The sequence below is a fragment of the Pelophylax lessonae genome, assembly GCF_965119305.1.
Source record: "Pelophylax lessonae genome assembly, chromosome: 8".
Taxonomy (NCBI): domain Eukaryota; kingdom Metazoa; phylum Chordata; class Amphibia; order Anura; family Ranidae; genus Pelophylax; species Pelophylax lessonae.
In genome coordinates, this window is record NC_138775.1 from 21982305 (window position 1) to 22115989 (window position 133685).

At 44.8% G+C, this 133685-nt stretch overlaps 2 protein-coding genes across 8 annotated transcripts; both read left to right on the forward strand.

Moving 5' to 3' along the window:
• Positions 1 to 2125: 2125 nt before the first annotated feature.
• Positions 2126 to 112277, forward strand: CCDC71 (coiled-coil domain containing 71). Of its 7 annotated transcripts, none has more exons than XM_082265376.1 (3): positions 20592 to 20608; positions 104041 to 104131; positions 111138 to 112277. In XM_082265376.1, exons 2-3 carry the CDS (start codon positions 104076 to 104078, stop codon positions 112255 to 112257), a joined length of 1176 nt encoding a protein of 391 aa, XP_082121502.1. In that variant the 5' UTR covers positions 20592 to 20608; positions 104041 to 104075; the 3' UTR covers positions 112258 to 112277. The 7 variants fall into 7 exon arrangements, with proteins under 7 accessions (XP_082121503.1, XP_082121499.1, XP_082121504.1 ...); XM_082265375.1 differs by lacking the exon at positions 20592 to 20608 and adding an exon at positions 61964 to 61979; XM_082265374.1 differs by lacking the exon at positions 20592 to 20608 and adding an exon at positions 95184 to 95276.
• LOC309561625 (uncharacterized protein) lies at positions 64577 to 65914 on the forward strand (the record flags this gene model as incomplete). The annotated part of the gene is made up of 3 exons (XM_082265628.1): positions 64577 to 64823; positions 65427 to 65561; positions 65640 to 65914. The coding sequence occupies 3 exons, from the start codon at positions 64577 to 64579 to the stop codon at positions 65912 to 65914; spliced, it is 657 nt and encodes a 218-aa protein (XP_082121754.1).
• Positions 112278 to 133685: the final 21408 nt, after the last annotated feature.

Genomic DNA, 133685 nt, shown 5'->3' on the forward strand with positions numbered 1-133685 from the left:
TGTTACCAGAAACGCCAGCAGCCCCTTTAAGCTGAATACCCAAGTGTGAGATTGGAGTCAAAGACCAGTCCGGCATCTTTGGTTTGTATTGTTAATTTGATATTGGGGATGGGAGAAGGGAATGAGTGGGATTCTCCTCTGGCTCAACTAGGTACTAATGTGACACATTGAAGAAAAATGCCTTTCAGCGCTGTCTTGACGCCGGCTGGATGCCGACCAACGCTCGCTGGCGCATGAAAAACACAGACTTGCTGAACTGTACTTGAACTTGACTTCTGACGCTCTGGTTAGCTCAAAAGTCCTGAACACTGCTCCCTCCAGTCCTTGTTGACTGAGGTAGCCTCTGTATACTGCTTCTGCTGCTGCAACTCTCCACGCTGTACACTGCACGCTGTACACTATAACACTTCAGGGCCCAACCGCTGGCGCTCCCTCTGTACTTCAGGGTCCTCTCACTAGGCACCCCCTCTACACTTCAGGGTCCACACACTGGCACCCTCTCTGCTTCTCTTCAGGGTCAACACTGGCACCCCCTTTACTCTTGCTCCTGCACAGGCTAGCTAGCTCCTGGATCCCTACGATCTCTCTCTCTAGGCAGGGGGCAGTTTGCAATACTCACGAACTGGGAATGCTTTCCTGAAACTGGACCCCTCTCTCTCTGCTGGTCCTCTGCACCGGATCCTCTCTGCAGCTCAGCTCAGCCTTCTGTCCCCTCTCACTAGGCAAGCCGCCTGGGACACCCAATTCGTCTGACAAGAGGAGAGACAGCTGTACTCTCCCTCCTGGGACTCTGCTTCCCACCAAAGATGCTGCGTCATGTGCTCCCCTCAAACTTATACCCACTCCCAGAATGCTGTGCGGCAGAATCTGCCTTTCTGGGGTAGATACAGGCCTGAGTGTGCCATTGGCTGAGTTTCCTCCACTGCCCAATGAGAACCCTCTCATGGAGCACAGTGGGGAGACTCCCCAGTCTCAACAACCACACCTGGGAGACATGACAGCCCTGCTGAAAATCATGGTCCTGCTGTTAGGCAGCCATGGCCCACCATGCTTTACCTAGCACCTACCTTGTAGGGTGCTACAATTTTATTTTATTTTTTTATAATATCACTGACTATGACTCTGTCCATTCAGAAAAGGAAGGAGCTGATAAATTACATATTTATCGACCCCCTTCCTGGTTCTCTATTGTGGCGCATCCCCTACAGCAGCCGGTAAGAGAGGGGTGGACCAGGGGAGCACACCTGGGCCCAGAGACAGCAGAACACAAGTGAACAGGATAGGAGGAGTGGCAGGGGCAGCATACAGAGGAACCAATCTCCTCCATTTTCCTCCTGCAGCTAAAGGAGGAAATAGGAGGACAGTGATTTCTCTACATGCTGCCCCCCCCCCCCCCGCCGCCCCTCCTATCCAGGTGTACAGGGGAGCCGCACAGGCCCCCTGGAGCATGGGGCCCGGTTGCAATTGCAACCCCTCCAACCCCTGCAACCCCTTTAGTTACGCCCCTGCCCTCCACTAAACAGATGGATTAGTACGGCAGCAGATCGGCGATTAATAGGGACATCCAGACAAATCAATCCACTCAGCGCCTTATCATATCACACCACATAGCGACTGTCCTTTTTGTTCAGGAAGGTTATTCTTTTAATCACATTAAATTGTCCTTACAAGTTCAACAGGAAACCAAAAGACGACATAACATGCGCTCTCATATTAGCCAAAACAATTTTACATTTTTTTTTACGACTTCCTTTTTCCATTGGCATAAAGACAACTTTGAACCAAAAGCAGCGCCATCCTATTATGCAACGGCCTTTGTATTACAATTGCTTGGAAAGGGTTACAATTGTGGCTTGCATTCATACTTCTTCCTACCACTAGAAAATGTTATGTGAATCTACAGCTCCCCCAGCTGCACCAAAACCAGTCTGATTTTTAGCAGCCTTCCCCACCACTAACAAGGTCAGGGAGTGTGGTATTTTCCCACCTCCATGTGGAATGGAAATAGTGTGATAAGGGGAAGGCTCCAACTGCTAATGATCGGCATTAGAAACTATATCCAAGCGCGAGGAGAAAAAAAAAAGCTGCAGTATACAGTGGGGGAGGGGAGGCAGTATTGCTGACTACTCACCAGAAACCCCGTGGCTGTTCCTTTTGAAAGAATCCCTGACAGCACATTAACATTCAGCAATTGTGGCCTTCGCCCTGCCGGGGAAAAAAAAATGGAAAAGAGGTATGATTGAGTTTTCACATATCCCTTGGGTATTAATGGGGGTGTAAGATTGTGAGCAGCTGTCATGCATAGGAGACTGCAGGGTGCATACTTTGCTGGTGGGGGGAGGGGGGAAGAATTGCCATTTATAGGCTGTGCCTTTGCACTGGTTCCATTAGCGTCTGTCTAGCAAGGAACCGTAGACAGACAATTTGAGTCGGCCTGGGCAAGGAAAATTGCCAAAGATGGCCTCACTGTCAGCCTTGGAAAGTCATAAGAGGCCTGCTGTGTGCCGGCCTCCCTCCGACTTTCAAGGCTGTTAAAGTCCATTATTAGTTGAATGAAGGCCGCATTGGTATGTGTATGTGGTTACCTGTTGTCTGATATTAGCATTTTATAACATGTAATGGCAACATATAGGAATAACACAAACGGGATCCAAGGGAATACAAGAGAGATGTCCAATAAAGAAAGTTCAGTTTATTGGTATAAAGGGGGGGGGGACATCAAAGTACATACCACACTAGGTCTAGAGTCAGGCAGGGGCACCATCAGGATAGAAGACTGAATGGCCAATTGCCAAATGCCACTATGTGCTGAGCGATGGAGATCCTTGCTGGAACCAGTCGGCACGGGGATGAACCGTTGCTGCGCTGCTCTGATGCCACTTGCCTTGCAGGAACCAGGGTGGAACGCAAACTTCCTCCATTGTTGTGACTACGCGTTTCGTGCGCATGCGCTTTATCAAGTCACCTGTTTTGCCATCTCATCAGAGCAGCGCAGTGACGGTTCATCCTTGCGCCGGCTGGTTCTGCCAAGGATCTCCATCGCTCAGCACATAGCGGCATTTGGCAATTGGCCATTCAGTCTTCTATCCTGACGGTGCCCCTGCCTGACTCTAGATCTAGGGTGGTATGTACATAGATGCCCCCCCACCCCCTTTTATATCAATTAACTGAACTTTCTTGATCTGACATCTCTCTTGTATTCCCTTGGATCTTGTTTGTGTTGTCCTATGCACTGACATTACATGTTATAGCCTGCTCCAGCATCCATCCCATGCATCACTGGCTGGCAGCCTAAGGACTTTCTTGGTGGCTCACTGGCTGGTTCTTATCCTTCATACAACAGGCACCCCATGAGTGCCTGGTCATTTGTTTTTGTTTTTGATATTAGCATTTGACTCTTGATATTAGCATTTGAGAGCTTTCAGTCGAAGAAGGCTGAAGATGAGCATTAAAGTGGAACTTCACACTCCCAATCAAAAATTATTTTTTTTAATCCTCATGCTGCTAGCATTAGTAAATAGATAGGAAAGTATATCATATTTACTTGTTTTAAACCTGGTTTCTTGCCTAGGCAAATGATGTCATACATTCCAGGAGTCTTCAGAAGGGGAGGAGTGGAGGAGGAGCTTTCTTCGCTAAGCACACTCTCTGGCGTGCATGGCTGAGCTAAGGGCAGATGGATTCAAGGAAGTAAATGCTACATGAATCATTTGCCCTTACTCAAGATGGCCCCTGCCAGGGGGTTGATTTTCAAAGTGATTTCTCAACAAAATAAAGCATGAGGCATAAATGAATGGGGGAGTTTGCTTTGAATATTAAAAATTAAGTAAATAGTGTTTTTGGTTTGTGGTTCTCAGATGCAGCGACGAACCGCTTTGAGGTGCAACAATGTTAAATTGCATGCAATAAAAGTCACAGTTCTTCTGAGAAACATCAAATAGGAACCCTATAGGAAATAATATTTATTGACTTTATTTATATGCCACCAAAATATTACTCAACCGAGTACATAGAAGCATTTTCATAAAGCTCTGCCTCCACAAGAGCTTACAATCTAAAGCTTGACCATACCTGCACACACAAAGCACTTTAGGTTCAACGTGAGGATGCAAAATATAACCTTCCATAGCCCTTTGGAATCTTAGGAGCAAACTCCATGCAGATGACACATAAGCAAATAAACTCATCACCCTGATGCAGCAAGGCAAGAGTGTCAACCACTTAGCCACCATACTGTCCATGGCATAATCACTTCCATCAAGGATAATGATTCCAAAATTATTACTGGGCAACTAATACCTAGGCCATGCATGAGTTAATTTTTCAAGGTATGGAACTATTGTTTGTGCTTTTCTTTGTAGACAAGGCTCTTTCAGCCATCTTTTGGAAGTCTTAAGGCCCGTACACACGTACCGATCGTCGGCATACAAACGTCGGTGGACGAAGGATCTGCCGATTGTACGCGTGTTAGTATGGTGCCTCCGACAGATGTCTGCGCACAATCCGCGGACAAAAGTCTTTCGTGCAAACATGAAAATATTTGTATGCCGACACCAGAACGGACGATTGTTCGCCTGTCAGTACACAATTCGGCCGACAGACCGCAGATTTGCAAGACTGGGCATGCTCAGAAAATAGAAAACACAGGGAAAGTTAACCATTACATGACATCACTTCTGCAGTCGGCGGACAAAATTCTTGTGCTGTCCTTGTGCTGTCTTTGCACTTTTCAGCAGACACCGACATCCCGGGGAGAAAAGAGGAACATTTGTAAGCCGACCATCGGTACGTGTGTACGGGGCTTAAGGAACCCTTTTGTACCTTAGTCTTGTAAGAAAATGAGAAGAAATGCCCAATGTCCTTCAAATTCGATCAAAGCCATGAATGGTTTTTACCAAATTCAGCCTGGCTTGCTTGTCCAAAGCAGAGAAGGGGAGGTCTGAGAGGGGCCTATCTTCTCCATTCTGGGCAGTTTGAAGCTAATTTGCTAAACAGTTTACCAATTTTGCTAGTTTAAATGGTAACTCCACTTTTGTAGAGAAAAAACATTCCTCTCTGGGTGATCTCTGTACATTGCAGGGATTTTAACAAACTTTATTGCAGATTCCTTCCTTTTGTTATTCTTAAGAAATCATTGTTTGTTCCTCTGTGCTGAGTGGGTCAAATGGAAGTGGTTTCATAATTATCTATCAGCTGCAGGGCTCTAATGAGGAAAGCTGCTGGGCCTGCGTCCCTTTAGATGTGTTCCTATTGGGAGTATCTTACGAAAAATGACATTTTTGTTGCAGGGGATGCCAGAAATCTGACTTGTATCTTAGTGCAGACTTCTGGGAAAATTGGTGAGCCAATCACACAAGAGGGAAATTATGATTCTGGGGTGTGGTCAGTATACATTCTGTGTACAGAACAGCTCCAGGCAGCCATATTGCATTGCATTTCCAGAAAATTACAACAGCTGCAGATTGAAAAGGAAAGGTCATTTTTAATAACTTTCAATTACAATATGATTTGTGTCGCATTAGTATACGCTAAATTGTTTTTTCTTTGTTTGCTGATTTTTTCCCCACGAAAGCGGAGCTACCGTTTAAAGTGGAGTTCCACCCTAAAATGTGACTTCGGTCCATCTTCATGCCCGGGGTCACCTGAAAAACAAATGGATAATAGCAATTTTTTTTTTTTTTTTACTTACCTTGTTTAGAAGATAATATACTTACCTTACTTCCTCTTCCTCCCCTCGGTGGCCACGGCCCGTCGTCACTTCCTGGCTTGCAAAGATTCCTGGGAGCTGAACGTCATCGCTCCCAGGAATCAATGCGCCTGCACCGGCCCCCGACGTCAGTTACGGTGCAGGCGCCGTCATACCTTGCTAAACAGCTTCTGCCCAGAAGTTGTGCAGGGATGACGCTGAAGCACCGGAAGTGACGGCGGGGCCGGTGCAGTGCATCGTGGGACCGAAGAAGACGGAAGAGGACGCAGAAGAGGATCGCGCTGGCTTCAAGCTGCCCACACCTGAGATGGCAGCGCTGGAGAAGACATTTTCAAGGTAAGTATTTCTTCTTGCAGGTAAGTGCAACCCGGGACAGTTCAGAGGCTATCCATTGTGGAATGCACAAGCCCTGACTGTCCCGGGGGTATTTTTATGTATTTTCTTTTTTTTTAGGTGGAACTCCGCTTTAAGCAAGAAACCATATTATAAAATAATGTCTGCCTCCTGTTTATGAGGACAGCATACTGAGCCAGACTTTGGCCAGAAATGGGCCTCATACCAGCTGTCTCAGTAGCCCAACTAAGTTCTACCCTTTTTTTGCCATGCATGAGTTAACACTCCAGGGTCAACCTAAGGAGGCAACAGCTAAACTTACAGGGCCTTTTTTTAATTTTAGGAGGAAACTATGTAAAACTCAATGCAGATGATTCCAATGCAAATAATACCAGGGCCAGTTAATTTTTCAGCAAAGTAAGGACCTAAAGTTTGTTCTTTATTTTGTAGCTGAGACTCTTTCAGCCATATTTGGGAACTAATACAAACCCTCCTAGACATGCTACCAAATACTTTCTACTTTACTCTTCTAAGATTAAGCTAAACAAGAAAAAATTACCCACACCTCTCAACTTTAATAACACTTTCAATGGCTAGATTTGTTTCAGTCTTGCCTATAACAGAGAAGAAGAGGTCTGGTATGGGCCTATCTTCTACATTTTTGGCACTTTGATGTAGCAGGTAATTAGCATCTCAGTTTAGCAAATGGGAAACCATATTATAAAAAATTGTCTGCCTCCTGTCCATAAGGGCAGCAAACTAAGCCAGACTTTGGCCAAAAATGGGCCTCATACCTAAGGGAAGAACAGTTGCCTAAGTGGCCTAACCAAGTTCTCCACTTTCTTTTGGTGCAGTGCTGAGAGAGAGAATCTAGTTACTATGGGGATCAAGAGCTATTTTACCTAAAGGGACAATGTCTAAGAGAAAAAGCTTTATACTTGCCTGTCCAGCAGCCAGTGTGTTGAAGCTTGGCTCTTTTCAAGGCACTGGCATTTCCATGTGTGCTGATTAGCTTGTGCCGCGGTGGCTGCTGTGGTTCCATTCTATGTGACCATGTCAGGGGGAACTTCACCAATACACTCTGAAAGAAGATGCTTTATACCTACCTTTCTAGAAGCCAGTGACTATTTTGAAAATCTCAGGACATAGAGACTATTTGACATTTCCAGATGTGTCGAAAAGCATGTCCACAGGTGGCTGCTCTGGTTCTACCTGCCAACTCCAATGTCATTAATGTGCCCTGTACTGACATAGGGGTCAAGGAGAGGAAACACAGCGTCCAGTGAAGGATACCCTATTTGTTACCTCTGGAAATTTGGGATAGTTCAGATGTCCAGAACTCTTCAAGAGGGTGACATTTCAACACAAAGGCTGCCAGACAGGTAAGTGTAAATACCAGGTTTGAAATAGCAGATAGGAGACCGATATTGCTGAAATTTTTTTTTATTAAACTGTTGGATAGCAAACTTTGGATTTGGTAATCGTGTAGTGTATCTAAAGACAAAGCCTTTAATTTTTAGTTTTGGATAGAGTGGCGGGGGGTTAAAAACTAGGGATCGACCGATTATCCGCAAAGCTGATATATCGAGGGCCGATATGCACTTTCCCCGATATATCGGAATCGCCCCCTGAGGTTACCGATATTGCCGATATTTCGGAAAATGCTTGTATCGGAGGGATGCCTGCCGCTGGAGACATCACCCCGGTACCGGCATCCATAGCCGACGGTCGGCTGTCTTGTAATGACAACCGATGCGGCTGAAAAGCCGCTCGGCTGTCATTACAAGGAGCGGTAGGGGACGTCACCCCCCTCCCGCTGCCGTTCTGCGACTCGCCCGGGACTCCCGTCCCACCGGGGGACCCGGGCAACCAGCCTGCACGGCCGCCGAAGACCCGATCAAAGCCGAATTCGGCTCTGATCGGGTCTCCATGTAAAAACCTGGAAGTGATGTCATGATATTACTTCCAGATACTCGGCCCCAGATTTAAAAAAAATGACAGCATTCAAAACAGCCAAACTTGGCGTTTTGAATGCTTTTAAGTGCAGAGGAGGAGTTTGGGGTCTTTCAGACCCCCAAACCCCTCCACAAGAGTACCTGGCAAGTGATAAAAATAAAAAAAATTTAAATGTAAAATTTAAATTTAAATGACCGATATGCAATGGCCAAAATATCGGTATCGGCAACGAAAAGAGCTGATATTGGTCGATCGCTAGTTAAAACCCCTGTCAGGTTCTCATTACTGTTTGTTTCCCTGTTGGAGGAATTTACCCTCTTTATCTGTCCTGGTGATGGTTATCAATAATAATTACAATAATGATGACAATAAAAGACAAAAAGTCATGGGAAAAACAAATTGTTACAGGAGGTGACGGGAAATCTTCCAACTCCAATGAAAATTGAGAAGGTATTTTCCGTAATTTTGGAAAGATTTCCTCTTGGTTTCGGTCTCCCGAACAGGAATTGGAAGAAATCTTACTAACAGGAAGCAGCAGGGCTGCTGATAGAAATCGCAGGGCCCCGTACAGACTACCTGGCAGGGCCCCCTCAAGAAGATATTAAAGATATATTTAGCTGAAATTGCAACAAAATCACTATTATCAGACACAAATATAACATAACTCGCATAATTCCTGCTAAATCTAAAAAAAAAAACTATGTTAAATAAAAAAGAAGATGAGATGAGAAAAATATACAGGCTGGGCAGTTGGAGCTCAGTGATCAGAGAGACAGAGAGAGAGAAACAAAGTTACAATTTACAAATAAACTCCTGAGCAGAGATAAGTGCTGGGAGGGGGGGCCACACAAGGGAGGGGGATTAGTGAGGGAAGACTGTCTCTTTCTCAGCAGATAAAAGCTGATAGCAGGGAGAGGGACAGATCAGATTCAGGTGCTGGAGGAAGATTTCCGTAATTGTTGTCCATCACTAATCCCCCTCCCTGTGTGGGCCCCCCTGCGTGCTCGGGCCCCCTACAAGAGGGCTGGTGGTCCCCCCCTATCAGCGGCCCTGGGAAGCAGCAATAGGGGAAAAAAAATAACAAGGATTGTCAAAAACAGATGATTTCCATCAAATAGTCTGAACGAGTTTGTAAATGCTAAGACAACAATTCCAATTAGAAACTAAGCAATGGCTTTGCATTTCCTTTTAATTTTTCGGGATCTAAAAGATTCAACTGAAAGATGTATCATTTATGTACCATACCGCACACATAGAGATGGCCAAATTGATGTACAAATCAGGTGGACTGCAATATTGTCTCATTAACATTTGTCCTGCAGAATATCATTCAATTCATAAATTCATCATTTCTGTTACTGAACTGCAGGATTCTTCACAAATCACACCAGAACTGTATGTAATTATTTCAGCAAGGTAAAGATTACCAAATCAGAGATTCTCCATGTCTGAACATTTATTCCCCCAGTTCTAAACCTGTGGCCTTTTGACACTTTTTGTGGCCCCTGCAAACACTAATTTGTGTTTTCCTATTGCCCTGTTAGGCTTCATGCATACCGGTCTATTGTAAATGCTGTTTCCCCTTACAGGAGAATCAGTGTTGAAAACTCACCTAAGCTGCATTTTTTCAAACCGGTTTAGCAGACTTTAGCAGCATTTGGTGTTTGGGAGTTCATTTATTTAATTGGCCTTTGCAATGAATTTAATACTGAAATGCTAAATGCACCTAGCGTTTAAGGGCATTTAAGTGTGTTTGGAGTTTTTTATGACCAAAAGCTCCTCTCCTGAACACAATTCTTCTGCATTCAGGAGAGGAGCTTTGACTGCCTCTAAACTCTCCTGCTCCTAAGATCTGGTAAAAGCTTATGTGTGCATGGGCACATAGGCTTTTATTGAGTTGAGTTCAGGGGCTTTTCCAAAATAAATGCCAAAAGCTCCTAAACGTGAGTTTAGGAGCACAGTGTGCATGAGGCCTAGTAGTGATCTCTAGTAGCCTCTTAAAAAAACCATGGTATAGACCAAGAGAGGCAAATGGGGACACACAGGTAATGAAAAAAGCAAAATGTATTTTCAAAATATAGAAAGACCAACATATAACACTCATTCCCCCATTAAAATTGACAACATTGTCTAAAAAAAATAGCGGGATAAGGCAGCTGTACATTCGTTACCCATCACAACCTCCACCAATACAGGCCGGCCACAATTATGGAAAGTCCAGAAAGGGATATAGTAATCCTATAGTCTCCACACCAGAGACTATAGGATTACTATATCCCTTGCTGGACTTTCCATAATTGTGGCCGGTTTGTATGGGTGGAGGTTGTGATGGGTAATGAATGTGCAGCTACCTTATCCCGCTAATTGGTGGGGAATGGGTGCCTTATCCCGCTAATTTCATTAGACAACGTTGTCAATTTTAATGGGAGCATGGTTATATGTTGGTCTTTCTATATTTTAAAAACAAAATTTGCCTTTTTCATTACCTGTGTGTCCCCATTTGACTCTCTTGGTCTATACCAGTGATGGTGAACCTTGACACCCCAGATGTTTTGGAACTACATTTCCCATGATGCTTATGCACTCTGCAGTGTAGTGAAGCATCATGGGAAATGTAGTTCCAAAACATCTGGGGTGCCAAGGTTCGCCATCACTGGTCTATACCTTTGTTTTTTCAGTTGTTTGAGTCATGGGACTTCACCACCATGTAATTATTCAGGGATGGTGATAAGGTATATTTAGGCAGCAGGAATTAATTAGCAGATACTAGTATTCCTGTTTTATCAATGGTTGATCCAGGGTGGACTTTTTTGGCTTTTGCATTCTAGTAGCCTCTTGCAATATATCTCCAGTCCTTGGCTGTCTCCTGAAGCATCTCTGACCCTCTCTTGCATTATGTCAACATTCTCTGACCATCTCTTGAATTATGTCTACAGTCTCTGCTCATCCCTTGTATTATGTCCACAGTCTCTGCTCTGCTCTGCTCATCTCTTGTAGTATGTCCACAATCTCTGCCCATCTCTTGAATTATGTCCACAGTCTCTGCTGATCTCTTGTATTATGTCCACAACCTCTGGCCATCTCTTGTATTAAGTCCACAATCTCTGACCATCTCTGGTATTATGTCCACAGTCTCTGCCCATTGCTTGAATTATGCCCACAGTCTCTGCCCATCTCTTGTAACATGTCCACAATCTCTGCCCATCTCTTGTAACATGTCCACAATCTATGCCCATCTCTTGTAACATGTCCACAACCTCTGCCCATTTCTTGTATTACGTCCACAACCTCTGACGGTCTCTTGTATTATGTCCACAGTCTCTGCTCATCTCTTGAATTATGTCCACAGTCTCAGCTCATCTCTTGTTTTATGTGCACAATCTCTGACCATCTCTTGTAACATGTCCACAATCTCTGCCCATCTCTTGAAATATGTCCACAGTCTCTGCCCATCTCTTGTACCATGTCCACAATCTCTGCCTTTCTCTTGGATTATGTCCATAATCTCTGCCCATCTCTTGAAACATGTCCACAATCAATGCCCATCTCTTGTAACATGTCCACAATCTCTGCCCATCTCTTCAATTATGCCCACAGTCTCTGCCCATCTCTTGTAACATGTCTACAATCTCTGCCCATCTCTTCAATTATGCTCACAGTCTCTGCCCATCTCTTGTAACATGTCCATAATCTCTGACCATCTCTTGGATTTTGTCCACAGTCTCTGCCCATCTCTTGGATCGTGTCCATAGACCTAGACTATATCCTGTTGTGTGTCTGCTGTCTCTGATAATGAATATTTCTTGCATTTATGTGTTACACTTTGGTGATGTTAGGACCCGCACTTGAGCCCCCCATATCAAGTTGACTACCACTGGTTTATCCAAACTTACGTAGTTGCTACAACCCCAAGAAAAAATAACTAAAGATTTAATAACTAGTCCTGAACCAACCTTTTCAAATAAACTAGAGCATTTAAAAAAGGCCACATATTCTTAAATTCTTTTAGATCCACTCAGAATATTGACAGTTTAGCTGAATCAGAGTTAAATGGGAACACGTACATGAACATGTAAAGGGTCCAAAGGCCTCCTCTACCCACCACTAAACAGATGGATTTGTTTGCAACCAACTCGTTATCTAATGACAACCCACCAGAACATTTTTTTTTCAGGAGGGTAGTCCTTTTACCCTTTGCAAATTCAATAGGAAACCAAAGGGAATGACGTGCACTTTCATATTAGCCAAAACATTTTTTTAAAATAAGACTTCCTATGTCCATTGGCATAAAGACTACTGAGAATCAAAGACAGTACCATCTCATTATGCATCAATTGCCTTTATGTTCAAATTGCCTAGAAAGGGTTACAACTGTGGCTTGCATTTATTTTTTCCCTACCACTAGCAAATGTTATTTTCAATCTACAGCTCCCCCAGCTGCACCAAAACCAGCAGCCTTCCCCACCACCAGCAAGATCAAGGAGTGTGGTATTTTTCCACCTCCATGTGGAATGAAAATAGTGTGATAAGGGAAGGCTTTAACTGCCAATGATCGGCATATAAACCGTATCCAAGCTCCAGGCAGTGTTGGTGGAGGAGGAGGAGGGGAAAAAAAAAAGCTGCAGTATACAGTGGGGGAGGGGAGGCAGTAATGCTTACTAGTCACCGGAAACCCCATGGTTTTTTCCTTTGAAACATTCCCAGACTGCACATTAACATTCAGCAATTGTGGCCTTCGCCCTGCCGGAAAAAAAATGAAGAAGAGGTATGACTGAGTTTTCATATATCTCTTGGGTATTAAGCGGGTGTAGGATTGTGAGCAGCTGTCATGCACAGGAAACTGCAGGGTACATCCTCTGCTGGTGGGGGGAGGGGGAGGTGAAGCCATTTATAGGATGTGCCTTTGCACTGGTTCCCTTAGCATCTGTCTAGCAAGGAACTGTAGACAGACAATTTGAGTCGGCCTGGGCAAGGAAAATGGCCAAAGATGGCCTCACTGTCAGTCTTGGAAAATCATTAGAAGCTTGCTGTATGCCGGCCAACCTCCGACTTTCGAGGTTGTTACATGTCCGATATTAGTTGAAGGAAGGCCGAATCGGTATGTGTATGTGGTTACCTGTTGTCTGACATTGGAATTTGACTCTTATATCCTCCCTTCAATTCAGAAAGAACTTTAAGTACAAGAAGGGTGAAGCTGAGGTTTATGGGGAAACCATGTTTAATTGCATGCAATAGTAAAAGTCACAAGTCACCTGAGGGACATCAAACTGGAAAAACCCTGTCCAAAAGGAAATGATTTATTTTTTAATTGTATTTATATAAAACTCGACATATTGCATATCAGAGTACAAAATTGTATTTATATAAAACTCTACATATTGCACATCAGAGTACACATCCATAGGCCCCACGGGAGCTTACAATCTAAAGGCCCAATTATACCTACACACAGTGGGACTCCGGAGCAGGGGGACTCACTGGTGGTGACTGGTCTTGCTCTAGAGTGGGAAATATTCTTGGGGGAGGGGCAATTTAGGGCGCAGATGTCCAAAATGAGCGTACTGGTACGCTAAGGCGCATGGAGAGGTGGCGGTATGCTCAAGAGCCATATTTGGAAGTGGCGGTACTGAGTACCAGTGCATACCCGCCCACTTAAAGCACTGCCTACACACACAAAATGCTTAAAGGACAGCTTGAGGGAGCACTAAAAAATATTTCATGGCCCTTTTGAATCTTAGGAGGAAACTCAGGCAAACTCCATGCAGATGGTACATATGGAAGAACCTCATCACCCTGATGCAGAAAGGCAAGAATGCTAACCTCATAACCACCTTACTGCCCATGGCATAATCACTTCCATCAAAGATAATTATTCCAAAATTTCTACTGGACAACTAATACCAGGGCCATGCATGAGTTAATTTTTCTAGTAAAGTAAGGACCGAAAATGTGTACTTTCCTTTGAAGCTGAGACTCTTTCAACCATATTTGGGGACTCTTACGAACCCTTCTGTACCTTACTCTTCTAAGAAGAGAGCTAAACCAGAAGAAATGCCCCATGCCTGTCAAATTAAATTAATGCTATGAATGACTTGACTGATTTCAGCCTGGTTTGCCCAAAAAGCAGAGAAGGAAAGGTCTGAGAGGGGCCAATCTTCTCCATTCTAGGTCTTTTTTCTGAGGGTTACAGCCAATTAGCCTCTCAGTTTACTAAACTATATTACGCCATAATGTCTGCCTCTTGTTCATTAGGGTAGTATAACGAGCCAGACTGTGACCAGAAATGGGCCTCATACCTAAGAAAAGAACAGTTACCTAAACAAGTTCTCTCCCTTTGTTCAATACAGTGCTGGGAAAGAGAATATTGGCACTTTTCCACTGCAAGTACCGGCTTGGCTCTACTCGGCCCTGCTTGGCCCGGTTTGCTTTTCCACTGCTGGTACCGCATGGTACGGTGTTGGAACGGTCCGGTACAGTACGGTATGGTTTGCTTTTCCACTAAAGTAGTACTAAAGTTAAGTGGGTGGAATAACAACGGGGTGGGTGGGATTCTCTGACCAATCAGTGGCTAGTAGTGATTGCATGCAAAGGATTGTGGGATATGGTACCAGGTATGGTACCTCTTGGAACCACAATCGAGGTGGTACTGTTTTTGAGAGCCGTACCGTTCGATTCCATGCAGTGGAAAAGCGCCGCCGTACCGTACCGAACCGTTCCTACACCATACCATGCGGTACCAGTAGTGGAAAAGCACAAAAGCGAGCCGAACTGCTCGGTTCCATGCAGTGGAAAAGCGCCATATATTTACTATTGTCATCAAGAGCTATTTTACTTAAAGTGACCAAGTCAGAAGGTGTAAAAGATACTACACAAAGTACTACACTAATACCATCTAAAAGAAGAACCTTTATGCTTACAATACATACTATGTCTGGTTGCCAGTGTGATGAGGCTATAGGAGCTCCATGAATTTCTGGGTGTGCTGAATAGTGTGTCCCCTTGTGGCTTCTGTGGTTCCACATTTTGCTACTACTGTGCCCTGTTCTGATGTAGAAGTCGATGGGAAAAAACACATTGTCCAGTGGGGGGACATGCTATTTGTTACACCTGAAAATGTTGGATAGTATAGACCCCCCTGGTGCCCAACCTGTAGCCAAAGGGCCACATGTGACCCTTTTGTATATCAACCTGCGGCCCTCAGAACTCATGTAGTGGGAATATTGATTAGTGTAATAGCATTGATCTCCACTAGCCTCATGTAACATGTTGCCAGTTTTGTATTGTCTATCCCCAGCCAAACATGTAGCATGTCCACACTCTCTGACCCTAATTTCTTCTATTAGGTCTGTGGTTTCTGACAGTCCTCCAAAGCATTACATATATTGAACATTACTTACGGCCCATGGGTGATGTCAGGGCTGCATTTGAGGCCCCCTTTAGCTTATAAGTTGACAACCACAGGTATAGACACCTAGAGCTCTTCAAGGGGGGTGAAGATCCAACATAAAGGCTGACGGGCAGGTAAGTATAAATTCTGGGTTTGAAACAATAGATAGGAGACGGATATTGCTGAAAATCTTCCATTAAACCGTTGGATAGCCAGACTTTAGATTTCAAAGTATATCTAAAGTAAAAGCCTTTTATTTGAAGTTTTGGATAGAGTAATGGTGGTGGTGGGCAATTGGTGTTAAAACCCCTGTCAGGTTTTAACTACTGTCTCTGTCGGGGAAATGTATATTCTCTATTTGTCCTGGCGTTCGTTATAAATGGGACAAAAACGTGAAGAAAAGTTCCAATTGTTACAGTTAGGTAGAAGTATTTGAGACACAATCTCAACAGAGTGATGCCACGTCCCAAAAAAATGTATATACCAAAGAACTGGAAGGGGGAAGAAAGGAAGGACTCTTCATCCCCTTAAAAACCGATTGGACTTTGAAGGCATCTATTAGACTGATCTCAAGAAGAATTCACACTTAAATGTATATATTTAAAAACAAGTTTATTGTACAAAAAAATTCAAATAAATTCATAAAAACCATTGTGCAAACATACATAAATGGTCGTAAAACAGTATGCTCCTAAATCAAGGGAACCCTTATGCATAACAGACATAACATATTAGATATATAGGATTCGGACCATGAAAAAGGTAAGACTTAACAGTTTTTAAAGTATGCAGGGTTCACTTGTGGTGGAAGCGTAACCAGAGAATCGCTACGCGTTTCGCTCCGCAGCTTCTTCAGGCCATTTCGTGGAGTTGTAATCACAACAGCATTACGTGTCCTCTATTCTCCCCATATGTAATCTCAAAGGGTTGCTAGGAGCATATGATTGTGCCAAAAGGGTTAAACCATATGTGTCTCTTCTTGTATGAAGCCCAAGTGTTAGATGCAGAGTGCCGATCCTAGTATGTGAACCGCCAGCCTCTCCGGGAGACGCTCATAGTTGTCACTGGGACAGAAGGTGATGGGAAACATTTTAATGAGAGCAACAATTCCGATGACAATTGAGAAGGTATTTCTACTAAATTTATAAAGATTTACTCTCATTTTCTGTCACAAGGGTTCATACTCGATAAAAAACAAATTATTTTAATCAGCAACTTTGAATGAGTTTGTGAACGCTTTGACAATAATTCCAATCAATAATCCACAAAGAAGCAATGGCTTTATATTTCCTTTCAATTTTATGAGATCTAGAAATTTCAAATAAAAAAAATGAATCATTTAGTTATAACAGACACATAGTGATGACCAAATTGATTTACAAATCAGGCAGATTGCAAATTTGTCAAATGAAAATTTGTCCTGCAGAAAACCATACAATTCATGAAATCCTAAATTCCATTGTTCCTGAATGCTCCCATTCCATTTCGGGGACATTTACACACACGGTTCCTGCAACTTGCTGAATACTTTGGGCATGCAGTTGTGTCTTAACCTACCAAGTCCCTCCACTTCTAAACCGTCTTGGATGTCCTGATTTGTGGGGCTCAGTGCTCCCCTGGGATATTGCCCTAGGTCCTGTGCCTGGGGTTTCCCTGTAGGCTACTACTGTCGGGCATCTCTGCCGTACCTGTTCATCGCCCACCCTATTCCAGCCTTTGAAGATTTGTCCATTATTTCTATACTTTGTGTGTCTGCCATTGAGCTAAGGGTCTCTGATGAAGCACTGTCACAATTCAGCGAAACGCGTTAGACCCATGCTATACACTGGATCATCATCAGACTATTCATACTTGTTGGATGGATCTATTCTTCATGGTGGATTCGTAATGAAACTCTCATATTTTTTTGTGTCGTTTTTTTGTGTTTTTTAATATGTGTATACAATAAATTGGCTTTTTATGGTATTCAGCTGATGCTTTATTATGCTCACCTTTGCACACAGGGGTGTTCAAGCTAAGGCCCTCCAGCTGTTGAGGAACTACAGTTCCCACGAGGCATTGTAAATCTCTGACATTCACAGACATGACTAGGCATGATGGGAATTGTAGTTCCTGAACAGCTGGAGGGCCATAGTTTGGACACCCCTGCTTCACACCCTTAAAAGTCCCCTTTTCTTTATCAAGTAGGGTTGGATCTGTTGGCGGTTCAGTGGAACACCAGACAATCCTCCCTTCTTTTTAACCTTGTTTTATGTTCTATTGGGATGTGGGTGTCAATGTATGCAATCATCCTCAACACAGAGTTGTTTCTTCCCCAAGAAAGAGGACTCAAGGTCTATGTCAAGGGTGCTGAGAGGGCTCCCCTTGCGGCTCAGTGCGGCACACCCCTGGAGATGGTACAAAGGGTGTGGCGCCCCAAGTGGCACGGGTTACCAGCTGCAGGCAGGTAGGTAGACCCAGGAGAAATCCGAGAGCGAACTGGAACAGGCTGGAATCGCAGCAGGGTATGAGTCTCCAAGGCTCTGAAGCAGCCGGGCTACCTTGTGCCAAGGAATAGTCCCTAGTAGCGGAAACCGTGGTACAAGCCGAGATCATGCACAGGAGACAACCAGAATAGCCAAGGTCTTGAAGCAAGCCAGGGTCATACACAGTAGGTAACGGAAGTAAGGTCAGTGGGAGAAGCCAAGGGTCAAACCAGGAGCAGGAGATCAAACGGAATCAGGAACAAGCCAAGTCACAACAGGAAATCCAAACAGGAAACTAGGCTTGTGACGGTATCAGATTTTCATGCTGCGATTAATTGATTAAGGTTTTGCCACGGTATACGGTATTATCACGGTATTCTATTATTAAATTTAAATTATTAAATTTCCACCTCACTTCAATTTCATTGCTGAATTTAGGGGCTTTGGTTCACTTATGCACATTATTATATAGTCAGTCAGTACAGACTCTGTGAACCAGGCCTAAAATAGGTCATCAAGCAGTGTCTGGCCTAACTGGTGATAACTGGTCCTGGCGCTCGGCTCCGATCCGATGGCCTGGTCATTAAGAGGGCAAATCCTTGTGGTCAAGAAGTGGTTAAACCTGAAGGAGGTGTTGTTTATAAATGACTTTACTATTGCTTTAGGCCTGGTTCACATGTATGCGGGTTGGTGGTTCACATGTATGAGGGTTGGTGGTTCACATGTATGCGGGTTGGCGGCCCACATTTGCACAGGCATAGCAGCCCATTGATTTGAACGGGCTGCTATGCCCTCATTTTCCGCAGAAAAAAGGTGCATGCAGCATTTTTTTAAAATTCAGTGGCCTTGAAATCCATCCTGCTTTTGCACCATGCGACTAACCTGCAGTTCCTGCTCTGGCAAGCTTTCTGCATTTTTTGTAGACACTGCTTGATGGCTATATAATAATGTAATGTGGGCTGCTATGCGTGTGGGTGTGTATATATATATATTTATTAGAGCTGCACGATTCTGGCCAAAATGAGAATCACAATTTTTTAGCTTGGAATAAAGATCACGATTCTCTCACGATTCTCTGTGTAACAAAAAAAAAAAAATTGGGATAACTTTACTGTTACGTTTTTTTTTTTTTTTTTATTCATTAAAGTCTAATCATTGCGTTTGAAAGACTGCTGCGCAAATACAGTGTGACATAAAATATTACAACAATCGCCATTTTATTCTGTAGGGTCTCTGCTAAAAAAATATATAAAATGTTTGGGGGTTCTAAGTACTTTTCTAGCAAAAAAAAAACTGATTTTAACTTGCAAGCAACAAGTGTCAGAAAAAGATCCAGTCTTTAAGAGGTTAAACTTCCTTTCTCCCTGGCAGAGGGAAGGAAAAGATACAAATGTAATCATTTTTGTTTATAGTTAGGAGACTTAATGCTGAAAGGGGTTAGCTGTGTGAGTGAATGAGTCATCCAGCTCACTGAAATGTATCAATTCACAAGTCAGGCAGACTTGACAGAGAAACTCGGTATTTTAAAAATGCCACAATAACAATACCGTGGCTATGCAATACCGCAATATATCGAATTACCGAAAACCGGCATATGTCTACAGGAAACACAGGAACACAGGAAGCTGAGAGATAATCCAGCAATGAGTCTGATCCTATGGCCACGTTTTATAGGCCATTTCCCTGATGGGCCAGCAGAGGGCTGTGTCAGTTGAGTCAGGAGCATCCACTTCTATTACTGGCAATGTTGCCAGTTCTTCTATGGCCATTTCCGTGACAGGCCAGCAGAGGGCTGTGTCAGTTGAGTCAGGAGCGTCCATCTCTATTACTGGCAATGTTGCCAGTTCTCCTATGGCCATTTCCCTGACAGTCTATCAACTAGTCCTATACCAACATTTTCAAATGAACAATAGAGGTTAAAAGGGCCACACAATTCCTTTACATCCACTCAGGAATATCGAAAATTTAGCAAAATCAAGCTAAACGGGAACTACGTACATCAACTTGTGAAAGGGTCCAAAGGACCTGTCTACCCTCCACTAAACAAATTCAATTGTTTGGCAGCAGATTGGCGATTTACAGGGAACATTCAGAAAAAGCAATCCACCCCGTACCTAACGACAACCCATCATAAAATTGTTGCCCTTTTTGTTTAGGAATATCATTTTTTAAGCTTTCCCTAAATATTCTATAGAAAAATGAAGGCAATGGCGTGGGCTTTCAAAATAAGATAAGACTTCCTATTTTAATTGGCCTAAAGATAACTTTGAACCAAAAGCAGCGCCATCCTATTATGCAACTGTTGTCTTTGTATTACTATTGCTTAGAAAGGGTTACAACTGTGGCTCGCAATTATACTTCTTCTACCACTAGCAAACGTTTTGTGAATCTACAGCTCCCCCCAGCTGCACCAAAACCAGTCTGATTCTGAACAGCCTTCCCCACCACCTCCCAAGGTCAGGGATTATGGTATTTTCCCATCTCCATTTGGAATGAAAACAATGTGATAAGGGAAGGCTCCAACTGCCAATGATCGGCATAGACACTGTATCTAAGCTACAGGAAGTGTGGCAACAGCTCACTGTGTGTGCGGGAGGAGGAGGAGAAGAAAAAAAAGCTGCAGTATGGAGTGGGGGAGGGGAGGCAGTATTGCTCTCCGGAAACCCTGTGGCTGTTCCTTTGATACATGCCCTAACTGACTGCACATTAGCATTCGTCAAACTGTGGCCTTCGCCCTTCCTGGAAAATAAAGGAGAAGAGGTATGATTGAGTCTTTCACATATCTCTTGGGTATTTAATGGGGTGTAGGATTGTGAGCAGCTGTCATGCACAGGAGACTGCAGGGTACATCCTCTGCTAGTGGGGGAGGGGGAAGTGATGCCATTTATAGGCTGTGCCTTTGCACTGGTTCCATTAACATCTGTTTTGCAAATAACAGTAAATAGGCAATTTGAGTCGGCCTAAGCCAGGAAAATAGCCAAAGATGGCATCACTGTCAGCCTAGGAAAGTCATTAGAGGCCTGCTGGGTAAGGGCCTCCCTCAGATTTTCAAAGTTATTACATATCTGATATTGGTTGTATGAAGGCCGCATTGGTGTGTTTATGTGGTTATCTGTTATTTAACATTGACGTTTGACACCCTTAAAGGCAGAAAAAGCCTAAAGTTGAGGGTTAAATTGCAAAAATGTGTAATTGCATGCTGTAAAGAAAAGTCAAAACTCTTCTGAGGGACATCAAACCTTCTCCATGAGGAACTCATACTTATTTATGTCCTCCATTTAGATACCGTACCACCCGGAATATTACACAACAGGGTACCCAGAAATGTTTGCATAATTCCCTTACAGTCTAAAGCCTCGTACACACGCGTCGAAAATTGGCAGGGAATTTTCGTCCGACGTCCGATCTGCCGATTTACGGCTTGTTAGTATGATGCTTCCGACAACCGACTCCGACTTTTCGGCCGAAAAAAATCTGGTGTGCAGGCTATAAAATTTTTGTCCGCCGTCAAAACACGGCCGGTTTTCATGCAGTCAGTACAGATTTCGACAGGGAAAAATCTAATGAGCAAGTCTGGGCATGCTCAGAGAAGAAAGAACACAAAGAAAGCAAACCAACACATGCCATCACTTCTGAAGTAGAATTTTGTCGGGCGAGAAAATTCGTGTGCAGTCTAGGCACATTCCAACCAACAAAACACCACTCTGGATAAAAGACGGACGATCGGTCGGCCGATAATCGTTGCGTGTGTACTAGGCTTTAAGTCAGCCAAAGATGTTTCAGATCTCGGCCTGTCCAGTAGGACCTGGCCAAGATTCGAACCGTGTATGGGCAGGCTGAATGTACCCAAGTTGGTCGATCTATCAACTTGGGTACAACCAGCCTGTTGGATTTTACATGCAATTATTACTAGCAGCTATTAAAGCCGCTAGCAAAAATCACTGTGTTCTCCAGGCTGGGACGGCTTCCCTCGACCATACCTGCTCACAAAAGACAGCCTGTAGTCAACTTGAGGAGACAACAGCTAAACTTCTGAGTTTTTTTCGTATCTTAGGGGAAAACGCAGGAAAACCCCATGCAGATAATTCCAATATTACAACAAATACCAGGTCCATGCATGAGTTAACTTTGTATCAAGGTATGGACCTAAAGTCAATGCTTTCTTTTGTAGCGGAGACTTTTTCAGCCATATTTGTGGACTCCGACAGACCCTCGGGGACACATTACCAAATACTTTCTACCCTACTCTTTTAAGAAGGGAGCCGTACAAGAAAAAAAATGGCTCATGCCTGTCCAATTCAATTAACACTATAAATGGCTAGACTGGTTTCAGCCTGACTTGCCCACAGGAGAGGACTGAGAGGGACCTATCTTCTCATTTCTGGGCAATGTTATAGGGGTTACAGACAATTAGCCTCTCAGTTTACAAAACAAGAAACCATATTGTAAAATTATGTCTGTCTCAAGTCCATTAGGGCAGCATACTGAGCCAGACTTTGGCCAGAAATGGGCATCATATGAGATGAAGGGGAGAGAAGAACAGTTGCCTTAGTGGCCCAACTATGTCCGACGTTTTTTTTTTACAAGTACAGTGCTGAGAAAGAAAATCTAGTTACTGTTGGGATCAAGAGCTATTTTACCTAAAGTGACAATGTATTTCCGGGGGTGTGAAAAGTTGATAAAGGAAAAGGAATTGGCAGCACTCCAGGTTGAGTCAAAATCCAGATTTATTGACTGGACATCCAAATATGACAATCGTGACAAGGTAGACGCGTTTCACACACTGACTGTGTGCTTAATCATTATGATTAAGCACACAGTCAGTGTGTGAAACACGTCTACCTTGTCACGATTGTCATATTTGGATGTCCAGTCAATAAATCTGGATTTTGACTCAACCTGGAGTGCTGCCAATTCCTTTTCCTTTATCAAGTTTTCACGGAGGCGAGCAGGGGCATGCACCAGTGTGAGTCATCAGGCAATCACACCACCTTGAGCAGTGAGTTCTTGTCTTTTCGGGTGTGAAAAGTTACTGCACTAATACCCTCTAAAAGAAGAAGCTTCATACCTACCTTTCCAGCAGCCAGTGTGTTGAAGCTTGGCTCCCTTGAAGATCTCGAGGCACTGACATTTCCAGTTGTGCTGATTAGCGTGTCCCCCATTGGCTGCTGTGGTTCCACTTAGTGTCAGTACTGTGCCCTGTACTGACATAGGGGGCAATGAGAGGAATCACAATGTCCAGTGAAGGACACACTATTTTTTACACCTGGAAATTTGGGATAGTACAGGCTACTATGCCCAGAGCTCTTCAAGAAGGTGACATTTTAACACAAAGGCTGCCAGATAGGTGGGTAAGTATAAACACTAGGTTTGGAATAGCGGGTAGTAGACTGATAAACTGTTGGATGGTCACCGTAAGATGGTGGTTCACTAGGTCAAGAGCAAAAGCGGCAGTTTACCTAGAAGCCCCCATATTAGGCTCTCTTACTCAATTTGCAAATTTGGCCTATTATGGGCCTAGAGCTTACGTCTCCCTTCCATACCCTACCAGAATAATGCTTAAGAGTCCTGGTTCTAAAAGAAGAAGCTTCGTACTTACCTGTCCAGCGGCCAGTGTGTTGAAGCTTGGCTCCCTTGAAGATCTCGAGGCACTGACATTTCCAGTTGTGCTGATTAGCGTGTCCCGCAATGGCTGCTGTGGTTCCACTCAGTGTCAGTACTGTGCCCTGTATTGACATATGGGCAATGAGAGGAATCACAATGTCCAGTGAAGGACACACTATTTTTTACACCTGGAAATTTGGGATAGTACAGGCAACTATGCCCAGAGCTCTTCAAGAAGGTGACATTTTAACACAAAGGTTGCCAGATAGGTGGGTAAGTATAAACACTAGGTTTGAAATAGCGGGTAGTAGACTGATAAACTGTTGGATGGTCACCGTTAGATGGTGGTTCACTAGGTCAAGAACAAATGCGACAGTTTGCCTAGAAGCCACCATATTAGGTTCTCTTACTCAATTTGCGAATTTGGTCTATCTTGGGCCTAGAACTTACGTCTCCCTTCCATATCCTGCCAGAATAACGCTTAAGTTAACTTAACGAGTCCTGGCTGTGGCTCGGAAGTGCATTCTATAACAACAGTGTTAACCCCTTCCCTGCCAGTGTCATTATTACAGTAACAGTGCATATTTATAGCACTGATTACTGTAGTAATGTCACTGGTCCCCCCAAAAGTGTCAAAAATGTCAGTTAGGGGTCCGATCTGTCCACCGCAATGTCACAGTCCTGCAAAAAATCGCAGATCGCCGCCGTTACTAGTAAAAAAAAAAAAAACAATAAAAATCACATAAATCTTTCCCGTAGTTAGTAAACGTGATAATTTTTGCGCAAACCAATCAAAATACACCTATTGCGAGTTTTTTTTTTACCAAAAATATGTAACAGAAAACAAATTGGCCTAAAATGTTAAAAAATTTTGATTTTTACATTTTTTTTTTTTTTGGGAATGTTATATATCAGAATGTTAAAAATATTGTTTTTTTATTTAAATTGTCGCTCTTTTTTTCAAAAATGAAAAATCGCACAGGTGATCAAATACTACTAAAAGAAAGCTCTATTTGTGGGGAGAAAAGGACATAAATTTTGTTTGGGTACAGCGTTGCACGACCGCGCAATTGTCCGTTAAATTAACGCAGTGCCGAATCGCAAAATATGGCCTGGTCAGGAAGGGTAAAATCTTCCGGTCTTAAAGTGGATAAAAATACGCTAATTGAGAATTTTTTTGTCAAGGACATTTAGCTAAATACATTTTGGCCTAAATATATGACAAAAATTTAATATATTGGATATTTTTTAACAGTCAAAGTAGAAAATGTTTTCGCAAAATTTTTGCTCTTTTTTTATTAATATCGCAAAAAATAAAAAAAACGCAGAGGTGATCAAATACCACCAAAAGAAAGCTCTGTTTGTGGGTACACCATTGCATGACCGTGCAATTGTCAGTTAAATGTGCGCAGTGCCAAGTTAAAAAAAGTGGCCTGGTCATTGAGCAGCAAAATCTTCCGGTCTTAAAGTGGTTAACTCTGGGCCTTTCTTTCCTTTTGCATTTTCTTAAAATTTTCTGGGATCTTAAAGATTCAACTAAAAAAGTAATAATTCAGTTATACCACACACATATTAGTGGCCAATTTGATTTACAAATCAGGCAGACTTCAAATTTATCACATGAACCATTTGTCCTGCAGAATATCATATGATTCATGAAATCATCATTTCCATAGTTCCTGATCCGAGTGATTCTTCATACACCACACATCAGAACTGTATGCAACTATTTCAGCAAGGTGAACAATACCAAGTCAAAGATTCGCCTTATTCGAACTTATGTAGTTGCTACAACTCAAGAGAAAATAACTAATTGTTTATTAACTAGACCTTTACCAACCTGGCCACACACATTCTTCAAGCTCTTTAGATCCACTCGGAATTCTAATCATTTTTCAAAATCAAAGTTGACCACTTGCTGACCTCCAGCAGTACATATACTGCGGCAAGTCAACTCTGTCCCGCGAAACAGCGTAACTGTACGTAGTTACGCGGTACCGCTAGTGGGGGCGCACGCGCCCATTGGCTATGGGGGGAGTCAATCAGCGGGTCCGGCCACCACTGTTGGTGTGAGAGGTGTGGGTGTACAGAGTCACTCCTGCACCGGGCCGGCACAATACTAATACAGTCACTTCCCTGTCAGGCAGAGTGATCTCCACCCGACAGCTTCCTAGGCCCTGCCTGGCGTGATGTCATGTGTTTTTGCTTCTCAGGTCTCTTGTCGGTACTCCTGGCCCCTCCCTCCTGTCGAGTGCCCCCACAGTACAGCCGCAGCTCCTGGTGTCCATTCAGACACAAACCCGTGGTTTGGCCCCGCTCCCTCTGTCCTCATTAGCTAACTGATTTTGATTGATAGCAGCAGCAGCCAGTGGTGCCGCCAGTGTCTCAGCCAATCAGGAGGGAGGGTCTCGGATGGCTGAGGCGCTCGTGCACAAAGTGTAAATGCATTTTTACAAAAAATTCCCCCCAAAAAAATCTAAATTTTTAAGTTACTTTTCTATTTTGTGTTGGACCGCATTTATAGCCACCTTGGGCCGTATGCAGCCCTTGGCAGTGGTGGCTGGTGAATGAAAATTTGGGGGGGGGGGGGTATGCAGCAAAACCAACACTCCCCAACCCGGCGGGATGGCCGGCCAGACGGCCGGCAATCAATTCTACCAACCCCCTCCCTCCCAGTACTGATGTCTGGCTGCCCAGCCGGACAGCCAGCATCCTTACCTGTTCCTTCCCCAAGAGGCTGTGAGTCTCCTCCGGCAGTACGTCCCCTCCCTCTTCCTGGCCAATGGCCAGTAAAATCGCTTCTCTTTTCAGCCAATCAGGAAAGGGGTCTCACGACCCTCTTCCTGATTGGCTGGGAGGAAAATCAGTGTGATAATAGCAAATATTCATTCATCATCATACAACTGGGTGGGCTCAGGGCGCAGTGCTCTGCGCCCCGAGCCCACCCTTTTTTGAAGCCTATTAGAGCCTCTGGCTCTAATCAAGTGCTTAAAAAAAGAAAAATCCCCTATTGGAATCCATGCGTTCGGCGCCCTGCATGTAGATTAGACGCATGGATCCATTCGATTGTAAGCTCTTCTGAGCAGGGCCCTCTTAATCCTCTTGTATTTTATTGTATTGTATATGTACTGTCTCCCTCTAATATTGTAAAGCGCTGCGTAAACTACTGGCGCTATAGAAATCCTTAATAATAATAATAATGGATGGGGGGGCGGCACCCCTGCGCCCCCAATGGAAGGGCCGCCACTGGCCCTTGGGGTGCACATTGGACAACCCTGACCTACATTAATTTTTAAAGGGTCCAAAGGACCCATCTACCTTCCACTAAACAGATTAAGGGTCCTTTCACACGGGCGTTCCACCCAGCGGACTCTATTTTGCTCAGTGAAGATCGATCTGCCGATCCCCGCTGAGCAGGCAGATGACAGCTCCGTCTGCGCTTGCTTTGCAGAGACAGACCTGTCAGATCCCCGCTCTCCTTTAAGGAAGATCGGATGAAAATGGACCGCCTGTCCATCTTCATCTGATCCTATCCGATCCTCCAGACGGATGGAAAATAGGGTTTCCATCCGTCTGGATTTCACGGACAGGATCGGATCGGCTAGCAGCGGGTGTCAGTGGACATGTCACCGCTGACATCCGCTGCCCCATAGGGGTGCATGGAGCATCCGATCAGGTCCGCCTGAAAAAACTGATAGGCGGACCTGATCGGAAAGCCCATGTGAAAGGGGTCTAATTAATTTGGGGGCAGACTGGTGACTTAAAGCAGCGGTCCTCAACTCCGGTCCTCAGGGCCCACTAACAGGCCAGATTTTAACTATTACCTTGGGGCATTGTTTCTCAACTCCAGTCCTCAGGGAACACTAACAGGCCAGGTTTGCAAGAAAAATGAAATACATCACAGGTGATATCATTTGCTTCTCAGTGATTGCAGTACTCTAGTCTGCATCTCCCCAAGGTAATACTTAAAATCTGGCCCGTTAGTGTGCCCTGAGGACCGGAGTTGAGAAACACTGCCTTGGGGAGATGCAGACTAGAGTACTGCAATCACTGAGCAGCAAATGATATCACCTGGGATGTATTTCAGTTATCTTGCAAATCTGGCCTGTTAGTGGGCCCTGTAGGCCAGGGTTGAGGACCACTGACTTAAAGGGACCATTCAAATAAACCAATCCACTCATCTAATGACCCAGCACTATACCTTTCAGGAAAGTAATTCTTTATTCGCATTAAAATGTCAATGCAAATTCAACAGGAAACCAAACGGCATGCGCTCTCATAATAACCAAAACGTTTTTTTTTTATTTTTTAAACATGACTTCCTCTTTCCATTGGCGTAAAGACAAGAATCAAACGCAGCACCATGCTATTATGCAACTGCTACCTTTGTGTTACAATTGCTTAGAAAGGGTTACAATTGTGGCTTGCATTTTTTTCTACCACTTGCAAATGTTTTCAAAATCTGCACCACCCCCAGCTGCACCAAAACCAGTCTGATTCTTAACAACCTTCCCCACCACCAGCAAGGTCAGGGAGGAGTGTGGTCTTTTCCCACCTCCATGTGGAATGAAAAGGGTGTGATAAGGGGGAAGGCTCCAACTGCCAATGATCGGCATAGAAATTGTATCCAAGCTCCAGGAAGTGTGGCTACAGCTCACTGTGTGTGTGGGGGAGGAGAAGAAAAAAAAAGCTGCAGTATACAGTGGGGGAGGGGAGGGGAGGCAGTATTGCTCTCCGGAAACCCCGTGGTTGTTCCTTTCATACATTCCCTTACTGACTGCACATTAGCATTCTTCAAACTGTGGCCTTCACCCTTCAAGAAAAAAAGGAGAAGAGGTATGATTGAGTTTTCACATATTTTTTTGGGTATTGATGGGATGTAGGATTGTGAGCAGCTGTCATGCACAGGAGATTTGCAGTTCATCCTCTGCTGGTGGGGGAGGGGGAGGTGGTGATAATTATAGGCTGTGCCTGTGCACTGGGTTCCATTAGCAAGCCTAGCAAGCAACAGTAGGCAGACAATCTGAGTTGGCCGAGGCAAGGGGGTGGCCTCACTGTAAGCCTAGGAAGGTCTTTAGAGGCCTGCGGTGTTCGGGCCTCCTACCGACTTTTAGAGCCGGTTCACGCTATTACGACTTGCCAGGGGACTTGGCCAGCCTGGCAAGTCGCGCACCGTCGGGTCCATTGAGTAGTACAGGACCGGTTCTAATAGGAGCGACACAAGTCACTCCGACTTAGAAAAAGGGTTCTGTACTACTTCGGGGCGACCTGGAGGCGACTTGCATAGACATTCATTAGATGAAGTCCGTGCAAGTCGCGCCGAAGTCGCGGTGCACGTGACTTCACAGGTCGGAGCGACCTAATGTGAACGGGGACCTAAAGTTATTACATATCTGATATTGGTTGTATGAAGGCCACATTGCTTTGTGTATGTGGTTACTCGTTGTCTGATATTGGCATTTTTATATCCTCCCTTAAAAGTATAACTAAAAGAAAAACTTTTTTTTAGTTTTGGATAAAGTACAGAGGGTTTTGAAAGCTTGTCAGTTTTTATTTCTGTCTGTGCCCCCGCTAAAGAGTCACCCTCTCTATTGGCCTGTTTACCATTATCATAAAAATGAAAGCAAAAGAAAATCCCAAGTTTTGGGTTGTCCCCAGAAAAGCAAAAGAGGGGAAATCTTTAAATGGAAACATAAGTTCTGGTGACCTGGTGGTCCCCATAGAATTTTCTTAATTTTAAGGGATTTCCTCTCACTTCCTGTTTGGCTATGGGAGAGGAAGTGAAGGGAAAACTCCTCAATGGGACACAGTAAAAAACAAATCTGAGAGGGGTTATAACCCTCCAACGTTGGCATAGCAAGGCTAGCACCGGAGCCAACACTTTTGTGAAGACCCGAGGAGCGGAGGCGAGACCAAAGGGTAACGCCACAAACTCATAATGCTCCTCTCGCACAGCAAAGCTGAGAAAACGCTGGTGACTGGCACATATTGGAACATGAAGATAGGCATCCTTGATATCTATAGAGGCGAGGAAATCTTCCTGATGCAGGGATGCCACCACCGTTCGAATTGACTCCATTCTGAACTTTTGTACCCGCACAAAGCAGTTTAGCACCTTGAGGTCCAGGATTGGACGTACTTTGCCTTCCTTCCTGGGGACTGTGAACAGGTTTGAGTAAAAACCCTGTAAATGTTCCGAAGTTCGACCCGGAACAACCACCCCTTGAAGGAAAAGTTCTTGTACCCCCCCCCCCCCAAACAGACCCTGTAACTGGTCTGGGGACAGGTGCAGGTTGGAAGGAAAAAAACCTTGCCGGGGGACAAGAATGAAACTCGATCTTGTAGCCGGACTGAATGACTTCGTGGACCCACTTTTATTGTACCAGGGAAGTCCACAGGTCCGGAAACAAGCGAAGACGTCCCCCCACCCCTGATACGGGTGAGGGTGCACCTTCAAGCAGAAGGAGCCTTGTCCATGGATCTGGAGAAGCCCGCTCTCGGCTTGCCAGACCAGGTTCATTTGGATCCGCCAGAGGAGGTCCTGAAAGGCTTCGAGCCCTTGTCAGTCACCCCTGATGGACGAAAAAATTCTTATGAGCCGAGAAGTAAGGTCCACGTCTATGACGAGGTTCCTTACCCTTAGTAGCCTGCGGAAGAAAGGTACTCTTCCCCCCCTGTGAGACCTTTAATGATATTATGCAGGGTAGCTCTAAACAGGCGATCTCCTTAAAAGGGAAGATTAGTCAAGGCCTTTTTACAAGTCTGATCCGCAGACCAGCATTTAAGCCAAACAGCACGCAGAAGGACCACCACCAAAACAGAGAGGCGAGCCATCAGAGGAGCCGCATCCGAAGAGGCATCACAGATAAACTGCAGCCCCTAAACCAGCTGGTCCGCCAGCTCAGCAAAGGCAGGGGGGAGTTGTTCTCTCTCCAGGTCACGGCGTTAGAGCTTAGCCCACTCGGTCAGAGTTTGCGACGCCAGGGCAATGGTAAATACCGGCCTCATCGCTGAACCAGCTAAGGTGTACATAGTGCAGGCCACAGCTTCCGCTTTCTGGTCAGCCAGGTCCTTAAAGGCCAGGGACTCTTCACCTGGAATCATGGTTGCCTTGTTTAATTGGAAAGCAGAGGGTCCACCACCGGTGGGACAGTCTACTTCTTAAGAAGGGACTCGTCATAGGAGTAACGCCGGGTGTTTTGGTCATCCCCACTCTTTTGTGACAATTCTGTCAAAGTAAGCAGGGAAAGGAAACACCTTTGCCGCTCTGGATGGCTTGTGAGTGCCAAAGGGTACCTGCGCCTCCGTCGCAGCTTCAGCTGTGTCCTCCATCTTCAGGGTCTCACGCCCAGATACAATCAGTTCATCCAACAGCGCCTTTTCATGCTCTGTCGCAGACATGGAGGAATCATCCTCACTATCAGAGGATTCCAGGCACGTGGTCGCAAACCCAGAAGGGTGATCCGCGGCGGCCGAATTCGATTCAGGATCTGATGAGGCAGGGGAAGGCGGGGGGCACTTTTTCCTAGCCCGTCGCCCGCGAGTCGCCTCCACCCAGGACACAGATGGACTCCAGGACTGCCATCAGTGCATGGATGGTTGGTTGGGACCCGGAGGGCCCCGCAGGCTCAGAGAGGGGATCAGGTGGGGAAATGTGTTTCAAGGACTCCTTGAGTCACCAGGAGGACCCCACAAAAATTGTAACACACTGCCAAGGGACGACCCCAACTGCACTGGTAGCTCCACCCGGCACAAGGCACAGAGGGATCCTCAGAGAGATGGAGAGGACCCCACCAGACTCACCACCTGCTGAAACAGGCACCTGGTAACCACCAGGAGAAGCTGCAGTACACATGCAGCGATTAGGAATCTAAGCGATCCAGGAGTCCACACCAGGGGATAAGGAGCAGCTCCCACCACCAAAATCGCCTCCCACAGGGCTCCGCTGTCATGGCTGCCGCTATTTGCAATGCAAACCACAAGAAAATGGCCGCCAGACTACACAAACATGGCCACAGTATATAGGAATACACAGGCTACAACAAAATGGCGGCCCCAGAAAAGGGAGCCAGGTCTCAAGGACAGATCCAGGCAGGATGGGGGGCCCTGGCAGGAGCCCCCACCAGGTTCTAACCCCCCCCCCCCGCACAGTGGATCATCATGTCGCTGGCGGGGCACCCCCCTACCCCCAGCCCAGGCTAGTGACCAGACCATCCCAGTGTATGTGGAGGGGGGGGGGGCAGGCTGAGGGACTCAGCAGAAACAGGGGGGGTGCCTGAGGGAACGAGGGAAACCCAGAGGTCCGATGGTCCCAAGGACGGGCCCACGTCCACCCCAAAACCCTCCCGGGACAGAGGGGGGACAGCTACTCACCATACCAGGTGGGCACCGCTCCAGACAGATCCTCCTTTCCATTGAAATGGGGGGGGGGCTGTCGGCCAGGAGGAACGCTGCGACTCGGGCCAAGACCTGGTCATATGCGACCTAGCAAGACGTTTAACTTGCAGGGCCAGCCCCTGCCCTGTTGTGGTCGACCTAGCGTGGAGCTGAGATCTGCGCGCACTTACTAGCCAGAATGGGGTGACCACTGGATGTAGATTATCCAGCCCGTCGCCCAGTCGGCAGTTGATAGTAGATCTCACAGGAAAAATTCAGGAGGAAAAAATTGTCTATCTAAAAAATGTTCACAGGACCAAAGATCCCAGCAAGGAACTAGGTCCTTATTTCTGACTAGGCAGAAAAGTGACTATAGCAGGGAGAGGGAGTATACACCCTGGGACTGCCCATAGGCATAGCCAGAATTTTTTTCTGCCTAGTGTCCTACTCCTGTAGGGGGCAGTATAACCCAATGGTCAAGAATGACAGGAGCTGTGTCTGTCAATGAACATCAGAGAAATGTGCATTTATTTTTATTTGTAAAGCATTGCACCAGTGATAAGCAGATTGCTGGTGCCATGCAGGTCTCCTGCAGATCTACCAGTGTATCTGCTATCCAGGGCCGCTGATAGGGGGGGGGACCACCAGCCCTCTTGTAGGGGGCCCGAGCACACAGGGGGGCCCACGCAGAGAGGGGGATTAGTGATGGACAACAAATACAGAAATCTTCCTCCAGCACCTGAATCTAATCTGTCCCTCTCCCTGCTATCAGCTTTTATCTGCTGAGAAAGAGACAGTCGTCCCTCACTAATCCCCCTCCCTTGTGTGGCCCCCCTCCCAGCACCTATCTCTGCTCAGGAGTTTATTTGTAAATTGTAACTTTGTTTCTCTCTCTCTGTCTCTCTCTGATCACTGAGCTCCAACTGCGAGTTATGTTATATTTGTGTCTGCTAATAGTGATTTTGTTGTAATTTTAGCTAAATATATCTTTAATATTTTCTTGGGGGGGCCCTGCCAGGTAGTCTGTATGGGGCCCCGCGATTTCTAACAGCAGCCCTGCTGCTATCCCATAAATCCCGTACGGGTAAGCAGATAAAATTCGACAGGAAGCATGAATGAACTACCACGGCGCTGTGCAAAAGGCTGCCAGACCTTGTAGTCTTCAATGCCTTGTAAACTGTCAATCAGTGACACAGCAGGCGGGGGCGAAGCCCCGCTTGGTCATGCTTTTCTAACATTGTGACAGCTAGCAGAGAGGGGGAAGAACCCCGCTAGCTGTCTCAGTGGGGATAGGGGAGGTTCGGGGGGCCGGTCCAATTGTAACATGTTACATGTTACACCTTGAATATGGGTGTAACATGTTACAAAAGATCAATCTAAATTCAGAAATAGCCTTCAGTAGAAGAAGGCTAAAGTTGAGGGTTAAGGTGCAACAATATTTACTTGCATGCAGTAAAGAAAAAGTCACACCTCTTCTGAGGGTGAGGGACATCAAACAGGATCAACCCTGTCCAAGAGGAAATCATATTTATTTTTATCCTATTTGTATACACCACCCAGATTATTACACAACAGAGTACATGTAATCATTTCCATAAATCCCTGCTGCCACAGGAGTTTACAGTCTAAATCCATACCTCCTCACAAAAACCACTCTAGGGTAAACCTAAAGGAGTTGTAAAGGCAGAAGGTTTTTTTTTATCTTAATGCATTCTATGCATTAAGATAAAGAAAAGGCTTTTATGTGTAGCAGCCTCCCTCACCATCCCCTAATGCAGGTTTTCCCAACCTTTTTTTTTTTTTTATGTCAAAGCACCCTTTAACTACTTGCCGACTGCCACAAGTACATATACTGCGGCGGTCAGCCCCTCCTGGGCAAAGCGACGTACCGGTACGTCACTCGCCCACGAGCCAATAGAGGGCGAGCGCGCGCCGCCGGAAGCGCGCTTCCGCCCCCACTCGTTTCCTGACATCCCCGTGCAAGTGACCGGCGGCTCCGATGTCCGCCGGCCACTCGCGATCTCCCGCTGGAGAGGGAGAAAGGCAGGCGGCTGATGTAAACAAAGCCGCCTGTCATTCTCCCTGATGTAACTGCAGAGACTATACGATCCTGCTATGTAGGACCGTATCTCTCTGTGGTTACATCACAAGCCACTCCCCTAGGGACACACTTAACCCCTTGATCACTAATAAAGTTAACCCCTTCCCTGCCAGTGTCATTTTTACAGTAACAGTGCATATTTTTAGAGGACCTGTCATGCCCCATGCTGTCAAAAGGGATTTTGTTCATCCCTTGTGATAACAAAAAAGTTGATAAAAAAAAGTATAAAAAGCAAAGTTTTGTATAAAATAAATAATATAAAAAAAAAAAAAAATAAGGCACCCCCATTCCCCTGTGCTTATGCGCAAATGCGAACCCATACGTTACTCCCGCACGCATATGTAAACAGTGATTGCACCACACAGGTGAGGTATCGCCGTGAACGTTAGAGCAGGAGCAATAATTCTCGGCACCAGACCAAGAATTACCGGTAGATGTAATCTCTCAAGACGCTGGCTGTGTGGGAATACTGTACCGGTATACCATATGTACCGTAGCTTCAGCTACATACAGTGTACCGCGCTGAGCCAATCAGGGAGAGCGATGTATTCTATTATTGAATGCAAAGCCTGCTCGGATTGGCGGAGTAACATCAGCCCGCCTCTCTGACTCTGCCAATCCGAGCAGGCTTTGCATTCAATAATAGAATACATCGCTCACTGTGATTGGCTCAGCGCGGTATACTGTATGTAGCCGAAGCTACGGTACATACGGTATACCGGTACAGGATTCCCGCACAGCCAGCGTCTTGAGATTACATCTACCGGTAATACTTATACTTAGGGTACCTTGGAGATATTATAAGAGATTACATGTATTAGAGTACTTGGGGTACCTTGGAGATCTATGAGAAATCTGATGTTTTTCAATAGTGTTGCCTTGATTCAGAAGGGGGGGTAGTCTTATACGGCGAGTATAGCCCAAAACCTATGTTTTAACTTGAAAATTAGGGGGGTCGTCTTATGCGCCGGAAAATACGGTAATTTCCATCAGAATGTTTGATCATATTTGTGAATATCTTGACAAGAATTCATAAACTCAAAGGAGCAATGGAATGGCTTTGCGTTTCCTATAAATTTTCCAAGTTCTAAAAGATTTAACTAAAAAATAAATCACCCAGTTAAACCAAACACATGGTGATGACCAAATTTTTACCAAAACAGGGGAACTTCAAATCTGTCTCATGACCATTTGTCCTGCAGAAAACCATATGAATTATGAAGTCACAATTTCCATTGTTCCTGGACTATGTGATTCTTCACAAATAACACATTAAAATACCAAAGAGATGGAGATTCTCCTTGTTCCAACCTCTGTCGTTTCTAGAGACGTGCATGGCGGAAAATGTGGTCTTTCATTTTGAATTAATTCGTAAAGTAAACCATTTTGTTTAATCATATACATTATGTTAGAATGATTCGTTTTTGGAATTTGTTTAGTATATTTGGATTAATTTTAGTATATTCATTGTTTTCCGAATCGATTTGTATTTTCTGACGTTATTTTGGAAGATTGGTTATATTTATTTTAATATTAATTATATCAACTTTTTTCAAAAAAACAAGAGAGGTTAAAGGGGGGATCTAAGATTAGAAAAAAAGCTATTCAGTCGAAGGGAATGCATGAGGACTCGAGGGCATACATTGCGATTAGAGGAGAAGGGTTTTAACCTCAGGCAACGTGGGGGGTTCTTTACTGTTAGGGCTACAAGATTGTGGAATTCTCTACCACAAGAGGTGGTTCCTGCAGGAAGTATGGTGGCTTTCAAAAGACTCGTAGACGTACATCTCAAGGATCAGAACATTCAGGGCTATGTGAGATGATTACAGCCACACACACCTACACAGGTTGAACTGGATGGACTATTGTCTTTATTCAACCTCATCTACTATGTAACTATACGTAAAAAGGGCACACATTCAGGGGTGTCCAAACTATGGCCCTCCAGCTAATCGGGAACTACAATTCCCATCATGCCTAGTTATGTCTGTGAATGTCAGAGATTTACAATGCCTCATGAGACCTGTAGTCAGCAGGATGGCCGTAGTTTGGACACCCCACTCGGGAATATTGAAAAATTTGCAAAATCTAAGTTAAACAGGAATGCCTACATACATGACCTGGTGAAGGGTCGAAAAGGACCTGTCTACCCTCCACTAAACAGATACATTTGTTTGGCAGCAGATCCTTTAATCTAATTTAATAATAATTTAATAATAATAATTATTTAATAATAATAATAATAATTTAAAGAGAACCCAATCCACCCATTACCTAATTACAACCCATCACAAAAGTATTGTCCTTTTTGTTCAGGAATATCATTTTCCTAAACTGCATTACATTTTCCCTAAAAATTCTTTAAAGTGGAGTTCCACCCTATTTTTATACTTACCTCCATCTTCTCGCTCCGGGTCACCTGAAAAAGAAATGGATAATCGCATATTTTTTTTTTTTTTACTTACCTCGTAGCGAAGAAAATATACTTACCTTACTTCCTTCTTCCTCCTTCCTCGGCCGCGGCCCGTCGTCACTTCCTGGCTCTGCAATGATTCCTGGGAGCTGGACGTCATAGCTCCCAGGAATCATTGCGCCTGCACCGGCCCCGACGTCAGTTCCGGGTCGCGCGCGTCATCCCCTTCTAAACAGCTTCTGGGCATGCCCAGAAGCTGTGGAGGGGTGACGCGCGCGACCCGGAAGTGACGTCGGGGCCGGCGCAGAGCTTCGTGGGACCAAAGAAGGCGGAAGAAGACGCCGAAGAGGACGCGCTGGCTTCAAGCTGCCCACATCTGAGATGACAGCGCTGGACAAGACGTTTGCAAGGTAAGTATTTCGTCTTGCAGGTAAGTGCAACCCGGGACAGATCAGAGGCTAGCCATTGTGGAATGCACTAGCCCTGACTGTCCCGGGGGTATTAAAAAAAAAAAAAACAAATCAAGGGTGGAACTCCGCTTTAAGACAGTGAAGAGAATGGCGTGCTCTCAAATTAGCCATTAAAAAAAAAAAAAATAAATAAGATTTCCTATTTCCATTGGCATAAAAATATTCTTGGACCAAATTCAGCACCATCGCATTATGCAACTATTGCCTTTGTGTTACAATAACTTAGAAAGGGTTACAACTGTGGCTTGCATTTATACTTTTTCTACCTCTAGCAAACACTTTTTTCAAATCTACAGCTCCCCCCAGCTGCACCAAAACCAGTGCCCACCACCAGCAAGGTCAGGGATTATGGTATTTTCCCACCTCCATGTGGAATGAAAACAGGGTGATAAGGGGGAAGGCTCCAACTGCCAATGATCGGCATAGAAACTGTATCCAAGCTCCAGGAAGTGTGGCTACAGCTCACTGTGTGTGTTGGGGAGGGGACGAAAAAAAGCTGCAGTATACAGTGGGGGAGGGGAGGCAGTATTGCTCTCCAGAAACCCTGTGGCTGTTCCTTTGATACCTCCTCTAACTGACAGCACATTTAACATTCCTCAAACTGTGGCCTTCACCCTTCCTGGAACAAAAAGGAGAAAAGGTATGATTGAGTTTTCACATATCTCTTGGGTATTTAATGGGGTGTAGGATTGAGAGTAGCTGTCATGCACAGAAGACTGCAGGGTACATCCTCTGCTGGTGGGGGAGGGGGAGGCGATGCCATTTATAGGCTGTTCCCTTTGTACTGGGTCCATGAGCATCTCTCTAGCAAGGAATAGTAGATAGATAAAGATGGCCTCATTGTCAGCCTAGGAAAGTCATTAGAGGCCTGCTTTGTCTCCCTTCGACTTCCAGAGTTATTACACACACTATATTACCAAAAGTATTGGGACGCCTGCCTTTACACACTCATGAACTTTAATGGCATCCCAGTCTTAGTCCGTAGGGTTCCATATTGGGTTGCAGGGGCAGACTGGCAACTTTCGGCCCAGGGGGCAAGTACAAACCAGAGGCCCATAATGCAGCGACTCGGCCCCCCTCCCACTTTCCCTCACCCACTCTCCCAATCCTTCTTCTGACCCCAATTCCAAGCTGAAGCCCTGCTCCAGATACTCTCTACTTACCGGCTGAATCCGGGTTTCTGACCTGGCCAGCAGGGGGAGGTTGGGGGGAGCTGGGACAGCTCGGTTGGGCCTGGTTGGGGCAGAAGGGTCTCCAGTGGGGCATGGAACTGGCCTCTGCTCAGACACAGTTTACACCATCCATGCTGGGGAGGGAGGCCTGCACTCTTTCCCCCACTTAATAGGTCAGTGGCGGGGACTTTTTACTTCTCTCCACCAGGAATCCTTTAGGAATGTCTGTGGCAGAAGCAGTACAGCCTTTTTACAGGACATCAGAGCAGCCCAGGGGGCAATTGCCCCCCTGCCCCCTGGTCCAGTTCTCCCCTGTTGGGTTGGCCCACCTTTTGCAGCTATAACCGCTTTAACTCTTCTGGGAAGGCTGTCCACAAGGTTTAGGAGTGTGTCTAGGGGAATGTTCTAGGTGTTCTATCGGGTTGAGGTGCAGACCAGTCCAGTTTCTTCACCCCAAACTCGCTCATCTATGTCTTTATGGACCTTGCTTTGTGCACTGGTCCAAATCATTTGGTGAAGGGGGGACTATGGTGTGGGGTTTTTTTTCAGGGGTTTGGCTTGGCCCCTTAGTTCCAGTGAAGGGAACTCTTAAAGTGTCAGCATACCAAGACATTTTGGACAATTTCATGCTCTCAGCTTTGTTGGAACAGTTTGGGGATGGCCCCTTCCTGTTCCAATGTGACTGCGCACCAGTGCACAAAGCAAGGTCCATAAAGACATGGATGAGCGAATTTGGGGTGAAGGAACTTGACTGGCCTGCACTGAATCCTGACCTCACCCTGATAGAACACCTTTGGGATGAATTAGAGCATAGACTGCGTACCAGGCCTTCTCTCCAACATCAGGGTCTGACCTCACAAATGCACTTCTAAAAGAATGGTCAAACATTCCCATAGACACACTCCTAAACCTTGTGGACAGCCTTCCCAGAAGAGTTAAAGCTGTTATAACTGCAAAGGGTGGGCCAACTCAATATTAAACCCCGACGGACTAAGCCTGGGATACCATTAATGTTCATGTGCGTGTAAAGGCAGGTGTCCCAATACTTTTGGTAATATAGTGTATCTGATATTGGTTGTATGAAGGCCGCATTGGTGTGTGTATGTGGTTATCTGATATTAACATTTGACTCCCCTAAAAGCAGAAAACGGTTCAGTACAAGAAGGCTGACGTTTAATTGCATGCAGTAAAGAAAAGTCACACCTCTTCTGTGGGACATCAAACAGGAACAACCCTGTCCAAGAGGAAATCATATTTATTTTTATCCTCTTTGTATACACCACCCAGAATATTACACCACAGAGTACATATAAATTTTTCCTTAAGTCCCTGCTTTCCCAGGAGCTTACAGTCTAAAGCCTCAACAATACCTGATGACAAAGCACACCCTAGGATCAACCTAAGGGGGCAACAGCTAAACTTTTGGGACTTTCTTGTATCCTAGGAGGAAACTCAGTAAAACTCAATGCAGATAATTCCAAAATTACAACGAATACCAGGTCCATGTGCGAGTAAAGCCCCGTACACACGCAACGATTATCGGCCGACCGATCGTCCGTCTTTTGTCCAGAGTGGTGTTTTGTTGGTTGGAATGTGCCTAGACTGCACACAAATTTTCTCGCCCAACAAAATTCTACTTCAGAAGTGATGTCATGTGTTGGTTTGCTTTCTTTGTGTTCTTTCTTCTCTGAGCATGCCCAGACTTGCTCATTAGATTTTTCCCTGTCGAAATCTGTACTGACTGCACGAAAATCGGCCGTTGTGTTGACGGCCAACAAAAATTTTATAGCCTGCACACCAGATTTTTTTCGGCCGAAAAGTCGGAGTTGGTTGTCGGAAGCATCATACTAACAAGCCGAAAATTGGCAGATCGGACGTTTGCCGAAAAGTCCCTGCCAATTTTCGACACGTGTGTACGGGGCTTTAGTTTTGCAGCCAAGTATGAACTAAAGCTTTCTTTTGTAGCTGATACTTTTTCAGTCATTTTTTCTTGTTTAGCCTTCTTCTTAGAAGAGTAAAAAAGAAAGTATTTGGTTACATGTCCCGGAGGGTTTGTATGAGTTCCCAAATGTTTCTGCAAATTCATCACTGTTCTGGGGACTTCCTGGCTGCATAATTCTGGTAGATACTTCCAGGCAGTCAAAGAGTTTCAGGACCTTGCTCTCCTCCATGCTCTGACCAGGAGAAGCAGACAAAATCTTCAGTCTCCTCCATGGGCTATAATCAGTGGGTAGAAGGCTAGCCCATAGTCCTCTCTAAAAGCCCATGTCCTGGAGGGGTCTGTCACAGTGGACTCACAGCAACCACCTGGGTACATGCTTTTCGACACATCTGGAAATGTCAAATAGTCTCTATGTCCTTTGTTTTTCAAAAGAGCAAATCACTGGCTGCTATAAAGGTAAGTATAAAGCTTCTTTACTCAGAGTGTATTGGTGCAGTCATTTTTTTACACCCCTGACATGGTCACATTTAAAGCGGAGTTCCGGCCACAAAATCGACCTAATCGATTTTGGGGCCATCCGCTTGCTATTTGTTACCTGAAAATCAAATGGGTAGTTACGTTTTTTTTCTTTTTACTTACCTTATTATTGTAGAAAATATACTCACCTTTCCTTCCACTTCCTCCCTCTGCGGCCGCGGCCCTCGCCCTCACTTCCTGTCCCGCAATGCGTCCTGGGAGCTCTTACTCATTACTCCCAGGATGCAATGGGCAGTGACGTAGGCGGCCGGCCGCTCCTCTCATCGCGCTATTTGCAAACAGGAAATAACGCGATGATAGGCATCCCTATACTATGCCGATCGCATAGTACTGGGCATGCGCGAGATTTCGCTCTGCATTAACAGCATTCACCCGCCCTTCTCCATCTTGGACCAGGAAGCAGGGCATCCATTAACACACAGCAGCTTCAGGGGAACACGGACAAAGATGGCGGCACTCAGGACACATTTTATAAAGTAAGATTTTATAATTGCATATCGATTATTATACTGTAAAAAAACTGACAAATTGATGTATGAAGGGGGGGGTGACAGTTAGGGAGGTATTGATAAAAAAAACGATTCTGTGGCCGGAACTCCGCTTTAAGTAAAAAAGCTTTTGAAGCCAATAGTACCTGGATTCTCGCACTGTACCGAAAGAAAGGCGAAAACCTGGTTGGCTTTTGTTGTCAATAATAACTAGAGTTTCTAGTAGAACTGTTCTTCCTTTAGGCATGAGGTCCATTTCTGGCCAAAGTCTGGCTCGGAATGCTGCTCTAATAGACTGGAGACAGATGTCATTTTAATAAAATGGCTTAGAGAGGCTAATTGTCTGTAATCCCTGTAAAACTTTCCAGAACGGTGAAGACGGGGCCCTCTGAGGACCTCTCCTTCTCTGCTGTGGACAAGGCAATGTACTTTATGTTTCCGGAGCTGTGGGACTGTTTCTGGGCATCCTGGAGGGCACACCCTGGCTAATTAAGACATGTGGACATGTTTTCCAGCACACAGACAAGAGAGGCAGGGTGGGAAATTCCTGTGACTACTAGCCATACTGATAAGACTTGTCTTGGTGCCTAACTGCTAATTAGATTACTGTTTAAAGGCTGCATTGTCTTGTTTTTACTGGTTGTATGTCTTATCTTATCTATGCTAATATCTTGAAGAGGAGAATGTCTTCCTGGGGATTTAAAGTATGTGTCTGAGTTTCAATAAACAGTTATTCCATTGGTTTTACTTCAACATCTTGTCTTCTTATGGCTTCTCGGCCTTTTGGCTAAAATCAAGTGTAGTATCTGTTCTTATCCGTGATCCAGTGGGGGCACTGTGTTGTCATCTGGCCTGACCAAGGTTGGGTGGCGGCTATGCAAACCTGCTTGAATGATGGGGACCTGGAAGGTTATTATCTGTAGGAACTGAAACCGGAGCGCCTGAATGTAATTGGGGGCTGGGAGTTAGTTCTTCCAGAGAAAGCTGGAAGGGTCCATTACTTCCTGATTTAATGGACTACCTTGTCTGGCCAGGGGCCGGGAGGGCAGAAGGTCCGCGGTGACTGTGCCCCCTGGGAGTGGTCGTCCCAGGGGTGCTCTTAGTAACACATGGGTGTGGGACCCCACAGTGTGAACAGGCACAAGGTCACAGCACCAAATTTGCTTTCTATTCTGTACTGCGCCTCATGGGCTGGGCCTTTTGGCTAAACTCCGGGGCAATTTTTGCTTACCAGGCCCCAGGGCCAGGCCAGTGCACATTTGGCTAAGCCACTTTATTATTTTCTTATTTATTTCCCTCACTGTTTGTCACTTTCACTTTTGTGTGTATTTTCACGGATGGTAGGGTGTGAGTCCTCGGGCTTACCCTGAAGTCTAGGGGGAGGATGTGTGGTCCTCAGGTTGCTTCCTCCCCTGCCTCTAGAGGGTCTCTCTTCGGGAGATCCCCCTGACCTAGTATTCGGGGTCAGCTTCGGCTGGCCTGAATAATGGGGTCTGCCAGGCCTTCTGGCTAGGCAGACCATGGAAACCTTAATCCCTGTCAGGAGCCTCGCGCCCCACGGGATCAGGGTAGAAGCCCTATCCCTTCGGGGGTGGATTAAAGCTCACCCTTAAGTGCACTTTTTTGTGTGTGTTTCACATGCACATTTTTTGTTTACTTGCGTGTTTTTTCGTTGTAGGTTTTGGACCACTGCGGACTTAAAAAAAATCTTGTCTACGTAAGATGCTTGGGATAAAGGGCTGGTATTAGCTACCGCTCTGCTTGGGTGATTTGGAGGGCAGGAGGCGCGGTTTGGCAAAGGCATCCAGTCGGGATGCCAGGCAGTCTGTAACATCCACCTGCCAACCCTTATGTGACTGCTGTGCCCTGTACTGACATAGGGGTCAATAGAACCACATTTCCAGTGAAGGACATGCTATTTGTTACACTTGGAAATTTTGGATAGTATAGGCACCCAGATCTTCAAGAGGGTGAGGTTTCAACACAAAGGTTGCCGGATGGGTAAGTATAAATACTGGGTTTGAAATAGCAGGTAGAAAGCTGATATTGCCGAGAATCTTCCATTAAACTGTTGGATATCCAAACTAGCTTTCAAAGTGTATCTATAGCCAATAGTGGTGAGGGGTTAAAACCCCTGTCAGGTTTTTTCTGCTGTCTGGGTCTCTAATGGGGAAATTCACCTTCTCTGTTTGTCCTAGTGACCATTATCAATGGGACAAAAAGCAATGAGAAACCCAAATTGTTACAGCTGTCACTGAGAAGGGGAATAAAGGGGAAATCTTCCAATGAGAGCGCCAATTTCAGTTAATTTATTACAGGTACTTAAATACTGTAGCATTGTCAATTTACGCAATGCTTTTCATATATATTGTACATTCACATCAGTCCCTGCCTTCAAGAATCTTACAATCTAAGGTCTCAACTCACATTCATTTAGACACATACTAGGGCCAATTTAGACAGATGCCAATTAACCTACCAGCATGACTTTGGAGTGTGGGAGGAAACCGGAGTACCGGAGAATATGCAAACTCCAGGCAGGTGTCATGGTTCCAATGACAATTGAGAGGGTATACCACATCATTTTGGAAAGGTTTCCTCTCTGTTCATGTTTCCTGAAAAAGAAATGAAGGAAATCTTACCAATAAGATGAGGCAAAAGGTGGAAAAACTAACAAACGATTTCCATCAGAAAGTTTGAACGAGTTTGTAGATGCTTGGACAATAACTCAAATTAGAGATTCAAAAGAGGCAATGGCTTTGAATCTTCGAACTTCTTTTCCTTTTGTGTTTCGATTAAATTTTCTGGGATTCCCAAAGATTCAACTGAAAAAGTAATAATTCAGTTATAGCACAGTAACCGCACACATATTGGTGACTAAATTAACTTTCAAATCGGGGGGACTGCAAACTTGTCTCATGAACATTTGTCCTGCAGAATATCATATGATCAATGAAATCATCATTTCCATAGTCCCTGATCCGAGTGATTCTTTATACACCACACATCAGAACTGTATGCAACTATTTCAGCAAGGTAAAGATGACCAAGTCAGAGAGTCTCCTTATTCGAATGCTTATTTGAACTTATGTAGGACACCAAGAAAAAAATAACTAAAGATTTATTAACTAGACCTGTACCAACCTTCCAAACAAACAAGTGCGGATAAAATGGCCACACACATTCTTCAATTCCTTTAGATCCACTAAAGGTTGCATGCATTGCCCTTCCAAGATTCTGGAGCTGTGTCCGTCAATGAACGAAAGAGAAAAAAACATTTTTAAGAAATGATTTTGTGTTGGGCCACACGTTAGACACCCCTGACCTACACAAACTTGCAAAGGGTCCACCAACACAGCTTGCAGGAAGAAAAGAAGAAATTCACTCGATTCCCCCCACCAGGACAGACCGCGCTGACAGGGATATCCCACTCCTGCCGAGACATTGTCTCACGCCGTTCCCCGCCAGGAGAAGACAGTGATTATTGCTAGCGCCTAGCGATGATCACAAGTGAACCCGGCAGGCTGGTTTTACCCTATGGTGTCCACTGCACCCCTGTGCCCAGAATTTCTTTGGTTTTGTTTTGCATGCATTGCCCTTCCATGTGCTCCTTGCTGCAAAGGCCAGTTATAGGTGAGGGCAGTGGCCATTTGTTTGTACTGTTGTACCCAAGTTGATCGAGCAACTTGGTGCATTCAGGCTACCCACACATGGTTTGAATCTCAATTGATTCCTGCTTAACCGGCAGAGATTTAAATTGTATATGGCCGGCCTTACAGGGACCATTCAAATAAACCAATCCACTCATTATCTAATGGCCAAATTTATCTCATAAACATTTGTCCTGCAGAATATCATATGATTCATGAAATCATCATTTCCATAGTCCCTGATCCGAGTGATTCTTCATACACCACACATCAGAACTGTATGCAACTATTTCAGCAAGGTAAAGATGACCAAGTCAGAGATTCTCCTTATTCGAACGCTTATTTGAACTTATGTATTTGCTATGACACCAAGAAAAATAAAAACTAAAGATGTAATAACTAGACCTGTACCAACCTTCCAAACAAACAAGTGCGGGTAAAATGGCCACACACATTCTTCAATTAATTTAGATCCACTAAAGGTTGCATGCATTGCCCTTCCAAGATTCTGGAGCTGTGTCCATCAATGAACGAAAGAGAAAAAACCTTTTTTAGAAGCTGTATGTTCATGTTTTTGTGTTGGGCCACACGTTAGACCCCCCTGACCTATATAAACTTGAAAAATGTCCACCAACACAGCTTGCAGGAAAGAAATTCACTTGATTCCCCCACCCCCACCCCCCCACACGCACAGACAGTGCTGACAGGGATATCCCACTCCTGCCGAGACATTGTCTCATGCCGTTCCCCGCCAGGAGAAGACAGTGATTATTGCTAGTGGCTATAGCTGCTGCTAGCGATGATCACAAGTGAATCCGGCAGGCTGGTTGTACCCTATTGAAAAGACAAGAACTCACTGCTCAAGGTGGTGTGATTGCCTGATGACTCACACCGGTGCATGCCCCGGCTCGCCTCCGTGAAAACTTGATAAAGGAAAAGGAATTGGCAGCACTCCAGGTTGAGTCAAAATCCAGATTTATTGACTGGACATCCAAATATGACAATCGTGACAAGGTAGACGCGATTGTCATATTTGGATGTCCAGTCAATAAATCTGGTTGTACCCTATGGTGTCCAGTGCATCCCTGTGCCCAGAATCTCTTTGGTTTTGTTTTGCATGCATTGCCCTTCCATGTGCTCCTGCTGCAAAGGCCAGTTATAGGTGAGGGCAGTGTCCATTTGTTTGTACTGTTGTACCCAAGTTGATCAATCAACTTGGTGCATTCAGGCTACCCACACATGGTTTGAATCTCAATTGATTCCTGCTTAACCAGCAGAGATTTAAATTGTCTATGGCAGGACTTACAGGGACCATTCAAATAAACCAATCCACTCATTATCTAATGACCCATCACAAAACCTTTTTTTCAGGTAGGTTATTATTTTACCCGCATTCAAATGTCCTTGAAAAGTCAACAGGGAACCAAAAGGAATGACATGCGCTCTCAAAATAGCCAAAAAAATTTTTAACATGACTTCCTATTTCCATTGGCATAAAGACAACTAAGAATCAAACGCAGCACCATCGCATTATGCAACTTTTGCCTTTGCGTTACAATTGCTTAGAAAGGGTTACAATTTTAACTTGCTTTTATACTGCCACTAGCAAAATGTTTTGCAAATCTGCACCACCCCCAGCTGCACCAAAACCAGTCTGATTCTTAACAACCTTCCCCACCACCAACAAGGTCAGGGAGTATGGTATTTTTCCATCTCTATCTGGAATGAAAAGGGTGTGACAAGGGAAGGCTCCAACTGCCAATGATCGGCATAGAAATTGTATCCAAGCCCCAGGAAATTGAGGAGGAGAAAAAAAAAAAAAAGCTGCAGTATACAGTGGGGGAGGGGAGGCAGTATTGCTCTCCGGAAACCCTGTGGCTGTTCCTTTGATACATCCCCTTACTGACTCCACATTAACATTTATCAAACTGTGGCTTTCACCCTTCCAGAAGTAGAAGAGGTATGATTGAGTTTTCACATATCTTTTGGGTATTGATGGGGTGTAAGATTGTGAGCAGCTTTCATGCACAGGAGATTTGCAGTTCATCCTCTGCTAGTGGGGGAGGGGGAAGTGGTGCTAATTATAGGCTGTGCCTTTGCTCTGGTTCCATTAGCATCTGTCTAGCAAGGAACAGTACACAGACAATCTGAGTTGGCTGAGGCAAGGGGAAGGCCAAAGATGGCCTCATTGTCAGTCTAGGAAGGTCCTTAGAATCCTGCTGTGTTCGGGCCTCCTACCGACTTTCCAAGGTATTACATATCAGATATTGGTTGCATGAAGGCCACATTGGTGTGTGTGTATGTGGTTATCTGTTATCGGATATTGGAATTTTGACTTTTAAATCAGAAAGGCATTTTTAGGCTGTGCCGTTGCACTGGTTCCATTAGCATCTGTCTAGCAAGGAACCGTAGACAGCCAGTTTGAGTTGGCTTGGGCAAGGAAAATGGCCAAAGATGGCCTCACTATCGGCCAAGAAAGGTTAGTACAGGGGTCTCCAAACTATGGCCCTCCAGTTGTTCAGGAACTACAATTCCCATCATGCCTAGTCATGACTGTGAATGTCAGAGTATTGCAATGCCTCATGGGACGCGTAGTTCCGCAACAGCTGGAGGGCCGTAGTTTAGAGATCCCTGGGTTAGTAGAAGCCTGCTGTGTGCGGGCCTCCTACCGACTTTCAAAGTTATTATATAACTGATGTTGGTTGTATGAAGGCCACATTGGTTTGTGTATGTGGTTATCTGTTATCTGATATTGGCATTTGACGAAAGTCAGAAGGAACATTCAGTACAAGGAGGCTGAACTTAAGGGCTAAGGTGAAAGAATGTTTAACCACATGCAGAAAAGAAAAGTGACACCTCTTCTGGGGTACATCAAACAGGAAATCCAAGAGGAAATCGTATTTATTTTTATCCTTTTTGTATACACTACACAGAATATTACACAACAGTACATAGAAGTACATAGAAGCATTTACATAAGTCCCTGCTTCCCCCAGGAGTTTATATTCTAAAGCTCCAACCATATCTGGTCACAAAGAAAAAAAACCCTCTAAGGTCAACTTAAGGAGGCAACAGCTAAACTTCCCGGGCCTTTTTAAATCTTAGGAGGAAACTCATGAAAACTCAGTTGCAGATGATTCCAAAACATTGTAGCAAAGTAAGAACCTAAGGTTTGTCCTTTCTTTTGTAACCGAGACTCTTTCAACCATATTTTTTAACTCCTACAAACCCTCCTAGACATGCTACCAAATATTTTCTATCTTACTCTTCTAAGAAGTGCTAAACAAGACAAAATGACCCATGGCTGTCAGTTGTAATTAAAGCGGAGTTCCGGCCTCAAATACCTTTTTTTAACTAAAAATACCCCTATAATACTAATCCATCGCCCTTTACAGAACCGCTATTCTCATACTTACAAGGTGTACAGTATTGGATTTTAGTCAAAATCTTACTTTTAAAAATGCTGTCTGGGCGCGGCCATCTTGGATGTGGGCATCTGAAGCCACAGTGTAATCTGCTGTGTCCTTCTTCCTGATTCCAGCCTCCTGGGAGTGATGACAAACAGCTCCCAGGATGCAATGCAAAGGCGGAAGTGATGTCGGTGGCCGCGGCCACAGAGGGGGGAGAAGGAGGAAGTACAATCAAAAATTCCCTGAAAATAAGGTAAGGGACCCCCGAAAAAAATTGAAAATGCCCAATTGTTGATCAGCATAGAGAGCACTCCAGGAATCACTAAAGTTGCAAAATAGGCCGGAACTCCGCTTTAACACCATGAATGGCTAGATTTGTTTCAGCCTGGGTTACCTACAACAGAGAAGAAGAGGTCTGGTTTGGGCATATCTTCTCCCTTTTGGGCACTTTGATGTAGCAATTAAAGTGGTTGTTAAGGCACTACTATAAAATAATCTAATTCACTCTGTAATATGACACTAAGTGCTCCTGTGCCTGTATTATAGAAGGAATATGCCGATCTGTACCTACAGTATATCAGAGCGTCTCCCAGCGATCAGCTGATCCCTTGGCTCTCTTCTCTCCCCAGCTGACAGCTCCAGTGGGTGGGGCCGAGCATCGCAGCTGACACGGGAGGAGTTGAAGAGAGGGGAAGAGAGGAGAGAGAGTGTCGAGCGGTCACCTGATCGTTGGGAGCTGCTCTGATATAGGTACAGATCAGCATATTTTTTCTATAAGACACAGGAGCACTCAGTGTTATTTTACAGAGGGGATGGGATTATTTTATAACAAATATGAAAGCAGCAGGAGTGGAGGGGCGGGCGCTGACACAGCAGACAGGCAGGGAGGGGGGGGGAGGAGGACACAGGTGACAGAGAGCAGGGCTGCGGCTGACGGAGGCTTGTACCCTGACCACGGTGTCAGGGCTCAGCAACCATGATATACCGTGGTCAGTTTACAGGGGGAGGGTAGAGACTGTCAGGATCAGCCAGGTTTTCTTGGTGATACGGGGTGCCAAAGGACACAGCACAAGCACTGGGCTGTATAACAGGCTTTAACCACTTTACCACTGCTCACTAGAGCTCTACTGCGGCAAAGTGGCTCGATAACGTCTGGCGACGTAGACATTCCCCCCAGTCACAGCGGGAGTCGGGCCAGGGGAGAAGCGGCAGCGATCGCCGCTGCTCTTCCCCGCTTGTCGGGGAATCGAGTGTGGAGATCCGCCTGCTTGTGTAAACAAAGGGGGCGGATCTCCTAAGTGACAGGCAGGGTCAGATTGCAGGGTTCAGCATAGCTGAACCTGCGATCTGTCCTTGTGTCACATAGTCCCCTCCCCCCACACATGTCAGTAAGCACCAGGCATGCATTAACCCCTTGATCACCAATAAAAATTAACCCCTTCCCTGCCAGTGTCATTTTTACAGTAACAGTGCATATTTATAGAACTGATTACTGTAGTAATGTCACTGGTACCCCCAAAAGTGTCAAAAATGTCAGTCAAGGGTCCGATCTGTCCGCTGCAATGTCGCAGTCCCGCAAAAAAAATTGCAGATCGCCGCCATTACTCGTTAAAAAAAAAAACACCAAAGATGACAGAAATCTTTCCCTTAGTTAGTAAACGCAATAACTTTTGCGCAAACCAATCAAAATACGCTTATTGCGATTTTGTTTACCAAACATATGTAGCAGAAAAAAAATTGGCCAAAAATTTAAAAAAAATTAGATTTTTACATTTTTTTGGGGGGAATTTCATATAAAAAAATTTCAAAAATATTGTTATTTTTTCAAAATTTATGCTCTTATTTTTTTGTTTATAGCGCAAAAAGTAAAAATCGCACAGGTGATCAAATACCACCAAAAGAAAGCTCTATTTGTGGGAAAAAAAGGACGTAAATTTAGTTTGGGTACGACTTCGCATGATTGCGCAATTGTCAGTTAAATTCGCACAGTGCCGAATCGCAAAAAGTGGCCCAGACGTAAGACAGCAAAATCCTCCGGTGGTAAAGTGGTTAAGGAAACTGTATCAGTTTTTTTTTTTTTTAGGGTTACAAACGCTTTAGGCTAACCGCATAGCCACCATACTGCTCTTGGCATAGACACTTCCATCAAAGATAATGATTCCAAAATTATTACTGTACAACTAATACCAAAGCCATGCATGAGTTCTTTTTTCTAGCAAGGTATGGACCAAATGTTTGTGCTTTCCTTTGTAGAGGAGACTCTTTCAGCCAAATTTGGGGGCTCTTATGAACCCCCTTGTAGCTTACTCTTCTAAGGAGAGAGCTAAATGAGAAGAAATACCCCAAGCCTGTCAAATTCAATTAACTCAATGAAAGGTTTGACTGATTTCATCCTGGCTTTCCCAAAGCAGGGAAATAGAGGTCCTCAGTGGTGCCTATCGTCTCCATTCTGGGCAGTTTTACAGAGGTTACAGCTAAATAGCCTCTCAGTTTACCAAACAAAAAAAAATTTATAAGAAATTGTCTGCATCCTGTCCATTAGGACGAAAAAAAAAAAAAAAAGCCAGGCGCTGGCCAGAAATGGGCCTCATACCTAAGGGAAGAACAGTTGCCTCACTGGCCCAACCAGGTTCCCCCCTTTCTTTTGGTACAAGGCTGAAAGAGAGAAAATCTAGGTACTATTGGCATTAAGAGCTTTTTTACTTAAAGTGACCGTGTCAGGGGGGTCCTTGGAAAGGAGAAGCTTTAAACTTACCTTGTGGTGACTTTGGTCTCTTGAAGAAGTCAAGGCATAAAGAATATTTGACATTTCCAGATGTGTCGAATAGCACGTCCCCTGGTGGCTTCTGTGGTTCCACCCCTATGTAACTGCTGTGTCTAGTAGGGACATAGGTTCAATGCTTTATTCAGGGATCACATAGTTGCAGCAGAAGTAATGTTTCAGAGCCTCGCCGGACTTAAAGCCCCTGTTATGTTTTCATCACTGTCTGGGTCTCTATTGGGGAGATTCACCCTTACAAAAAGTGACTGGAAATCCAAAATGTTACAACTGTCACCAAAATACCGTGAACAGAATGGCCAACATCCCAATAATGAACAATAACCAAAACAGAAGAGAACAGCGGGATTTTCAAGGCCAAAAAGGGAGGGATAATCACAGATAGAGCAAAAGAGTTCAGTAAAAAAAACATGTTTTATTAACCACTTTACCACCGGAGGATTTTGCTGTCTTACGTCTGGGCCACTTTTTGCGATTCGGCACTGTGCGACTTTAACTGACAATTGCGCGGTCATGCAACACCGTACCCAAACTAAATTTACGTCTTTTTTTCCCACAAACAGAGCTTTCTTTTGGTGGTATTTCTTCTGTGATTTTTACTTTTTGCGCTATAAACAAAAAAAGAGCGACAATTTTGAAAAAATAACAATATTTTTCACATTTTTTTTATATGAAATTCCCCCCAAAAAAATGTAAAAATCAAAATTTTTTAGCATTTTAGGCCAATTTGTTTTCTGCTACATATTTTTGGTAAAAAAAAATCACAATAAGCGTATTTTGATTGTTTTGCGCAAAAGTTATTGCGTTTACTAACTAAGGGAAAGATTTCTGTCGTTTTTGGTGTGTTTTTTTTTTTTTAACGAGTAATGGCGACGATCTGCGTTTTTTTTTTTTTGCGGGATTGCGACATTGTGGCGGACAGATCGGACCCTTGACTGACATTTTTGACACTTTTGGGGGTACCAGTGACATTACTACAGTAATCAGTGCTATACATATGCACTGTTACTGTAAAAATGACACTGGCAGGGAAGGGGTTAATTTTTATTTGTGATCAAGGGGTTAATGTATGCCTGGTGCTTACTGACGTGTGTAGGGGGAGGGGACTATGTGACACAAGGACAGATCGCAGGTTCAGCTATGCTGAACCCTGTAATCTGACCCTGCCTGTCACTTAGGTCACTCGATTCCCCGACGATCGGGGAAGAGCAGCGGCTCCCCTGGCCCGACTCCCGCTGTGACTGGATACAGCGGGAGTGAGCCTCCGGCGGCGCGTGTGCACCGCCGAGAGAAGGGAATGTCTGGCGACGTAGGTCTACGTCGCCAGACGTTATCGAGCCACTTTGCCGCAGTAGAGCTCTAGTGAGCAGCGGCAAAGTGGTTCAATCAAAAAGATAAAATATAGAAGAAATACGTATGCACACATATGCTACATGTAAAAACATATGTTCCCTAAGGAATCATTGATACAAAAATACCAAATTGGCAATCATAATATCTCTATTGGGTATAGTCTGTAGGTCCACAAAGAGCCGACACGTTTCACCAGAGGCTTCTTCAGGGCCAAAGAGACCTTCAAGACAATGATTCCCATAGAATCACAACAGGGCATAACATCTCCTGGGGCAGGCGTCAGGATCATATATGGCGGGGGCACCCACAGTCATATATTGCAGGCCATATATAGATAAGTATGGTAATTAACCTCCTATGATAGCCCAGATAAAAAAATATAGATATTCAAGTATAAATACTGGTCATACAATGGAATTACCAGGACCAACTATCCAGCCAATACATCCGACATCCACAGGAGGAGACTCCCTCCACATAAATACTGAACGTATATATGTAAGCTAATAATGCAATTATACTAGGTCAGGTCCTTCCAAAGGACCTGATCAGCCTCATAGGATGGACCACCAATGACCTGTCCCAGAGCCCCCTAGCTCGAGGGGTTTCCTAGAAATAATTGATACACAATAAGAGGCATGTTACAGCTGTCATCAGGACAGGAAGTGAGGGGAAATTTTCCAATGGGAACACCATTCCAATGACAATCAAGAAAGAATGTATCCTCGTTTTGAAAAGATGTCCTCTCATTTTCTGTCTCCCAAACTGGAAACGAAAGGAAATCTGACCAATGAGATAAAGACCACACAAAAAAAAAAAAGCTTATTAGTCTCCATTCACACTACTGCGGCACGACTTGAGCACGACTTCAGGGGCAACCTGTGAAGTCGCGTGCAGCGCAACTTGCACGGACTTCACATAATGGAAGTCAAAGCAAGTCGCCTCCAGGTCGCCCCGAAAAAGTACAGGACCCTTTTTCTAAGTCGGAGCGACTTGTGTCGCTCCTATTAGAACGGCTCCTGTACTAAACTATGGGAGCGTGAGGACCGCGACTTGCCAGGCTGACAAGTCGCGGTCCAAGTCGCGGTAGTGTGAATGGGGTCTTAGAGACCAACACAAAACAAACAATTTCCATCAGAATGTTTCATCGTATTTGTTAATATCTTGACAACAATTCAGAAACTCAAAAATGCAATGGCTTTACATTCCCTTTAAATTTTCCAAGTTCTAAAAAATTCAACTAAAAAATAAATCACTCAGTTATACCAAACATAGTGATGACCACATTTTTTCAAAAACCCAGAGAACTTCAAATCTGTCTCCTGAACATTTGCCCTGCAGAAAACCATATGATTCAGGTAATCACAATTTCCATTGTTCCCAGACTATGTGATATTTCACAGATAACACATTAAAATACTAGAGAGTTGGAGATTCTCCTTGCTCCAACCTATGTTGTTCCTAGAGATGTGCATGACAATACAATTTGTTTCGATTCCTTTTGGGTTAATTAGCAAAGTAAATAATTTTGTTTCAACATATACATTATTATTATTAATATACAGGATTTATATGGTGCCAACAGTTTACGCAGAATATACAATATATAAAGGGAAACAGTACAGTTACAATAAAATAGAAGAGGGTTAGGAAGGCCCTGCTCATGAGAGCTTACAATCTAAAAGGGTGGGGCAATGGGTACAAAAGGTTATAACTGTGGGAGATAAGGTGATGGAAGTGATAAAATATTAATTAGAGGCTTGATAGGCTTCCCTGAAAAGGTGAGTTTTCAGGGTTCGCCTAAAGGTAGCCAGAGTAGGAAATAGTCGGACAGATTGAGGTAGAGATTTCCAGAAGATAGGAGAGGCTCTGGAGAAGTCCTGGAGACAAGCATGGGATGAAGAGACAAGGAAGCTTGAGAGCAGGGGGTCTTGAGAGAAGCTGAGGACGGTTTGGGTGATATTTGGACACAAGATTGGTGATGTAGCTGGGGGCAGAATTGTAAATGGCTTTGTATGTTGTAGTTAGTATTTTGAATTTAAAGCGGATTTCCGGTCGCAAAATCGTTACATTAGATTTTGTGCCATCCGCTTCCTTATTGTCACCTGAAAAAGAATTGGATATTCCCGATTTTTTTTTTTTTTTTACTTACCGTGTTTCAGAAGAAAATATACTCACCTTTCCTTCCTCCCTCTGTGGCCGAGGCCCATGCAATCACTTCCTGTCCTGCAATGCATCCTGGGAGCTCTTACTCATCACTCCCAGGAGGCAATGGGCAGTGATGTAGGCGGCCGGGCTCCTCTCACCGCTTGCACAATGAGCTAGAAACAGGAAGCAGGGCATACATTTGCATACTGCGGCTTCTGGTTACCAGGACAAAGATGGCGGCGCTCGGCAAACCTTTTATAAAGTAAGATTTTATGATTGCCAATCAATTATTAAACTGTCTAAAACCGGATTAGCGGATGTATGAAGGGTGGTGGATCACTGTTTGGGAAGCATTTATAAAAAAAAAAACATTCTGTGGCTGGAACTCCGCTTTAATTTGCTGGACAATCGGAAGTCAGTGTAGGGATTGGCGGATTATGTTAGAATGGTTCGTTTTCAAAAATTGTTAGGTATATTTGGATTTGTTTCATATATTTGTTTTTCCGAATCAATTCATATTTTCAGAAGTTATTTTGTAAGATTGGCTATATTCCTTTTAATATGAATTTGTTATTGTGGGAGAATACTTATGTACTCTGAGTCATCCCAGCTACACCTTTGTATAATCAGCAAAAAGACATACCTTGCCCAACAAACCTTTAATTACTGTATTCGACTTGCATATAGATGAAACAGAACCGGACCGAGTACAGAGCCTTGTAGAACACCACTAGTGACTGTTCTCTGTTCCGAGTAGACCCCATTTACAACCACACTCTGGTCTCTTTCCTTTAGCGCAGTGTTTCTCAAACTTTTCTAAAGAGGAAGTAAAGTCCAAAAAAAAATCCGAGAAAAAAAAAGCCCTGTAAAGAGAAAGGCATAATGAGCTAGTATGCATCGCATACTAGCTCATTATGTAGTACTTACCTTAAAACGAAGCCCCGGCCGTGCCGCCACCTCAGCGACAGGACGGCGACATGTCCTGCCGTCCCGCTTCCGGGTTCGCGTCCTCCGGCCATCTGATTGGCCGGAGGCGCGATTACATCACTCCCGCGCATGCGCGCGGGAGCCGCCGTTCACGGCACTGAGCTCTGAAGGAACGGCACGGGTGGCCGTTCCCTCAGAGCGCCTGCGCCGATGACGTCATCGGCAGTTTGCGCTGTAAATATCTCCTAAACGGTGCAAGTTTGGGAGATATTTATAGCACCTATAGGTAAGCCTTAATATAGGCTTACCTATAGGTAAAAGTTATACAAGAGGGTTTACAACCTCTTTAAGTCAAAGCACCCTTTAAAAATTATGAAGGGTCTTGAGACACCCTTTAAAAATTATGGACAGTCTTGAGGCACCCTTTAAAAATTATGGACAGTCTTGAGGCACCCTTTAAAAATTATGGACAGTCTTGAGGTACCCTTTAAAAATTAGGTACAGTCTTGAGGCACTCTTTAAAAATTATGGACAGTTTCGAGCCACCCCATTCTAAAATGTAAAACATATTCTAATAGTTTTACATAATGCAGCAACATTATTATTTTTATATAGGATTTACATAGCACCACAGCGCTTTACAATGTGAGGGAAGACAATACAGTTAAAATACAATTCAATACAGGAGGAATTAGAGGGCCCTACTCATTAGAGTTTACAATCTAGAAGGGAGGGTCAAGTGAAACAAAAGGCAATAACCGTGGGGGATGGGCTGATGGAGAAAATTGAAGTATAGTATGGGTAGGATAGGCTTCTCTGAAGAGGAGGGCTTTCAGGGATCGTCTAAAAGCTAATAGAGTAGGAGATAATCGGACAGATTGGGGTAAGGAGTTCCATAGGATTGGAACATCCACACACGTTGGACACCCAATGTTAGAGATGATTTATTCTTCCAAAGCAAATATCCTTTTGCAAACTGGTACTGACTAGTATTCCAATGTTTCTCTTCTCCCTCATTTTTTTTCTCCATCACTCAGCTAATGCGACCCCCAACTCTAATAGAGAGGGGCAGGGGAGGGTCAAAAAGGATGCTATGCAGGTGACTGACATTCTCCATATCAACTGATGATGCCATTGGTCGTTATGATGCCGGCAGTGAAATGGTACACTGAAATGAAAACCGGTAGCTTTGTGTAACTTAAAGGCAGGCTTCATCTACATGCTGGCTTGTATACAATTTTTGGGCATTTTTTTAGCATTTTGCTAAGGCACCCCCTGAAGAAACCACAAGGCACCCTGGTTGAAAAAGGCTTCTTTAGCCAACTGCATATTCACTGAACCACCCAAGGGTTAAATCATAGTTTGTCCAACTTTAGTATTAGATCATCATGTGGAATTGTATCAAATGCCTTGATGAAATCAAGATATGCCATGTTCACCGCACCACCCTGGTCCAAAACATTGGTAATATAGTCCAAAAATTCAATCAAACTAATCTGATTGATTTTTTTGACTATATTACCAAGGATTTGGACCAGAAACATTGGTAATATAGTCTCCAGGGCAGACTTGATGGGCCACTCAGTCTTTTATCTGCCATGTTTCTATGTTAGTCCAACCCGCAAAGAAAAATTAAATGAAAGTAATGAATAGAACATAAATTATTTTCAGATTTATTCCTTATATTATGATTCAGAAATTCTGATGGATCCACCTCCATCCAACCCAAACACAATCAATAGGAATCGCCTATTTCACATCAAACAAATGCTCTCTTAAGTTCAACCCCAACAGAATAGAACAGGGATCCTCAAACTACTGCAGAACTACACATCCCATGAGGCATTGTAAAACTCTGACATTCACAGACATGACTAAGCATGATAGGAATTGTAGTTCCTGAACAACTGGAGGGCCGTAGTTTGGGAATCCCTGGAATAGAATATTTGAATATTCACGCAACGCTCACTAGAATAAAAGCGAATCGGTACGAATCATTTGTTATGTTGTTACGTTATTTCGGATGCTTAACAATAGAACCATCATGTCATTCGAATGAAACAACTGAATACATATTAATTTGTTGTTTTCATTATAATTTATTTTGAATTTGTTGAAATTTGTTACTACTGTGATTTGGAGATTTGGATATATATTTTGGTCAAGTTTCGATTCATAACAAAACCAATCGCACATGTCTAGTAGTTTCTTCAATTCCAAGAAAAATGAGTAAAGATGTATCAATTCATCTTATACCAACCAACCTCAAAAAGCCAAAGGCTGTTAAAAAGGCCACTAATTTTTTAACTGTGTTAGATCGATTGAAAATTTAGCAAAATCAAAGTTAAACCGGAATACCTACATGAACTTAAACAAAGGAGGGGCCATAAACATTCCAATGGCCCCTCCTCTACCCTCTACCAAACAGATGAATTAGTATGGCAGCAGATTGGCAATTTAAGCCTCGTACACACTACTAGTAAAACTGGCAGCTCAGATCGGAGCCGCTGTACTAACAATCTGATGTTAGTACAGCGATCTCCCCTGTTGTTCTGTTGTGATCTGATAGGGGAATGTCCCCCCCCCCTCCACCCCCTGGCCAGAACACTCTGGTCAGCGCTCTCAGCCATTGACGCCGAAGGGGAGCAAGTCGGTAGACCTTTTTGGTCATGACCCTTCGACAGACTCTTCTTTCGAACCGGCTGGCGTGTGTACTAGGCTTTACAGGGAGCATTTAGGCAAATCAATCTGCTTAGTGACTACCAACAAAACCATTGTTTTATTGTCAGGAAGGAAATTTTTTACCTACATTAAACTGTCCTTACAAATCCAACAGGAAACCAGAGGGAATGGCATAAGCTCCCATAATAGCCAAAACTTTTTAAAAATTAAATACGGCTTCCTAATTCCATTGCCAACTGAAGTGGGGTATACACTATAAGAAAATCAGGCGAATGATTGTCCAATTTTCCTCGTTGTTTCACAGCAAATCGGAACCGATGAAAGAAAATTCTTAAGAAAATTTGTACGAAAATTCTCGTACGAAAAAGGCTTTTTTTTGTCATTTATTGTTTCTGATCATGCGCAGTCTTTCTTTTCTAATTTTTATTGTACAAAAGTACGAAAATGGTACACATTAAACGAAAATCATTAGTTTTTTCCTGTACGAGAAAAATTTTGGAGTTTGTCCCTTTGAGAATTTTCGTACGAACATTCTGAATCGTCTGTAGAAAGTTCTGTACACACTATACGAAAATCGTCCCAAAATTCTTTGGACAAAAACGTTCGCACAATTTTCTTATAGTGTGTACAAGCCTTAAAGCGGAGTTCCGGCCACGGGGGTGAAATTTAGATAAAAATACCCCCGGGACAGTCAGGGCTAGTACATTCCACAATGGATAGCCTCTGAACTGTCCCGGGTCATACTTACCTTTTAGAAGAAATACTTACCTTGAAAATTTCTTCTCCAGCGCTGCCATCTCAGGTGTGGGCAGCTGAAGGCAGAGCGTCCTCTTCTGCGTCCTCTTCCGTGTCCTCTTCGGTGACGTCGGAGTCCCAGAATGCCCTGCATCGGCCCCGCTCGTCAGTTCCGGTAGAAGCTATTTAGAAGGGAATGCCGCACCTGCACCGGAGGAGCGGGGCCGATGCAGGTGCATTGACTCCTGGGAGCGATGGCTTTCATCTCCCAGGGGCCGGAAGACACGGTGCAGAGGGAGGAAGTGGAAGGAAGGTGAGTATATTTTCTTCCATAACAAGGTAAGTGAACAAAAAAGAAATTGCGAGCATCCATTTCTTTTTCAGGTGACACTTAGCAAGCAGATGGCCCAAAATCGTTTTTTGTTTTTTTTTTTCGATTTTGAGGCTGGAACTCCGCTTTAAGAATCAAATGCAGCACCATCCCAGTATGCAGATATTGCCTTTGTTACAATTGCTTAGAAAGGGTTACAATTGTGGCTTTATCCTTTTTTTTTTTTCTTACTTTAGCAAATGTTTTGCAAATCTACAGCTCCCCCAGCTGCACCAAAGCCAGGCTGATTCTTAGCAGCCTTCCCCACCGTCCACAAGGTCAGGAAATGTGGTATTTTCCCACCTCCATGTGGAATGAAAAGAGTGTGATAAGGGAAGGTTCTAACTGCCAATGATCTGCATAGAAACTGTATCCAAGCTCTAGGCAGTGTGGCTACAGCTCACTGTGTGTGGGGGAGGAGGAAAGAAAAAAAAAAAAGCTGCAGTATGGAGTGGGGGAGGGGAGGCAGTACTGCTCACTGCTCACCGGAAACCCCGTGGCTGTTCCTTTGATACATTCCCTAACTGACAGCACATTAACATTCAGCAATTGTGGCCTTCGCCCTGCCGGGGAAAAAAAGAAGAGGTATGACTGAGTCTTTCACATATCTCTTGGGTATTAATGGGGGTGTAGGATTGTGAGCAGCTGTCATGCTCAGGAGACAGCAGGCTAAATCCTCTTCTGGTGGGGGGAGGGGGAGGAGATTCCATTTATAGGCTGTGCCTTTGCACTGGTTCCATTAGCATCTGTCTAGCAAGGAACAGTAGACAGACAATTTAAGTCGGTCTAAGCAGGGAAAATGGCCAAGGACGGCCTCACTGTTAGCCAAGGAAGGTAAGTAGAGGCCTACTGAGTGTGGGTCTCCCTATGACATTCAAGGTTGTTGTAAAAATCTTATTATTTTGGTTGTATGAAGGCCGCATTGGTGTGTGTGTGTAGTTAAATGTTATAGGCATTGGACTCGTAAATCCTTCCATAAAGACAGGAAGACTCTTCAATACAAGGAGGCTGAAGTTGAGGAATTGACTTTCGAGGTTGCTGAAAATATCTTATCTTGGTTGAATAAAGGCCGCATTGGTATGAGTATGAAGTTATCTGTTATAGGCATTGGACTCTTTTATCCTCCCATAAAGGCTTATAGAAGGATATAAGAGTCCAATGTTTATAACCGATAACCACATCTGTCTAGCAAGGAACAGTGGATAGACAATTTGAGTCAGTCTAAGCAGGGAAAATGGCCAAGGATGGCCTCAGTGTTAGCCAAGGAAGGTAAGTAGAGGCCTACTGAGTGTGGGCCTCCCTACGACTTTCAAGGTTGTTGTAAGTATCTTATCTTGATTGTATAAAGGCCACATTGATGTGTGTATGTAGTTATTTGATATAAGTATTGGACTCCTATATCCTTCCATAAGGGCCGGAAGATCCTCAGTACAAGGAGGCTAAAGTTTAGGAATTAACTTTCGAGGTTGTTGAAAATATCTTATGTTGGGTGTATGAAGGCCGCATTGGTGTGTGTATGTGGTTATCTATTATAGGCTTTGAACTCTTAAATCCTTCCATAAAGACAGGAAGACTCTTCAATACAAGGAGGCTGAAGTTGAGGAATTGACTTTCGAGGTTGTTGAAAATATATTATCTTGGTTGTATAAAGGCCGCATTGGTGTGTGTATGTAGTTATCTGTTATAGGCATTGGACTCTTATATCCTTCTATAAGCCTTTATGGGAGGATAAAAGAGTCCAATGTTTATAACCGATAACCACATCTGTCTAGCAAGGAACAGTAGATAGACAATTTGAGTCAGTCTAAGCAGGGAAAATGGCCAAGGATGGCCTCAGTGTTAGCCAAGGAAGGTAAGTAGAGGCCTACTGAGTGTGGGCCTCCCTACGACTTTTAAGGTTGTTGTAAATATCTTATCCTGGTTGCATAAAGGCCACATTGATGTGTGTATGTAGTTATTTGATATAGGCATTGGACTCATATATCCTTCCATAAGGGCAGGAAGAACCTCAATACAAGGAGGCTAAAGTTTAGGAATTGACTTTCGAGGTTGTTGAAAATATATTATGTTGGGTGTGTGAAGGCCGCATTGGTGTGTGTATGTGGTTATCTATTACAGTATAGGCTTTGAATTCTTAAATCCTTCCATAAAGACAGGAAGACTCTTCAATACAAGGAGGCTGCAGTTGAGGAATTGACTTTCGAGGTTGTTGAAAAAATCTTATCTTGGTTGTATAAAGGCCGCATTGGTGTGTGTATGTAGTTATCTGTTATAGGCATAGGACTCTTATATCCTTCTATAAGCCTTGCCTTTAATCGATAACCACATCTGTCTAGCAAGGAACAGTAGAGAGACAATTTGAGTCATTCTAAGCAGGGAAAATGGCAAGGGTGGACTCAGTGTTAGCCTAGGAAGGTAAGTAGAGGCCTACTGAACGTGGGCCTCCCTACGACTTTCAAGGTTGTTGTAAATATCTTATCCTGGTTGCATAAAGGCCACATTGATGTGTGTATGTAGTTATTTGATATAGGCATTGGACTCCTATATCCTTCCATAAGGGCAGGAAGAACCTCAATACAAGGAGGCTAAAGTTTAGGAATTGACTTTCGAGGTTGTTGAAAATATCATATGTTGGGTGTATGAAGGCCGCATTGGTGTGTGTATGTGGTTATCTATTATATGCTTTGAACTCTTAAATCCTTCCATAAAGACAGGAAGACTCTTTAATACAAGGAGGCTGCAGTTGAGGAATTGACTTTCGAGGTTGTTGAAAATATCTTATCTTGGTTGTATAAATGCCACATTGGTGTGTGTATGTAGTTATCTGTTATAGGCATTGGACTCTTATATCCTTCTATAAGCCTTGCCTTTAACCGATAACCACATCTGTCTAGCAAGGAACAGTAGCTAGACAATTTGAGTCAGTCTAAGCAGGGAAAATGGCCAAGGATGGCCTCAGTGTTAGCCAAGGAAGGTAAGTAGAGGCCTACTGAGTGTGGGCCTCCCTTCGACATTCAAGGTTGTTGTAAATATCTTATCTTGGTTGTATAAAGGCCACATTGATGTGTGTATGTAATTATTTGATATAGGCATTGGGCTCCTATATCCTTCCATAAGGGCAGGAAGAACCTCAATACAAGGAGGCTAAGGTAAAGGTATGGGAACGGCGCTGTCTACTGGAAATGTAAAGTAGTGTAGATGGTAATATATAGACAGGAAAAATGTGTACAATGGGTATTAAATTAAAATATAAAAATGCACAAAGATTAACAATAAATAGCACAATAAATAAAAATACAATGGGCTAAAATTATGATGTGTGGTGAAATATAAGTGCAATAGATTCCAATAAGGTGCTAAAATGAATAAGTAGTGGCAATAAATCAATTGATAAAAGTGACCAAGTACATACGAAAAGTATAAATATATAAATATCCAAAATTAGTAATAAGCAATAAAGGTGCAGAGTACTCAATAAAGTGACAGTGTGTACAAATTAATTGAACCAATGGATATGATAAGGTGACCTGTGCATATAAGTAAAAAAATTAAATGAAGTGACTGGGTGACGGCAAACAAATATAGTTCATATGGCCGATAAGTACAAAATAAAGTGACTAAGTGGCAAAATAGTAATCCGATAAAGTGGCTAAGCGGCGTAGTTAGTCCATAAATGGGTAAAGGTGACAAATTCTTTGTATAAAAATAGTGGAGGTGACCCCGTGGTGGGTAATAAGGTTAGGTGTTCGGTGACCCCCTAGGGTAGGTAGCCAACTCACTGGAAATACCCACCCCACACAGGGGTAAAGAGCGGGTATATTAATAAATGTAATGATCCCTCTGATGGATGCTGGTCCCCTCTGGTGGTCCGGGGATGAGGATGTATCAGGAATGCCCTGTAGGACTCCGGAGTGAGCAGAGGATCGTATAGGAAAGCCTGGGTCTCGAGGGGGTCCGCTCTCACATGGGGTATATGCTCCAGTATCAGCCAAATGTAGCGGGACAAGGTATGGGCAGGTAGATCATGTAGGGCAAGAAAAGGCTAATAGTGTGATACTGTATGACAGAGCCTTTATTCATATAAAAAATACACAGATGGGTACTCACATTTGTGCAATATAAAACAAATGAAATTCAGATCCTTGGAACGCAATGCGCTCCACGCAAGTAGCGGAACCCGGAAGTGATGCGACGGCGCTGTACGCGTTTCGTCTTCAAACGTCTTCAGCTGGCCGCATTGGTGTGGGAATGTGGCTATCGTTTACAGGCATTGGACTCTTATATCCTTCCATAAAGGCAGGAAGACCCTTCAATACAAGAAGGTTAAAGAAGAGGATTTGACATTTGAGGTTGTTGAAAATATCTTATCTTGGTTGCATGAACGCTATATTGGTGTGTGAATCTAGTTATCTGTTATAGGCTTTGAACTCTTATATCCTTCCATAAGGGCAGGAAGGCCCTTCAATACAAGGAGACTGACTTTTAAGGTTGTTGAAAATATCTTATCTTGGTTATTTGAAGGCTGCATTGGTGTGTGTATTTGGTTATCTGTTATAGGCATTGGACTCTTATATCCTTCCATAAAGGCAGGAAGACCCTTCAATACGAAGAGGCTGAAGTTGCAAACAAGGGTGCAAACAAGAATAAACCTGCCCAAGAGGAAATCACATACTTCTTTCTTTCTTTTATTTATATACCATCCAGAATATTACACAACACATGGAAGGGTACATAGAAGAATTTTTATTAGCACTTGTCTCCACAGGATCTTACAGTCTAATGACTCCACCATATAAGCACGCACAAAACATTCTAGGATCAACTAGGAAAGGTGCCAGATAACCTTCCAAGATGCTTTTGAATCCTAGGCGGTAACTCCTTACAGATGGCACACAAAAGATTGAAATGTATGTATAGCCCAAACCTTTGCGGATGGGGTAGGGAAGGCTTAGAAACCCCTGTTAGGTTATTTTTGCTGTTTCAGAGATGCAACAGAAAGTTAGTAGAAATCTCCCAGAGTGGGGGAAATTCTCACTTCAGATACCTGTCCATGGAACAAGTGTGCTCATCAAAAGATTTCCCCTCACTTCTTATTCTTGGGACAATTTTAAAATATTAGATTTCCTCTCGCTTTTTGTTTCTGGGACAATAACCACCAGTACAATTATGCCTCGTTTCCACTGAGCGGAACGGTTCGGATCGGTTCGGTACGGTACGCTATTTTTGGTGTTTCCATTATGAAAGTGGCCCATACAACCGAACCAAACCGCACCATTCGTGGTCCTCCTTCAGATGTAGGGCCATAGGAAATGGTACGGTACGGTTAGGGCGGAGCTACTGGTGTCACACGATACATTCCACTGATTGGTGGACAGGAAAACGTCACTGCTGTCGTCAAACGGAAGCGCAGCTCAGTCCAGATATAGGAGAAGGATGCCTGCAAATAACAGCAGGGTCTGGTCAACTCAGGAACTATCCACTTTCCTTACTATAATTGCGGACAGTGTTATTCAGAGTGAGCTTGATGGATCAGTGAGGAATGAAAAGGTGTATAAAGATATTTCCCAGCGGATGGCAGCCGAGGGATTTGAACGGACGTCGGGTCAGTGTAGGGCAAAGCTTAAGAAGCTTAAAGGCCAATATAAAAAAATTAAGGATGCCAACAGCTGTAGTGGAAACAGTCGAAGTACTTGGAAGTGGTACGATGCCATGGACGCCATTTACGGGCATAGGCCAGCAAACCAAGGCAGGGAAGGAGGTCTGGACTCTGCATCTTCATCTGCATCTGCACTTCTCGAATCCATGATAGATCCTGTTGGTAAGTTTTATTTTTTTTCCTGCTTGGCATTGGCTTTCCCTATGCTAACCATTTAAAAAAAATAACTGCACAAAACCATTAACTCTGCACCAAAAATGTAATTGTATTTGTGCAGTGGACTGAAAGAAAATGGTAGGGAGTAGCGCTGCACTGTTTTGTATAATTAATGAAAAATGCGTGACTGGTGTTTTGCTTAATTAGTATGGGCTTGATAATATCAATGGGGGCTGAATATGCATAAAAATACTATTAAAGGCTATCATGCATGATTTCAAGCAGCCACAGTGCACTTTAACCAAGTAAAGTTAATCTCAGAATGGATAGGGAAATGTACTGTCTGTATAAACCAGCCCCTATTTTTGAGAAAAAAGACAACTGTAGAAAAGATAATGGAGATTTCTGATGCTCTCATTGTACCTTAGCCTTTAAACTGATATAGTTCCATTATTTTTTATTTAAATACCTGGACAGAAGAGTATAGGCATCTCATTTTTTTACCCACTCTGCATCCCATTGTTTACTACCTGATGATAACTGCCATAAGATAGTACACTGTGTCTTCTTCTCGTTTGTGTATAAAACCCTTGATATGTGCATTTTCAGATACTGTGGATGGACTCTCCAATGATACCTCTAACTTTTCAGACGATGGTCCATCGACATCTTTCAGCAGCACCAGTACGATTGTGTCAACACCAAGCCTACCACAGAGTACGCCAAATGCACCACGTCACACAGGTAAGACATTATGATCAGAGTGAAAGTTATAATTGTGCATTTTCTTAAATCAATATTCTGGTATTTTGTATATTCCAGGTGAAAGGAGACGGTTGCAGCTGGATCTGCGCACAGTTATTGATGATATGAGGGCAGTAGAGGAAAGACAACAGGAAAGGATGGAGACCCTTTCTGAGCGGTGGTTTCAGGCACTGCGTCAGGATGCCCAGGAAGCTATGCGCCAGGAGGCTGAGATTGCCCGGCAGCAGATGGAGCAGTTGTCTACCTTCAACCAGGCCTTCCTTGGTGTCCTAGGGCAGCTTGTTCAAGTGCTGGGAGCCAGTCGTGATCCCAGGCCACCGCCAAGGCAATAGTGCCTGTCAGCCAGCACAGGACCTGTACCCTTTGTTTTTTGGTAATTTTTCAGTTTTGTTTTGTAAAAATGTTTTATTTTTTTGAATTCTTACTTGTAAGAAAATATAGAAAGAATATTTTTGTTGTTGAATAAAAGAGATTTTATAAGAGACTTTGGGTGTGTCTGATTCATTAATGTAAAACTTTATTAAAACTTTAAAACAATCATGGTAAAAAATTAGGTGTTGAGGTGACGCATCAGAGCCTGACGTATTTCATTGCACTCATCTTCAATATCCTGTGCTATTACCCTTACTGGCTCTTCTGCAGACGTATTCCAATCCTGGTGGAAGTCTTCTCCATGACTTTCACAAAGATTGTGAAGAGCACAGCAAGTAAGCACCATGGATTTGACAAGTTGAATGTCACTGTCATTCCTCTTCATAAGACACCGCCACCTACCTTTAAGTCTTCCAAAAGCATTTTCAACTACGACCCGTGCCCTGGATGTTTTCTTGTTGTAGGTTTGTTGTTCTGGTGTCAGGCGGCCATTGTCAGGAAATGGTTTCAGGAGCCAATTTTGTAAAGGGTAGGCAGAGTCCCCGAGCACATAATAGCCAACATTCACCCCCCAAATGTTCTTAGTGGAAAGAGGGTACAGCCCTCCCTGCCCAACCCAATCCCAAAATGTGGACAATCGTAGAACCCGAGCATCATGCAAACTCCCAGGTTTTCCAACATTCACACTCCAGAATAGTCCTTTTCCATCCACCACTCCCTGGAGGATGATGGAATGCCAGCCCTTTCTGTTGAAGTAGTCAGTGTGGTATTCTTGTGGTGCTATTATTGGTATGTGTGACCCATCAATAGCACCAACACACTGTGGAAGACCCCACCTGTTTTCAAAGTAGTCAGCCATGTCTTTAAGCTTTTCCCTGTCTGGAAAATGAACAATTTCAGGAGCTAGCGATGTGCAGACAGCCTTACAGAAGTCCTGCACACAACGGCACACTGATGATTTACTGACACCAAAAAGATGACCTATACTTCTGTATTCACTGTTGGTAGCCAGCTTCCACAGTGCAATGGCTACTCTTTTCCTCACTGGCAAACTGGCTCGGAAGTTTGTGCTTTGCTTCTCCATCGCTGGACGTAGCCTTGCACAAAGGTATGAAAAGGTTTCCTCCGACATTCGGAAATTGTGCACCCACTGTGTGTGTGTGAATCCTGGGACGGTCACATCCCACCACTCATTGGCACGGGGGAGAGCCCAAATGACTGGTCGGCGGCGCTGCTTTGACAAAAGGAGAAGCATCTTTAAAAGAAGAAAACGCAGATGTTACCATATCACAAATAATAAAAACATATTAATACAACATACTATATTTTACAAGGTCAGATAGCATCATGTATAAAAGTGAGCAATGAGTACACATTGCAAGTATTACACCTTATACATAAATAAAAAAATACAGAATCTGCAAAGATCTAATATAAGATGGGAAGGATATACAGTACATTATGTATTCAACAACATACATGTTGCACACGTATGTAAACATGCACATTTGAAGTATTACACCTTATACATAAATACTCATTATACTACTAATGATTTGTTATGCATTTGATTTAATACTTCAAATGTGCATGTTTACATACGTGTGCAACATGAATGTTGTTAAGTACATATGTACTGTATATCCTTCCCATCTTATATTAGATTTTGTCATATTCTGTATTATTTTACTTTTTAATACGGGTAGAAATAAATGACAATTGGCATAATGTTGCTTACCCTATAACGCTGCCGTCTTTGTCTTTGCCGCACAAAGGTGTACTTCTCCTCCTGACTCAAGACCCAAGCCAAAAGTTTTCTTCTCTTTTCTGCTGTGTTTCGCTTTGCCGCTCGTAACCTTCTCTCACACTGTGTGGCATGTATTTTGATTACTAAGAACCAAAAGCCAAGTAGAGCAAAGACGAGCTGCTGGATGACCTCCATTGTTGTTGTTGTTGTTGTTGTAGCGTCACGTCTGTTGTCGCACTAGTGTGACGCCACGCCGCAACGCTAGGCATTTGGTGTACGCCCCGCATGGACCCTAGAGGTCCGACTTCCAGTGGAAACGCTCAACTGAATAGACCGGACCATTATCAGCCTGCCGATCTGTCCCGATCCGAACCGTTCCGCTCAGTGGAAACGAGGCATTAGAGACAGTTAATCTCCCCATTGGGGACACAAACAGCAATAAAAACTTGACAGAGGGTCTAACCCTTGGATGCTCAACCTCTGGCCCTCCAGCTGTTGCAGAACTACAAGTCCCATGAGGCACTGCAAGCTACTGACAGTTACAAGCATGACTCCCAAAGGCAGAGGCATGATAGGACTACATCATTCCTCTGACTTTGGGAGTCATGCTTGTAACTCTCAGTGGTTTGCAATGCCTCATGGGACTTGTAGTTAAGCAACAGCTGGAGGGTCACGGGTTGAGCACCAAAGGTCTAACCCTTCCCCACTCTATCCAAATCCCCAAAAAAAAGGTTTAGTCTAGAGAAGTCTCTCTTAACCTTTTTAACATGGAGGAACCATTGAAATAACTTTTTAACGCCAGGGAACCCCTGGTAATAATTATTATATTTATAGCTCATAGTACATTAGTGTTATGGTCAATGGTAAGAATGATCCTTACATTTGTGGTCATTGGGAAGAATTCCTTCCTGAAGAGAACTAAATAGATTATTGGTGTCAGTGGGAACTTCTCTGAGAGGCAGAAATTGCTCATTGTTCAAGCAACCCCTAAAAAACCTTTGGAGGAACCCTGGCTGAGAGACCTTCTTTTAGAGGAATAGCTCAATCATAAGGCCTAATGATTGGCAGAAATTGCTTTTTGTTCAAGGAACCCCCAGCAACCTCTGGAGGAACCCTATTTGAGAAACCCTGGTCTAGGAGGCACATTATCATCCTCTTTACCCTTATCATTATCGTGATCATCATTATCACCCTCTTTACTCACCACCCTGATCATGTAGCAAGCCAAGAGTGCAAATTCTCTAGCCCAGTGTTTCTCAACCTTTTTTCAGTCAAGGCACCCTTTAAAATTATGGACAATCTTGAGGCACCCTCCAAAATTATCGAAAGTCTTGAGGTGCCCCATTCTAATATGTAAAAACTATTCAGATATTTTTACATAATGCAGCAACATCAATACATGTTGGACACACAATGTTAGAGGTGATTTATTCTTCCAAAGCAAATACACTTTTGCAAATTGGTACCAGTGGCGGCTGGTGCTCAAAATTTTTTGCGGGGGGGGGGGGGGGGCGGGGGCTCAAAAAGAAAAATATAATAGGTATTGCTTCGCGGCAAAAAACGCGGTAAAAAAATTGCGTGACTTTGAGGTCATGGTACAGGCAGGGCACAGGTGATGGTATAGGCATGGCACAGGTGATGGTATAGGCATGGCACAGGTGATGGTACAGGCATGGCACAGGTGATGGTATAGGCATGGCACAGGTGATGGTACAGGCATGGCACAGGCATGGCAGAGGTGATGGTATAGGCATGGCACAGGTGATGGTATAGGCATGGCACAGGTGATGGTATAGGCATGGTACAGGTGATGGTATAGGCATGGCACAGGTGATGGTATAGGCATGGCACAGGTGATGGCACAGGCATGGCACAGGTGATGGCACAGGCATGGCACAGGTGATGGTATAGGCATGGCACAGGTGATGGTATAGGCATGGCACAGGTGATGGTACAGGCATGGCACAGGTGATTGTATAGGCATGTAACAGGTGATGGTATAGGCATGGCACAGGTGATGGTATAGGCATGGTATAGGCATGGTACAGGTGATGGTATAGGCATGGCACAGGTGAGGTCACAGGTCGGCTTCAATCACTTACCTGCTATCCTCCTGGGCTGCCTGCGAGACGTCCACAGCGCTGCTCCTCTCCTCGAGTTCTCTTCTTCTGACGGCGGCAGGATTCCGGGAAACGGCCACGGCGCTGCTCGTCTCGTCCTCTTCATTCTTCTGGTCTTCCGATCGGTCCGGGCGGCGGGAAGGAGATCGGGCGGTGACGGTGCGTGACTGACGCATGCACCGGCACCGCCCCCATTGCGACGTCAGCAGGGTCAGCAATCGGATGTCCTGGATGATGATTGGTCCAGGCTGGAGACTGGACCAATCACAGCCAGGATATCACGAAAGTGGGGGTGTCCTAGCGCTATGACCTGCGCCCAGGTTACGTCCCAGAAGGCAGCCAATCGGCGCCTCTTCTGGGTTGTAAACCCCCCCCCCCCCACCCCATAGCCACCACATAGCCACCACATAGCCACCACTTAGGCCGGCGAACGCGATTTTTTTTTTAAAACTTTATTGTTCTTTTTGTAATCTTTTTTTTTTTTTTTTTCTTTCCTTTTTTTAGGGGGGGGGGGTGGCGGCGCCCTGGCGCCCCCTATGCACAGGCCGCCACTGATTGGTACTGACTAGTATTTCAATGTTTCTCATCCGATCTCCCCATAGAGGACAGCGGGGATCTGTCTGCTCCGTCTCTGCACATGGGCAGAAGCGAAACGTGTTGGGGGGGTTGGGGGGTGTGGTTTCTTGACAGAGACATGTAGGTTCAAGCCGCTCCTGTGGCCTGTAGTTGCATTCTGTCGGGTGGTTTGTATGACCCTAGAATAAGGAAGAGTTTAAAAAGAAAAATGGACAGGAGCTCTATGGGAGGAGGGAGTTTGTTTAGCATCCAAATTGACTGTTATCAGGAAGGCAGGGAAAGTAGGGATTATGGATGGGGTTATGTTACAGGTTGGGGGTTCTAAGGGGAGGGGGGCATGGGGGAGCAAGAAGCGGTAGAAGAGGAAGTAGCAGGGAGGAATAAAGAAGAAAAGAAAAAGAGAGAGAGAGAAAGAAAAGAAAGGGGAGGCGGGGGTGGGGGAGGGACAGGTGGATGAATGTGACTCTAATAAGTCTAATTAGTGTATACTTATATATTTTTAAGTATTCCATGGGTGTTATAATTGTACCCAGTGGAATCAAGTCATTGTGTGTTCCTCTGTCTTATCCTTAACATGATATTACACCTTCAGGTATTAAAGCGGAATTAAACTCCCTCAATCCACAGTAGCTATTTGTAATCCTTGTGCTGCTAGCATTTAGAATAAGTAAATAGATAGAAAGGCATTTTTTTTTTTTTTTTTACATTTCAGCTCTTTCCTGGTTTCTGGCCTAGGCCAAAATTATGTCATACATGCCAGAAGTCTTCAGGGGGAGGAGGAGTTTTCTCAGCCAAGCACACCCTCCTGCCTGCATGCCTGAGCTAAGAGCAGATGGATTCCGGGAAGTAAATGCTACATTAATTTTCTGCCCTTACTCAAGATGGCCATGGTCAGAAATGATGGGGGAGGGTGGGATTCAAAGTAGTTTTGCAAAATAAAGCATGGAGACATAGATGGATGGGGGAGTTTGCTTTGAATATTAAAAATTAATTGCATGCATTAATTTTATTACATTACCATTTAAACCTCTACCTGCCTGGAGTTTGCATGTTCTCCCTGTGTCTGTGTGGGGTTTGCTCTGGGTACCCCAGGTTTTCTCCCACACTCCAAAGACATGCTGGTAGGGTAAATGGATCCTGTGTAAGTGTATACGGTATATAAATGTGAGTTAGGGACCTTTTGATTGTAAGCTCCTTGAGGGCAGGAACTGATGTGAATGTACAATATACGGTATACAGTGGGGAAAATAATTATTTGATCCCCTGCAGATTTTGTAAGATTGCCCACTTACAAAAAAAATTAAGGGTCCATAATTTGTATTATAGGTGCATTTTATGATTATCAACCAAAAATCCAGAAAAAACACATGACACGAATATTATAAATCGAGTTGCAGTTCAGTGAGTAAAATAAGTATTTGATCCCCAAGCAAAACATCACTTAGTACTTGGTGGAGAAACCCTTGTTGGCAAGCACAGAGGTAAGATGCTTCTTGTAGTGGATTACCAGGTTTGGACACATCTCAGGATGGATTTTGATCCACTCTTCTTTACAGATCTTCTCTAAATTCTTAAGGTTTCTTGGCCTTCGCTTGGCAACTCGAAGTTTAGGCTCCCTCCATAAATTGTCTATAGGATTAAGATTTGGAGACTGGCTAGGCCACTCCATGACCCTAATGTGCTTTTTCTTGAGCCACTGCTTTGTTGCCTTGGCAGTATGTTTTGGGTGATTGTCATGCTGAAAGACCCATCCACCACCCATCTCCAGTGTTCTGGCTGAGGGTAGAAGGTGCTCATCCAAGATTTTACAATACATGGCCCCATTCATTGGCCCCTCAGTGCGGAAGGTTTCCTGGCCTTCGCTTGGCAACTCGAAAATTTCGTCTCCCTCCATAAATTGTCTATAGGATTAAGATCTGGAGACTGCCTAGGCCACTCCATGACCCTAATGTGCTTCTTCTTGAGCCACTGCTTTGTTGCCTTGGTGGAAGGTTTTGGGTGATTGTCATGCTGAGAGACCCATCCACGACCCATCTTCAGTGTTCTGGCTGAGGGAAGAAGGTTCTCATCCAAGATTTTACAATACATGGCCCCATTCATTGGCCCCTCAGTGCGGAAGGTTTGGCCAGTACCTTTAGCAGAGAAACAGCCCCAAAGCATCATGTTTCCACCTCCGTGCTTGACTGTAGGGATGGTGTTCTTAGCGTCATAGTCAGCATTTTTCTTCCTCCAAACACGGCGAGTTGAGTTAATGCCAAAGAGCTTAAATCTGACCACAGCACTTTCTTCCAATCCTTCTCTGAATCATTTAGATGTTCATTGGCAAACTCCAGACGGACCTGTACATGTGCCTTCTTGAGGAGGGGGACCTTGTGGGCACTACAGGATTTCAATCCATGGCGGCATATTGTGTTACCAATGGTTTGCTTGGTGACTGTGGTCTCAACTGCCTTGAGATCATTCACAAGCTCCTCCCGTGTAGATCTGGGCTGATCCCTCACTTTTCTCATGATCATCTTTACCCGGCAAGGCAAAATCTTTCATAGAGCCCCAGACCGAGGGCGACTGATGGTTATTTTGTATTTCTTCCATTTGCGAATAATCGCTCCAACAGTTGTCTCCTTCTCACCAAGCTTCGTGCTGATGGTCTTGTAGCAAATTCCAGCCTTGTGTAGGTCTATAATCTTGTCCCTGATGTCCTTTGACAGCTCTTTGGTCTTGCCCATGATAGTGAGGATTGAATGGAAGAAAGAGATTCTGTGGACCGGTGTCTTTTATACACATAATGAGTTGTCTTTAGGAGCACCTTCCTAAGGGTCCTTTAACATGGGCTTTCTGCCCGGCGGACTCTGTTCTTCTCAGCGGGGATCGATCTGCCGATCCCCCACTGAGCAAGCGGATGACAGGTCCGTCTCCGCTTACTTTGCAGAGACAGACCTGTCAGATCCCCACTCTTCTTAGGGGATCAGATGAAAATGGACCGCCTGTCCGTTTTCATCCGATCCGATCCTCCAGACGGATGGAAAATAGGGTTTCCATCCGTCTGGATTTCACGGACAGGATCGAATCGGATGGCAGCGGGTGTCAGTGGACATGTCACCTCTGACATCCGCTTGTCCATAGGGGTGCATAGAGCATCTGATCAGGTCCGCCTGAAAAATTGACAGGCGGACCTGATCGGAAAGCCTGTGTGAAAGGGCCCTAAATTGACAGGACGAATCTGTGTACCACATGAGCACATGCTGTAGCCACTTATTGTTGGTTGGTAGGGGATCAAATACCTGTTTTACTCACTGAACTGCAACTCAATTTATAAAATTTGTAAAATGTTTTCTTTTCTGGATTTTTAGTTGATAATCTGTCTCGATCATTTAAAATACACCTATGATAAAAATTATAGACTTAAATCCATTTCTTTGTAAGTGGGAAAACGTACAAAATCTGCAGGGGATCAAATAATAATTTTCCCCTTTGTATGTAAATTATTGTGTGAATTGTAAAATCGCAATTAAATAAATTAATAAAATAGCATTTCTGTTTTTTGATACTTAGATGTAGTGTAGTCAGTGGAGAACTGGGCCAGGGGGGCAATTGCCCCCTGGGCCTCTCTGATGCCCCCTAAAAAGGCTGCACTGCTTCTGCCACAGACGTGCCTAAAGGATTCTTGGTAAAGAGAAGTAAAATGTCCCCACTGCTGACCTACTGAATGCAAGATGAAGACAAGGACAGAGCCCAGGCCTCCCCCCCCCCCCCCCCAGCATAGATGGTGTACACCAGGGGTCTCCAAACTGCGGTCCAAGGGTCAGATGTGGCCCTTTGCTAGCCTTTATCCGGCCCTTGGGGCATTATGCCTCCCACTGATATGAGGCACTATTCCTCCCACTAAAACCTACATTAGGCTATTATTTCTTCCACTGATACCAATGATGGAATACTATTCCTCCTACTAATAGAGGCACCACTCCTCCTCCTATTGGCCACCAACCATGAGGCCATATTTATTCTCACTGATGCTGGGCCTGCAACATTTTCTGCCCCCGTTGGCCACAATCCGGCCCTCCTAAGGTGTGAAGGACAATAAGCTCACCCTTTGTTTGAAAAGTCTGGAGACCCCTGGTGTACTCTGTGTCTGAGCAGAGGCCGTTTTCATGCCCCACTGGAGACTCTCCCTGGCTGAGCTGTCCCAGCTCCCCTCAACTGCCCGCTGATGGCCAGGTTGGGAACCCTGATTCAGCCGGTGAGTAGAGAGTACTTGGAGGGGAGCTTCAGCCTGGAATGGGGGTCAGGAGGAGGCCGGAAAAAGGGAGAGTGGGAGGGGGGCCGAGTCGCTGCACCATGGGCCTCTGGTTTATACTTGCCCACTGGGCCAAAAGTTGCCAGTCAGCCCCTGAGTGTAGTTCTGCTTCAAGATAATCAGTTTTATATGCAGGGCTTTTTTTCAGCGGGAACGCGGGGGAACGCAGTTCCGGAACCTCCAGTCTGAATGTATGCAATGGTAAAGGGGTGCTTGGGTCAGTGGGGTGAGCTGAAGGGCCTATTGATGCTGGCTTCTGGGGGATCTATTGTTGCTGGGATAAATCTATTGTTGCTGGAGGGCATTTTGTTGTGGGTGGGGCTATTGTTACAGTGGAGGATTTATTGTTGCTAGGGGGTTTTATTTTTGGGGGGGGGGGGGGGTCTATTATTGCTGATTCCAGGGGATCTATTTTACTGCTTTTCTTGTTACTATTAACTAATTCCATACAAACTGCTTAGCACAACACAATGATACTTGGTTCTGTATTCTCTAAATTAGGTGGTGCTGGGAGGTGGGTAGGGGGTGGAACCAAGGGATGGTGCTCAGAGGGGGGTAGGGGGTGTAACCAAGGGACGGTGCTCGGAGGTGGGTAGGGGGTGTAACCAAGGGACGGTGCTCGGAGGTGGGCAGGGGGTGAAACCAAGGGATGGTGCTCGGAGGTGGGCAGGGGGTGGAACCAAGGGATGGTGCTCGGAGGTGGGCAGGGGGTGGAACCAAGGGATGGTGCTTGGAGGTGGGCAGGGGGTGGAACCAAGGGATGGTGCTCAGAGGTGGGTAGGGGGTGGAACCAAGGGATGGTGCTTGGAGGTGGGTAGGGGGTGGAACCAAGGGATGGTGCTCGGAGGTGGGTAGTGGGCAGGGGCGGACTGACCATTCGGGGATTAGGGCACTGCCCGAGGGCCCAGGGTCAGTAGGGGGCCCCATGAGAGGCTACATACTACAGAAAGAAGCCAGGACCTTCCATGCAGGCTATGCTGTGGTAGATATTTAAATGCCCACTCTGTGGCTGAGCTGCAATTTGTAGGTGGGGCTTTGTGTGGCTTTAGTGTGGACACAGGGGGCCCCATGATCTCTGATTGCCCGGGGGCCCCATGAGTTGTCAGTCCACCCCTGGTAGTGGGTGAAACCAAGGGATGGTGCTCGGAGGTGGGTAGTGGGTGAAACCAAGGGTCGGTGCTTGGAGATGGGTAGGGGTGGAGACGAGGAGTGACTCAGAGGTGGGGAGTTCCAGCACCTATTCTCTGAGAAAAAAAGCCCTGTTTATATGTATGGTGTGATCTTGTAACTCACTCCCAGTTGCAGTGGCATACAGTAGTTTACACTGAGTTTGACTTAATAGCTGAAATCAGGCTTGCAGTGGGAGTAGTTGGGTGTGTACTATGAGCTCAGAGATATGTACTTTAGTAGACTGAGAAGAGTGAGAGGTGAATGTGAGCTGCCTGGTGAAGTTCAGTTGTTGCTCCGAGATCAGGAAGGAGGCGGGGAGAGGGAGTGTGAAAAATAATTACGGCCTTCGGGTAAAAGTTCATACACGTGTAATGGAAAATCAAAACTACTTGGATGGCGGAAACTGTCCAGGCAGCGGTGAGATTATTATAACCATCCGAGCAAAACGACAACATAAACAGTGATTTCCTTCTGAACTTTTCTCATAGCAGGAAGCTGATTATTCCTGACAGGTGAAAATACAAACCTCACACATTAGCAGCTGCTTTTGCAATGTACACAAATTTCCCTGACAGCTGTAGAGCTTTAACCACTTCTGGACAGGAAAGGATTTGCCCCCTTAATGACCAGGCCATATTTTGCAATTCGGCACTGAGTTATTTTAACGGACAATTGCGCGGTCGTGCGACGCTGTACCCAAATAAAATTGACGTCCTTTTTTCCCCACAAATAGAGCTTTCTTTTGGTGGTATTTGATTACCTGTGCGATTTTTATTTTTTGCGCTATAAACAAAAAAAGAGCGTCAATTCTAAAAAAAAAAAAAAAAACAATATTTTTCACTTTCTGCTATATAACATTCCCAAAAAAAATATTTAAAAATCTTAATTTTTTTAAAATTTTCGGCCAATTATTTTTACATATTTTTGGTAAAAAAAAACGCAATAAGCGTATTTTGATTGATTTTGCGCAAAAGTTATCGCCTCTACTAACTACGGGAAAGATTTATGTCATTTTTATTGTTTTTTTTTTTTTTTTTTTACTAGTAACTGACATTTTTGACACTTTTGGGGGGGACCAGTGACATTACTACAGTAATCAGTCCTAAAAATATGCACTGTTACTGTAATAATGACACTGGCAGGGAAAGGGTTAACATTGTGGGTAATCAAGGGGTTAAATGTGAGCCTAGGGGAGTGATCCTAACTGGGGGGGCGTGGCTTGTGAAATGATCACAGAGACCTGTGATCCTATATAGAAGGATCACAGGGGCTCTATGATCATTCCAGAGAGAAGAACGGTCAGCTGTGTTTACAACAGCCGACCGTTCTTCTCTCTCAGCGGGGAGCGATCGCGGGTGTCAGGTGGCAATCGGAGCCGCCTGCCCCGTGCATCGGAGTCCCCGCTGCCGAATGGGGGCGGGAGCGCGGCGGCGTGTGCTCGCCCCCTAGCTGCAGGCGCGCGACCGACATAGGTCTACGTCATTTCGCGCAGGATGGCCGCACTGCCGCAGTAAATGGGCGAGGGGGAGTCGGGAAACTGTTAAAGCTGAGCTCCGGCCTCACCTTCAGTCTTGCACAGTTGTACAGGCTCCTCTCCTGGACTGAAATGGCTTACTCTGATATTACTGCATACTGTGAGCCCAGTGGACATCCAGCATCATCCAGTTCTTTCCTCCCCAGTCTGACTTTTTCATTCATTGGATTTCAGTTCTTCCAATCACAGAGGCTCAACATCACATGTGGGTGTATTGCATGCATATACAACCTGCCTAGGAATGGATAGGCCTCCAGACTGACATCCACCTAAGACACAAATAAATGTAGTTTTGTAATCATTACAATGTCATCATTTCTTTCTTTCTTGTTTTTACCTGAAAGACAAAAGCATAATGAGCTAGTATGCATTGCATATTAGCTCATTATGACATACTTATCTTAGAACGAAGCCCCCTCAGCGCTCACTGGTGACATGACCGACATGTTCAGCCAACTTGCTTCTGGGTTTGCATCCTCCAGCCATCTAAATGGCTGGAGCCTCAATGACGTTAGCAGTATTCCAACATGATAGCAACCCCAAACACACCTCCTCCAAGACGACCACTGCGTTGCTAAAGAAGCTGAGGGTAAAGGTGATGGACTGGCCAAGCATGTCTCCAGACCTAAACCCTATTGAGCATCTGTGGGGCCTCCTCAAACGGAAGGTGGAGGAGAGCAAGGTCTCTAACATCCACCAGCTCTGTGATGTCATCATGGAGGAGTGGAAGAGGACCCAGTGACAACCTGTGAAGCTCTGGTGAACTCCATGCCAAAGAGGGTTAAGGCAGTGCTGGAAAACAATGGCGGCCACACAAAATATTGACACTTTGGGCCCAAATTGGACATTTTCACTTAGGGGTGTACTCATTTTTGTTGCCAGCGGTTTATACATTAATGGCTGTGTGTTGAGTTATTTTGAGAGGACAGCAAATTTACACTGTTATACAAGCTGTACACTCACTACTTTACATTGTAGCAAAGTGTCATTTCTTCAGTGTGGTCACATGAAAAGATAGAATAAAATATTTACAAAAATGTGAGGGGTGTAATTACTTTTGTGAGATACTGTATATATTACATATTAAGAATGCATATTTCAGCTCCTGGCGCCTTGTTGCTGTTCTTTTCCATGTTCCATTGAGGGATTGATCCCAATTCTTTAGACAAGGAGCCGCGGGATTTTTAATTACTTTATTTGCCTTGATTTTACTGTTCCCTATTAACCACTTTACCACTGGAGGATTTTGTTGTCTTACGTCTGGGCCACTTTTTGCGATTCGGAGCTGTGTGACTTTAACGGACAATTGCGCAATCATGCGACGCTGTACCCAAACAAAATTTACGTCCTTTTTTTTTCCACAAACAGAGCTTTCTTATGGTGGTATTTGATCACCTGTGCGATTTTTACTTTTTGCGCTATAAACAAAAAAAAGAGCGTAAATTTTGAAAAAATAACAATATTTTTTAAATTTTTTTATATGAAATCCCCCCCCCCCCCAAAAAAAAATGTAAAAATCAAATTTTTTTTACATTTTTTGGCCACTTTGTTTTCTGCTACCTATGTTTGGTAAAAAAAATCACAATAAGTGTATTTTGATTGGTTTGCGCAAAAGTTATTGCGTTTACTAACTAAGGGAAAGATTTCTGTCATTTTTGGTGTTTTTTTTTAACGAGTAATGGCGGCGATCTGCGTTTTTTTTTTTTTTTTTTTTTTTTGCGGGACTGCGACATTGCGGCTGACAGATCGGACCCTTGACTGACATTTTTGACACTTTTGGGGGTACCAGTGACATTACTACAGTAATCAGTGCTATACATATGCACTGTTACTGTAAAAATGACACTGGCAGGGAAGGGGTTAATGTATGCCTGGTGCTTACTGACGTTTGTGGGGGGGAGGTGACTGAGTGAGTCAGGGACAGATCTAAAGGGGGCTGTGATGTAAGTGGGGGGGGGGGGCTGCAATGAACTGTGATGTAAAGGGTTGATTGTATTGCAAAAAGGGGGACTGTGATGTAAAGCGGGGAGGGTTGTGATAAAAATGGGGGCACAGTATTGTAAAGGGGATGCTGTGATGTAAAGGGGGAGCTGTGACATAAAGGGCGGACTGCGATCTAAAGGAGGGGGACTGCAATCTAAAGAGGGGGGGACTGTGATCTAAAGGGGGGCTGTGTTGCAATGGGAGGCTCTGTAATTTAAAGGGAGGACTGTATTGTAAAGGGGGTGCTGCGATATGTAAAGGGGGAGTTGTGATGTAAAGGAGGGAACTGCAATGTAAAGAGGAGACTGTGGTCTAAAGGGGGGCTGTGATACAAAGGGAGGAGCTGTAAAATTAAAGAGGGGACTGTATGGTAAATGGGGGCTGTGATGTAAGGGGGGCTGAAATGAACTGTAATGTAAAGAGTTGATTGTATTGCAAAAAGGGGGACTGTGATGTTAAGAGGGGAGAGTTGTGATAAAAATGGGGGCACAGTATTGTAAAGGGGATGCTGTAATGTATAGGGGGAGAAACTATTTAAAGGGGAGTTGTGACTTAAAGGGGGGGGACTGTGATCTAAAGGGGAGACTACGATCTAAAAGGGGGACTGCGATCTAAAGGGGGGCTGTGATGCAAAGGGAGGCTCTGTAATTTAAAGGGAGGACTGTATTGTAAAGAGGGGCTGCAATGCAAAGGGGGGGGGGTCACCCATGTAAAGGGGGTCTGTGATGTAAAGAGGGGATGAGTGATATCACAAACATGAGATTTGGACCTCTACTGGAAGAAAATTTGAATAACCTGACCTCTGTGAATTTTAATTCAATACCCTGTTTCTGTGGATGATGAGGAGAAGAATGAATGACCGGTCTTCCGGTTGCACCACATTCAGTTGTGTATGGCTACCTTGACCCTCTGCCCACAGAGGCTTACACTTTAAAAATTTCTCACGATAAAGAATGCGGCTTATCTATTTTAAAACACAATTTGCATCGTAGGTTAGGATACGAATGGCTTAGCTTAGCAGAGAATCAGATTTTGGCAGAAAGTCAAGATCATGCTCATTTGTGTAGGCAAAGATAGAGTTTAAATATTCAAACAGATCAGATTAAAGAGCTGATGGATATACATTTGGGACAATGCATACACATACTTAAAGGTGAACTCCACAATAAATTTTGCTTGAATCTTGGTGTACTTTGTGTATTTCTTCCAGATCTGCAGTACTCCAGTGTGAGACTTCCTGTAATAAAGACAGCTCACTGCTGCTCTCTCTCCTTGTGCAGGATGACAGGTCTTGTCTCCGCCCCCTCTTGTTTTCTGCATGTAGCCTGTAGTAGGTGGGGCCTGCTGGCTCCTCCCACAGCTCTACGCTCTGTACAGCCTATGTGAAGCATAGTGTGATCTCGGTTTGCAGAGGCATTTGCTTCACACAAGGTGTATTTAAAGGAGAAGTATGGCCAAAGCTCATTTGGCTGTACTTCTCCTATGGATCACAGGAGTGCAGTTCATTTTGCACACCCATTTTCAGCACACAGCGGGCTGAAGTCCGCTGTCTGTTGACGTCACAAGCCGCTGAGAGACTGAGCAGAGAGCTGCTGACTGACAGTGTGAGAACCCAGCGATCTGAGGTATTATATCACTCGGTTCTCAGCGTCAGAGCTGGCAGGAGACAGATGCAGCATCGGACCGGTTCTCAGTGTCAAAGCTCGCAGGTGACAGATGCAGCATCAGACCGGTTGTCAGTGTCAGAGCTGGCATGGGACAGATGCAGCATCGGACCGGTTCTCAGTGTCAAAGCTCGCAGGAGACAGATGCAGCATCAGACCGGTTCTCAGTGTCAGAGCTGGCATGGGACAGATGCAGCATCGGACCGGTTCTCAGTGTCATAGCTGGCAGAAGATAGATGCAGCATCGGACCGGTTCTCAGTGTCAGAGCTGGCATAGGACAGATGCAGCATCGGACCGGTTCTCAGTGTCAGAGCTGGCATGGGACAGATGCAGCATTGGACCGGGTCTCGGTGTCAGAGCTGGCAGGGGACAGATGCAGCATCGGACTGGTTCTCAGTGTCAGAGCTGGCAGGAGACAGATGCAGCATCGGACCGGTTCTCAGTGTCAAAGCTCGCAGGAGACAGATGCAGCATCAGACCGGTTCTCGGTGTCAGAGCTGGCAGGAGACAGCTGCAGCATCGGACCGGTTCTCAGTGTCAGAGCTGGCATGGGACAGATGCAGCATCGGACCGGTTCTCAGTGTCAGAGCTGGCAGAAGACAGATGCAGCATCCGGCCAGTTCTCAGTGTCAGAGCTGTCAGGAGACAGATGCAGCATCGGACCGGTTCTCAGTGTCAGAGCTGGCAGAGGACAGATGCAGCATCGGCCCGGTTCTCAGTGTCAGAGCTGGCATGGGACAGATGCAGCATTTGACCGGTTCTCAGTGTCAGAGCTGGCAGGAGACAGTTGCAGCATCGGACCAGTTCTCAGTGTCAGAGCTGGCAGGGGACAGATGCAGCATCGGACCGGTTCTCAGTGTCAGAGCTGGCATGGGACAGATGCAGCATCGGACCGGTTCTCAGTGTCAGAGCTGGCATGGGACAGATGCAGCATTGGACCGGTTCTCAGTGTCAGAGCTGGCAGGAGACAGATGCAGCATCGGACCGGTTCTCAGTGTCAGAGCTGGCAGGAGACAGATGCAGCATCGGACCGGTTCTCAGTGTCAGAGCTGGCATGGGACAGATGCAGCATCGGACCTGTTCTCACTGTCAGAGCTGGCAGGGGACAGATGCAGCATCGGACCAGTTCTCAGTGTCAGAGCTGGCATGGGACAGATGCAGCATCAGACCGGTTCTCAGTGTCAGAGCTGGCAGGGGACAGATGCAGCATCGGACCGGTTCTCAGTGTCAGAGCTGGCAGGGGACAGATGCAGCATCGGACCGGTTCTCAGTGTCAGAGCTGGCAGAAGACAGATGCAGCATCGGACCGGTTCTCAGTGTCAGAGCTGGCATGGGACAGATGCAGCATCGGACCGGTTCTCAGTGTCAGAGCTGGCATGGGAGAGATGCAGCATTGGACCGGTTCTCAGTGTCAGAGCTGGCAGGAGACAGATGCAGCATCGGACCGGTTCTCAGTATTAGAGCTGGCAGGGGACAGATGCAGCATCGGACCGGTTCTCAGTGTCAGAACTGGCATGGGACAGATGCAGCATCGCACCGATGCTGCATCCACCTAGGTAAGTATAATTCCAAAAAAAAAAAATAAAGTTCATACTTTTCTTTAAAATCCTCTGTGGCAAATGAGAACTATATTTAAAATAAAGTATTTGTGCCTGGAGATCCACTTTAACCTGCAGTAAATATACATTAGGGATCGACTGATTATCGGCAAGGCCGATATATCGAGGGCCGATATGCACTTTCCCAGACATATCGGAATCAGCCACCAAGGTGACCGATATTGGCGATATTTCGGAAAGTGCTTGTACCTGAGTGATGCCTGCAGCTAGAGGCATCACCCCGGTACCGGCGTCCATAGCCGACGGTTGGCTGTCTTGTAATGACAACCAATGCGGCTGAGAAGCTGTCATTACAAGGAGCGGGAGGGGACGTCCCCTATGTTTACAACAGCTGACCGTCCTTCTCTCTTAGCGGGAAGCGATCGCGGGTGCCCGGAGGCAATCGCGGCCGCCGGCCCCATGGATTGGCATCTCAGCTGCCTAGTGGGGGTGGGAGTGCACCGCTGGTGGCGTGCGCGCGTGCTCGACCCCCAGCACCATGAGTGCGACCGAAGTAGGGCTACGTTGTTTCGCACAGCCAATCAGTCGATCCCTAATGTATATTTACTGCAGGTTAAAGTGGATCTCCAGGCACAAATACTTTAATTAAAATATAAATCTCATTAGCCACAGAGGATTTTAAAGAAAAGTATGAACTTTATTTAGTTTTTTTAGAATTATACTTACCTAGGTGGATACCACCAAAAGAAAGCTCTATTTGTGGGAAAAAAAAGGATCCCAATTTTATTTGGGTAATTTTCCGTTAAAGTAACGCAGTGGCGAATCGCGAAATAGGGCCTGGACAGGAAGGGGGGGGGGGGAATCCTTCCGGTCCAGAAGTGGTTAAAAGTCAGCAGCAACAGTATTTTTTGGGGGAGCTCATCTTTAACCACTTTACCACCGGAGGATTTTGCTGTCTTACGTCCAGGCCACTTTTTGCGATTCAGCACTGTGCGACTTTAACTGACAATTGCGCGGTCATGTAAGGCCGTACCCAAACGAAATTTACGTCCTTTTTTCCCCACAAACAGAGCTTTCTTTTGGTGGTATTTGATCACCTGTGCGATTTTTACTTTTTGCGCTATAAACAAAAAAAGAGCGAAAATTTTGGAAAAAAAAAACAATATTTTTTACATTTTTTATATGAAATTCCCCCCCAAAAAAATGTAAAAATCTAATTTTTTTTATCATTTTTGGCCAATTTGTTTTCTGCTACATATTTTTGGTAAAAAAAATCGCAATAAGCGTATTTTGATTGGTTTGCGCCAAAGTTATTGCGTTTACTAACTAAGGGAAAGATTTCTGTCATTTTTGGAGTTTTTATTTTTTTAACGAGTAATGGCGGCGATCTGCGATTTTTTTTTTTTTCGGTACTGCGATATTGTAGCGGACAGATCGGACCCCTGACTGACATTTTTGACACTTTTGGGGGTACCAGTGACATTACTACAGTAATCAGTGCTATAAATATGCACTGTTACTGTAATAATGACACTGACAGGGAAGGGGTTAACTTTATTAGTGATCAAGGAGTTAAGTTTGTCCCTAGGGGCGTGATTCTAACTGTCAAGGGGTGTGGCTAGTGATGTAATCACAGAGACATACGATCCTACATAGCAGGATCGTATGATCTCTGCAGTTACACCAGGGAGAGTGACAGGCGGCTTTGTATACATCAGCCGCCTGCCTTTCTCCCTCTCCACCGGGAGAGCTATAAATATGCACTGTTACTGTAAAAATGACACTGGCAGGGAAGGGGTTAATTTTATTGGAGAGGGAGGGGTTAATGTATGCCTGGTGCTTACTGACGTGTGTGGGGGGAGGTGACTGAGTGACACAGGGACAGATCACAGGTTCAGCTACTGAACCCTGCAATCTGTCCCTGCCTGTCACTTAAGAGATCCGCCCGCATTGTTTACACAAGCGGGTGGATCTCCAAACTTGAATTCACGACGATCGGGGAAGAGCAGCAGTGATCACCGCCGCTCCTCTCCTGGCCCGACTCCCGCTGTGACTGAATACAGCGGGAGCGATCCTCCGGCGACGCGCGCGCGCCGCCCACAAGGGGAGGAGTCCAGCGACGTAGGTCTACGTCGCTGGACGATAACGAGCCACATTGCCGCAGTAGCAGCAATGTGAGCAGTCGTTATGTGGTTAAGAAGCTGCTGGGTGATTCTTCCTTCCAACATTTACCTGTAATTGAAATGTCTGCCTCGGGTGGACTGACCCTTTAAATGGGGAGGACATTTTTTTTCCTCCCAGCAAAGCGAAGCGTTCTCAGAGGCGAGAATAATTTGAGAAAGTCGCGGCATTGTTTGGGCGCATTATATCGCCGTATTGTTCACAGCTGTGATGTCTGTCTCTCTGACAGCAATATCGGCAGGAGGTAACGTGATTTGTGAGCCCACATAATGGAATCGGCACTATTTAAATGTCAAGTTCTTATTTAGTAAATGGCTTGCTTTATGGCTTGTGCACAGCGCAAAATCTCCGCGGCCGTAAGTGAGACTTATTTATATCCTTAGTCGATAAAAGGACAAGCTCGCGGGCCGTTCTCCCGACAATAATATTTCTGCGGTTTTTATTTTTATTATAGTTAGAGAACCAAAAAAAGCTAACGCGCAAATTACCTTTAGAGTAAACGCTTAGTCCTGCCATTAAGGCCTCATTCACACAAGTTGCACAGTCGCGAATTCTGCGGTACAGACAAAAAAAAAAAAAAAATGAAGGAAAAAAATTTAAAATCGAAAAAAAAAATTAAACTCAAAACTGTAATTTATTGCAACCTACAAACCGTTAGATGTGGTGGCTGCATTCGTTTTCTTTTTTTTATATTTTAATTTTTTTATTATTATTAAGGCTGGGAATTACAAATACTGCATAAAAAAAAACAAATATATAAATAATTACATACATTTTTATACATACGCAGTCTTATATTCATACATTTATCATGTAAAAAATAAAAAAAATTAAAAAAAATAAAAAAAAATTTTATTTTTTTTTTATTTCTTCTTTTTTTATATATTTTTTTTCGTTTTCTTTTTTAGGCTCCCCCCCCCCTCTGTTTTCACCTGCTGATCTGGCTAGTAACACACCTTCTGTTTTAGAGTGCCCCCACTCTGGACGAAGGAGCACAGGGGGTACAGCAGACAGCAGCATTGTCAGGGGGAGGAGAGTGTTAGGGCTCAGGGCCGCTGATAGGGGGGGACCACCGGTCCTCTTGTAGGGGGCCCAAGCACACAGGGGAGAAAGAGACAGTGGTCCATCCCTAATCCCCCTCCCTGTGTGCCCCCCCCCCCCCCCCACCCAGCCCTGGCTTCAATGTTGGCTCTGCTCCTTAGGGTCCTTTCACACGGCACACTGTCCGACGACGTCCGTTCTGCTCAGCGGGGGATCGATCCGCCGATCCCCACTGAGCAGGTGGATGACAGCTCCGTCACCGCTCTGTGTGCAGAGACGGAGCTGTCAGATCCCCGCTGTCCTCTATAGGGAGATCGGATGAGAACGGACCCCCTGTCCGTTCTCATCCGATCCGATCCTCCAGACAGATGGAAAATAGGGTTTCCATCTGCCCGGATTTCACGGACAGGATCATATCGGATAGCAGCGGGTGTCAGCGATGTCTCCGCTGACACCCGCTGCCCCTTAGGGATGCATGGAGCATTCGATCAGGTCCGCCTGAAAAACTGCTAGGCGGATCAGATCGGATCGCCTGTGTGAAAGGGGCCTTAGGCTTTTTTTTCCCCCTTGGTTTTCACCTGCTGATCTGGCCAGTAACACACCTTCTGTTCCAGAAGTGCCCCCACTCTGGAAGAAGGAGCACAGGGGGTACAGCAGACAGCAGCATTGTCAGTCCGGGGGGGGGGGAGAGTGTTAGGGCTCAGGGCTGCTGATAGGGGGGGCCACTGGTCCTCTTGTAGGGGACCCGAGCACACAGGGGGGCCCAGACAGGGAGGGGAATTAGTGATGGACCACAATTGCAGAACTCTTCCTCCAGCAGCTGGTCTCTCCCTGCTGCCAGCTTTTATCTGCTGAGAAAGAGACAGTGGTCCATCACTAATCCCCCTCCCTGTGTGCCCCCCCCCCCCCCCAGCCCTTGCTCTAATGTTAAGCTCTGCTCCTGAGTTTGTTATCCCTGTAACTTTGTTTCTCTCCCTCTCCTCTCTGTGATCCCGGAGCTCCAACTGCCCAAAATTACCTTTAGAGTAAACGCTTACTCCTACCATTGAAGCCTCATTCACACAAGTTGCACAGTCGCGAATTCTGCGGTACAGACAAAAAAAATGAAGGAAAAAATTAAATCGAAAAAAAAAAATTAAACCCAAAACTGTAATATATTACAGCCTACAAATCGTTAGATGTGGTGGCTGCATTCGTTTTCTTTTTTTAGGCGTCCATGGTCAGTATGGCCTTTTCAGGAGTTTACAAGCATATGCTCTTACAGATGTCAATGCAAGTTGCACATGAAATCGCTAAAAAATAGCGCATTAAAATTTTCAAAGCTGGTGCAACGATTTAAACAGTTCCATAGTTATAAATAGGGTGCAAATTGTCATGCGACTTTGATCTGTGAAAACGCATGACAAGTTGCACCGGTGTGAACGGGGGCTTAACCACTTTACGACCGCCCGCCACAGTTATCCTGCTGCAGGCAGCCGCTCCTGGGCAAACCGCCATAGCTATACGTCGGTCGCCTGCAGGAGGTTAGGGGGTGAGCGTGCGCCGCAGGCAGCGCACCCCCGCTCGTCAGCTGGGAAGCCAATGCAGTGGACAGGGGGCTCAGATTGCTGCCTGACACCCACGGTCACTCCCCGCTGTGAGAGAAGAACGGTCAGCTGTTGTAAACACATCTAACTGTTCTTCTCCCTGGAATGATCACAGAGCTCCTGTGATCTTCTATATAGGAACACAGGTCTCTATGGTCATTTCAGAAGCCACGCCCCCCCACAGTTAGAAACATGCCCTTAGGTACACATTTAACCCCTTGACCACCCACAGTGTTAACCCCTTCCCTGCCAGTGTCATTATAACAGTAACGGTGCATGTTTTTAGCACTGATTACTGTAGTAATGTCACTGGTCCCCCCAAAAGTGTCAAAAACGTCAGTTAAGGGTCCGATCTGTCCGCCGCAATGTCGCAGTCCCGCAAAAAATCGCAGATCGTCGCCATTACTAGTAAAAAAAAAAAATGACATAAATCTTTCCTGTAGTTAGTAGACGCAATAACTTTTGTGCAAACCAATCAAAATACGCTTATTGCGTTTTTTTTTTTAACAAAAATATGTAGCAGAATACAAATTGGCCTAAAATGTTAGAAAATTTAGATTTTTTAAAAAAATTTTTTTGGGGAATGTTATATAGCAGAATGTGAAAAATATTTTTTTTTTTTTTTCAGAATTGTCGCTCTTTTTTTGGTAATGGCGCAAAAAATAAAAATCGCACAGGTGATCAAATACCACCAAAAGAAAGCTCTGTTTGTGGGGAAAAAAGGACATTCATTTTATTTAGGTACAGCATCGCAATTTTCTGTTAAAGTAACGCAGTGCCGAATCGCAAAAGATGGCCTGGTCATTAAGGGGGGAAAATCCTCTGGTCCAGAAGTGGTTAAAGTAGAACTGAATGTAAACCATTAAATAATTGTGAAGAGATGGGGTCTTGTTTGCAGAAGTCACACGCGAAGTCTCCTTCATTAAAATAAATGTACCTGTGCCTCTTCATAATCCTCCCCATAACAGAAACAGAGCTGCGCATGTGCCGGGAAGAGTGACGTCCGCACATGTGGAATGGTGTGGGACCTCGCGGGGGTTGGGTTGTTGGACCATAGGTGAGTATTTGTGCCTTATTTCCACTTTAACCACTTGCCCACCATTGGCTGTCATATGACGCCCAGGGCTTTAACCCCTTCTGGACCGGAAGGATTTGCCCCCCTTAATGACCAGGCCGTTTTTTGCGATTCGGCACTGCGTTACTTTAAATGACAATTGCGCGGTCGTGCGACGCTGTACCCAAATACAATTGATGTCCTTTTTTCCCCACAAACAGAGCTTTCTTTTGGTGGTATTTGATCACCTCTGCGGTTTTTATTTTTTGCGCTATAAACAAAAAAAAGAGCGACAATTCTGGAAAAAACAAACAAACAATAGTTTTCACATTCTGCTATATAATATTCCAAAAAAAAAATGTAAAAATCAAATTTTTTTTAACATTGTCGGCCAATTATTTTTACATATTTTTGGTAAAAAAAAAAAATTGCGTTATGTTACCTGACAATTGCGCGGCTGTGCGACGCTGTACCCAAATAAAATTGATTTCCTTTTTTCCCACAAACAGAGCTTTCTTTTGGTGGTATTTGGTCACCTGTGCGGTTTTTATTTTTTGTGCTATAAACAAAAAAAGAGCAAAAATCCTGAAAAAAAAACAATATTTTTCACTTTCTGCCATAAAACATTCCCAATAAAAAAAATTTAAAAATCTAATTTTTTCATCATTTTAGGCCAATTTGTATTCTGCTACATGTTTTTGTTAAAAAAAATCCCAATAAGCGTATTTTGATCGGTTTGCGCAAAAGTGGAAAGATTTATGTCATTTTTTAAATATTTTTTTACTAGTAATGGCGGCAATCTGCGACATTGCGGTGGACAGATCGGACCCCTAACTGACATTTTTGGGGGGGACCAGTGACATTACTACAGTAATCAGTTCTGCATTAATGGAACTCGATTAAATGGCATTTGTCAAGAAGAAAAAAAAAAGACCTAGAGTAATCCTTTTAGTGCCGACTCAGACATCGCATGTGATTCGGAGCGCACTGCTCTGCAAATCACATGCGATGTCTGTGCATTGCAAATTCAGCCATACAGATTGTATACAGATTGTATGGCTGAATTTGCATCGCATTCGTACCAAAGTCATGCAGGACCCTTTTTTTGGTCTGCACCAGAATCGGATCACATGGATGTTCACACCTATGCAATCCGATCCATGTCCGAACTGAGTGCCGGTTCACACATATGCGATGCGGGAACCCTGCGATTCCACTGCAGGTTCCCGCATCACACCCGATTCGCAGGCAGTTCACACTGCCATATTCGAATTGCTGGGGGTGTCAATACAAAGTTAACGACACCCCCAGATCAGTTTGCATATCACAGTGTGAACTGTCAGTTCGGACATGAATCGGATCACATAGCTGTGAACACCCATGCGATCTGATTCCGGTGCGGACCAAAAAAGGGTCCTGTGCGACTTTGGTCCGAATGCAATGCAAATTCAGCCATACAATCTGTATACAATCTGTATGGCTGAATTTGCATCGCACAGACATCGCATGTGATTTGCATAGCAGTGCGCTCCGAATCACATGCGATGTCTGACTTCGCATATATGTTAATTGGCACTACCAGTTCTCACGGATCTGGGGGTGTTGTTAACTTTGTATTGACACCCCCAGCGATTCACAAATGGCAGTGTGAACTGCCTGCAAGCCTGGGGCGATGCGGGGACCCGCAGTGGATTCGCAGGGTTCCCGCATCGCATATGTGTGAACTGGCAGTAATAGTGACGGATATAATTGTCTGCGATTTGTTACATTCTATACTTCCTGTACAGATTTCATGATCCCTTCTTTATACAAATCCTCATCCTGGATGAGAAGTAAAAATAACGTTTTCTGATCCATTCTGGGAAATATGATATGGCGCCATCTCAGCTGTATATGAGACACATAGGTCTATGGAGGGGGGGGGGGGTGAGCGGATTTCCGTATAGCGATTCAGCAGCGATGTGTCCCTGGAATAGTAACCTGGCCACCCAGCCTATTGCCAGTCATAGGAGGTAAGTCCGCCCATTGTTTCCAGCAAAAAGGGGCAACCTAACTCTGCTAGGGGTGGAGCTAGTGCTCTGTGCCCCCCCCCCTCCCAAAATGATGTACCCCTCATACTCTGCTACCCCCATGTTATATACCCTTCATATTCTGTGCCCCCCTAAGCTATGTGCCCCTCATATTTTACACCCCCCTCCATGCTGTGTACCCCTCATACTCTGTGCCCCTCACAGTCTGTGACTCCCCATGTTATGCCACCCCCTCCATGCTATATACCCTTCATTCTCTGCCCCCCTCCATGTACTCTTTATACCCTGAGCCCCTCATTTTATGTAACTCCCTATATTCTGTACCCCTCATTCTCTGTATGTTATATGCCCATTATACTCTGTACCCCATATTATTACTCATACCCTGGCTGTACCCCCCATGTTATGCCCTGTCCTCATTTTCTGTATCCCCTTGTTATGCCCCTCTCCTTGTACCCCTATGTCATGCAAACTTCATGTTCTGTACCTCCCCATGTTATTCCCCACCTTACATTTTGTACCCCACATTCTCTGTATGTTATATGCCCATTATACTCTGTACCCCATATTATTACTCATACCCTGTACCCCCATGTTATGCCCTGTCCTCATATTCTGTATCCCCTTGTTATGCCCCCCCTGCTTGTACCCCTATGACATGCAAACCTCATGTTCTGTACCCCCCATGTTATTCCCCACCTTATATTCTGTACCCCCATGATATGCCCTCTCATATTGTGTACCCCTGTCATGCACCTTTCACATTCTGTACCTCCCATGTAATGCCAACCTCATGTTCTGCACCCTGCTCTGCTGTAATGCCTTCCTCATATTCTGTACCCCCTATGTCACGCACCCCTCATATTCTGTACCCCCTATGTAACGCACCCCTCATATTCTGTACCCCCATGTTATGTACCCCCTATGTCACGCACCCCTCATATTCTGTACCCCCATGTTATGTACCCCCTATGTCACGCACCCCTCATATTCTAGAACTCTGTTATGTACCCCTAATATTCCATACCCCCTATGTCACGCACCCTCTTATTCTGTACCCCCATGTCATGCATCTCTCATATTCCATAACCTCTATGTTACACTCCCCTTCTGTTCCCCCTATGTCACGCACCCTCGTAGTCTGTACCCCCATGTTATGTACCCCTAATATTCCGTACCCCATATGTCATGAACCCCTCATATTCTGTACCCCCTATGTCATGCACCCCTCATATGCCGTACCCTCCATGTTCCATTCCCCTCATATTTTGTAGCCCCTATGTCATGTGCCCCTCATATTCTGTACCCTCCATGTTACACCCCCCATATTCTGTACCCCAATGTTATATACCCCTAATATTCCGTACCCCCCTATGTCACGCACCCCTCATATTCTGTACCCCCATGTCATGCACCCCTCATGTTCCATAACCTCCATGTTACACTCCCCTTCTGTACCCCCTATGTCAAGCACCCCTAATGTTCTGTACCCCCATGTCATGCACTCCTCATATTCTGTACCCTGCATCTTACACTCCCCTCATATTCTGTACCCTCATGTCATGCACCTGTCATATTCCATACCCTCCATGGTACACTCCCCTCATATTCTGTACCCCCCCATGGTATGCCCCCCTCATATTCTGTACCCCCCATGTTATGCCCCCCTCATATTCTGTACCCCCATGTTACGCATCCCTCATTTAATGCACTGCTCATATTTTGTACCCCCATGTTATTCTCCCATGTCTTTCCCCCCTCATATTTTGTACCCCCATATTATTCTCCCATGTCTCCCCCCCCCTCATATTCTGTACCCCCATGTTATTCTCCTATGTCTTTTCCCCCTTATATTTTGTACTCCCATGTTATTCTCCTATGTCTTCCCCCCCCCCCCTCATATTTTGTACCCCCATGTTACTCTCCTAATGTATTTCCCCCCTCATATTTTGTACCCCCATGTTATTCTCCTATGTCTTTCCCCTCTCATATTCTGTACCCCCATGTTATTCTCCCATGTCTCCCCCCCCCCTCATATTCTGTACCCCCATGTTACTTTCCTATGTCTTTCTCCCCTCATATTTTGTACCCCCCATGTTATTCTCCCATGTCTTTCCCCCCTCATATTTTGTACCCCCCATGTTATTCTCCCATGCTTTTCCCCTCTCATATTTTGTACCCCCATGTTACTCTCCTATGTCTTTCCCCCCTCATATTCTGTACCCCCATGTTACTCTCCTATGTCTTTCTCCCCTCATATTTTGTACCCCCATGTTATTCTCCCATGTCTTTCCCCCCTCATATTTTGTACCCCCCATGTTATTCTCCTATGTCTTTCCCCCCTCATATTTTGTACCCCCCATGTTATTCTCCCTCATGGCTGACCTCCCTCTGTAGACCTGTGTTATGCACCCCCCATATCCTGCCTCTATGTCATATCCCCCTCGTATTATGTAACCCCCATGTCATTCTCCCTTAATTCTGTTATGCCTCCGTCATGTTCTGCACCCCTTATATTCTATACCCCAATGCTATGTACCCCTCATGTCATGCACCCTCATAATATGTATACCCATATCATGCATTCTTATATTCTGTACCCCCATGTCATGTCCCCCTCATATCTTGCCCCCCTATGTCATGTTTCCCCTCATTCTGTACCTCCATGTCATGTCCCCCTTCATATTCTGCCCCCTATGTCCCCCCTAATTCTGTACCCCCATTATGTCCCTCTTATATTATGTACCCCCATGTCATTCACCCGTCACATTTGGTACCCCCATGATATGCCCCCCTTTATGTTCTGCACCCTGCTGTAATGTCCCCCTCATACTCTGTACCCCCATGTGATGTACCCCTCATGTCATTCACCCTCATATTATGTATTCCATTATATCCTGCCCCCCTCATATTCTGTACCCCTATTGTGCTTCCTCATATTATGTACCCCCATGTCATGGCCACCCCTTATTCTGTAATTCCAAGTCATGTCCCCTTATATAATATACCCCCTATGTCAAGCCCCCCTCATATCCTGCCCCCCCCCCAATTTCACCCCCCTAATATTCTGTACCCCCATGTCATGCCCCCCCCCCCCCCCATATTCTTTAGCTCCATGTTATGCGCCCCCCTCATATTCTGACCTCCATGTCATGTCCCCTTCATATTGTGTACCCCCATGTTTTGATCCTCTCCTACTCTTCCCCTATGTCATGTATCCCCTTATTCTCTACCCCCCATGTTATGCCCACCTTATATTTTATACCCTCTGTGTCAAGCTCCCCTCAAATTCTGCCTCTGACATCATGTCCCCCTTCATATTCTGTACCCACCATGTTATGCCCCCTTAATATTCTGTACCTCCTTAATATTCTATACCCCCCCCCCATGTTATGCCCTTCATATTCTGTACCCCCCTTGTTATGCCTCCCTCATATTCTGTACCCCCCATGTTTTGCCCCCCTCATATTCTGTACCCCCCCATGTTATGCCCCCTCATACTCTGTACCCCCCCATGTTATGCCCCCTCATACTCTGTACGCCTCATGTTATGCCCCTTTCATATTCTGTACCCCCCATACTCTGTACCCCTCAAGTTATGCCCCCTCATATTCTGTACCCCCATGTTATGCCCCCCTCATATTCTGTACCCATGTTATGCCCCCCTTATATTCTGTACCCCTATGTTATGCCCCTTCATATTCTGTACCCTCCCATGTTATGCCCCCCTCATATTCTGTACCCCCATGGTATGCCCCCCTCATGTTCTGTACCCCCATGTTATTCCCCCCTCATACTCTGTACCCTCCATGTTATGCCCCCCTCATACTCTGTACCCCATGGTATGCTCCCCTCATGTTCTGTACCCCCCATGTTATGCACCTCATACTCTGTACCCCCATGTTATGCCCCCCTCATATTCTGTACCCCTCATGTTATGCCCCCCTCATACTCTGTACCCTCCATGTTATGCCCCTTTCATATTCTGTAACCCCCATGTTATGCCCCCCTCATATTCTGTACCCTCCATGTTATGCCCCTTTCATGGTCTGTACCCCCATATTCTGTACCCCCCATGTTATGCCCCCCCTCATATTATGTACCCCCATATTATTCTCCCACACATTCGATCCCCCTAATATTCTGTACCCCGGTATTATGCACCCCCCATATCCTGCCCCCATGTCATGTCTTCCCTCATTCTGTACCCCCTTGTCATTCACCCCTACCATACTGTACCCCCATGTTATGCCCCCCTTATATAATATACCCCCAATATCAAGCCCCCCTAATATCCTGTCCCCCAATTTAATTCCCTATAATATTGTGTACCCCCATGTCATGCCCCCCCCCCCATAACTTGACACCCAATGTTGTGTCCTTCCATATCCTGCGCCTCCATATTGTTGCCCCCTCACAGCCCCTCCCCCACACACTCTATGGTATTGTCCTCCATGGATGGGAGGGGTCAGGTTTCCGGTCTCTATAGCAGCCAGACAGACCGCCCCTCCCCCTCATCACACTCCAGCGCGCTGTGCGTGCTTGGGGGAGTGGCCTGCGGTTTCCCCCGGCAGGTGGCGCTGGTCGGCCCCGCACACGGCTCACTTTACCCGCCATGGTCGATGGGGGGCAGCCTAGAGCTCGTGCGGAAGCCGATCGGCATTTCCGGTGCTCAGCGGGGCGGCCATTTTTTTTTTTCCTGCCTGTAGAGCGGCGGAGGCAGAGCCCGGGGGAGAGCAGTGCGGGCGGGTCACCGGCAGAGAGCGGAGATAACCGGACAAGGTAGAGGAGGACCGGGGGGGAAGCGGAGGGGGGCGGGCGGCCGAGGAATGCGAGGAACTCCTCCTTCAACGCCGGGCTCCGCCCACCGCCTGTCCGCTCTGTGGACGAGTCCGGGGCGGCGGAGAGACCGGGGTGGGGGCGGGGACCGGACTCCTCATAGACGTCATAATACCGACCGGGACAGACAGAGTGTGTTCTCTTCTCATACATCTCTATATACCGGGGGGGGGGGAGATATATATATATATATACACCCCATATATATATACATTGTATCCTCTATAGAATCCTATGGGCGACACACAGGAGAAGATACAATTCATTCCATCTTCTATAATGTATACATTGTATCCTGTGTATGGGGGATACAGACACCTATAGAGGTGTGTATATATGGGATTTATAGAGACAGAACATTACAGACTTATAAACATTTCTAATATTCATCTATAGGGGTATTATATAGGAGGACTATATATATATATATATACCAGATCCTTCTCTATAGGAATATTCCATAATGGGACTGTATATATATATACACACACACCGGATCCTTCTCTATATAAGGGGACTATCTCTAATGTATACAGCAGAGCCTTCTCTATAGGGATATTATAGGGGGACTATATATATATATATATATATATATATAGTCCCCTTATAGAGAAGGGTCAGCTGTGTGTGTGTGTATATATATATATATATATATATATATATATATATATATATATATATATATATATATATATATATATATACACAGTCCCCTCACATAATATCCCTATAGAGAAGGCTCTGCTGTATATATTAGAGATAGTCCCCTTTTATATAGAGAAGGATCCTATATATATATATATATAACATAGAGAGAGAAGGATCCGGTGTATGTGTTTATATATATATATAATCTGATCTTTCTCTCTCTCTCTCTTCTCTCTCTCTCTCTCTCTCTATATATATATATATATATATATATATATATATATATATATATATATATATACACACACACACACACCGGATCCTTCTCTATATAAGGGGACTATCTATATATATATATATATATATATATATACAGCAGAGCATTCTCTATAGGGATATTATATGAGGGGGACTATATATATATATATATATATATATATATATATACACACAGCTGATCCTTCTTTATAAGGGGACTATATATATATATTGGATCCTTCTCTATAGGGATATTATATAAAGGGGGCTATATATACAGGGGATCCTTCTCTATATAAATGGGGACTATCTCTAATATATACATCAGATCCTTCTCTATAGGGATATTATATGATATAGTCCCCTTATAGAGAAGGGTCAGCTGTGTGTGTATGTGTGTATATATATATATAGTCCCCTCATATAATATCTCTATAGAGAAGGCTCTTCTGTATATATTAGAGATAGTCCCCTTTTATACAGAGAAGGATCCTATATATATATATATATATATATATATATATATATATATAATATACACACACACACCCCCAAATACTTCTATAATGTCCACATTTCTATAGAGAAAAATACAATGTATATAGTATGTCATAGAAGAACTCTATAATATCCCTATAGAGAAGGCTCTGCTGTGTATATAGATAGTCCCCTTATATAGAGAAGGATCTGGTATATATATATATATATATATATATATATATATATATATATATATATATATATATATATATATATATATATATATATATATATATATACCAGATCCTTCTCTATATAAGGGGACTATCTATATACACAGCAGAGCCTTCTCTATAGGGATATTATAGAGTTCTTCTATGACATACTATATACATTGTATTTTTCTCTATAGAAATGTGGACATTATAGAAGTATATGGGGGTGTGTATGTGTGTATATATATATATATATATATATATATATACACAGTATGTATAGCTCTACCATCATCTGCCTCCCATATACTTCTTCTATAATGTCCACATCCCTATAGAGAAAGATACAATGTATATAGTATGCCATAGAAGAACTCTATATCACCTCAGAGAACCCAATCGGCTTCTGACCTCGGCTTGTTTAACCAGTTCCAGACCGCCCGCCCACTTTTACTGCGGCAGGCAGCCCCTCCTCCGCGAACCGACGTCAGGTCGCACTGGGGGGGAGGGGGTGAGCTCCTGTCCCCCACTAGGCAGGGGAGATGCCAATGCATGGGAACAGAGGCTCGATTGCTGCCTGACACCTGCGATCGCTCCCCGCTGAGAGAGGACGTTCGGCTGTTGTAAACACAGCTGACCGTTCTTCTCCCTGCAATGATCACAGAGCCCATGTGATTCTTCTATATAGGAACACAGGTCTCTATTGCCTCATTTCCACTGAGCGGAACGGTTCAGGTCGGTACAGTTTGGAAGGGTTAGAACGGTCCGGTCTATTCAGGTGAGCGTTTCCACTACAAGTCGGGCCACCAGGGACTGTGCGGGGTTTACACCAAATGAGGTGTTTGTTTTGCTCCTTCATTTGACGTCAGCATTGAGGTTTTCCTGTCCGCCAATCAGTGGAATCTATCGTGTGACGCCAGTAGCTCCGCCCTAACCGTACCATTTCCTATGGCCCTACATCTGAAGCAGGACCAGGAATGGTGCGGTTTGGTTCGGTTGTATGGGCCACTTTCATAGTGGAAACACTCAAATTAGCGCACCGAACCGAACTGACCCCAACCGATCCACTCAGTGGAAACGAGGCACAAGTTCACTTCACAAGCCCATCCCCCACAGTTAGAAAACACTCCCCTAGGCTCACTTAACCCTTTGATCTCCCCTGGGTTAACCCCTTCCCTGTCAGTGTCATTATTACAGTGACAGTGCATATTTTTAGCACTGATTACTGTAGTAATGTTACTGGTCCCCCCAAAAGTGTCAAAAAGATGAGTTAGGGGTCCGATCTGTCCACTGCAATGTCGCAGTCTCGCTAAAAATCACTGATCGCCCCCCATTACTATTAAAAAAAAATATGACACCAATCCTTCCCCTAGTTTGTAGACACGATAACTTTTGCGCAAGCCAATCAAAATACGCTTATTGCAATTTTTTTTTACCAAAAATATGTAGCAAAATACAAATTGGCCTAAAAGGATGAATAATTTTGATTATTTTACATTTTTTTTTTTTTTTTAAACGCAGTGCCGAATCGCAAAAATGGTAAAACCTCCTGGTCCAGAAGTGGTTAAAGAGGACCTGTCCTGCTTATTTCTTGTACACGGGATGTTTACAAGTGATCAAAAAAAGAAATTAAAGTAACACATTGCGGAATCGCAAAAAATGGTCTGGTCATTAAGAGGGGCAAATCCTTCCGGTCCAGAACTGGTTAATAAAGCTTTAGCAATAAAACCTGGAAGCTGATTGGTTTTGTTGCAGAATTGTCACTCATTTTGCCCTCTTTAGTTTTAGTAAATCCCAATGTTGTATAGTTCTAGAAGAACTCTATATCACCTCTATAATTGTATCTATATTATTCCTATACTGATACAAAAAGATACATTGTGTGTGTATGTGTGTATATATATATGTATAATTACAGTATCTCACAAAAGTGAGTACACCCCTCACATTCTTGTAAATATTTTATTATATCTTTTCATGTGACAACACTGAAGAAATGACACTTTGCTACAATGTAAAGTAGTGAGTGTACAGCTTGTATAACAGTGTAAATTTACTGTCCCCTCAAAATAACTCAACACACAGCCATTAATGTCTAAACCACTGGCAACAAAAGTGAGTACACCCCTAAGTGAAAATGTCAAAATTGGGCCCAATTAGCCATTTTCCCTCCCCGGTGTCATGTGACTCGTTAGTGTTACAAGGTCTCAGGTGTGAATGGGGAGCAGGTGTGTTGAATTTTGTGTTATCGCTCTCACTCTCTCATACTGGTCACTGGAAGCTCAACATGGCACCTCATGGCAAAGAACTCTCTGAGGATCTGAAAAAAAAAATTTGTTGCTCTACATAAAGATGGCCTAGGCTATAAGAAGATTGCCAAGACCCTGAAACTGAGCTGCAGCACGGTGGCCAAGACCATACAGTGGTTTAACAGGACAGGTTCCACTCGGAACAGGCCTTGCCATGGTCGACCAAAGAAGTTGAGTGCACGTGCTCAGCGCAATATCCAGAGGTTGTCTTTGGGAAATAGACGTATGAGTGCTGCCAGCATTGCTGCAGAGGTTGAAGGGGTGGGGGGTCAGCCTGTCAGTGCTCAGACCATACAAAACACACTGCATCAAATTGGTCTGCATGACTGTCATCCCAGAAGGAAGCCTCTTCTAAAGATGATGGATAAGAAAGTCCGCAAATAGTTTGCTGAAGACAAACAGACTAAGGACATGGATTACTGGAACCATCTCCTGTGGTCTGATGAGACCAAGATGAACTTATTTGGTTCAGATGGTGTCATGTGTGTGTGTGACGGCAACCAGGTGAAGAATACAAAGACAAGTGTGTCTTCCCTACAGTCAAGCATGGTGGTGGGAGTGTCATGGTCTGGGGCTGCATGAGTGCTGCCGGCACTGGGGAGCTACAGTTCATTGAGGGAACCATGAATGCCAACATGTACTGTGACATACTGAAGCAGAGCATGATCCCCTCCCTTCAGAGACTGGGCCACAGGGCAATATTCCAACATAACGACCCCAAACACCTCCAAGATGACCACTGCCTTGCTAAAGAAGCTGAGGGTAAAGGTGATGGACTGGCCAAGCATGTCTCCAGACCTAAACCCTATTGAGCATCTGTGGGGAATCCTCAAACAGAAGGTGGAGGAGCGCAAGGTTTCTAACATCCACCAGCTCTGTGATGTCATCATGGAGGAGTGGAAGAGGACTCCAGTGGCAACCTGTGAATCTCTGGTGAACTCCATACCCAAGAGGGTTAAGGCAGTGCTGGAAAATAATGGTGGCCACACAAAATATTGACACTTTGGGCCCAATTTGGACATTTTCACTTAGGGGTGTACTCACTTTTGTTGCCAGCGGTTTAGACATTAATGGCTGTGTGTTGAGTTATTTTGAGGGGACAGCAAATTTACACTGTTATACAAGCTGTACACTCACTACTTTACATTGTAGCAAAGTGTCATTTCTTCAGTGTTGTCACATGAAAAGATAGAATAAAATATTTACAAAGAATGTGAGGGGTGTACTCACCTTTTGTGAGATACTGTATGTATGTGTGTGTGTGTGTGTGTGTATATATATATATATTTGTTTTATTTTTTATTTTTTTTGTATAGGGTAAACGTATTTCAATGTAACCTGCAAGAAAACCTCTAGACTGAGAGAGTTCCGAATTAAAAAGGTTTATTACAAACAGAAAACTTAGCTACCTGTGAGCGCGCCCCTATAAAGCCGCCCTGCATGCTCTGGTTTGATACATTTCCAATTACCTTTTTTGAATGATACATTGGTACGAGGCGTTGGCATTCGAATTGGCACTAGTATAACATCTTTGTAACAGACTTATAAGCGCCATATTAGCTTCCTATTGAATATATCTATATATTACTTAGAGTGGTAATATACCTCGCTTTTTTTATTTTTACCTACAGGTAAGCCTATAAGAAGGTCTATAATAAGGCTTACCTGTAGGTAAAATTAATATCTCCTAAACCTGCACGGTTTAGGAGATATTCACCCTGCATGCAGCTGCTGACACCAGCGGCGCATGCGCTCTGAAGGTCCGGCGTATCTTGCCGGACCTTCAGAGCTCCTTCCCGAAAAGTGAACTCCCGTGCGCATGCGCGGGAGTGACATCATCGCTGCTCCGGTCACTCACAGCGCCGGAGTCGCCAAACCCAGGAGGGATGCCGAGGGAAGATGTCTGCTCCCTCAGCGGTGTCCGGGCGACCGTGTGGGGGCTTCATTCTAAGGTAAGTATTTCATAATGTGCTAGTATGCGATGCTTACTAGCACATTATGCCATTGTCCTGCAGGGTTTTTTTTTTAAACTGGATACAAACACTTTAAACTTATCACGTTATTATATCAATACTAATATTCATACTTCTATAGGTTTAAATATAATTGCACGTATAAACAGGGGTGTATTTTGCTTTTGTGCTGCCCTAGGCACGACTAAAATTGGACGCCCCCCCTCCTCCTATGTAAATTTGCCCCACTCCTTTTTTGACGGATGTCACTTCTCTAAAATTGAAGGACTACAAGTCCCAGCATCAACCCCTGAGATCTCACGGGGGGAGGGGGGGGCTGAGAGGGCGTAGGAGAGAAAGAGGGTGGTGGGTGAGGGGGAGAGAGGGAGGGTGGTGGGTGAGGGGGAGAGAGGGAGGGTGGTGGGTGAGGGGGAGAGAGGGAGGGTGGTGGGTGAGGGGGAGAGAGAGAGAGGGTGGTGGGTGAGGGGGAGAGAGAGAGAGGGTGGTGGGTGAGGGAGAGAGAGAGGGTGGTGGGTGAGGGAGAGAGAGAGGGTGGTGGGTGAGGGAGAGAGAGAGGGTGGTGGGTGAGGGGGAGAGAGAGGGTGGTGGGTGAGGGAGAGAGAGAGAGAGAGAGAGGGTGGTGGGTGAGGGAGAGAGAGAGAGAGAGAGAGGGTGGTGGGTGAGGGAGAGAGAGGGTGGTGGGTGAGGGAGAGAGAGAGAGAGAGGGTGGTGGGTGAGGGAGAGAGAGAGAGAGAGGGTGGTGGGTGGGTGAGGGAGGGAGAGAGAGAGGGTGGTGGGTGGGTGAGGGAGGGAGAGAGAGAGGGTGGTGGGTGAGGGAGGGAGAGAGAGAGGGTGGTGGGTGAGGGAGGGAGGGAGAGAGGGTGGTGGGTGAGGGAGGGAGAGAGAGAGGGTGGTGGGTGAGGGAGGGAGGGAGAGAGGGTGGTGGGTGAGGGAGGGAGAGAGAGAGGGTGGTGGGGGAGGGAGAGAGAGAGGGTGGTGGGGGAGGGAGAGAGAGAGGGTGGTGGGTGAGGGAGAGAGAGAGGGTGGTGGGTGAGGGAGAGAGAGGGTGGTGGGTGAGGGGAGGGAGAGAGAGAGGGTGGTGGGTGAGGGAGAGAGAGAGAGAGAGAGGGGTGGGTGAGGGAGAGAGAGAGAGAGAGAGGGGGGATGAAAGAGAGAGGGGGTGAGAGAGAGGGGGATCAAATAGAAAGAGAGAGGGGGGGGTGAGAGAAAGGGAGGGATGAGAGAGGGAGGGGGGGTGAGAGAGAGAGAAAGGCGTGAGGGTGAGAGTGAAAGAGAGGGGTGAGAGAGAGAGGGGGTGAGTGTGAGAGAGGGGGGGGGGGGGGTGAGAGAGGCGGCTCTAGCAACCAGTGGCCAAAAGAGTCTCAGGTAGAGGGGGGGGGGGGGGTGGCTTTTTTTGCTGCCCCCCTGCAAAGTGCCGCCCTAGGCCTGGGCCTTGTTGGCCTAGGCCAAAATATAGCACTTCGTATAAATGTGTTATGTGCTGTGATGTAGGGATCAGTAAAGATCACGTTATCCTTTTACAAGATCTGTAGAAATATTACTATAGATCTATAGACATGGATATTCTAAGCAGGGGTGTCCAACTCAATTTCATTAAGGGCTGCATCGGCAATTATCGTTGCCCCTCAAAGGCCGGTTGTATCTGTAAGACTAGATGTCCAGATCAGATGCCAAGAGCCCCCCACCCTCCCTTGCATCATAGTGCTGCTGGGAAGCAGGGAAGCATAAAGTGCAGGGTCTGGAGGAGGACCAGAAGAGGGCTGGAGTCTAAATGCTGAGACCAGGAGAGGAGGAGGAGGTGCTGTGGCTGCAAAGAGAGGCCCAGGTTCTGTGGGATCTCTGATGTAAAGAGGGGGGCACAGGTTCTGTGGGATCTCTGTTGAAAAGAGGGCACAGGTTCTGTGGGATCTGTGATGTAAAGAGGGGCACAGCTTCTGTGGGATCTCTGATGCAACTGCTGACTTGGGGGGGGGGGGGGGGGGGAGAGAAGCCTCTTCATGGCTGCACAGGATCTGGTGGAGGAGTTCTTTCCTCCTCTCTGCGGCCGATTGCTAAGACAAGGTGGAATGGAAATGAGGTGGGTGCTGCAGGAGAGGTGCGAGGGTCACATGAAATATCCTGGAGGGCCGAATTCGGCCCGCTGGCCTTGTTTGACATGTGTTCTAGAGAATCTAAAGAAATAGAGACTTTATTCTATGTATACATTGTAGGTATTCATTGAATCTTTCAGTATAGGGTGATTTTAGATACACTTATAAAAGTATATGGGTTCTATATAGACCTAGGATGAAAGATTTAGGCCCCTTTCACACAGGCGGACCGTTCAGATCCGCCTGTCCGTTTTTTTTGGCGGATCTGAACGGTCCCCCCCATGCATTCCTATGGGGCATCGGATGTCAGCGGAGACATGTCTGCTGACATCCGACCCGATCCGATCCGTCAAATCTGGACGGATGGAAACCCTATTTTCCATCCGTCCAGCGGATCGGATGGGATCGGATGAGAACGGACTGACGGTCGTTGACATCCGATTTTCCCCATAGAGATGCATCGGGAACTGTCAGCTGTGTCTCCGCACACAGCGCGGAGACACAGCTGTCCTGCTGCTCAGCGGGGGATCGGCGGCTCGATCCCCCGCTGAGAAAAACGGACTCCGTCCAACGGACGGAGTGTGTGAAAGGAGCCTTATAGAAATATTATTATAGAGGGGAGTGTAGACTTTTTATTCTAAATAAATATATAATATTTTATAGCGATATATACTTACAGAGCTGATATAGAGTTATTTTATAACATACTATATACATTGTATCTTTCTCTATAGATATATATGGACATTATAGATAGTGGTACACCAAAATGAAAAATCCGGTGCTGAAACCGAAAATTCAGGATGCACTTGGCCGAAACCAAAGGTTTTTAAAAAATATGTTTTTATGAGTAATTGTATTCAACTTGTTAATAACCAATTTATTATCGGCACCGTTTGAAGCAGTGTTAAAAATCCTGCTGCTACATTTTTAGTGCATATTTGATCAGTTAAAAAAAAAAAAAACCCATTAAAATGCATTGAAAACGCAGCAAGAACGTGCATTTTTGATGCATTTTATGAGTCACATGACCTATGAAAAACACACCATAAGCATTGTAAAATCGCAGGTGTTTTTGGCCAGCATTATATATATATATATACAACTAGAGCTGCACAAATTGTTTAAAAATTGCAATCTCGATTCACCCCCCCACCCCCCCTCCACAATCTTAAGTCCCCGTTCACACTAAGGCGACCTGTGAGGCGACCTGGTCGCCTGACAGGTCGCCGTAGGTCGTCTTCCATAGAGAAGCTGCGGACCCGTCCTAATAGGAGCGACACAAGAAAAAAAGGGTCCGGAGCTTCTTTGGGGCGACCTGGAGGCGACCGCCATAGACTTCAATGTTATGAAGTCCGTGGCGGCCGCTCCGAGGTCGCGGCGCGCTGCTCGCACCGTGACCTCGGAGGTCGCGGTGCCAAGTAGCGTCGCTTGTATGTGAACGGGGCCTAAAACAGCATGTCCTCAATTCTTGCAGAGCTGTTCTCTGTTCACAGAAAAAAAAAAAAAGAGCCTCCAGCAAATGTTTATCAACTTTGTTAAGGCTGCTAGATAACTATAAACTCAATGTTTTACAATGTATCATTTCCTTCTTTAGATCAAAGGAATGAACTTCTGTCTGTAAGTGAGGGAAGTTTAACCACCTAAAGACTATTCCGTTTTCTGACACTTGTTGCTTACAAGTTAAAATCAGTATTCTTTGCTAGAAATTTACTTAGAACCCCCAAACCTAATATATATATTTTTTTCGCAGAGACACTAGAGAATAAAATGGCGGTCGTTGCAATATTTTATTTCACACTGTATTTGCATAGAAGACTTTCAATTGCAGTTTTTTGGGAAAAAATACCCTTTGAATGAATTAAAAAAACAAAACTAAAACTGTAAAGTTAGCCCAATGTTTTTGTATAATGTAAAAGAGGATGTTAAGCTGAGAATCGTGATCTTTATTCTAAACAAAATCGTGATTCTCATTTTATCCAGAATTGCTCAGCATATATATATATATAATATATTTAAAATTATAGAAGTTTATGGACATATATCGTTTTATTGGTTGAACTAGATGGACATGTCCTTTTGTTAATTACTTGCAGACCAGCCCCCCCGTTATTTTACTGCAGCAGGTCTGCTCTGTTACGCAAACAATATACATGTACGTCACTTTGTGTAGCAGTTAGTGTGGGCGTGCGCACACACCAATTGGCTAGAGGGAGAGCCAATCAGTAGGTCCCGCGGCTGCGATGTGCTCCGGGCACCCGCAATCGCTCCCCATGGAGACAGAATGGCGGTCTGCCGTTGTAAACACGGCAGACCGCTGTTCTGTCAGTGATGAACACAGGGATCTTGTGTTTCCCCTTATTTAGGAATATGGGTCTCTTTGTTCATCCAGTGAACCCATCCCCCACACATTTAGAAAGCACTCCCTAGGGACACATTTAACCCTTTGATCGCACCTGGTGTTAACCCCTTCCCTGCCAGTGTCATTATTACAGTAACAGTACATATTTATAGCACTGATTACTGTAGTAATGTCACTGGTCCCCCCCAAAAGTGTCAAAAATGTCAGTTAGTTGTCCGATCTGTCCGCTGCAATGTCGCAGTACACTAAAAATAACTGATCGCCGACATTACCAGTAAAAAAAAAAAAATATATTTCCCCTAGTTTGTAGACGCAATACATTTTGCGTAAACCAATCAATATACACCTATTGGGATTTGTTTTACCAAAAATATGTAGCAGAATACATATTGGCCTAAAATTATGAAAACCTTTAGATTTTTAATTTTTTTTTCCAGCATTGTTGCTCTTTTTTTTTTTTTTTTTTTTTTCTAGCGCAATAAATGAAAATCACAGAAGCAATCAAATATCACCAAAAGAAAGCTCTATTTGTGGGGAAAAAAGAACATCAATTTTATATTTGGGTACAGGATCCTTAAACCTCGGTTCACATTTATGCGATGCGGGAAGGCTGCGAATCCGCAGCCTGTTCCCGCTTCGCACACGCACCCCCCGGCAGTTCACACTGCCATATGCGATACGCTGGGGGTGTCAATGTAATGTTAATGACACCCCCAGTTTGATCGCATATCGCAGTGCGATCGTGCAGTTCGCACAGGTTCGGATCGCACAAGTGTGAACCGCTGTGCGATCCGATCCTGATGCGGCTGCCAAAAAGGGTCCCTGTGCGTGTTTGGTGCGGCTGCGGTGCGAATTTAGCCATACAAAGTGTATGGCTAAACTCGCACCGCACAGCCGATCACATGTAATGTCGGAGCAGTGCGCTCCGACATTACATGCGAACCCCGCACACGCACAAGTGTGAACCGGGGCTCAATGTGATTAACCAGACTATGTAAAAAAAAAAAAATATATATATATATATATACACATACACACACACACACACACACACACACACAATAATAGAAGTATATGGACATAATTATATATGCAACAATAGAAGTATATGGATATATATATATATACACACACACACACACACACACACACACACACACCCAATTATAGAATACCATGGACAACATACAGTTAGTTCCATAAATATTGGGACATCTACACAATTCTAATCTTTTTGGCTCTATAATGGATATACAAACTGTTGTAATTCCTACTCCGTTCACCTGATTTGGATGTAAATACCCTCAAATTAAAACTGAAAGTCTGCAGTTAAAGCATGTCTTGTTTGTTTCATTTCAAATGCATTGTGGTGGTGTATAGAGCCAAAAAGATTAGAATTGTGTTGATGTCCCAATATTTATGGCCCTGACTGTATATACAAGTATAAGTGGCTGTGTGTAAATGGACACACACAGCCATGGATTGGGAGCGTTCCTGCTTGGGTGCCCCCAGAGCAAGGTATACAGACAGGGTTATATTATTCTGTATAGGTGTCCAATAAATACCATCATATAGGTGTATGGAGAAATCGTAGGGACCAGAGCCATATACAGTATAAGTGTAGCGGCCAATAAGTAAATGATGATTTAACCACTTAAGCCCCGGAGGATTTGGCTGCTAAAAGACCAGGGGGTATTTTGCGATTTGGCACTGCGTGACTTTAACAGACAATTGCGCGGTCGTGCGACTCTGTACCTAAACGAATTTGACGTCCTTTTTTCACCACAAACAGAGCTTTCTTTTGGTGGTATGTGCGATTTTTTGATCATGGGCTATAAACAAAAAAAGAGTGTCAATTTTGCAAAAATAACAATATTTTTCACATTTTTTTAAAAGGAAATTCCCCCCCCCCCAAAAAAAATGTAAAAATCAAAATTTTTTAACATTTTCGGCCAATTTATTTTATGTTTGGTAAAAAAAAATCGCAAAAAGCGTATTTTTATTGGTTTGCGTAAAATTTATCGCGTTTACTAACAAAGGGAAAGATTTTTGTCATTTTTGTTGTTGTTTTTTTTTTAACGCGTAATGGCGGCAATCTGCGATTTTTTTTTTTTGTGACATTGCGGCGGACAGATCGGACCCCTGACTGATATTTTTGACACTTTTGGGGTTACCAGTGACATTTCTACAGTAATCAGTGCTATACATATGCACTGTTACTATAAAAATACACTGGTAGTGAAGGGGTTAACTTTATTTGAGAGGGAGGGGCTGTGTGTGTCCCTAGGGGCGTGATTCTTACTGTGATTGGCTGTGGCTTGATCTGTAGGAACAGTGATCAACGGTCCTACATAGTAGAACCGTATGATCACTGTTTCTACACAGGGGAGAATGACAGGCGGCTTGTTTACATCAGCCGCCTGACTTTCTCCCTCTCCCCCGACGATCGCCGAGTGACCGGCGGACATCGGGTCCGCCGGTCACACGCGCGCGGGGGGGGGGGGGGGTCCGCGACTGCGCTGGAGCACGCCTCCGGCGGCGCACGCTCGCTCCCCAGAGCCTCACGGGCTAGCGACGTAGACCTACGACGCTCTGCCTGTGAGGGGCTGACTGCCGCAGTAAATATACCGTGAGCAGTCGGCAAGCGGTTAAAGTAGCAAAAAACTTATATTATGGTGACATCAATAATGTGATAAATAACTGAAAAACCATAATAGGAGGGATTGAGGTCCCAGCATAAACCAATAATAATCCCAATATAAGAACAGAAGTCCTCTAGTGATGAAAAAGTGACCCAAGAGAAAAAAAGTGCATAACGCTGAGGAGGAACCACAAGTCCCAGCAGGAGCGAGATGTTCACAATGGTCTCTTCATAGCATGCCAAGATATCATCCGTGACTGAGAGAATAAAAGACAAGGCTGCTTACCGAAACCACATGGTCACCCAACTTAATGGATAGACCATATGGCGCTTGAACACAGAACACTTGAGCAGGATCATGTGAGAAAAAACTCCTCAGGATATGGCAGACAATAGACCTAGTGAGAGTTGCACAGAGATCCCCTGTTTGGAGCCAGTCCTCAAAGTCCCAGGTGGTACTCATATGGACCATATAATTGAAGGAAAGGATCCACATAGCTTAATACTGTATTTTAAAAGCCTTTAATAATAAAATTGCACTTACATGTATGATGAATGAGAACAATGGATGATGAATGAGAACAGCATCTCACAGAGACCGTGTGTAAGTGGAGAAAAACACCACGACGTCCCGCGTACACATAGCAAATACAATAGCTGGCTGTGGGGGCGTGGTAACGTCACATCTGGAGCCGCCCTGCGCGTTTCGTCATATCGACTAGGACTGAAACAACTTATCAACATAATTGGTTCATAAAATTAACTATTTTCATAATTGATTAGTTGGCTGCCTATAGAATGTATGATTTGCATATCAGTATACACAGTGCAGCACACATACAGCTCAGTACACACATGTATGTTAGTAAGTGCCTGAGAGCTTTTGAGTGTTGGGAGCAATGCATCATGTAGTTCTGGGCAGGAGAAGGAAAGGGTTTAAAGTGATTCTAAATGCCAAAGTTTTTTACTCTAATGCATTAGGGTAACAAACTTTCTGTGTCCATCTTACCCCCGTATACTCGCCTGATCTCGATCTTGCTCCCTTTCCCTCCTCACAGGACTCAGATGCAGCAGCGGGAGCCATTGGCACCTGCCGCTATCAGATGCACTGCGTGTGTCAACAGAAGCACACAGTGTGGCTAGGGATTGAGCCAGTAGCACCTGTGGCGGTTCCCAGAAGAGGATCTGGGCTGCTCTGTGTAAAACTATTTCATAGAGCGGGTAAGTATAATGTGTTTGTTTTTAAAAGCAAAAAATCCAACATTTACAATCACTTTAAGCCCCGGTTCACACTAGGGCGACCTGTGAGGCGACCTGGTCGCCTCACAGGTCGCCACAGGTCGCCTCCCATAGGAAAGCTGCGGACCCGTTCTAATAGGAGCGACACAAGTCGCTCCGACCTAGAAAAAGGGTCCGGAGCTTCTTTGGGGCGACCTGGAGGCGACCGCCATAGACTTCAATGTTATGAAGTCCGTGGCGGCCGCTCCGAGGTCGCGGCAGGCTGCTCGCACCGCGATCTCGGAGGTCGCCCCTGAAAGTAGCGTCGCTCCTATGTGAACCGGCGCTAAGTGCTCTGTGCAGGGAAGATCGGCATCTGAACCCAGAGAAGGTGGAGGCTGATAGACTGGAGATAATAGAAGAAGTAGTCAGTTCTTTCGTCACATTAACCAATGCGTGCTCATGCTGCTAAATGTGGTCCTGGCATGTAGACTTTTTAGTGACCTTTGGTCAAAAGGCAATTAGGAACATTTAATATTTTCAAATTATACAGCTGCAGTCTTTCTCAAAACAATTTTTCTTCATTTAGGACCCTTTCACATGGAGAGGACTCTTCCAGGAGTCCACCTACTCGGCGGGGAACCTGTCCGCTGAGCAGGTGGATGGCTTGTCCGTGTCCATTATGGGTGGTTAGATGTAAGCGAACCCGACAGCCATCTGATCCGATCCCAGGGATCTTCAAACTACGGCCCTCCAGATGTTGCAGAACTACACATCCCGTGAGGCATTGTAAAACTGACATTTACAGACATGACTAGGCATGATGGGAATTGTAGTTCTGGGCCATAGATTGAAGACCCCTGTACTAGACGGATGGGGAACAGATCTCCATCTGACTGTTTTTAGGGGATTGGATGTCAACAGACTCAGTTGACACCCACCGCTCCATAGAAGGCAATGGATTGTCCGATTTAGGTTCCGCCTTTTAAAAAAACAAACTGTCAGGCAGACCTGATTGGCCCACCTCTGTGAAAGGGGCCTAATGCCCCGTACACACGTTCCGATTATCGTACGACAAAACTCGGTTTCGACCTGGTCTCAGGATAATCTGATCGTTAGTACACAGCTTTCGAAAGCCGATCACGACAGTTGGTCCAACAAAATCAGATGGGACAAACAAGAAAACTTCTGTCGTGCGTCATCTTCTCGAACGATATTCGTTTTCGTCAGTACAGTATTCGTACGCTAAAAGGCGATCGACAAATACCAGGCATGATCGGAAACAGTAAAATAATCCGCAGGGGTCAGACGTATATACATCACTTCCGTCACGTAGCTATGAAAAATACACTTGGTCAGTGAATCGTACGAAGAAAGTCGGATGGTTTGTACGCAGAGTTGCTTTCGATTTTAGTAACATACAACAATTACAAAATTTTAGTCGTACGACTATCGTACGATAATCAGAACGTGTGTACGGGGCATAAGCCTTATGTTTCTATTGAGTTTGACATTAATGCTGCAAAACCTATTAAATGTATACTTTAATTTGGGCTCTCTGTCTTGAAGATGAACTAAGTCTTATTTCTTTTTTGTGCTTTTCATTTCAGTGCAAAGTTAAGCCTACAGACATTGCCACCTAATGCCATGAATGACCACATGGAGAAGAAAGCTGTACACTCCTGGTCACGTCTCTCCTCGGCTGGGAAAAGTGCCCTTGAGGAAGCTTTAAGGGTCTTCAACCCAATGTCCAAAGACCTGACTGACACGGAGACACAGCTGGTGACATTTCTGCAAGGACTCCGGGAAGAAGGCTACCAGCCTACGATTCTGAGCAGCAAAGATGTATACGGATACAACTCAACCACTGCAAAAACACCACCCCAAAAAACAAAAGGCCCTTCTAAAACCACTTCTGTGTCATCTTCTAAAACGCAGACCAAAAACCAAAATGGCAAGGTGTCCAATTCTACCGTGGATATTTCTGTCAAAGCTACTAAAATTTCACCCAAACCCTCAGCCAAAAAGTCCGCAAATTTACTGTTGAGCTCCCTGAAAAAGACAGACTTAAAAAAATCCAAAGTTTCCACCGTTGATTTTCCCTCCAATATGTATCCCGGAGTTTATCCTGCCATGAGACTGTCTGTTGTGTTGGAAGCGATAGTTCCAATTAAATCAGCGGCTTCCTCCATAGAAGCCAGCCTTAGGCCACGACCCGCATCAAAAGCCAGCTCAAAGGGAAAAAACAACCAAGCCTACCAGTGTTTATTAAAACAGACCTCTCCTCCCAATGGGACCGTTTTACATGGAGCCAATGGAAGGATCCTAAAGGAGAACAATGCTTGCAATACCTTGGGGGTCTTGAATGGGAGAATCTTGGTCAGCTCTCCTTCCCGTTGCAACGGTATGACCCACACCAAACAGAACACTAAGCTGCAGGTGGATGTGATCTTTAAAGATGAAAAGTGCCAACAGGCCGGCAAGGACAAGAAACGGAAACAGACCGAGGCTTTCCAGGAACCGTTGCCTAACAAAAAAATTAAAATTTTCATTCCGTTGGCCAAAAAGCCGACACTTGACAAAAACAAATACAACTTGCTGAAGTCTAAAGTTATCAAAGTAGACAAAGCATCCTCTGATGACGATGTACGGAGGAAAGCACAGCAGATACTAAAAGTCAACTTATCTCCCGTACTCCGAATCCAGCCTCTTTTACTCAACATCCAATAAAGTGTGTGTTTCTTTGCTTCTTTTTTTTTAGTTTTTTTTTTTTTAATAGACTACAGTTTTCCTTGTAGGCCACACTTTGGAGCTTCGCAATTTTTTTTGTGAACTCTGAGAACGAAAGCTGCTGGCTGCCCACATTTCTGAATTTTTCCCAAGCCCCCTGAATCTTCTGTGGCTATTTTGTCACTTTATTTCTACAGTATACATGTGTGGTGCAAATGAACACACAGCCATGTCTTATTAGGAATGACTGGGGATGAACATAATGGAAAGCAGGGCGTGGAAGTCTTGGTTTTGCGATCAATAGCGCGCGTTTTGATACATGAAAATATGTACATGTTGTGCAATAGTTTTAAGGACTTTTTTTCCTAAGGTATATGCACTGTGATTTTTTTGCTTCTCTGTACAAGTTGTTACTTTGCTATTTTATTTAATTGACTAGGGACTGTTGTATGAACATGTTTTACAATGTACCAGTGTAGGCCTAACAACGACTTGGTGACTTTGTTGAAGTTAAATTCCAAATATGAGTGCAGCCCAGAATAGTCTGAATAAGAATTTGCTGGAAGATGAAGATCTTTGGCTGGCAAAGCTTAGTCTGGGACTGCTCTATTTGTCAATTAAAGGGATTCTTCACATTATTTGGGTAAAACGGTGGTAAACGCTGAAAAGAGGCACCCTTTTTTTTGTATTGAAACACAACCCCCTCTTTGCCCAGCAGACCTTACTTCCGTTTTTGTAGAGTCTAATCTAATTGTCAAGGACCCCATGGCCCTGTGGGCCTCAAGTTTATTTCAAGTCAGCTGGAATGCACTGGCATCCATTCTGCAATAGGATTGGTTGATGTGGTACCATCCTCCTATGGCATGAGTGTCTGCCAAATGGCAACCCAATGGCCCCATAGCCCAGTGATCCTCAAGTTGTTGCTTCCAAGGCAGCTGGAATGCACATTCATCCACCCTGCAGTAGGATTGGTTGATGTGCTACCATCCCCATATTGGCATTGGTGGCTACCAAGTGGCAACCCAATGGCTCTGTGATCCTCAAGTTGTTGCTTCCAAGTCATCTGGAATGCACATGCATCCACTCTGCAGTAGGATTGGTTGATGTGCTACCATTCTCCTATGGCATAAGTGGCTGTCAAGTGGCAACCTAATTGCCCCATAGCCCCAACCCAATGGCCCCATAGCCCAGTGATCCTCAAGTTGTTGCTTCCAAGTCATCTGGAATGCACATGCATCCACTCCGCAGTAGGATTGGTTGATGTGCTACCATCCCCATATTGGAATTTGTGACTGCCAAGTGGCAACCCAATTGGACCCATAGCCCAGTGATCCTCAAATTGTTGCTTCCAAGTCATCTGGAATGCACATGCATCCACTCCGCAGTAGGATTGGTTGATGTGCTACCATCCCCATATTGGAATTTGTGACTGCCAAGTGGCAACCCAATTGGACCCATAGCCCAGTGATCCTCAAGTTGTTGCTTCCAAGTCATCTGGAATGCACATGCATCCACTCCGCAGTAGGATCGGTTTATGTGCTACCATCCTCCTATGGCATGAGTGGCTGTCAAGTGGCAACCCAATGGCCTCATAGCCCAACCCAATGGCCCTATTGTCCAGTGATACTCAAGTTGTTGCTTCCAAGTCATCTGGAATGCACATTCATCCACCCTGCAGTAGGATTGGTTGATGTGCTACCTTCCCCATATTGGAATTTGTGGCTGCCAAGTGGCAACCCAATGGCCCCATAGCCCAGTGATCCTCAAGTTGTTGCTTCCAAGTCATCTGGAATGCACATGCATCCACTCCGCAGTAGGATCGGTTTATGTGCTACCATCCTCCTATGGCATGAGTGGCTGTCAAGTGGCAACCCAATGGCCCCATAGCCCCAACCCAATGGCCCTATTGTCCAGTGATCCTCAAGTTGTTGCTTCCAAGTCATCTGGAATGCACATGCATCCACCCTGCAGCAAGATTGGTTGATGTGCTACCATCCCCATATTGGAATTTGTGGCAACCCAATGGCCCAGTGATCCTCAAGTGGTTGCTTCCAAGTCAGCTGAAATGCACATGCATCCACTCCGCAGTAGGATTGGTTGATGTGGTTCCATCCCGGTAATGGCACTGGTGGCTGCCAAGTGGCAACCCCACGGCCCAGTGATCCTTAAGTTGTTGCTTCCAAGTCAGCTGGAATCCACTCTACAGTAGGATTCGTTGATATGGTACCATCCCTTTAATGGCACTGGTGGCTGCCAAGTGGCAACCAATTGAGCTTTGCTGCAGCAGGTCTAGCAATGAAAGGTAGCCTTCAAACTAGGTGTGAGGCACCAAGGTTCCTAATAATTAACCCAACATTTCAGCAAGCCATAAATGAGAATTGAATAGGATGCCCCAGTGAATGGGGTGTGAAGGGATACTCTATATGTAGAGGCAGTGGGTGCCCCTTTTCAGAAATTCTAGTTAAACCTCTTCTTTAAACCAACAATGGACTGTTTGATACGGACCTCTTTGAGCAGCAGTCAGTTCACCACCTGGACCAGGCGCAGACTATAAAACCATGGTCTCTCTCCTCTGTAGGACCTTCATGGGTGACAGTACCTTAGCTCGTCAAGTCAAATATAAGGGTGCTGCAATAGCCATCATATCTATGGGATGAAATTGGTCTGCAGGGTTTTGTAAAGCCTCTTGGAAAAGAGGGTTCTGCTGGAGCCAAGGGGTTTGCTCCTAAATGTGACCAAATTCACTGATCAATGGTTGGTATCAGAAAAAGAGATCCTGTAAACTGTTAATTGGCTGGCTCAGAAGCTTGTGCTGCAATACTTGACTCTTGAGACTGTGTTCTGAATCCAAGGCCATGACTTCCTACGGATTTAAGCTGAGTTACTGTTATGTGTAACTAGTATGCAGCTTCTTTGGGTTGCTTCCAACACAGGCCCATGAGAAGCATTTTATGACGAATACAACTTTAAACAGAAATGTTCACAGCTATGCCCCCCTCCCCAATATTATTCCAACTTGAGGCCTTCGACACTATGGGATGTTAGGAGTCCCATCCTCAGATATCACCACACGATATCCTGCTGGCGGTTCCTATACACGTTCTAATATTTCCTAGCGATGATGGAGCCTGTTCCCCAAAATACCGATTTTTGCACACATTGGCTTTATTCCCTAGGGAAGGGGTCTCCAAAATGTGGCCCAGGGGCCAGATGTGGCCTTTATATTCCCTTGGGGCAATATTTCACCCTCTGACACTAAAAATGGGGCATAACCCCCCCCCCCCCAACCAATGAAGGGGCACAGTTCCTCCCAATGACCCTAATGATGGGGCACAATTCCTGCCAGTGACACCAAAGAATGGGGCATTGTTGACTCCAATGGATGCCGGGATTATTTCTACTTCCAGTGGCCACAGCCCGGCCCCTTAAAGTCTGATGGACAGTAAACTTCCCCTTTGTTTAGAAAGTTTGGAGACCCCTGAAGATGAGTGAAGCTAAAATGTGCAAAGTCTCATTGATTTGGCTAAATTAAGGCCTTGTTCACACAGGCTTCAGCTTGTATTATATTTGATACAGCAAGCTTGGAGCAGCTGAAGTGCTGACGGTCACAATAAACCTATCAGGCTTCAGCATTGCTCAAATCTTGTTAGAAGCCTGCTAACTACTTGTTTGAAATGACAGAGGTATGTAAAAAGTGTAAGTTCACCTTTTAAAGTGTTTGTATTTCTTTACATATACCCAGTGAAGTGACTGGTGATGGAGATGAAGCAGATCCTCCTACATAAGCTGTACCTGTGTATCTGCATCCTCTCTTCTCTACATCCATTCAAAGGCCAGAATTTATACAGCTTCTCTGATCTTTCAGCAAATGGGGCGGAGACCTCAAGTAGCACACTACAGATCTCAGTGAGAAAAGCTCATTTAAGGGAAGTGACCCACAGAACCAAGGCTGTCAATCACAGGCTGTGTGCTGGAGGTCCCTCCATTGTCACCTTTTTAACTTGGTGTCAGGAAAACTTGTCAGAAGTGACTCATGCTGATAGCAGAGGAAGGAGGCAGCAGACAGAAATTACACTTAGTGCTGTGGTTGGAGACAAGTAAACATTCTAGAGGGATGTGATTTTGTTCATATTTCATGTCTGAGATTTACAACTACTTTAAGGAAGATTTTTCAAAAATCCCCCATGGAATTCTGTATTTGATGAGTACATACCATAGCGCCAACTGTTGTAAATGGTGAAGGTCCTCCCATTACAGATGGAGCTGTAAGAGGCCTCTTCAGAAAAAAACTCCTAACCCCCAAGTCCCCTCTATCTTGCCGTTTGCGGACGAGCCCCTCTGGGGTGACCTAACTGCACACGTGCATGGCCTTCGTCTCTAGCTGAGCTTTTCTTAAGGAGGCTGCGTACCCTGCAGATTGAATACTCAAGTCGCTCCGACTTAGAAAAAGGGTCCTGTACTACTTCGGGGCGACCTCGGAGCTACTTGCATAGACATTCATTTTATGAAGTCCGTGCAAGTCGCGCCGAAGTCACGGTGCACGGGACTTCACAGGTCGCCCCCGAAGTCGTGCCACGTTAGTGTGAACCAGCACTTGACAATGTGATAAACATGGAGGCTCTTCCTTTTTTTTTTTTTTTTTGATTGCTGTGAGTGAAGAGAGACCAGCTCTGTAAGAATCAAGAACATGCCATTTTAAGATTGTGAGGGGGGGGTGAATCGAGATCGCAAATTTTTTTTTTTTTCGATTAATTGTGTAGCGTAAAGGTTCATTTTTTTTATTTATTTATTTTTTTAATAAACATTTAATTACCTGCTCCGAGTAGCCTCAATCCTTCTTTTCTGGGGCGCCCCAGCAGCGCTCCTGGCTCCTCTTCTCCGTGCCCCCACAGAGTCGCTTTTCGAGCCCTGCTGCTGTGTCCATTGACACAGACAGCAGGACTTGACCCCGCCCCCCATGTCACTGGATGGTTCCAGCTGCTAGCAATCTATCCAATGAGGACCCGCTGGAGCTGCTGGGTTCATGCTTCTCTCTGGAGCATTCGGGTTCAGGTAAGAGTAAGGGGGGGGGGGGGTCAGGGGGACAGCTGCAACCAAGAGGTTTTTTCACCTTAATGCATAGAATGCGTAAAAGGTAAAAAAACTTTGAGACTTCTGTAGGTGTTATATATATATATATATATATATATATATATATATATATATATAATTTATACTTCCTCCATCTGCATGAGTCACTTGTAATTTTCCTGACCCCAAGAAAAAAAAAAAGGTGACAGGGACGGAGCTCAAGCACACAGCTGGTGATTGACAGCCTCAACTCTAGTATGTACTATTTGGATACAGAATTGCATTTTAAAAATCTTCCTGAAGGTGAACTTACATTGTACCATCCCCATGCTTTAATAAAGCAGCTTGATGCTCGCCGAAAGCTTTTGTAAAACCCTGCCGGTACACACTGTTCTTAGTCATGCTGAATCCCATGTGAACATGACCTTGAATGCATAATAATGGTGTCACCTCCCATACTTAGCACATTCCTATTGCCCCTTGTGATGCCCAATTGAACAAAGTTTTGAAGAACTTTGGTGGATTGTTATGGAGAAAGCAGGTGGGTGACCGGCAGCATAAAGGGAAATTGTTCTTGGATTCTTTTCTAGCTTGCATGTAGAAGAAAGGTTGATGCATGGAGGAAGAAACTTCCCTGTGCTGCTCTGTTCCCTGTCTCTCTCCTCCTTGGCAGGTTAGGGATTGGAGAACTGCCATTGCTGACTTGTTTTTGAAAGGTGCTCATTTCAGGGCCAATTAGTGGTTTGCTGACTTGGATTGAGGTTTAGGTATACCGGATATGTATGTGATTGTTCCATGAGAGTGATATATAAAGTAGGTATTCAGAAATAATGATTAGCGCCATGCAATGTTCCCCTTTAAAGTGACCGTCAGTTTCCTGCAGGAGCCGAGGTGGTATGCTTACCTCTTTTTGGTGGCCTTGTCCATTTTTCCACTATTCCATCACTACAGTGTCATTCCCCCCCCCCCCCCCCACCAAGCGCTGTGGTTCCCTCCACTGATCCCGTGTTACTACTGAGTCCGGTAGTGGGATAGGATTTGAAGGATGAAACCACAGATCCTGACGGGGGGATAGAACCATCTGACACACCTAGAAGTGTCAGCTTCTGAAGAGTGACGGATGATAGAAGACATGGACCACCAGAGATGAATACCTCTTTTCTTGCAGTAAACTTTCAACTGTTTTTTTGTTTTTTAAATTACAAACCACACATGGTTAGTATAGGGTCAATTCACACTGCAAAGAGCACGTAAACGCATGTGCATTGATATGCATTTGCACGTTGCGTTTTTAAAATGTGCTAATTTTTTTAACCTGTTTCCGGCTTTAAGAGCTTCTAAATGCCGGGAGGCAGGCATTCGGGTCATGTTACCTCTGATTGGCTGTCACAGTTGTCATGTGATCTGAAAACTCCTGATTGCAAGTATGCATTAGGAGCTTTCTGGTGACGTTGCTTTTTTCAACCCCTACCCACCACCACCCTCTGGCCCTGTAAGAGCTTCTAAATGCAGGGAAGCAGGCATTCGGGTCATGTGACAGTTGTGATTGGCTGTCAAAGGGGTCACATGATCAGAAAGCTCCCAACCGTTAGTATGCGTCGGGAGCTTTCCGTGAGTGCCGGTGACTGTTTTTTTTTTTTTTTTTTTTTTTTTTTTTACCCCTTCCCACTGCTGTCTCCCGGCCCTGTAAGAGCCGGGAGACAGGCATTGGGGTCATGTGACTGCTGTGATTGGCTGCCAAAGCAGTCACATGATCAGAAAGCGCCCAATGGCAAGTATGCATTAGGAGTTTTCCAGGCCCCATCGGTGACTGTGCTGGGAGCGCTCAGGGATGCGCGCTTTTAACACAGAATGGTGTTTATATAGGGCCGCATATATGCAGGCGCTCAGTGTTCAAGCCCACTCGCCAAGGGGCTTGCATATGCATATATATATATATATATATATATATATACCACATCAGCAGGAAAAGGTGAACTTCACTACAATATAATCATAAGGAAAACCTCAGCTGACTGTTGTGATTCTTGCTTACTTTATGTGCTCTACGATTAAGCCCTGAAAAGGGCGAAACGCCTACAGGTGGGGAACAGGAGCTGTAGCCATTTTTTACCCATCTCATTCACATTTATGCAACAGGAAGTCCATGTCTGTGTGCAGACGGCCACCAATTTTGTTGCATTTATGTGCATTGCACTTTGCTACGCACTGGTGTGAACTGCTCCTGTTGAAATACATTGATTTTTCGATGTATATGCACTGCCATGTGTTGATCATTAGTGTGAATGGACCCTTTAAAAAAAAAAAAAAAAAAACAAGTCGGTAGCGGTGTGAAGTGGTGGGTGTAAGCAGAATGGTGTTATGCAGAAAGCCTGACTTGGTTGGTTTTCAAATGGGGTGCGGATGCAGCCGTGCAAAATTTTAGCAAGCTCACAGCGGCTCAAGCAGCCTAAATTGCGGCAGTATTTCCGAGTCCGGGAAACACCGCTCTCATGTTCAGCCAACCATTGAAATAAATGGCCGTGTGTGTGTGTTTTACGCCTCTAAACCTGCGCATGCGTAAAAGTTGTATGCTCATGCATGTAGACTGGGTGCGTCCAGGGTTCTACGCCCCACACACATGCCTGAGTTTATGCATGTAGACTAGGTGTGTCTAGGGTTCTATGCCCGCACACATGCCTGAGTTTATGCATGTAGACTGGGTGTGTCCAGGGTTCTACGCCCCACACACATGCCTGAGTTTATGCATGTAGACTGGGTGTGTCTAGGGTTCTATGCCCGCACACATGCCTGAGTTTATGCATGTAGACTGGGTGCGTCCAGGGTTCTACGCCCCACACACATGCCTGAGTTTATGCATGTAGACTGGGTGTGTCCAGGGTTCTATGCCCGCACACATGCCTGAGTTTATGCATGTAGACTGGGTGCGTCCAGGGTTCTACGCCCCGCACACATGCCTGAGTTTATGCATGTAGACTGGGTGCGTCCAGGGTTCTACGCCCCACACACATGCCTGAGTTTATGCATGTAGACTGGGTGCGTCCAGGGTTCTACGCCCCGCACACATGCCTGAGTTTATACATGTAGACTGGTTGCTTCCAGGGTTCTATGCCCCGCAACACATGCTTGAATTTATACATGTAGACTGGGTGCGCCCAGGGTTCTACGCCTGCACACATGCCTGAGTTTATGCATGTAGACTGGGTGCGTCCAGGGTTCTATGCCCCGCACACATGCCTGAGTTTGGTGGGAAAATTGGTCATCGGGTACGTAAAGTGACGACAGCGACACTTCTGATGTCTCTTTCTGGCACATCGCTCCCTTGGAAATTCTGAAGAATCATTTGCTATGCTGTACTTCCTAAATTCCACAAGCTATGTGCCAGAATCGTCGCTGTCGTCACTTTCCATACCTGATGACGAATTTTCCCACGAATCGCTATCGCTCAGTTCTTCAAGTAACTCAGTTTTACTGACGCTGTTTTCCAGTTTGTCTAAAAGCGCTTTTGCGCAAAAAGAACACCTTTTGGACGCCATGGTCGTTCTCTATTTTCCAGGCACAAAGAACTGGAAAAGCACAGGCAGGGCACTGGAAAAGCCACCAGGTGCTTCTGTAGACGGAATGCTCAGATGTGAACGGGGGCCATTGTGATGAATTGGATTTTGTTTGTTGGGCGTTTTGGAAGCTTCAGAGCTGAGCGTTTTACAAGCTGAAAATCACTCAGGTGTGAACGGGGTCTAAAGTTCAGCTTTAAAGCGAAACTAAACCCATCGATTTAGGAGCATTAAAAAAAAAAAAAAAACACATTGGGAATGCTAACTGTCACCATGGTTGTGCTCAACCAGGCTGTCAAACCACTTAATGGCTGGTGTCATACCTGATTACATGTGCTGCATCATGGCAGTTGAAGATTAAGCAGAGGCCAAGATGGCCGCTTCCTTGGCTTACAATGATAGGGGGGTTTACTTCAGCTTTAGGGCTCCTTTCACATGGGCATATGCTGAGATCGATTGCTAGCGAGAACCATGGTCTGCAAGGCCAGTAGGGTAATACTGCAATGACTTTCAGATTCTCTGCTGCCAATATCTTCAGAAATTTCAAGATTATCGAATTATGAGGGAAGGCATAGACCAGTTGTGCAACCCAAGGATGGTTCAAGGCGTCCGTCCCCTCTACATATGGATGTGGATAGTGTGAGAGGAGCCGGCTCACATTGTAGTTGGTTGATGAGGTGAGAAGATCTAGTTGAGGATGCCCCCTACTTGAGGATAATCTGCTTGAGCATTTCTGGTTGAAGAGACCATTCGTTTCATTCCTTTCACTGAAAAGTCGAATGATAAGTTGTACCCCATGATATCCCGTTCATATCTATTGGCACTTTTCCACTGCATGGAACTGAAAGGTTCGGCTCGCTTTTGTGCTTTTCCACTGCTGGTACCGCATGCTATGGTGTAGGAAACTGTTCGGTACGGTACCGCGGCGCTTTTCCACTGCATGGAACCGAACGGTATGGCTCTCAAAAACAGTACCTACTCGATTGTGGTTCCAACAGGTACCATACCCAGTACCATATCCCACAATCCTTTGCATGCAGTCACTACTAGCCACTGATTGGTCAGAGAATCCCACCCACCCCGTTGTTATCCCACCCACTTAACTTAAGTACTACTTTAGTGCAAAAGCAAACCGTACCGAACCGTTCCAACACCGTACCATGCGGTACCAGCAGTGGAAAAGCAAACCGGGTCGAGTAGAGCCGAGCCGGTACTTGCAGGGGAAAAGTGCCATATGTGACTTCAAGGTAGTCCCTGCACTACTTTGGATTGACTTTGATGTGACTTCAGGTCCACAGACCTCAAGATTACACAGGCATTGCTTCAAGTCCAGTCAAAGTTGTGGCAAAATTGTGCAACTTTCAAGTCGCACAAGTGTGAAAAGGGCCTAAAGCGTAACCCATCGATTTAACAGTTTAAAAAATAAGTTACATTCCCGGTACGTTCTGGGGATGTAACTTCCTCATTGGTTGTGCTCTCAATCAAGCTGTCAAACCATCAAATAGTTGGAGTTATAACTGATCACACGTGCGGGATCAAGCCAGTTGAAGATAAAGCAGAGGCCAAGATGGCAGCTTCCATGGCTGAAGCCGATAGGAGGGTTTACTTCCACTTTAGGGGCTCCTTTCACACTTGTGCAACTTGTCTTTCAACTTGGGACTACAACGTCGAATGACACGTCCTACACCATGATTTCCAACGAGTTCCTGTTCATATCTGTGCGACTTCAAAGTTAGTCCCTGCACTACTTTGGTCCGACTTGAGGTCCATAGACCTCAAGATTACATAGGCATTGCTTCAAGTCCAGTCAAAGTTGTGGCAAAATCGTGCAACTTTCAGGTCGCACAAGTGTGAATGGGGCCTAATGTGTAACTAAACCCATCGATTTAACGGTTTAAAAAAAAAAAGTTACATTCCTGGCACATTCTGGGAATGTAACTTCCTCATTGGTTGTGCCCTCAATCAAGCTGTCAAACCATCAAATAGTTGGAGTTCTAACTGATCACATGTGCGGCATCATGGCAGTTGAAGATCAAACCTAGGCCAAGATGGCAGCCTCCATGGCTGAAACCGATAGGAGGGTTTGGTTCCACTTTAAGCTGCCCTTAGATGAAGCATCACAATAATTTTGAATAGGCTGGATCAGCAGGATCGGCCTGTGCGGGTGCATTGCTGTTTACTGTATTGGGGTGCCATTCACTATGGCAGTGATGGCAAACCTTGGACTCCAGATGTTTTGGAACTACATTTCCCATGATGCTCAACGACACTGTAGAGAACAGGAGCATCATGGGAAAATGTAGTCCCAAAACATCTGGGGTGCCAAGGTTCGCCATCACTGCACTATGGCATTTCATGGTTTGTGGGGTACATAGTAAAACGTGTTCACTGTATCTTAGAGGTGCACATGGGGCCCAACATGCGTTTTTAAATGCAGCTAATATAAGTACCTGATCCTTTATTGTAAGTCCCTGTTTTGTAGACCTCAGAATGAGAGCAAGGAGCGTTGGTGCTGATGTGTCAACAGAAGAGAAGAGAGCTGGTCTTATTAGTCTGCTGCTGCTCCTTTGGTGTCCAATCACTGGTCACTGTAACACTTGTTGGAGAAGAATTTGGTCACCGCCTGGAAGTAGCTGTTGAGTGACATGAAATATCCTTTCCTTAGGAAAATTGATCATGGAAGCCTCGTGTTTCAAGACTTTAGCTGTTGAATTTCTCAAAAGGGCGATGAGTCCTTGTCTCTTTTTAGTACCCAAAACACCAGGACGTTATTTAATTCTTAAATCTTAAAAAGTGTACCTTCCGTTGTGCTACAAAAAAAAATAAAAAAAAAAATCTATATTTTTCTATAATTTTCTGAGAGTGTTGTAAAGTGTACCTGTCCTCTCCGTCCAGTGGAGACAGCCATTTTGTGATGGGAATACCAAAGCGGCCAATCGGAATTCACAAACCATAGGCTTTATTTTTTATTTTTTTTGGGGGTGTTTCAAAGAGCAAAATGGCTTCCTCTTCTGCAACCAGACAGCAGGTGCGGGTTCAATTTTGTGATTACCATCAATGGAGGCAAATTTTCTTCTTTTTTTTAAATATTTGCTGTCGTTTTTGTATTGCCGATGTTAAAAAGGACATTGGAGGTGACAAGTTAATTTATCTTTTCTATTTAACATCTTCAAAAGCTGCCATGTCTGTTTTAATAAAGATCTGTGGTCTTGAATACTTCTGCTGCTTGTGTTGTCATTTAATTATTTCGATCTCTTCTCGTGTTGGTGTTGCATGAGACGGTTAACCACTTACCGACCGTCTTTTTGTTTAGAAGTTTAAATCAGTATTTTTTTTTTTTTTGCTAGAAAATTACTTCGAACCCTCAGACATTATACATTTTTTTTTTTTTTTTTTTTTTTTAGCAGAGACCCTAGGAAATAAAATGGTATCCGATTGCCCACCACACTATCATGGCCATTACTAGTATAGTGCCTATACAGATCAGTATTTTGTTCACAATTAGAACTATACTAGTGTCCCAATACCACAGTGTTAGATGTGGGATTTTTTTTTTTTTTTTTTTACCAAAAACATGTAGCAGCATATATTTTGGCCTAAATTTATATATAATTTTATATTTATTTATAAATATAATTTATATAAATAATTTATATATATATATATATATATATATATATATATATATATATAATATATATATAAAGAAATTAGATTTTATTGGATGTTTTATAACTAAGTAGAACATTATCTGGGTTTTTTTTTTTCAAAATTCTCAGTGTGTGAGTATGAATGAATGTGTGTGTGTATGTATGTATGTATGTATGTATATGTGTGTATGTGTGTGTGTATATATATATATATATATATATATATATATACTGTATATACACAACAACCCAGTGGTGATCAAATGCCACCAAAAGGCTCTATTTGTGTGAAAAAAATATAAATGAAATTTGCATACAGTGTTGCATGACCGTGCAGTTACCAGTTAAAGTAGTAGAGTGCTGAATAGCATAAAAATGCTCTGGTTATGAAGTGGGTAAGAACCTTCCAGAACTCAAGTGGTTAAAGCTGCTTGTTATGGGAAAGGAATCCGAGGGGGTTTGCAAAAAAAAAAAAAAAAACTTCCAATTAGCATGGAAGGTCCACATGATGTGATCATTATAGGACTGCAAGATGTTTTGAGGTCAGCCTGCAATTATAATCCCTATAAACTGGTTCAGTTTGGCCTACTCCATATCTGGCACAGCTCCGTTTAAGGGGCCTCTTGCCATTTGCATATCCGAAGCAACTCAACTTCTAGATTTTGGTTTGTTGAAGGTGTGGTTCTCCTGCATGAGGAGGACTACTGCTGTATGAGGAAATCGGCTTGTCTCCAGCCTCATGACAGTGTCATGGACTGAAAGGACAACCCTTGTACCTACATCCATATTTACAACAGCATAAAAAAAAAATAAGAAACTATATACTGGTCCCTTGAAGATCTGAACTTAACAGATACCTAATGAGTCCCGGTTCACACTACCGCGACTTGTCAGGCGACTGGTCAGCCTGACAAGTGCCTGACAAGTCGCGGTCCATTCAGTGCTACGGGAACCGTTCTAATAGGAGCGAAAAATAGTTCTTGTACTACTTCGGGGCGACATCGGAGCGACTTGCATTGACTTCTATTATGTGAAGTCCGTGCAAGTCGCGCCAAAGTCAGGGTGCACGCAACTTCACAGGTCGCCCCCGAAGTCGGATCGCCATAGTGTGAACCAACACTTACTCCAATAAATACTGTTAAAACATATTTATTTACAAAATCATTAAAAATGTTCAAATAAAATACATTGAGCTCCCTCCACAGTGTAGAGGAAGTAAAACTGTCCAACTCAACTTCCAGTTTGTTGGAGTCGTGGTTCTGGTTTAGTTTGGCCTGCTCCCAGTTCTTGCCTGGCACAGCTCCATAAAGGAGCCTCTCGCCATTCGTATATTTGAAGCAACTCAACTTCCAGCTTTCGGTTAGTTGGAAATGTGGTTTTCCTGCATAAAGAACAATACTGCTGCTTGAGGAATGGGCTGGATTCCAGCCCCATGGCAGTCCCATGTTTTATAGCTATACAATATTGAGAGGACAACCGTTGTACCTACATCTAAATCCTTACAAATAAAATACATAAAGCTCCATTCACAGTGTGGAGCAACTAAAACCATCCAACCCAACTCCCAGCTTCCAGTTTGTTGGAGCCATAGTTCTGTTTCAGTTTGGCCTGCTCCTAAATCATACCTAACACAGCTCTGTTAAAGAGCCTCTCGGCATTCGTATATCCAAAGCAACTCAACTCCCAGCTTACAGTGTGTTGGAGTTGTGGTTCTCATGCATAAAGAGGACTACTGCTACATGAGGAAGTGGATTGCCTCCAGCCCCATGACAGTACCAGGTTCTCACTTACCTTACTGAAGTGTTCCCACCCACAATAAATGTTCCACACATGAATGTCTGGGTATGGAGAACCTTTGTGTAAAGAATTTTTGGATATATTGCCAGAGATAGAGATGAATTTGTGCACCACATCCCTAAATTAATGTAACTACAAATCGGGGGGCAATGGTGGGACTTTGAAGGTGCAAATAATTTAACAAGATGGAGAAAAATCTGGATTTTTGTAAAAATACAACATTTTATTCCACAGATAAGACATATAACATCACAAAATACTTTTAAAATTGTAAAAGCACAAGAAAGCACTCGATTATGTCAGCTCTACATGTTTCGCCATCTTCATAATGGCTTCTTCAGGAGTCTGATAGACATTTCTCAAGAGTGAGCATTCTTGGAGAAGAACCTGGACCCTTGAATGCCGGGGAGAACCGTGGTATGGATATAGGCACAGGGAGGGGAGAGAGAGAACGGAGGCGGAGATACCTGACCCCTAACGCTGTCCCATAGAGGAGATGTGAGCCAAGCCCGAAATGAACAACATGGCGGCCTTGTTTCAAAACAGATGAATAATGAACTTGAGAGGTCTTTTCAATTTTCTGTAGAGTGATTCAAACTCCCTTAAGGTTAAGGGAAAATAGCCCCAATAGAGAAGTATTGACAATTTCCCTTATGATCCAAGGTCACCTCGTGCAGGTCGCCCTGGGAGCATAGGAATACAGAGGCAATAAATCCCAAATATAATATAAAGTTGTATCCGAATGAGAGGATACCCATGTAATTCACAGAGTAAAGCCCCTCCGGTAATCTCTCATAGATAAGGAACGCATGTATCACAGCCACCGTCCTGCTCCCTGGTTGTCCAGTCAAAGACTTGTGTAAAGACTTCTCAAGAGCTGCATGGTTCGAAACTCATTGATGCTTTGTGTAAGAATAGCTTAAAGGTCATTTTCTAACGCCCCAGCCCCCCCACCCCCAAACAAAAAAAACCCACACATTTTTAAAAAAATTCTGAAATGTATACCTTAGATCCAGCAGTCCTTACTCTTTTTCACTCTTTATACCAGAGAGAATGTCCATGACATTCTGGGTTCACAGCAAGTAGGTTGAATGATGCTGTCCGGAAGAAGAGCACCTTTGACTGGAGGAGACAACTTCAGGGAAAGTGTTGGCATAAAAGCTGCATTTAGTTTTCACACATGCTGAGCAAAGGAGTTTATTTTTATTACTTGGATTTCAAGCTAAGTAAAGAAATCATTAGCCTTTATCATGGGGCTCTCCCTCTAAAACAGGGTTTCTCAACTAGGGTTCCCCCAAAGGTTCCTAGGGGATCCTTGAGCAATGGACCAATATCTGTCTCTCTGATAAGTTCCCACTGACACCCCTGATCTTTTTATCCATCTGTAAGGGGGTAATTATTTCCAATGACCACAAGTATAAAGGCCCGTACACACGTAGCGATTGTCGGCCGTAAATATTCAGCCACCGACCGATCAGCCGATTGTCGGCTTGTTAGTATGATGCTTCCGATAACTGACTGCGACTTTTCGGCCGAACAGAATCTGGTGTGCAGGCTATAAAATTTTTGTTGGCCGTCACCAGAACGGCCGATTGTTCCTCAGTCAGTACAGAATTCGGCCGACAAACAGCAGATGAGCAAGACTGGGCATGCTCAGAGAAGAAAAAAGACACGAAAAGTTAACCATCACATGACATCACTTCTGCAGTCGGCTGTTGTTGGCCGACAAAATTCGTGTGCAGTCTTTAGAACTTTTCAACCGACAGGACAGCACCGGACAAAAGACGGCCGACAATCGGTACGTGTGTACGGGGCTTAAGGAGCATTCGTCCCACTGACCATCACACTAATGTATCATGAGCTGTAGATATACTGTAGTAATTTTTAGCATGGATACCCTGAGACCAGAAAGGTATTTCAAGGTTAAAAAAGTCTGTTCTAAAAACTCATCAAGGCACCATCCATACAGCACTCCAGTAATTAGCTCACAGGTGGTTGGCTGTCACAATGATTCAACATCCTATTTATCCAATACTTCATCTTTACAGCTCACGGCAGGCTGCTCGAAAACATGCGCCTACGGATGATGGCCATTGGGTGGCACTGTAACCTAACTATTAAAGTGGGACAAAATACAAGAAAACCTATGCAGTACATTTTTGTAATACATGTACATTTCCCTATGTTTTATTTTTTATAGACCCTGCAAATACAGAAAACAGCCACTGATCTTCCAAATCTTCTCCTATGTGCTGTCTGTGGGCTGACAACAGACAGCATTGTTGTGGATGAGTGGTGTCAGCCCTGCCCAGTGTATTTTGTTAAACTGCTCAGTCCTTCCCGTTCTTCCCATCTCGATTAGTAGTATTTTACAAGATTTCTCTAGAGCCAACAGTTTGCACAGCACTTCACAAAAAAAAGGAAGACAGTACAGTAACAATACAATAAAATAAAATACAAGAGGGTTAGGAGGGCTCTGCTAATAAGAGTTTACAATCTAATCATTTGTACAACCTACAATATATTACCAAAAGTATTGGGACGCCTGCCTTTACACGCACATGAACTTTAATGGCATCCCAGTCTTAGTCCGTAGGGTTCAATATTGAGTTGGCCCACCCTTTGCAGCTATAACAGAACAGCTTCAACTCTTCTGGGAAGGCTGTCCACAAGGTTTAGGAGTGTGTCTATGGGAATTCTTGACCATTCTTCCAGAAGCGCATTTGTGAGGTCAGGTACTGATTTTGTCATCCCAAAGGTGTTCTATCAGGTTGTGGTCAGGACTCTGTGCAGGTCAGTCAAGTTCTTCCACCCCAAATTCGCTCATCCAAGTCTTTATGGACCTTGCTTTATGCACTGGTCCAAATCATTTGGTGGAGGGGGGATTAAGGTGGGGGGTTGTTTTTCAGGGGTTGGGCTTGGCCCCTTAGTTCCAGTGAAGGGAACTCTTAAGGCGTCAGCATACCAAGACATTTTGGACAATTTCATGCTCCCAACTTTGTGGGAACAGTTTGGGGATGGCCCCTTCCTGTTCCAACATGACTGCGCGCCAGTGCACAAAGCAAGGTCCATAGGGACATGGATGAGCGAGTTTGGGGTGAAGGAACTTGGCTGTTCTGAACAGAGTCCTGACTTCAACCCGATAGAACACCTTTGGGATGAATTAGAGCGCAGACTGTGAGCCAGGTCTTCTTATCCAACATCAGTGCCTGACCTCACAAATGCGCTTCTAGAAGAATGGTCAAACATTCCTATAGACACACTCCTAAACCTTGTGGACAGCCTTCCCAGAAGAGTTGAAGCTGTTATAGCTGCATAGGGTGGGCCAACTCAATATTGAACCCTACGGACTAAGACTGGGATGCCATTAAAGTTCATGTGTAAAGGCAGGCGTCCCAATACTTTTGACAATATAGTGTATGTATAAATCATCTTGCAGTCCTAGAACTGGGAGGACTAATTGAACTCCTTGTGATAGCACAGAACAGCTCTGAAATTCCAACAAGATAAACAGGTATTACAAAATACTTTCCATAACACATTCAAGGTTTGATTTGCTTATATTTTTCCTTCCCTGGTTACTCCCCCCCCCCCCCTCCCCATCAACATGCTAATGAGATTTCTAAATAAAACCGTTCCATTTTCATTACATACCTAATTTTAGCCCCAGTTCTCTGGTTCTCTATGCCAGTGTTTTTCAACCTTTTTTCAGTAATGGCACCCTTTAGAACTGTGCACAGTCCCGGGGCACACCAGTCTGAGGGTTCATTCCCACCAGGAGGTGCGTCTGAACATGCGCTTTGTTGTGTGTTCCCGCACATTGCATTTTTTAAAGCATGCAAACGTACATGCATTTAGTAGATGGGGGGGGGGGGGGGGGTTTCATTAGGAAATAATGGCACCCGCATGCAAAGGCAAAAGGCAGCACATTTATTGTGCAATACAGGAAAGCATGCGATTACGCACATGTTACTTCTCTGCACCTGCACAAACCCCCCTGCTCCCAAATCACTGCTCCTAGTACAAACCCTACTTCAACCCCCCCCAATCCCCACTCCTAGCATAAACGCTGCTCCAATCCCCCCCCCCCCCCATCCCCTCTCCTAGCTCAACCCCCTCAAATCCCCCTCCTAGCACAACCCCTCAATCCCCACTTTTAGCACAACCCCCCCAATCCCCACTCCTAGCATAAACGCTGCTCCAATCCCCTCCCATCCCCTCTCCTAGTTCAACCCCCTCAAATCCCCCTCCTAGCATAACCTCCCAATCCCCCCTCCTAGCACAACCCCTCAATCCCCACTTTTAGCACAATCCCCCCTCCTAGCACCCCCCCCATCCTCCTTCCTAGCACAACCCCCCCATCCCCACTTCTAGCACCCCCCCTCAAATCCCCCCTCCTAACACAAACCCCCCTGCTCCCAAATCCCCACTCCTAGCACAAATCCCACTCCAAGCCCCCCTCCTCCCACAACCCCCAAATCCCCCCTCCTAGCACAACCTCCCCATCCCCCTTCCTAGCACGACCCCCAATCCCCACTTATAGCACCCCCCCTCAAATCCCATCTCCTAGCACTAACCCCCCTGCTCCCAAATCCCCACTCCTAGCACAAACCCCACTCCAACCCCCTCAATCCCCACTCCTAGCATAAACGCTGCTCCAATCTCCCCCCCCATTCCCTCTCCTAGCTCAACCCCCTCAAATCCCCCCACCTAGCACAACCTCCCAATCCCCCTCCTAGCACAACCTCCCCCAATCCCCACTTTTAGCACAACCCCTCTAAATCCCCCCTCCTAGCACAACCTCTCCACCCCACTTCTAGCACCCCCCTCAAATCCCCCCTCCTAGCACAAACCCCCCTGCTCCCAAATCCCCACTCCTAGCACAAACCCCACTCCAACCCCCTCAATCCCCCCTCCTAGCACAACCCCCAAATCCCTCCCTCCTAGCACAACCGCCCCCCATCCCTCCTCCTAGCACAACCCCCCATTCCCCTCTTTTAGCACAACCCCCCAAATCTCCCCTCCTATCACAACCTCCCCATCCCCCCTCCTAGCACAATCCCCCTTCTCCCAAATCCCCACTCCTAGCACAAACCCCACTCCAACACCTTAATCCCCTCTCTTAGCACAACCCCCTTGAATCCCCCATCTATCACAACCCCCCTCCCCGTTCCCCCTCCTAGCACAACCCCCTAACCCCTCTTCTAGCACAACTCCCCCAGATCCCCCCTCCTAACAAAATCCCCCCCCCCCAAATCCCCACTCCTAGTGCAAACCCCACTCCAACCCCCTCAATCTCCTCTTCTAGCACAACCCCCTTGAATCCCCCCCTAGCAAAACCCCCCTATTCCCCCTCCTAGCACAACCCCCCCAAACCCCACTTCTAGCACAAACCCCACTGCAACACCCCCATCCCCTCTCTCAGCACAATCCCCTCAAATCCCCCCTCCCTATATCCCCTCTCCTATGACAAATGTGGGCAGTGATCTCTCCTCACTCTCCCCCCAACTCCTCTCTCTCCGCCCCCGCCTGACATGTCCCTAACAACCGATGATATCAACGGTTGGTAGTCCGCGGGCGGGCGGCACTACAAGGGCACGCTTTCTGTTTTGCTTGCAATAGTACACATAGCTGCAGGGAGGAGGAGAGAGCCATGCAGGCTGTGCTTTCTCTTTCCTTGCAGGGTCGCAGTGCACAGGAGTTAACACATGGGAGTAGCGCTCAGCCTGGGATGTGGCCGCAGCACCCCAGAGGACTCCTTGCAGCACCCCAGGGTGCCGCACCACCCCAGTTGAAAAACCCTGCTCTACGCAAAGCAGGCAGATCATGGCTGGTGGGAGTGGCCAGCATTGGGCTGTACATACCTTCCTGAAAACATCACAGCCCCCTGTCTCAGTACTCCTCTCAAGACCCATCGGCCCTGATTTAAGCTGTGGGCTGGTTCTTAGGAGGCTTTCTGCAAATATCAAATTCTCACTGTGTGAATGTCAATCTGGAGAAGTAGGCAGGCTGTCCTAGGTAATGCCTGCATTTAATGCTCAACCTCTGTGATTGAAAGAACTGAAATACGATGAATGAAAGGGGCGTGCCAGGGACTGGACAGGAAAGTGCTAGATGACGTTGGATGTCCTCCATCCAGGAAATGAGGCGGAGCTCTATCTGATTGCTGCGGCTTCTAATGCACATTGTGAGATGCTCCCAGTGTGCGGTGAAATCAGGGTAAGCCAATTCACTGCATAAGATGAGACCGTATAACTGTGCAATACTGAAGGGAAGGCAAACCAAAGCAAAGGGGAGCAACAAAGTTCATTGTCGGGATTACATTCAGAGTAATGCCGTTCTCTATTTTAAAAGCCCTTAAAGGGTAACTCCACTTTCGTGGGGAAAATAAAATAGCAAATAAAGTAAAAAAAAAAAACAATATAGCGTATACAATTGCGACACAAATCATATTGTAATTGAATGTAATTAAAAATGACCTTTCCTGATACCTGAAACCTGTCTTTCATAAATTGCCCACTAGAGTGCACTATTGCCTTAATTGCCTTAATTTACTGTTGTGAATTTTTCCTTTCTGTTATGTGACTTGTACCACTAAGAAGTCATAAAGAGTGGTCTTAATAACTCCAATCTTTCTCCACAGGCGATAGCATATGTTACGACTTGACTCTGTTGGTGATTTGCTGTTATTGCCATGTTTTATATCTGCTGCTCAAATGTTTGTACAATTTGTCATGTTTATTTTCTAAAAACTCAATAAAAATCTAATTGTCAAAAAAAAAAAAAAAAAAAAAAAGACCTTTCCTTTTCTATCTGAAGCTGCTGTAATTTTCTGAAAATACAATACAATATGGCCGCCTGGAGCTGTTCTCTACACAGAATGTATACTGACCACACCCCCAGAAACATCATTTCCTGCTTGTTTGATTGGCTCACCAATTTTCCCAGAAGTCTGCACTAAGATATAAGTCAGATTTCTGGCATCCCCTGCAACAAAAATGTCATTTTTGGTGAGATACTCCCAATAGGAACACGTCTAAAGGGATGCAGACCCAGCAGCTTTCCTCATTAGAGCCCTGCAGCTGCCACAGCCTATAGATAATTATGAAACCACTCCCATTAGACACACTCAGCACAGAGGAACAAACAATGATTTCTTCAGAATAACAAAAGGTAGGAATCTGCAACAAAGTTTGGTAAAATCCCTGCAATGTACAGAGATCATCCAGAGGGGAATTTTTTTTCTCAAAAAAAGTGGAGTTACGCTTTAAATATTTATTATACCCATAGCCTGCTCAGTATCTGCTGCCAGCGCAGCCCATTCAGGCATGACGATGGTACGATGGTACATTCCCAA

Excerpts from the sequence above, each read along its gene's own strand:
- CCDC71 (XM_082265372.1), top strand. The coding sequence starts at position 95,110 with ATGGTCGATGGGGGGCAGCCTAGAGCTCGTGCGGAAGCCGATCGGCAT. Across the intron at positions 95,277-111,137 it reads AGCGGAGATAACCGGACAAG|TGCAAAGTTAAGCCTACAGA; the intron begins GTAGAGGAGGAC and ends TTTTCATTTCAG.